General features: G+C 48.5%; 8 protein-coding genes across 9 annotated transcripts; 6 read left to right on the top strand and 2 right to left on the bottom strand.

The window, feature by feature from the left end:
* The first annotated feature begins 24,688 nt into the window (after window positions 1-24,688).
* LOC122370289 lies at window positions 24,689-30,378 on the top strand. The gene is made up of 6 exons (XM_043345756.1): window positions 24,689-24,697; window positions 26,868-27,010; window positions 28,213-28,341; window positions 28,627-28,772; window positions 29,205-29,311; window positions 29,767-30,378. Exons 1-6 carry the CDS (start codon window positions 24,689-24,691, stop codon window positions 29,875-29,877), a joined length of 645 nt encoding a protein of 214 aa, XP_043201691.1. The 3' UTR covers window positions 29,878-30,378.
* Window positions 30,379-34,234: 3,856 nt separating this feature from the next.
* LOC122370295 lies at window positions 34,235-54,200 on the top strand. Its single transcript, XM_043345764.1, has 6 exons — window positions 34,235-34,456; window positions 44,562-44,634; window positions 49,680-50,172; window positions 50,570-51,695; window positions 52,362-52,470; window positions 52,895-54,200. The coding sequence occupies exons 2-6, from the start codon at window positions 44,632-44,634 to the stop codon at window positions 53,477-53,479; spliced, it is 2,316 nt and encodes a 771-aa protein (XP_043201699.1). The 5' UTR covers window positions 34,235-34,456; window positions 44,562-44,631; the 3' UTR covers window positions 53,480-54,200.
* Window positions 54,201-55,573: 1,373 nt separating this feature from the next.
* LOC122370292 (phenoloxidase-activating factor 2-like) lies at window positions 55,574-71,026 on the top strand. The gene is made up of 9 exons (XM_043345761.1): window positions 55,574-55,662; window positions 63,429-63,616; window positions 64,020-64,117; window positions 67,141-67,316; window positions 67,507-67,619; window positions 68,062-68,271; window positions 68,697-68,858; window positions 69,291-69,430; window positions 69,832-71,026. The coding sequence occupies exons 2-9, from the start codon at window positions 63,449-63,451 to the stop codon at window positions 69,962-69,964; spliced, it is 1,200 nt and encodes a 399-aa protein (XP_043201696.1). The 5' UTR covers window positions 55,574-55,662; window positions 63,429-63,448; the 3' UTR covers window positions 69,965-71,026.
* On the bottom strand, window positions 71,016-75,616 carry LOC122370291. Of its 2 annotated transcripts, none has more exons than XM_043345760.1 (7): window positions 75,449-75,616; window positions 74,753-74,943; window positions 74,440-74,532; window positions 73,549-73,677; window positions 72,848-73,148; window positions 72,435-72,573; window positions 71,016-72,035 (listed from the first exon to the last, which is right to left on the bottom strand). In XM_043345760.1, exons 2-7 carry the CDS (start codon window positions 74,933-74,935, stop codon window positions 71,432-71,434), a joined length of 1,449 nt encoding a protein of 482 aa, XP_043201695.1. In that variant the 5' UTR covers window positions 74,936-74,943; window positions 75,449-75,616; the 3' UTR covers window positions 71,016-71,431. The 2 variants fall into 2 exon arrangements, with proteins under 2 accessions (XP_043201695.1, XP_043201694.1); XM_043345759.1 differs by having other exon boundaries at window positions 73,549-73,624; window positions 74,441-74,532; window positions 75,449-75,575.
* A 1,351-nt stretch (window positions 75,617-76,967) lies between these two features.
* On the top strand, window positions 76,968-79,403 carry LOC122370293 (phenoloxidase-activating factor 2-like). The gene is made up of 4 exons (XM_043345762.1): window positions 76,968-77,131; window positions 77,484-78,053; window positions 78,259-78,410; window positions 78,644-79,403. The coding sequence occupies exons 2-4, from the start codon at window positions 77,502-77,504 to the stop codon at window positions 79,260-79,262; spliced, it is 1,323 nt and encodes a 440-aa protein (XP_043201697.1). The 5' UTR covers window positions 76,968-77,131; window positions 77,484-77,501; the 3' UTR covers window positions 79,263-79,403.
* A 505-nt stretch (window positions 79,404-79,908) lies between these two features.
* LOC122370294 lies at window positions 79,909-86,112 on the top strand. The gene is made up of 4 exons (XM_043345763.1): window positions 79,909-80,110; window positions 82,829-84,388; window positions 84,693-84,844; window positions 85,265-86,112. The coding sequence occupies exons 2-4, from the start codon at window positions 82,853-82,855 to the stop codon at window positions 85,935-85,937; spliced, it is 2,361 nt and encodes a 786-aa protein (XP_043201698.1). The 5' UTR covers window positions 79,909-80,110; window positions 82,829-82,852; the 3' UTR covers window positions 85,938-86,112.
* A 6,993-nt stretch (window positions 86,113-93,105) lies between these two features.
* LOC122370290 (serine protease 44-like) lies at window positions 93,106-107,694 on the top strand. The gene is made up of 5 exons (XM_043345758.1): window positions 93,106-94,225; window positions 104,643-104,773; window positions 105,348-105,438; window positions 105,851-106,028; window positions 106,458-107,694. The coding sequence occupies exons 1-5, from the start codon at window positions 93,524-93,526 to the stop codon at window positions 106,826-106,828; spliced, it is 1,473 nt and encodes a 490-aa protein (XP_043201693.1). The 5' UTR covers window positions 93,106-93,523; the 3' UTR covers window positions 106,829-107,694.
* A 1,320-nt stretch (window positions 107,695-109,014) lies between these two features.
* On the bottom strand, window positions 109,015-134,987 carry LOC122370288 (fringe glycosyltransferase-like). The gene is made up of 8 exons (XM_043345755.1): window positions 134,495-134,987; window positions 127,667-127,818; window positions 119,622-119,769; window positions 115,703-115,788; window positions 113,241-113,311; window positions 112,501-112,595; window positions 110,906-110,988; window positions 109,015-110,154 (listed from the first exon to the last, which is right to left on the bottom strand). The coding sequence occupies exons 1-8, from the start codon at window positions 134,882-134,884 to the stop codon at window positions 110,100-110,102; spliced, it is 1,080 nt and encodes a 359-aa protein (XP_043201690.1). The 5' UTR covers window positions 134,885-134,987; the 3' UTR covers window positions 109,015-110,099.
* Between the last annotated feature and the right edge of the window lie 7,040 nt (window positions 134,988-142,027).

Here is a 142,027-nt window from a genome sequence, read left to right as displayed (position 1 = left end):
GCTGGTGCACCTGGTAGGACATACATTCTGGTTACCATGGTAACCCGTCCACATATTGAGTCGTGCTGTCCTCGGCCGATGAAAACAGAACTCGGCTACTGGGTGCTGAAGAAGGCAAAGAAGGCTGACCACCACGCTGTAATGTGGATAAGGTTGATGAAAAAATATACTCGGATCGTGATAGGCACGTCTCACTTTCGCCAAAACTTGAACAAGATTTTCTTTTCTATTCAGAAATTATTTTTGAAAATACGTTAGAAAAAGCACTATCAGCAAAACGAAAGATAGGTCAAGAGCCGCCAGAGGAGACAAACATGCCGTAATCATGCCCATATCACAAAACCCTTCGTAGAGCAGCATGTTGCTATGCCTCCGCCATCGGCACCCCATGCCCAAAGTCACTTCAGTGGCGTGGGTGTCGCTCGCCTGTCGCTCACGTAGAACCTGTTTCCTTTCCTAAGCTGGTACTCAAAGTATGTAACGGTTTAATGATCATTGCTGCTGTTTTCTATCGGTCCTAAAACGATGCCATTTCTTCTTCACCATTAAAACAACGATTGTCTGTTGTTGTCAGACTTCAAAGAGCACTCGCTGGTGCAATTCACTTTAAAGTTTTACACACTTCCCTCATGTTTCAAGATTTATGACAACATAACGGTCAACATGCTCAGGGATAGGTACCGAGCAGGACAGTCACGAAGCGTCTGAGTGTTGTGTCGCGTGCGAGTGAGGCATGCGGCGTCTCCGACCACATTGAGCGGAGTTCCCTATTCAGTCCGACAGTCAATGTCGTTTGCCAATGGGGCCTTGGGGTTGCGACGATAACATGCGAGAAGACTGTTCTCAGGTTTAATGCGTTGATGAGGCGTTAGAGGCGTGTGTAGGTCAATAATAGCCCTGACATAGATAACTCAGGCTCTGCTTTGGAAAAAAGTAGGTAAGAATGACACAAAGGTCGCTTATCCAGTGTGTTGCGGCGGATTTTACTCACTTATCGTTTGTCCAGAAGCCAAGAACCGTCCGTTGAGCCACCCCTCCCTAGCTTGTCAACGATCAAGATCATTAAACGTTACATTTGAGATAAAACAGCCCTTGTATAGTGTTGGCCTAATATCGATCAGCCCTTTCATGAGATGCGATTAATCTTTCAACATTGTATCGGTCCAATGTGATTTCCTGCGATGTAGACGGAAGATGTGATCCAATTTCCCGCTAGCAGCCCAATGTCCCATCTAATTACTTCGGTGAACAATAGTTACATCCAATCGTATCCCTAGTTCGTGTCTGGCCTACCCGGGTGTCCCGTCGGAAACCAGTAACTGATGTCCCTTTCAGAGCTTGCACGTCCAGCCTGAAAAACAAAACACCTAATCCTTGCCTGACCACCTGCCCCAAACCAGTCTCCCCACCATCCCAGGTTTCGGCACCAAATCTGCCTAATTCCGCCCGGCGGCTCCGGCACCCCCAGTTCCGGGATTTGGACACCAAAAGTGGAAGTTTGGACGGTAAACACGGTGGTCGCAGCGCTGACCCGGCGCTCTACGGTCACGCACAGGTCTGGTCAGGGCCCTGTTTCACCGGTGATAGCAGCAAGCTACTATCAAATTGCGCGAGCTGACGTAATGTGATGACGTCATACTGCTGACGTAAGGGGCAATTCTGGCGCACGATTGCCGCAATATTGTTTTACGTCATCAGCTAAATGTTCGAAGTTAATGTCCAAATTTTTCCTAAACCCAACTTCTTTTAAATACATCATATTGAAAAAATATATATCAAAAATATATATACTATCATGACTGCGTAAACTCTTACTTTTAGGCTCATACGTCACTTAATGCCGCCGCCAAGGTCGCGGCAATCGTGCGCCGGAACTACCCATTACGACAACAGTATGGCGTCACGACATGACGTCAGCTCGCGAAACGTGATAGCAGCTTGCTGCTATCACCGGTGAAACAGGGCCCTTATCGAACGGTCTCAACGGCCACCACCGACGCCGGTTCCTGATCACGGCGGGCAGTTGTGTAATGTGTAGACCTGCCTGTGGAAACTACTGCGGAAGTTAATGAAAATATACTGACATTTTATAATTGAGTAGGCGGGTTTGATAATGACAATATGGGTAGCCCCCCAAAAAATGGTTTTCCAAATTTCCGGCCATGTAAACAGATGTACATAAATATTTCAGGCGCTACATCACGTGAAATTTTAAATAGGAAGATGCCCGAAAATTTTAGACGGATATAAATAAGTATTGCAGGTGCTGCCTTTTATAAAATGGGTAGATGCCACAACAAATTCTTCCTGTGTGAAACCCTTGTCAAGGAAGGACGTAGGAACAATCATACCAGTATAACGCCTTTTGGGGCGACTAACGGAGCGAGCGAGAGGGTGAGCCTTGCACGTGCGAAATTGCGAGGGGGTACCTCCAACTGAGTTGTGCACGGCACCCTACTAACCTGTCTCTAGCGATGTGCCAAATTTGAGCACAATCGGCCCAGCCGTTCTCGAGATCTGGAAGCGGCACCCTGCACGTGCGCACGTGCAAAATGGGTCCCAACTGACTTTTGCACCGCTCCCTACTAACCGGTCCCTAACCATGTACCAAATTTGAGCGCCATCGGTCCAGCCGTTCTCGAGATCTGGAATCGACCCCTGCACGTGCGCACGTGCAGCAGCACCCCAACTCTGGCACATGGATATGCATTGCCTAGTGGGTGCCTATCCTACATGCCAACTTTCAGCGCAATCGGCCAAGTAGTTACCGAGATATTGCAACAATTACAAAAGTGACACCTCTTCGTTTTGCACGTGGCACGTGCATAAGGGGTCACCCACATGCATCGGGAATAGTCCAATACTTGGTAGAAGGAATGAAGCTACCCTACAAAAATTACCGCATGTAAATCGGTCAAGTGGTTGCTGAGATATAAGCCTCGCAAAAGCGTGACCACGGCCGGCCGGCCGGCCGGCCGCTCATACTAAGAAATTTCCGTTAATCTAAGGAAAGACTACGCTCGCTTCGCTCGCTCCGTAATAAACATGTAGATAAGTTCTTTTTGATCTATAGCGCCGGATTAGTTCTTAACCCTATTCCTGGCGGGCTCCGCCGGGACAAGAAACTGGCGGGGGGGCCGATTCGGCCCCCCCCCCTGAGATCTCGAGACCGAAGCAAGATAGCGACAAACGGTAAACGGCATCGGATACGCACTGTCAAGATCTACAATTTTTATTAAGGTCATTTTCAGGTCAGGTCAAAGATGACGTCACAGGGGTCGAAAAAGTCAAAATGGCGGCGCTAGATATGGAGAGTTTTTCTCGAATAACTTTCGAATTAGTCAAGATAGGAACAAACTAAGGGCATCATCGTGATCCTCTCGTCAATCCGCATCGAATGATATATATGTTGACCTCGCAAGGTCAAGGTCAAAGGTTGACCTCAGGTCACGTGACCTCGAGGTCATCATGTATATCATTCGATGCGTCTTGACGAGCTGAACACAATGAGACCATCCACGCGTCTGTATCTTGTTCCTGTACGGAGTTATTGGCCAAAAACCTTTGGTGACCTTTGATGACGTCACATGACCTCACAGCTGCCCAACAGCAAAACAGACCTCAAGGTAGTGAAGGTTGATCGTATATGAAGTCATGTATGGTATATGGGGCCATTCCGACCCGTTTTAGTGGTAAAAACAGGGAGTTGATTTTTCCCCCATTGACTTATAATGGGGAGGTCGCGAAACTGACCTGACCTTAGGTCACCGATATCAAAATTCCGAGATATACAAATTGCACATACTGGTACCCTAACTAAAGCCTGAAGAGAAGAAATTGATCGGTCAAAAACTCTAGCTCTGGCGTGATTGCAAACTTTTCTGAGTTAGGGTCACCAAACCGCCTCTGGTGACCTGACCTGAGGTCAGATCAACTCAAAATTTTCAGACATGTTGCGTAGAAGCCTTTTAGGAAAAGTCAGAAAATTTGAGCTTCCTAGCTCAACGCGTTTGGGAGAAATAACCAAAAAACCTCAGGGGGGGGCTCCTGAGGCCCCCCGCCAGGAATAGGGTTAAGGTATGGGTCACTATAGATATTTGCGTCCCGCATTGTTTTGACTCGTAGCTAAGTTTGTGCAGCGATATATCGACAAAGAAATTACTATTTCCCGCTGCCTTATACGTTGATGACAGCATAAAATACTGGACTACAGAAAGAAAGCAAACACTTTATTCGTTAATGGCGTCTGTAAAGCCAAGCGAATCCCCGACAGTGTATGGTTAGGGTGCCCATTTTGGATAATGGTCATTAACTGTACGTCACAGGTAAACACTGCAGACCATCAACATGAAGGGGTGATGGTCTGCAACACAACACAGCTATCCTGTGTTGTTACATTTGTTGCTGTAGGTGGACGTGCTGAGTAGAGGGGAGGGGAGGGCGGTGGGTATAGGTGGGGGAGGGGGCAGGTCGATCCCCAGACCGCTCAATGTAACCGACTGTCACATCGAACCCCTCCCCTTCCCGTCCCCCTCCCTCGCCAGCTGTAGATCAGCGGCCGACCCGGGCCGGTCCAGGCTTTGCTACAGCACCGAAACGTCTGCAATGCTTATTCCAAATTGCCCATTGTAAAACCATTAAAGACGCCTTGTGTGAATAAAACTATGAAGGAGCGTATCTTTTTACGTCATGGATTTACTTAACGTGACCCAGAGAGGTGATTTAGCTAAACCACGCTCAAATAATTTTCACGTGTAGGAGATACATTGAATGCATAGCTAAGAAGCATGCCGGTGAATCTCGTCATTTCTCAGACACACAAAAATGAGATGCGACGCTTAGCCCTTCCTCTCCCCAGCACAATGCTTTTGCATTGGTGATACTGCCCTCAACAAACATATCCCCTTCCGACATTTCACCCTACTGCCTCCCTGAGTCCCGCTCCATAGCCTCATGCACGAGGTCGCTGCTCGCGGGTACGTGACTCCACAGCTGGCTGTCAGAGGTCACGGGCCACAGCCGATGCTCCATGGTCGATCGGTTCGTAACAATGCTGCAGCTCGCCAGTCAATTTGTCCTATTCAATAGCTTTCAATGACGCCGATATTTAACCTCATCGATCGCTGCCGGTTGTGGGAGGTGGTAGATTAAATGTGCTCTGTGATTGAAAATTTGAGGATATTGCACTGGTAACATAAAGTTTTTCACATTCGACTTTCAGTATTTCACCAGCCCAATGTTTCAGATTCACAATCGTATGTGATTTGAATGAAAAATATTCACCCAAAGGTTCAAAGGTTTTAGGACAAATATTTACCCAAAGGTACCCAGGTTCAAATCATTTTCTCAGTGTATACCGGAAGTTTCCTCCTTGTCACGCGCGCCATCATCTGCATAATTTCTGACGTAATTTGAAATAACGCGTTAATGTTGGGCCGGGAGCGTCACATACCTAAAAATAAGTGGCAATTAATTTTTAATGGGTATGCCCAGTGGGTACAGGTTACCTCCCCCCCCCCTCTAACTTGGCCCTACCACTGACCAGATGCTGTCCCTTCAGAAAGATTAGCGAGCACCGCAGCAGCTTGAGCCGGGCTATGGCTGCAAGTCCAATTAGCGCTTCCAAAATCCCATGACTCAATTAGCTAGGCTGGCTTAATGACTAAGACAAATTTAGTTACTGGTATGGGCTTAAATGACTCAATTCACGCAATGCCATCACGTTTCGGTAACCCTTACCATTTTGACGTGACCTCGCATGGAATAAATGTCGCATCGCATTTAAAGGTAGTGTGCCAGCTTTCCTGGACCGTATGGAGTTAATGGCCCAGATAAGGAGAACCGGATTTTTAGAACCGTTATGCGCCAAACTCCATATAGAAGCGGACATTGGGGTTCAGATTGTTATTATGAGTAAAATATAAGTCATTTTCTTCATTAAACGGTTGTTTCTCTATGCGGCGATCATTTATGAAGCACGCCACACTTAGTTACCAACGAGCGATATCATAATAGCTCCATTTTTGGCAGTATACTGGCTGCGGCCGAGTGCGACGGTGGCGCCGACTATCGGCTACTCGTGCAACTAGGCCTCGCGGTGGCTCCGGCGGCCAAACTTCAGATGAAAACGTCCCTGTGTGGAGACTTAACGATAAACTGAAAAATGCGATATAATGCAATTAAATTCAGTAATATGCGTTTACCCTGACGTATTTTTTACCAATATTCGGGGAGAATTGGCACCGGGATTTGGCAGGAGAAGATAAAATGTTTATGAACATTCCAAATTGTATTATACCTACATTGCATTGTCAAAATATGTCTCAATATATGCGAGACGTCATGCTGTTTGCCGTAGTATAGCGAAATTGTTTCATGAAAGACTCAATACAAATATAACGGGAGTGATGTATCTTAATTTCATTTGGTGGTGCAAATATTTTTTTCTTCCATGTCCCGATCCCGGGTCGAATTTTTCTCTCCTATGGATAAAAAGTGCAGAGATGTGTTGCTCAGTTAGTGAGCTACAGCGTAGTATAGCGACATTTTTATGTAAGCTGCCTATTTTTTCATACTGTGCTAGTTTCCACGAAAATCCGTGCATACACTGACCAATATTTTTTTCCAGCCCCCGTTCACGAGCTTCAGAATTCCTTTACCGTGACGTCATCACGGCGCATGAATTTTCCTTCACCCATAGAAATGCATGCAAAGCATGGTGTGTTTCAGGCGGGCTAAGGAGAAATCTAAGGCCTACATGTGTTCAAAAGACGTACCACTAAGCCAATGGATTCGTCTCATTACGATAAATGGGGTTGAAATCGAAACATTCGGCCTATATTTATCTAAAATGGGCCAATCAAATGGTCCCTGCAATTCATAATGAAGGATTTCCTCTGCGTTGAAAAATTTGTTTCAATTGTTTTTTCATCAGCGACAAGGGAAATCCTTCATAATTCCTACCAGATTACTACCATATTCCCTCGCATTTCTGTTGCGCATTGCCTTACAAATCAGAGTTTTGTGAAGTTTATATTAATTTAATTGTCATATTTTGACTGATTTTGGCGATTTTCAATTATTTCAACGCAGCATGGATCAGATAGCTCTCATAGTTTGCTGAAGAATGTGGCTTTTGCTTGGTTATTTTCAAGTTATCTGTGATTTGGTGCGCCGTGATCGTAGCATTATACAAATTAAATCAACTTAAAAAACTTTTAAAGTGAAGTTCACATGAAAAATCAAAAGTTCAAGCATAATAATTGTTTAAACATAATGATGCAACATGTGTCTCCCAGATGGAACTTATATTTCAATTGAAAACTGAAAATGGAAAACAGAAGATGGATCTGCGGAGTTACTGAGATCACATGGTGCTCTTGATTGTTGGTAATTGAAGATGTTGAGAGAACTTGTGAATCTGCATACCAGTCCTGACTTGCTTGATTGTTTAAAGCCATTTTAATTCTCATAATTGTGTAATGTGTAGTGACTGTGCACACTGCGCAGCACATGTGCGCAGAAATGTGCAGGTGGCTGGTAGGTGGATTAAACTTCGAAGATGCGAATTTGGATGTCAGTTATAAAATTAATGGTTATGCCTTGTAGAGTAAGCTCTGCTGTTTTTTTTGTAATTGTCTTTTTTATAATTGTAACCTACAATGCTGTTAGTTTCATTTTTATTAAAATGCTCGACCAGAATTTGCACTTGTTCATGCATGAATGGCTAAGTTTGGGGTGTTTATTCAACCCTGACTGCTCAAGTTTTTCAAAGGCACATGACACAGCACGGCTAGATCAGCTGGTACCAACCTGTTGACTATTTTTGTTTTTGGTGGTGATGTGTTTGCTGTTTGTCTTTTGCAAGGTGGTCAATGAAATAAAATAATGCATTATTTTGGAATGTTTCCTTGACAGAAGCCAGGAGCCGGATTGATGTGTGCTGGTGAATGAGATGGTTCAAAAGCATTATCTGATGTTTTTCAATGTGCATAAGCCATTAGCGTCGCCACGGGGGGGGCAAGCGGGGCAGCTTGCCCCCCCCCCAACCTCCGGCCGGGCACCCCCTGAGATCGATGCAGATCCGATGAGATTTTGGGGTCGGCAAAAAATGGGGGTAGTTTTCGAAAATGTCCTGTGAAGTCAGAATTGGTCAGAGTCGAGAGTCCCAGCGAGAGTCTGAGTGAGAGTCACCAAATTCTTCCGGACTTTGACTCCAAACTCGGACATGTCAATACTTTGATTCATTGGATGTATTGGTTGGTTTTAGCTGAGTTCTATGCTCGGTTTTCATCAGTCTATGAAAATTTTGTCACGAAATTTTTATGTGAAGACCTAGCTCGAAAATTTCGAATTTGGGTCAGGGTCTTTTCCAGTTCTGGCTAAATGTCTGCGGCATGTTCAAGTGCCGTTAAAGTGCCACAGGGCTATTAAAGGCCGCTCTTATGCTCCTAAAAATCCCCACTGAACTCTAAGAACGTCCTACGCTAACTTCCGAGGAACCCAAACCGACCTCTGGGGGCCCTCGGGCCGGCACTTGCGAACACCACTCCGGTCTCCCACTGCTGATTCTGAAGGCTTAGGCGCAGATATTTGAGGGCTACTTGGACAGTCTTTCTGAGGGCCTCCGCCTGCCTCAACGGCCCCATACTGGTCTATGAGGGTCCCATCGGTGTCCAATGGCCAATGGCAGTCTCTGATAGTCATTCCAATCATCCATACGGCAGGTCTATGAAAGAAACGGATCTTCGAACAAGGACCTTCGGATATTTTTTTAAACCTTCGCTGACCTCTAATAGTTAGCCCAGCCGAGCTCTTGAGGCAACACAGGGCTCTTGCAGACCCAAAACCAGCATCTGAGGGGCCACGTGTGCCTCTGAGCAGGGCTGCGGGTCGTGGTTGGACTTTGGAGTCGGTCGGGTCGACAGCTCTGACCGGAGTCAGATCCCATTTGGGGAGCCGGGGTCGAAGTTGATTTTGGAAGCCGGGGTCGAAGTCGAGTGGAAAATACAACAAATACATCGCAAAAACTATGCAATTATGCATACAAGAAACGGATTTTTAGAAGGGTGAACCGACTGCCTGGATCATTTTTAACTTCTTCTGGATGAGGATCGGGAGCACCTGCACGGGGGCCCGTCTGAGGGAGGGGGTCCCAAAGACCCACTGTGCCCTCCGGCCTCCCCATAACAAGGTTCTGCCCTGCTAAAACTGACGTACCTAACGGGTAATGGGCCAAGCATTGATTTTACCGAAGTCGTCCACTCTATTTTTTTTTTGCATTTCATAGCTAGAGGAAAATATTTGCCACCACTGCATTCTTCGCGCCATGGCGCGTCGAATGACATGTAAAACGTGTGAGTAATGACTGTAGAAAGGCAAGATTTAGCACCAAAATCGATTTTGCCCCCCCAACCGAAAATCTCTGGCGACGCCTATGGCATAAGCCATAACTACCCTTTCATATGCTGAAGTTTTAATAGCTTCTCAGTCTCTGTCATTTTCCTGAAATATTGGTGTAGATAAGAGATATCAGTACCTTGTCAGAGGTACCTGCCTTCTGCTGGATGAATATTTAATTGGTTGGACGAAATGGACAGGTAGCCTTATGATAATGTAAAGTGAAATCTTATTTCTATAAAACTTTGAAAATGAAGTTCTAATTATTCATATGTGCATACATTTTTGATGACTAAGAAAGTTTTCCACAAGAGTAGGAAATGTGGGAAAGTCTATCAAATAACACATTCTGAAGGCTCAATGCTGACAGATTGCTGCCTCAAAGAATAACTGACTTGCTGGGTTACGAATATTTCCTTATTTTAATTTTCAAATGTAATGTACAATACATTGCAGTGAAATAACAAAACAGTGCAGTAAAATAGTATTGGCGACGATCAAACAACACGTGCGCCATTGATGTCTGCAAAAATTGCTACCAGATTGCTACCAAATCCGTGACGTAGCTACGGCGCCTTTATTTCCCTAGTGAACCAACCTGAGTAGTAAAGTAATCTTGTTTTTTTCTTCCATGGCCAGATCCCAGGTCCAATTTTTATCCGCTATGGATAAAAAATGCATAAATATGTTGCTCAGATGGTAATCTACAGCGTAGTATAGCGACATTTTTATGTAACTACCCTATTTTTTCATACTGTGCTCATTTCCACGAAAATCCGTGCTTACGCTGACCAACATTTTTCTCTTCCATGGCCAGATCCCAGGTCCAATTTTTATCCGTCATGGATAACAAATACATAGATATGTTGCTCAGATAGCGAACTACAACGTAGTATAGCGACATTTTTATGTAACTTCCCTATTTTCTCACACTGTGCTCATTTCCACGAAAATCCGTGCTTACACTGACCAACATTTTTTTCTTCCATGGCCAGATCCCGGGTCCAATTTTTATCCGTCATGGATAACAAATACATAAATATGTCGCTCAGATGGTGAACTATACCGTAGTATAGCGACATTTTCATGTAACTTTCCTATTTTTCACACTGCGCTATCACCCATCAAAATCCGTGCTCTCACCGACCTTAGTTCTCTGGCGTTGCCGATAGGCGGCGCTGGCGTCGCGTCCCGCGCTATGGCCGCGCCTGGCGCATAACGCTTATCCATACCTTCAAAACTCATGGAAACGTCTTAAATTCTTCAAATTTTGAGTACCCCAGTGCGAAATTCGCCCCGACGGGTTGTCGGTCGTACCCCAACCACATTTCACACCACTATGAACAATAAATGCACACACTGAAATCGCTATTACCGATATGCTCATCCAATCAAGTTTCGATAAACCCGTCCATCATCATCTCTTGCGGTTTCGAACACGCCTGTTAGGTGGTGCGGTAGACCGCGCCCAAAGCCAGGGCCCCGGTAACGTGAGGTAGCCGAGTCGGGGCAGCGTGCGCTGACCCAAGCCGGGGCCGTGCGTCCTCCCGGTGTCATGTGATAGCCCGGGGCTGCCCGCGGGGATGCGGTAGACCGCGCCCAAAGCTGCGGCCCCGGCTTGGGTCAGCACACGCTGCCCCGACTCGGCTACCTCACGTTACCGGGGCCCTGGCTTTGGGCGCGGCTTCTGCTCATACTTTGTGGTGCGGTGGTGGTGCGTCGGGCCGCGCGCTCTGACTTCGACCAAGAAAAATGCGTCAGCTGATCATTGTCATTTCTGCCACTTGCGTGTGGTGAAATGGGGTCATAACTTAAGAGACGGCTTTTTCATATCAATTATTTTACATAAAATCATATTTCAAACCATAAATAATGTTCGACAGCCAAATAAAAGAAACAATACCAATACAGGCTTACAGTTTAAGGCTCGACATTGTGTTGTCTACGAATAGACAGCTGATTACTCCTTCCCGTACGTCGTAACTCTATAATGACCTTTGCTTATTGTCACATGTGCGCCGCATTCGTGATTGTTGCCGACGCCTGTTTGCAGCTCAGCCCACTACAGTTGTTATACATATCGAAAAACCGATAAACTTTTAGGCGAAAAAGGCACTATTCCAGGCCCATTTTTGATTTTTTTGCGATATTAGGTAAAAACAGAAGCTTCTTATCCTAGGAAAAATAAAATGGGAAATCTTTCAAAGGTGGCACACTACCTTTAAAGTTCTTGACATAATTTGCACTGTGCACAAGCATAGGAATGTAATCAATCAGTTAGGCAAGCTCTCTGGAATGCAAAGGTCTATCTGCATTGAACTGATAACTTGCACAAAAGGTGAGATTGAGCAGTTGTTCTTCCTGAAGCTGTGAATTAATTATTACGGATGCTTGATGATGGAAGAAAGGCGAGATGATAACGACCAGCAATATCCTTGGTCGTTGGGCATGTTATGTTCCATGGTAAATATACATCAACATTTGTCCAACGATTAGAAAAATATATCCCGCGTGACCTTTGGAACGGCTGTTGGTAGTCTGTCCCACAGGGCACCACCATAGTTCCAAACGATGGGCTCCGCTGCTTTGACGCACCAGTCCATAGGCGTCGCCAGAGATTTTCGGTTGGGGGGGCAAAATCGATTTTGGTGCTAAATCTTGCCTTTCTACAGTCATTACTCACACGTTTTACATGTCATTCGACGCGCCATGGCGCGAAGAATGCAGTGGTGGCAAATATTTTCCTCTAGCTATGAAATGCAAAAAAAAATAGAGTGGACGACTTCGGTAAAATCAATGCTTGGCCCATTACCCGTTAGGTACGTCAGTTTTAGCAGGGCAGAACCTTGTTATGGGGAGGCCGGAGGGCACAGTGGGTCTTTGGGACCCCCTCCCTCAGACGGGCCCCCGTGCAGGTGCTCCCGATCCTCATCCAGAAGAAGTTAAAAATGATCCAGGCAGTCGGTTCACCCTTCTAAAAATCCGTTTCTTGTATGCATAATTGCATAGTTTTTGCGATGTATTTGTTGTATTTTCCACTCGACTTCGACCCCGCACTGAAAACACTTTGGAAGAACGTTAAGAACGTACAGGGGTATTTAGACCCCTGTGGGGTAAAATGTTATGCCACCGTTTTTCAGAACCTCCATGGTTCTTCACGTAGACGGCTTTGCATTCTCATCAAAAGAATCCACACGATTCTTCCAAAGACTCTTATGAGGTTTAGGGTTTATAATAAGAGCGTTCTTAGCACCTAGATAAGAACCCCAAAGGGTCTGTGAAGAAGTCCCTGAGGTTTATAGGGAAACCATCCTGTATTCTGAATATCGGTTGTAGAACCCTTTCAGTTCTATTGCAATACCGCAAAATCCCCGTTCATTCGTCTATTGAACCTCCCATGCATGGCTATCGACCTGCGCCGTCACATCTGCTGCGCAAACACAGTACTTGATACACCTTAAAATGTATTACCTTCCTCTTTACTCTGAGCAATCAGCCTGCAAGTCTCCAGTCAGGAACAACCAGCCCGCAACCAGCCCATGCGATCAGCCCGCAACCAGCCCGCATTCAGTCTGCGATCAGCCCGCAATCAGCCTGCAGGAACGCTTTCCATTCGGCCGCGTCACTTGCCTTACACATCCAAGCCAAAGAACTCCAGGAGGCAAATATGAACACATTTTTAGCTTTAGCAAGTGGATGTTTTCACATTTGCGCTATCGCCCATGTCAGCAGCCGGGTGGCGATATCGCATTCTCCCAAATCACATACAGTTTCTCCTTCCACCACCAGCCTCAAGCCAGCGTTTTCGACGATGTCGACGTCTCCGCGCGGCGCGCGCCAGGACGCTCTCCTCAGACTCCAGGGCCTCAATCAGAGCGGAGATGGCCTCGTCCCCTAGAATGAAGAGTCGGGCGGATGCGTTATTCAACAGGCAGGGAGTAAAGAAACTTAGATTGACTTCAGAGACCATGAGCCTACTCCAAAAATAAAATAATGCACTTGACATATAAAGTGCAGTATAGATAAAATATTGCACTAATCAGCACGAACATATGTTTATCAAAATCAGCCAAATTTATACCTAAATCAATTGACCCCAAAATGGCAAGCTGATTCTATTCCTGGTTTATCTTCATTTGGAAGATTTGTCTAAGTACCACATGCATAATTTAAGCTATGGGGCATTTATACAACATATAAATACTTACTGCATTGATTGGTCTTGCATATGAATTGTCTTCATCCAATGCATTCATCCATGCATTTGAAGAGCGTTGTGATATTGCTTATTATGGTCAATCACAAGTAATATAAATAATACACAACACTTGACAAGCAAAAAATTAACCTTATTTCAGTTCTTCAATATTTGATTACTTGCCATTCACCCAATCTTGCACCAGCCGCTCGTCACTGCACAAAGCGTGATCCAACGCGATCGAAAAATGGCGATCGCTTCCGGTGGACGCTAGAACGTGGTACCGCGGGCGTGGTCTTGATGAAAGCCATTACACTGATTAAACCACAACCCCTTCTTCTTAAACCCGATGCTAGTCCGTGCAAAACCTTCAAAGGGTTTATCTTTCGCGCGCTTGGTGTGACGTAATATCACGTGACTAGGGAGAACGAAGAAGAACCGGTGTCGGTCGAGTTGAAGCCCCCCTGGGGCCACTAAGATTGCACGCGAAGAAGCAGCACGTGTCTTCGGTCTATGTGAAACACTGTGTGTGTTCTTCATGAACCAGACGTTCTGCTTCGCCTCTAAGCCAGTTTACCCTAATACCCAAAAAACCTAAGTGTGGAATATTTTAAGATGCTTTTGCATAACGTTCTTTCAACTTGTTTTCAGTGCGGCTTCCAAAATCAACTTCGACCCCGGCTCCCCAAATGGGATCTGACTCCGGTCAGAGCTGTCGACCCGACCGACTCCAAAGTCCAACCACGACCCGCAGCCCTGCTCAGAGGCACACGTGGCCCCTCAGATGCTGGTTTTGGGTCTGCAAGAGCCCTGTGTTGCCTCAAGAGCTCGGCTGGGCTAACTATTAGAGGTCAGCGAAGGTTTAAAAAAATATCCGAAGGTCCTTGTTCGAAGATCCGTTTCTTTCATAGACCTGCCGTATGGATGATTGGAATGACTATCAGAGACTGCCATTGGCCATTGGACACCGATGGGACCCTCATAGACCAGTATGGGGCCGTTGAGGCAGGCGGAGGCCCTCAGAAAGACTGTCCAAGTAGCCCTCAAATATCTGCGCCTAAGCCTTCAGAATCAGCAGTGGGAGACCGGAGTGGTGTTCGCAAGTGCCGGCCCGAGGGCCCCCAGAGGTCGGTTTGGGTTCCTCGGAAGTTAGCGTAGGACGTTCTTAGAGTTCAGTGGGGATTTTTAGGAGCATAAGAGCGGCCTTTAATAGCCCTGTGGCACTTTAACCCGCGCCCTGGTGTGGGTCTGAGCCACCTTCGCCCTGGTGGGGGGGGGCCAAAATGACCCCCCCGTCTAACTCGAAAACGAAGAGGGCTAGGAAGACGCGGAAAAAAGCAAACGAAAGCCCATAACAAGTACGTTCGAAAGTATTTCGGTCATTTTTTCGCTAAGGTCAATATTGAGGTCGCTAGAGGTCATCATAGGTCAAATTTCAGTGTTTTCGGTGTTGCCGGACATATTCCGCTGTAGCTCGGAAACTAGAAGAGCTAGAGAGCCGCGGAAAAAAGCAATCGATAGCTCTTTTCAAGCTCTTTCGCCAAGGTTCGTCAGATTTGACCTCAGCTCAACGGTTTGGCCTACAGAGGTCATGCAAGGTCAACTTGGCAAATTTCTTTGAAAATGTTTTTAACTATAGCATGCATTCACGAGAAAATAGAGAAACGATTCATGCACCATCGTGCTTGGCTCGTCGAGACGCGTCGAATGATATATAGTTTGACCTCGAAAGGTCATTTTGAAAATTTGACCTCAGGTCAAGGTCATGACCTTACCGAAATAGGTCATGCTGCATATCATTCGATCCGCATTGACGAGACAAACACGATAAACGTCGAACGGAGTCTTTATCTCTATTCAATAACAAGTAAGTGCAGAAAAACCGCTGGTGACCTCTGGTGACCAGGGAGATGACCTAGCGTGACCTCAGCGAGGTCACAAGCAAATGGTTTCACATGGGCTGTGATTTGCTGACCCAAGACACTTCAATAACGAAATATAGGAACAATCACGCCCGATTTAGCTGAAAAACAACTACTTTTCGATTCTCCCATTGACTTATAATGGGGAGCAGCGATGACCTGACCTGACCTTAGGTCACATTTATAAAAAATCCGAGATAGCCATTTTGTAGAGCTGGGTGACATCTTCAAGTACTGTAAATTTTACATCGATCGGATAAAAGCTGTGCCTTTGAGAGAGCTTTGAACTTTTTTAGAGGTGGTGTCAGTTTTGGTGACCTTGTGACCTGACCTGACCTGACCCGAACCCCCCAAAAAAGGACATGATGTAAAAATGTTGAATAAACAGCTATACAAAGTTTCAGGGCGCTAACTCAAGTGGTTTCTGAGTTATCGCTGAAAAACCACAGGGGGGGGGGCCAAAATGGCCCCCCCCCCCCACCAGGGCGAAGGTTAACGGCACTTGAACATGCCGCAGACATTTAGCCAGAACTGGAAAAGACCCTGACCCAAATTCGAAATTTTCGAGCTAGGTCTTCACATAAAAATTTCGTGACAAAATTTTCATAGACTGATGAAAACCGAGCATAGAACTCAGCTAAAACCAACCAATACATCCAATGAATCAAAGTATTGACATGTCCGAGTTTGGAGTCAAAGTCCGGAAGAATTTGGTGACTCTCACTCAGACTCTCGCTGGGACTCTCGACTCTGACCAATTCTGACTTCACAGGACATTTTCGAAAACTACCCCCATTTTTTGCCGACCCCAAAATCTCATCGGATCTGCATCGATCTCAGGGGGTGCCCGGCCGGAGGTTGGGGGGGCAAGCTGCCCCGCTTGCCCCCCCGTGGCGACGCTAATGGAAGGAGCTAATGCACCAGTCGATGGTCGAAACAGCCTTGTGCCTCTCGCTCATCCCATCATCTGATGGTCATGAGTTGGTCTAAATAAGTCGAAATGACCTACCCCCCCCCCAAAAAAAAGAAACGAATAAACGGCCAATAAGAGCATACAAACAAATCAAGGGTCATACTATTTTGAAAATTATGCTTAAGGTGTGCAGAGCCGGAGCCCAGAAATTCAGTCTCACTAGCTTATTCCCGTAAGGAGTGTATTGCAAAGATCTAATTAGAGTGTTATCACCATTGTATTCGTATTTCGTAGCTCCACGGCGCATACTTTCTTTGGACCTGTGCCAAATATTGAGCGTGTGTCATGTGACTGCCTGTGACGTCGAGCACTACAGCTGTCTAATCGTACCGTGAATTATAGGTTATCGATATCAAGATGGCGTCCGTGACATGAATTGAATCGCACCCGAAAACCACCCGTGAAAAGACCCGAAGAGCAGGACTGCTGAACTGCGATGGTGCTGCCGTGTAGCGAGAGACACACGAACCAATGGTGAACACCTAGCGCCACCTTTGGGAAGGCAATGGAAGCTGAGAGTCCGCGTGCGACATGCATGCCGCGATCCTACTACGGAACAAGCGCAAAACAAAGAAGAAGAAGAAGGGAGCCGGGAAGTTCGATCCACCACCTCGTCATGTGGCGACACGAGAAATACCTCCGTTTCCGTCCCATCCCCCGTTCAGAGCGTGGGGCACCGACTCACAGCAGAGAGCGGCACTAGACCAAAAACGAAAGGTAAGCATTAGCAACTCAGGGCCCAGTTCATATAGATCCCCTTTGCTGCAAAGGGACACTTACTGGAAAGGGGGACCCGGCAGATGGGTTCATATAGCCACCCTTACACACCGGTACAAATGTTACCAAAAGTGTCCCTTTGAAAAGTGGCACTTTGGAAAAGTGACACTTGCGGGCTGGCTTTTCTATATGAACTGGGCCCTGGTGGTAAGTAGAGGTGCCACAGGTTTAGAGTTCATGCTGCTAGGTGGCAGCACTAGCAGGCCACAATGCAGCCCCGCTCTGAGGCTAGCTCGTTGGATGAGCCTTACAAAAAGCTGCACCTTTAAAATAAGGGCGAAATTTGACGTGAAGCGCTAATTGAGCTAAGCCGATCACAGATGCCCAGCCAAAAGCATCCGGCTCAATCAACATAATTGGGTCTTGTGTCATTTTAAAATTGTTTTCGATTTTGGAATTTATTTAGTTCAAACTCAGCTATCCGTGCTCGATGCTCATAGATAGTCTGTCTCCATGTTCGCTCACTGAATACAGGGTAGGATATGACTGAAATACAACAGTTGCCTATCACTCGGATAAAATTCACCCTGAAGACGGAAATCGCTAAAATGACTGACTATAGTTCGTTTTTTTTCAAAAGGACGCTGGCTCCAAGTATGTTTTTCGAACAAGCACGTGTTTTAGCGAGCAAAACGAGCAAAACCTGAACCTGAGTAAATCGAACGTCGACTAATTTTAACATGTGATTTCTTCCCGATAATTTCCATATGTGCGTTTTGGAACCATATATGAGAACAGTGGTTAGACGGAACTGCTTACTCGATTATAAGCTCGGCAACAGTGAAAAACTAAGTTTCACCCAAATTCGTTGACACTTGTCCCATTGCACGGACATTTGGGTGCCTGCTGCCACCAGTGACGTCATCATAGTATGTTCATTTTTAAGAAACAATTTCCAGCTACTTACCGTGCACAATTTGAAATCGGTTATTTTTCGCCAGACACTGAAGCTGCCAAAACTCACGTGAGAGCTTCGATATTGAACTTTCAGCCAGCGTCCTTTTGAAAAAAAAAACGAACTATAGTCGCTTGATGGAAGCTGGCATTTTAGGGTAGCTAGTTGCATTTCATAAGGTTTTATAGAATTTTAAAGGTAAACTAATGATTTCTATAGGCGTTGCTCGGTGCTCCTAGCTGCTCGACAAATGTGTGGTTAGCTCGTGTCCAGAAGTGAATTCGTCAGCTGGTAAAATAACCGTTTTTCTGGCAGTGGTCGTCGATCGTCACCAGCTTGCGGTCCTGGTGGCGAAATGCCATAGGCTGGATAACATCTTTATGCTGGACGGTTGGAATTTCAACAATTTTCACTTACTTTATAATATATACGCACAAGTTAGGTATCGCTTTTTTATCAGAACATCACATCTAGACCTAGTCACTTATAGTTATTTTCTGATAATTAGGTCACTTTATTGATCTGTGGACATGAATTGCGTTCACCTTACCTTCTAAGGACTTGTAAGTATATTTTTGTAAAGACGTTTGCTTGCATAGTTTCGGCAATCATTTGTCGCCTTTCTTCACATTATTGATCCTGTACATATTATATTCCTTGAGGGTCTTTTTTTGTGCTGACTAGCCGTACCAACCTATGCAACGGATGATGTAGGTACTAGGTATAGACGTCGTTAGGACTTCCAATCATGCAATGCATTAACGACTTTGTTTACAGTCATTCTGATTTACTGCTGTGACCCAAAACACCCTTACGACCCCGTAACATTCTAATGCATCAGCGCACATATTTCCCGCGACGATATTAAGCGTGATTCATAGGCTGTACAGAAGCCATACCGATATAATGTACGTACAATCTAAAACGACTAATGTGTCTAAGGTATGAGACGGCATGTCAGCAATCGTTTTTTTCCGTTATTCGATCGTCGCTTTGGACGAATTGGCTGTATATACGTGATACAGAAAGTTTATGCTTGTAAAGATCTATCCCCCCATCCCTCTTTCTTTCTTTTTTCTCTGTCTTTGTATCTCTCTCTCTCTCTCTCTCTCTCTCTCTCTCTCTCTCTCCTCTCTCTCTCTCTCTCTCTCTCTCTCTCTCTCTCTCTCTCTCTCTCTCTCTCTCTCTCTCTCCTCTCACTCACTCTCTCTCTCTCACTCACTCACTCACTCACTCACTCACTCACTCACTCACTCACTCACTCACTCACTCACTCACTCACTCACTCACTCACTCACTCACTCACTCACTCACTCACTCACTCACTCACTCACTCTCTCTCTCTCTCTCTCTCTCTCTCTCTCTCTCTCTCTCTCTCTCTCTCTCTCTCTCTCTCTCTCTCTCTCTCTCTCTCTCTCTTCTCCCACTCTAGTTCTTTGCTTTCCTCCTTTTTCGTTTTGTATTCCTTCTTCTCTCAATATGTGTCCGTTTTTCTCAATCTTCCATTCAATTTGTCTTTTTACGATTCCCCTGATTTGCCACATATTCCAGACAGCCTTAACTGTCCTCAATAAATCAAGTTAACCTGACTCATATCCAGATCATACCGTCCATCATTAAACATACAATAAAGACAATGCAACTGCATGTAGACTCTGTGACCGCCATGAAAAGAACGCCCTCCAATCGATGGGTCAATGGCAACCGAACCAAACATGTCACACGCATCGCAGTTAGTACTAGCAGTCACGATTTGCGCCCGCCCAACGGCCTACCATCACGCAGTTGCCGTCGCTAGCGCGCGAGCGAGCGACTGAGCGGCCGGACGGGCGTTCGCAGTCAGTGCAGATCGACCTTTCGAAGCGGGCCGCCGGGCGCCGGGCCCTGTGTTGATGTCACGCAGGTCCCCGCCTCCGGCGCTGCAGGGTCAATCGATGTGACCCACTGTGACGAGCAGGGACACAGCCACGGCGGCGCGGCGTGCATCACACCCTGACGGGCCGCGTGGGTGTGCTGCAGGGTTCGGTGCTGGGTCCCGCAGTCTTTGGCTCGAGTGCGGTGAGGGATGTGAGGTGTCAGGAGCGGCAAAGAAGTCGGTGTGGTGTGTGTTTTCGAGGAGTGAAGTGAACGGACGACAGGGATAAGTGATCAGTGATTTGGTGGATATTATCTCAGGAAGCAACTTTGTGGAAAGCGTCAACAAAAGGCTCACTCAAGAGGACATATAATAAAACCCTGTTTGTGAAAGTGCATGAAACATGTAATGCGCAATCACTACAATACCAAAAGAGTGGATTTCGAAGAAAACATCTTTGAAATTAGCTTTAACATTAAGTAAGTTTAAGTTGAAGGGTAAATAAAAACTGCCTTCGTTTGGATGATGGGCAATGCAACAACGAAGAACTTAGTGCTTTTATTAAACGGCCATTGTCCCGAAGAAAGCATATGACCAGACTGCAGAAGAACCAAGCCTGAAGCCTTCCACCTCACTTTCATAGACCACTCCGAGACTTAACTCTATCATACCAAGATGCTGAAGTATCGCCCACGGCTGCCCGGCGCGGCACAGCGGCGCCAGTCCTCTGTGTCCCAGCCGCCTGTCGAGGAGGTATGCATCATAAAATATATTATATTATATCTATAAAATATTAAATCCTTATTGTGCGCGTCGCTAATTGTGGGTGGGTTCGATAAGGGTAACCCTGCAATGTCTACCGTTGAAGCACAGACTGCGTTCGTTCGCGGCGACATGTATGCTGTTTGTGTCACCCAATGACTCCTGGGATCATTAGGGATCGGTTACTGGGGTGATATGTCAATAAGAGGGTTGAGTAAGTGTGCTGCTTATGCTCACGATCATTGACGCAAAATCACGAATGAAAAAATTCGACATTCTTAGGGAAATTCAGTACAAGCCAAGACAATATATGGATAGTATTTTTTTTCCAACCATGCTCAGAGATGGATTCAGAAGGTCCTATTCTGACCCAAATAAGACCTGTTCAATCGGGATCAGTCAACGCAGTGAAATGTGACGCAAGAAGGATCTATGTTTGTAGCTAGTTTTATGTAAAGTGCTATCATATTTTACTATGCCGTCAAAACTAGTCCATATTTCGTCAGCATTCAGAATAATTTTGAGCCGAAGTGGAAAGTAAACCATCGATTACAGCTTCGCTTGTTAGCCCGTCCATGGTATTGTTTGCATGCATCCTCATTTCAATCATTGATCTTCCAACTTAAAAGGAATAGTGCATGCCTACTATGAAAACGAGGGGACTAACCAGCGAAGCCTTGTTTGCATTACCACCAACGCTTGACAGTTGTGTGTCAAGGAGCACCACCCCGTTGGGGGGGGGGGGGGGTGTTTCGCGTAGACTAGCCTCGGACTGAGATCCAGATCCGGACTTATAGAAGAGGAAATCCGGAGTGTTTGAGCTTGATCATTGTCACTCATGAAAGCAATTGTGAAGCTATTGCAAAATGCAGCCGAATTCACAGTAAGAGCGTCTCGGCGTTTCTCTTTACCTTATTCGGACGACTTTACTTTCTTCACTTTTCCTAAATTATCTTCCGTGATAACTGCAGGTGATATTAAAAATAAAAGGCCTTTCTCATGAAAATAGCGAAGTTCATTGTAGCCAGTTACATTAATCACTTCAATAAGTAGACGCTACGCTTCGTTGTGTTCGATTAGTGAACCCCAAAAATGAAAAGCGGTGGGCTATTATACTGAGCCGCTCGAACGCGTTGCGCAGCTATTTTAAATCGTGGCCTGTTAGTGAAATGAATCCCTATTATCTAATAAAGCAAGTATGCACATGTTCGATCCATATCGTAACTCGTCAGTAATTTGCATTCTGCATATTAGTTATATTCGTAAAACACGACTCGTCCATGACTACAATTCATCGCGATAGTGATTAAGCTGTCACTAACCGGAAAGCATATGTGTGCTTTCCCGGTTTAACCTAACACATCAAACATTTATTGTTTGCCTTGCGTGCCAGTAACGATAAAGCTGAGATTTATCCGTGCGTTATAGCTTTGTTGAACCCTGGCCTGGCACGCTGCAGCAAATGTTACTTAGCTGCTGGGTGACGACGTCGAACACATTCTTTAATGTATCCCTGTGACTCTATAGATTACGCCTTCGATACACGTTTCAGGTTATATGATCGGAGTCAGGCGAACGTAATACAGCGTTTGTTGTGTTATGATTTTCGAGAAGTGCTGAATGCGCTAGCAGAATTAATTAACCCGCGCCCGGCTGGGGGTCCTGGATTTCCACGCCCTGGGGGGGGGGGGTGTTTGAACACCCCCCTTCTAACTCGGCTCCTGGGCTACGTAGCGATACGCGGAAGGCGGCGTTCGAAAGAGCGTCAAAAATAATGACGAAATCACTTCGGTCAATTTTTTGGTCAGGTCAAAGGTCAGGTCACCAGAGGTCATTGAAGGCAAAATTTCGCCGATTTCCAGGTCGAATGTCGAAAATTTCCAAGAAGCCAACGCATAACTCGGGAACCAATAGAGCTACAGCGCCGCGGAAAAGCGCATTCGATAGCCCTATTAACGCCCTTTCTGAGCAATTCTCTCAGATTTGACCTAACGTCAACGGTTTTGCCTGCAGGGGGCAAAAACTGCAAAAAGCCGATTTTTTCGGAAACAGTTTTTCTGCAATAACTTTTGACCCAAGACCTGTACGAGCTTACTTTCCGGCATCGTGTTCCTCTCGTCGAGACGCATCGAATGAACTATAACTTGACCTTGAAAGGTCAACTTGAAAATTTGACCTCAGGTCAAGGTCATGACCTGACCGGAAAGGGTCATGTTGCATATCAGTCGATCCGTATCGTCGAGATGAACACATCTAAGGCGTTTTCATCGCTCTAGCATGCCTCTATCAAAAGTTATTTGCGAAAAACTGTTAGATACCATTCGTGACCTAAGATGACCTCAGGGCATAAACAAGGGTCCCGGACACCATTTTCATGTTCAGTGTGTCTAAACCACTTGTAATTCGGTGTTTGGGAGTGTTTATAATGTCTTTCGTCCAAAAGAGGCGCATTTCAATTTTCTCCCATTGACTTATAATGGGGAGGTCGCAAAATTGACCTGACCTTAGGTCATCGATATCAAAATTCTGAGATATACATTTTGTACATGCTATTGCTCTTAGCAATCGCTGAAAGTTTCAAAGCGATCGTCACTCGGTGTAGCTATGACAGACATTGAAACTTTTTATGAGTGAGGCACTTCAAGTGACCTGGTGACCTGACCTTGAATGACCTTGGTCTGAAATTTTCACAACATGTGTAGAATTGATGTATGATAAGGTGTACCAAAAACGGCGGCGCTCCGCGCCGCCGTTTTTGAGATATTCGCGAAAAACCACAAGGGGGGTGTTCAAACACCCCCCCCCCCAGCAGGGCGCGGGTTAATCAAGCTCAAACGTCGAATTCCAGCATGCTTAACAGCTTTCTCTACGTGCTGGCCATGGTTTGAAATGGCCAGACACGTAAAATAAAATAGACTTTTGTGTGTCGTGCTCAAACTAACAGTACTCCCACTTGGGCTAATGATGCCCATGCCCAGCTCTTCGACTTGTATAAAATTTCCGATCCATCCGTTAGACCCGTTTCATTTCACAGCAATTTATTAAATCTGCAGGTAGCGTTCGGTTTGTATTTATGCCGATTGTGGCATTTTCTATCCGGAATGTCTTCCTCTAGCTACTGTGCATGTTGAATACGAGTTGATTATGCAATATACATACACGGATTTCACGGATTTAATAGCAATGCCATAGAGTATATTTTCGCATCACATCGTTCAGATTCAGGTGCAGTGCAGTGTGAATTTAATCGCGACACAATGATATTTCTGCTCAGTGCTTTGTCAACTTTACTCGTAACGTAGCTTTTGAACCAGAAGAATATTCAGATCAGCAGTTCGGTCTCATACTTGCAGTGATGAGTAATGTAGCAAATCATAAGCCCCCCCCCCCCCCGTAAGCTGTCTCTTTCTCTTTCCTTGCCCAGGTGCTAGAAAACATTCATTCTCAGTGCGTCTCCTAAAATCGATGCCCGTTTCTCAGGTACCCAACGGAAAGCCTGCATGGGAAGGAGAGCTGGAGCGAGGCCCTGGCGCGACCGGCGAGGTTCGGGAGTACAAAACACTGGCGACGGCAGCGCACCGACGCTGGCTGCGCAAAAACCAGGTAAGAGAGACGAAGGGTGGTATCGACTTAGTAAAGAAGCTAGATGGAAGATGAGCTTCCGAGTTACCGACAGCTAACAGGAAATGATGAGTTGTGACAATGATGGGTGAATAAACAGCAAAGACGATTGCCGGAGAGTAAGAAATGTGATGACAGGTTTCGTAAAATTCGTACTTTTCCCCAAGGTAAAAGTGGAGGCTGGCTTCTCTTCTTTTGCCCCTCACCTTTTGTCTCGTCTAATCAGTAAGCTTTGAGACGTACATATCTGCCCTTATCTCCTAGAATTATGTAGATTGAGGAATGGATGCATGCGGTAACGGTATCCGTGACGTCTGTTTCTTACGTCTGGCCCTTGCCCCTAGTTGAATGGTTTAGAGACATGACTAATCCCTTCCCCTTCCCCTTAGGTAGCAGATATGAAAGAGACTTCTGCCCCACACCTCTTATTTTGGACCGTTCTCCCCAGGCAAAGGCTTCCTTCATAGGCGGCGGAACGGGGGGGGACCGGGGCACCGTGCCCCTCCTGGATTTTTTGGCATTTTAACATTAGCCCTACGGGCGTTGCATGGAAAGAATGGGACCAGAAGTCGGCAGTGCCCCCTTTAACCCTCGCATGTGTGCGGCGTTTGCCAGCTTCTAATGTGTAGGGGGGGGGGTCGGTTGGACCCCCCCTTGCCGTTTGGCCCTGATCGAGCTAGAGCTTCGCAGAAAAAACGAGCGTGTTGCCCGTGACGAGAGGAAGCCGATGATACCCAATTTTAAGGTCCTAGGTCATTGGTTGACCTTCCAGGTCAGGTCAATGACCCAAAGTCGGGAAAATCGGGACCTATTAGAAAGTCGTAAAGTGTGGCTGCAAAGGGGTTTTTCGGGGTGCTGATCACGAATATCGTGTTAGTTTTGATCACAGATGATGTCTTTAAGCATTTAGACCAGGTCGGGTCAGGTCAGGTCATGTCAACCAGTAGGGGTTGTGACGGGTATTCGTAGTACGTGTCAACCGCCTCTGACAGCTTCGTAACATGTTACGAAGGCACCAAAACTACTTCGTAATGTTCAAATGGTTGCTAAATTCGAATTCAGCTCCAAAAACTAGCCTAGAAACATGTAAAACTCGAAAAAGTGAACCGAGGTCACCCGAGGTCACCAAAGGTCAATGACCTGACCTGACCTTCAGGTGACCTTGACACCCATTCTAATGCATGGGAGCAACATCAAATTACATGTTTGAACGTTTGAAACCACGAAAAGCTTGCAAACGCGCGGCTAATGCGAGCCGACATACGCGGAATCGCGATTCCGGCCAAACATGGTCTCGGAAAAGAGTCACAGGTCAAAGGTCATTTGGGTCAGGGTCATGAAATTCTCCGGGTAGGTGTAAAATTGATCAATGAGAGGATACTGAAAGTTTCGTCGCGATCGGCCGCTTTTTACGCGAGTTATTCGCGAAAAACCATGGGGGGTCCATCCGACCCCCCCCCCCCCTACACATGCGAGGGTTAACCCTCGCCCGCACATGCCATTTTCCCATCCTAGAAGGCACATGGGGGGTGGTTGCCACCCCCCCGCGCATTTCGTTCCTGTTGGAGATAGAGCTTAGCGGTAAAGACCAAAAAGATTCTTTGGGAAGAGAGGAATCCAATGATACCCAGTTTTACCTTCTCAGGTCAGTCATTGACCTTCCAGGTCAGGTCAAACTAAAAAATGTTGCTGTTTTGGGTCACCGTTGGATATCAAGTGCGCTGCTTATCAAATACCGATGACGATGCTGTTTTCTGGTGCCAAGCCAGCTAGAACCTCTGTGTCACACTACCCGACCAGATTTTTTGCTGCTGAGGTCATTTCAGGTCAAGTTAGGTCAAGGTCAATCATATGTGTTTGTATGTCTGTGTGTGTCTGTCTGTATACTGATGTGTGCACCGATTGTTTTTGGGTCCATATTACATGAAATCATGATCTGAGAAGCTTTTACCAAAAATGCAGTCAAAAACTTCACAAAAAGTAAATTCAGCTTGCCTAAAACGCAATTATCTTAGATGACCTAGGTTAACCTTGACCCTGACCTTGACCCCTGTACCTCGTCGAACAACATGTTCCATGATAGGTGGGAGGTAAGACTGGCAAAAAAGGCCGAAATCAGGGTGTCAAAAGCTCACAAGACCCATGGCAAACGCAAGATGTTGAGAATTGGCCATTTGGGTCATGACATGACCTGAAAACAAGGTCATATCTCCGAAACCAAAAATCACAGAAACTCGAAATTTTCATTGGACATCAGGAAAGGATAGAGGAGCAGCTATACAAAAAATCAGCCTTCTAGCTCTACAAATGTTGATTGCAGAGCAGAAAGACTACCTGGGGGGGGGGCAACCCCCCCCCCCCCTGTGCGGGCGAGGGTTAATTGAAGGTGTTCCGCCGCTACTGGCTTCCTTGACTTAACGTTGACTTGACTTCCTTGACCTCAAGTTCTGACCCCTCTTCCCCAGGTGGAGGACGTGGAGGCCTCGCTGCAGAAGGACGGCCAGGGCGGCTTCACCAACTCCTCCTCTGCCAACATCGTCCTTTACGTCGGCCTGGGCATGATCGCCATCGGACTCATCATCACGTTCGTCGGGCTCGGCGAACGAGGGTGAGAGATGATAGAGCTTCGAAATTAGATTATAAAAGGCAGCTTCTTAGATTGTACACGGGGATATGGATTTTTGCTTGCGGAGATACAGGGTGATCGAAAAAAGTGTCACCCCTAATTTAAAAGCCATATAACTCGCGATTGGTTGGTCGTACGACTTTGCGCCAGGCAGCATTGGAAAGCGCATACAATTTCCTTTCGAATGGATGTAAATATGCATGGTTTATGTCGCAAACGAAGATGTAGCTATTCAAAAAGTATGTTAAGGACGCAATTTGGCGTGTTCAAAAGTTTGGTTGTGCAAATTTGTACTTTTGACAGAGTTTTTTGATCTGACAGCTCACGTGACAGCTCACGTGAGCATTTTTCTTAACTATTCCATGGTTACCGCTGCATAAAATTGATAATCCGGTAGTGCAGGTTGTCGCAATGTTTCTCTAGTTACCGGCGAATTTATGAATAATGAGGCCGCATGTTTGCAAGGAAGATCTGATAAGGTCTTCCTTGTCTAAAGTTAGCTGAGAAACGAGTCTAAGGTCAGCTGAGAAACAGTATGCAGTGAACAACATACACTCCATGTGTAATGTGTAAGGTGTGTGTCATGTTGAGTTACGATACTCATTGTTCTCGTTCAGCGGTGTCCGATCCCGTTCGGTGAATTTCGTTTCACGTGAAAGCCGCACATTGACTGGTTTTTGAGCCCATGGGGACATGATTTGGAATAGAAAACAATCATGAATACATTCAATTGAAAAGAAATTGCCTGCTTTTTCCGATGCTGCCTGGCGCGAAGTCATCCGGCCTACCAGTCGCGAGTTATGTAGATTTTAAGTTAGGGGTGACACTTTTTTTCGATCACCCTGTATGTCACATAACATGTTACGACCACTCACCTAATTATCGGAGACTTTGTTATCGGCTATCGGAGACTTAAAATTGCACTAATTTATGCAATCAATACACCCTAAACTCGATTGCGACACGGTGACAAGGTACTCATTAGATGATAATTATCATTAGATTATAATCTATAAAGCTGTGTTTCTACCAGAAACTACTTCTTGTGTAGTCGTTGTAACCGAACAGTTGGCAATAGGCAATTATTCAAAAGGTTAGGTACTGTCAATCTCCAGTGTGGAAGATAAAACTTTCAAACCATAACGACTTCTCTGACGACTGTCTATCCGGCATTTGACCGGCAGGTTTCAGACGGACGAGCTGAAGCTGATCGGCCCCAGTCTGATCGGGTCCGGTCTGCTGTTCTGTCTGCTGCGGATATTCTCCTGCACAATCAGCGCCTATCGGTGCTGTCGGTGCTGCCGCTGCTGTCGGTAAGAATTGGAGGGAGGAAGAGGGAAAGAGACGGAGAAGGAAGGAAGAGAGAGAGAGAGAGAGAGAGAGAGAGAGAGAGAGAGAGAGAGAGAGAGAGAGAGAGAGAGAGAGAGAGAGAGAGAGAGAGAGAGAGAGAGGAAGGGAGTAACTGTACGCACTGTACTGTAACTGTACAGTACAGTGTAAGCTGCCCCTCGTCATCAGAGGTGTGCCACCGGTGTGTAATGTACTCGTATTTCCATCACCTTTCAATGTAATGTATTCCCCACCTTCAATCACGACAGTGGCAACGAGGAAGAATCTCAGCTGATCAGTCCCAAGCCGAGCAGAGTGCACAAGTCGGCCGGCGCTGTGACACGCCCGTCGGTCCACCCCAACTTTATCAGTGACGGCGAGGAGTCAGATGCCGCCGTGCTGGAGACTGATACAGGTAAGTACTGTTGAGGAGCGCTAAGAGGACAGGATTGGGATGCGAGAAAGCAGAAATGCCGTATAACGCATGCTTTTTTGTTTTGTTGGGTTAGGCCCTTTCGGTCTGACAAGACCATTTCAGAGCCGGAAGGATGATAGGATATAGGGGGAGACATTGGTCTGGGCCGACACCCTAGAGAGTCGCCGGGGCTGAGCCCGTCCGAATGGACAGGCCACCCAGCCCCCTGACGGTCACCGCACCCTGCTACGGGCCTGCTCCTGAAGTGGAATTACCCATGTCGGATAAAGGTGACCGTTCAACACGGATCAGGGGATTTGCGGTGCGGAGGATGATTTGAATGTCCTGAGGATCGAAAATGATGGAACCCGGGACGGTGTCTGTCTTCTCTGTGACCTGGCCTGACCGACTGTTTGTGTCGTTCTCCGACAGATGGGGACACCAGTCACGTGCCGGTGCTGCCACCCATCAGGGGCGGCAGGAGTGTCGGCTCCGGCGCCACCGCCCCCAACTCGGCAGAGGTGCTGCTTGACCCGCAGGTCAGTCCAAGGGTCAGTCGCAGGAACCGATAGACAGCGGGGGCTAAACCCCAGGTCAGTTGGCAGGAAAGGATAGGATTAGACAATAGACCCCCAGGTCAGTTGGCAGGGCGGACAGGCACACCACCACCGGGTTAGACCCTGGGTCAATCGGCAGGGATGGACGATCCGACGACGAACAGTCGGACTTTCGGGTCATTTGGCGGAGACGGACATTCACCTGTAGGGAATAAGCCCCTACAGGTGTAGCCCAGGACAATCTGTAATAGCGGATGAGCCCTTGAGGCTAGACTCTGAGGTCAGCCGACAAAGACGAGTAAACACGCGAAGCTAGACTCGATGTCAGAGTGTACACAATAAAGGTACACGATTAAGCATGAACCTAACCGAATTATCAACTCTGTTACAAATCGACACAAGTAAAAACTGAGACATTCGTGTGTGTTTTCTTTCAGGGTCTGGATCGACCACACTCCCGAGGGAGCGTAATGGGGCCTCTGACACCACGAAGAAAGGAGAGCACCTCGTCACAGATCGAACACGAAATCGATGACCTCATCAAGTGATGACGAAAGAAGAGAAAATTGTTCCTCGAAGCTGAAAGATATACACCGTTTTGGCAAGAAATGGACTTGTTGCACGGTGAATTATTATATTTCGAGCTATCAGATGATCAGACTGGATTGGATCAGAGGAAGATTGATCAGGAAGGATTCCAATCTCGGGGCTATCTGAGGATTCGTGCTGGTGTTCAAAGCGACTGAACCTCTAGTGACTGACTCCAGAGACTCTCGTGGTGTGCTATATTGTGATAATGTGTTGGAGGTGTTACGAAATTCTGGGCATCAGCCTGATATTCTGCTACAAAGCAGACTTACAGAGTGTTTACTGAACTAGATGTGATGCACTGGGACGAATTTATCGATCCGCTACACAGGATCTCAAGTGAGCTGAAGTCGATCTTTTCAGTGGATGGACATGACATGCCTTCGCTAAACGGGACATCAGACTATTCCACCGGTTAAGTGACTAGTGGCATCAGATAAGCGGTGGAGATCGAACTATGTATGCGACAACGTCGCGAAGCAAAGACAATAACGGCAAGATGATTCGGCTTGTCAGCAATGCAGAAGTGATATTTTTAGAATAGAAAAGGTGTTCCTTTTCGCAATATTTCGCAATGAGCAGTTGTTGCGCTTGATTTGCTGTTTTTCGTGATCGGTGTTTTGAAGGATCATGTGGTTTTCCGAGGCGTTGTTCTTTATACGTCTTCGTGCTTGGACGGACTGTTTGCTTTTTCGACATTTTCTCACTGCTTGCACTTTATTAGAGCGTGCAGTTTGCAATGCACAGAGTGATAATTGGCACAGGGTTAAAACTGGCTGAGTAGAGAGTTGCTTACCGATGATATACACTTACCGATGTAATCTTCGGCGATTCGTTTAGAAGCGATGACGCATTTTATTTCTACAACCAAATGAATCAGTGACGTAACTGTGTATGGTTCGCAGTCAAAAACAATGCTCCGATTTTAATTATCTTTCGGAATGATGTATAAAAGCCTTCTATTTATAAATGTTTTATTTATAAGTGTAAGTGAAGCAATAACGCCATGTGTACATTATTGATCATTCTTGCTATATAGTTCTACCATTCAGGTCTCAAGCCACGCTGCTATGCATGTGCTTAGCTGTGTCGCTTTGGGATGCTTTTTGGGATTCATTGAACGCCTTTCGAAACGAATTTTGCCATTTAGAAGCACCTTCCTCCTACCGTGTTTAAGTGCTTAGGTACCTAAGAGATGTAGGGGTGACTTTTATGCTCTGAAATAAATGACTATGCTATCGGTGAATTAAACTGGACCTGAGGTGCATCGTTTCTAGCGCTGCTATAATGCACATTGCACATGTTCATTGTCTGTGATTCATGGCTAACAAATAACATATTTATTGCCATCATCACTTATGCATTAGGATATTGCAATGGACCTGTGATATCTTTATGTGTCGCGTTAAATATGCATATGCTATAATGAAAGTCTTTTGTTCTCATCAATGATCAAGCCATTATGTTTCACACATGACACGGCCACTTTATGAGGATGTGCAAGCTTTGCAATTTTGTCTTTTGTGAGAACTATACCAGCATTTTAACGTGTGCTTACACCGCTTAATAATTTAGCAATAAATCAATGCGAATATGCGCGATAACATCGTTGATATAAATAAGATGGTTGATGCATCATGGGCATGGCGTTCCTTATCATTGTGATATTGCGTTAAATTATGAAATAAATGTATAATACCAAATATTTGCATTGTAGCATAATGTCTAATGTTTTACAGGACACAATGCCATCCATGCAACTGCTCGGATCATCTTATTGTCTGCTGTTTTGATCGCAATAAACTCTTGGTATATCGCATAGTTTTTTTTTTTGCAACAATAGAATTGCATACTTATCGACGAAAAAGATAAGTGGACTGTCTAATGGAGCAGATGTGACGTGTAATTATCACGTAACAAACAGATTATGGGATGGATTCAGATGGTACATGCCTCAAGGATGAATGATTTTTCGATATGTATGCTGTGGGATGAGGGCTGAGGCTGATGGTGAAATTACGCTTCGAATTAGCTCTTATGTGATGTGACTCATTAAATACAATTCTTATTGATCTCATTCGCTACCCGTTGAATTTCAATGTATTTCGTCAAAGCATATTTTTCCAAGTGTTCTCGCCTCACGTTCCATATAGCACGGCCCCCTTTTAATTGCCATCCAGGTGATATCCACCAAACATGGCTATCTGACGCGTCAATAGCGCCACAGCTGATAGGCGGCCAGCCAGTATCGAGGGAACACCTGTGGATGAGGGCTCTGGACCAGCTGCGTCACGTAGCCTAAAAATGTACAACGCGTGCCTCGGAAGGAAGACGACAATTGGACGAACCGCTGGCCATGTTATATTGGCACTGATGCGCTCATGAAGTCCTCTGATGCTGGCATTTTGATATGCGGCTTCGTGACTTAGCGGCATGATGCAATTTCTTATTTTAGCTTACCGAATCAGAGGAATCACGGTCACAAATTTGCCACTTATTTTGCATATAAATTAGATGTAGTTGCATTGCTCGTAAAATTGTTTAACGAGTGCGCTGATTGCCATAGTGTGCATTGTGCACTGTGCACTTTGCACCAAACGGCAGTTACTGCTGGGAAGAGGTTCGATGCGATTTTAAACGGTTGACCCCTACAGTACAGTTTATTTGAGAACTCAAACAGACGGGAATGTTCGTTGATGCGGCCATAGGGGCATTATTTTGTATGCTAGTGACCTGTTTTGCTTGAATCAAAACTTGTGAATGGCTAAGGTCCTACATTGGTGACATGTGGTTCATAGTCACCATTACATATGGGTGAGTCGACTAAACATTCGATCAAGCCGAGATGATATGTGAATAAATGATTTATTTTCTGCAAACCATGGTAGCAGTTATTCAGTCGACTGATAAAAATACAATTGGGAAGAAATTCAGTCAGGAGCTTTCCTGACAATCTAAGCCAGAAAATATAAATAACGAAAGAGTGATAAAAATGTATATTCACATTGTACTATGGCCATGAATGAATACAAGCCATCGCTCGCACCCATTCACTTCAGGGACACCTGGCCGGCTTGCGTAACAGGCGTTACTTGCAATATGACACTCGGCAATTAACTACCTGCCGTATTTCGCCAGCGTACTACGAGTCTACGCGGCCCGTTTTAAACACCTGCCTCGCCCGTCGCCTGGGGCAGTTGCCGCAATATCTATGTGGGACTAGCTCAGATACAGCTGTATGTAAGTACGAACGCCCGGCTGCAAGCTGTAAGAAGGTCGTGACCTGGCCGTGCAGTTACGGTTGTTTGCAAACAGGGCTCATGGCCATGAGGTCTGGGCGGTGGAGATTTTTTTTTAGCAGTCCGAGTGGGACGACTTCCTGTCTTAGCCGGATGGAAAGCGGGATTGTAATTAGCGAGGAAGGGGCCGGGGAAAGCAACACGAGTTGGTGTGGTCTTATGGTGCCGCTAGAGGTCTCGGTGAGGACTTGGATGCCATGAATTAAAGGCGATAATATACGGCTAGCTGTGTGAAAGTCTGGAGGATGATGACGTTGAGCTATTCCAATATCGAAGCACACCTGAATAACAAACATGTTATGTAATTGTCCACAATTCATGCGAGTAAAATTTACAGAATTGCACGACGAACCTGTCAGTTTTCAATGCCGACAATGAGGATTCAGGACAGACAATAAAGTCAATTAGTAACATCCGACCGACTCTCGTCCTGACCGGAATCCGTTGAACGCCATGCAGATGTCAGTACATAACATAACAGTTGCGTGTCACCATATCGTCCATACGGTAAGCTTTCATGAATCTTTGCTCTTCTCTGTGCGTTTAAATAGGTATTGAATTAGTAAACGGTCGCCTGCCGAATCTGTTCCGCAACAAGATTGGTAAAAAATTATGGATTCTTGAGCGATAAATGCAATTATACGCCTTTTTACCTCAGCCAATGCTAAAAGATGCACTGCCATTCAGCATCCGATCTATTATGTTTCATGGAAAACTTCCATGGACGTGTCACCCGAATAACACCGTCCGTTCCTGGTCGGCACGGGTTAGTCTTCTCGTTTGAACGATGCCGCCAGCGAAAACAGGCCTGGAGCACGTGCCGATCGGTACCTCGGACGCGCTTCGAGGCGAGCCCACCTCCAGACGTCGGAGATAAAAAAACATTATTATCTGGCCCGCTGACCACCTGCTCAACTGACCAATCAGCGCGCTGCGACCCCAAGACGGGCGCGCAGCGCCCCACCTGCCCCAGTGACGTCACACCACGTGCTCGCTGGGCAGCTGGCGAGCGGCAGCTGGCCAGCGGAGGCAGGTGGGGTCGCCGCCGCCGCCGCCGCCGCCGCTGGCTGCCGCTCGCCGCCGCCCGCCGCCGCCGCCGTCGCCCGCCGTTTGGGCGGTCAGTTGTGATCCCGCCGTGGGCAAGGTGGTAGCGGCGCGTGGCGCTCGCGCTAGAGACGGTCGAGTGTGCGGACGAGAGACTTCAAACCGATCGGTGGAGAACAAGAATTGGACGGTTGAGGTGAGTTCACTAGCTGCTATTGATGATGTGCATGTGTTTCCAAAACGAGCCGAATGTTTTGTTGACTGTATGTGTGTCTGTTGTGGAATATTTCATTGTGTATTCTGTTGTCGCTCATCTTAAGGCTGGCATTTCAATGGTATGCTTCTAGAAATGCTGTCAAAGAAATCTACGACTATCTACGGTTTAAGCGTTTTTAGTCCGATAAAACTTATTGGTGAACGTCTTTTACTCTTTATTTGGATACGATCGTACAGCGTATTTCAATGGAAATGGCAGAGTACCATTCAAATAAATCACTCCTCAGTTTCATAAACCATAAGCTTACACAAGCTATTTCGTATGGGCGCTTCATTACAAAGCATCAGCGTCAAACGTCTATAAAAGTATGCTGATTCTATTCAGGCATGCTGCTCCTTGGCTTCGAGCTAATCCCTATCCGTTGCTGGCATCCTAGTCGATAAGCCACAATGTCTACACACTACATGATCATTTGAATGCCCGAACTGAAAGGTAGCTACAATGCGTTAATCATAGTTTCTCATATAACCGGTTTTTTTGTCACTAGTTTTTTCTGTTGCTTGGTGTGTTTATTGTGCGTATGCTCTTTACTCGCTCCTGACGGAATTCGACTTTTATTTTACGTTGGTAAAACTAGTTTTTGGGAATCTGGCATTTGATCATATTTCGAGGATTATGTCGTCCCGGTATTAGATTTTGATTGTTACAATGATATACGATCAACGTTCCCAATGACCCTCGCAGCACAGCACAGCTACACAGCTACACATAACTTTCGCCCGAAAAGGAAACATTTGCTCAAACTTGACGACAAGTTGGCGCCAAAATGTCCAGGGTTGGCGCCTAAATGTCCGGTATTTCAGCTCAGCTTTACACCACGCCGGCCACCGCTATTTGTAATCCTCCACAATCTTCAAAACCGCGTTATAATCATGGTGGCGAAGAAGCCAGCTTCAGCTAGAGTAGGCCGCCATTGCTTCCGATCCTGTTAGCATTGTGGCGGTATGACATTTGGGGGAAATGCATCATTGGTGAATGAATGAAGAGTACACATGGATACCATTTTGTCATGAATTCTGGCTCGCTCTGCTGGTTTTACTTACCTATTTAAGAAATTAAGTCCGAGGAGAGTGGGTGGCTACGAGGTCAAACTAAGCGGTGCCTGTTGCTATTGACACAACGGGTCCCCGTTGAGTGACCACCATGACATACGCCTTCCTTAGCGACTCAGTTGAGCCATGCAGTATGCATGAGTCGTCTCTGCAAGGATGTATGGTTGAGCTGCGGCTCTTACGTGCATAATCTGAGTTAGAGCTTCCTACATACGTCATCCGGGCTGAACGGCACGGCGCTAATGACGTCATGAGTTTATGGCGTCAGTAAAAATACAGCTCTGTGATGTGCGTTATCATTCGTAAACAGAAGCTTATCAGGAAGTCTACCTCATGTTTTAGTGAGGTGTGCTAGTATATTTTTGGTTACAAAAGGGCAGCTAGTTAGCGTTTATTTAGCGTCATTCTGAGTTTTGCGTCCTATTTTACGGCTCACGTTACGTTAACATCAATTGCTCCCTTCCACCCTACAATGTCCCGTAGAGCAGAACCCTTTTGTATCATCCGCTTCCTCTGTCTCATTTGCACAGGAATGTGCGGCTTAAACAGCTTTATATTGACCATCACAGGGCATGAAATTGGTCAGGCATTCGCTGTAAAAATTCGTCGCCGACCAGTTTCAAGGTCTTTCCCGTCAGCGGCCTGAATAGAAGGGCAAAGGAATGTGAATGGCGAAGGACCGTGGAATGGGGAGGGACGATCGGCAAGAGTACGCTTTTTGTGGGAGCAGCCCTGGCCCAGCGTAAAATCTCACCGGCTAGTCGAGTTTCTCCCAGTTTGCTTCTTTCGAGTTTTATCAAAACACGTTGTCTTCACGACGTCAGCAAATGCAGATAATCTGATCGCGCTGTTGTGATTTTTAGTCATTAGACGTGAAAATGACAGGGCGCCATCTTTCGTCTTATGATTATTAGCGATAATGTCATTAATATTGCGCTCTGGCGAGTGGCGCTGGCTTTGATTAGGGTGCCGTTTCGTTTGATGAGATAACCGCATTCATGTGCTGCTTATTGCTTAGTTGACTCATGAAGCTCACCGTAACCGACAATAACCGAAAAATGGTCGTGATTGTTTCGACTGAATGGCATCATACACTGAAAACAAGTTGAAAGAACGTAATGCAAAAGCATCTTAAAATATTCCACACTTAGGTTTTTTGGGTATTAGGGTAAACTGGCTTAGAGGCGAAGCAGAACGTCTGGTTCATGAAGAACACACACAGTGTTTCACATAGACCGGAGACACGAGCTGCTTCTTCGCGTACAGTCTTAGCGGCCCCAGGGGGCTTCACCTCGACCAACACCGGTTCTTCTTCGTTCTCCCTAGTCACGTGATATTCCGTCACACAAAGCGCGCGAAAGATAAACCCTTTGAAGGTTTTGCACGAACTAGCATCGGGTTTAAAAAGAAGGGGTTGTGGTTTAATCATTGTAATGGCTTTCATCAAGACCACGCCCGCGGCACCACGTTCTAGCGTCCACCGGAAGCGATCGCCATTTTTCGATCTCGTTGGGTCACGCTTTGTGCAGTGACGAGCGGCTGGTGCAAGATTGGGTGAATGGCAAGTAATCGAATATTGAAGAACTGAAATAAAGTTAATTTTTGGCTTGTCAAGTGTTGTGTATTATTTATATTACTTGTGATTGACAATGATAAGCAGTATCACAACGCTCTTCAAATGCATGGATGAATGCATTGGATGCTGAAAATTCATATGCAAGACCAATCAATGCAGTAAGTATTTATATGTTGTATAAATGCCCCATAGCTTAAATTATGCATGTGGTATTTAGACAAATCTTCCAAATGAAGATAAACCAGGAATAGAATCTTGCCATTTTGGGGTCAACTGAGTTAGGTATAAATTTGACTGATTTTAATAAACATATGTTCTTGCTGATTAGTGCAATATTTTATCTAGCTGCACTTTATATGTTAAGTGCATTATTTTATTTTTGGAGTAGGTTCATTGTCTCTGAAGTCAATCTAAGTCTCTTTACTCCCTGCCTGTTGAATAACGCATCCGCCCGACTCTTCATTCTAGGGGACGTGGCCATCTCCGCTCTGATTGAGGCCCTGGAGTCTGAGGAGAGCGTCCTGGCGCGCGGAGACGTCGACATCGTCGAAAACGCTGGCTTGAAGCTGGTGGTGGAAGGAGAAACTGTATGTGATTTGGGAGAATGCGATATCGCCACCCGGCTGCTGACATGGGCGATAGCGCATACTGTGTTTGGGAAAACATCCACTTGCTAAAGCTAAAAATGTGTTCATATTTGATATTTGTACAGAAAGCAATCCTGTGCGTGAAGGAATCAGCCTGAATAATTGAACATGCCCGAAAGGCTCTGGAATTCTTTGGCTTGGATGTGTAAGGCAAGTGACACGGCCGAGGGGAAAGCGTTCCTGCAGGCTGATTGCGGGCTGATCGCAGGCTGAATGCGGGCTGGTTGCGGGCTGATCGCATGGGCTGGTTGCGGGCTGGTTGTTCCTGACTGGAGACTTGCAGGCTGATTGCTCAGAGTAAAGAGGAATACATTTTAAGGTGTATCAAATAATGTGTTTGCGCAGCAGATGTGACGGCGCAGGTCGATAGCCATGCATGGGAGGTTCAATAGACGAATGAACGGGGATTTTGCGGTATTGCAATAGAACTGAAAGGGTTCTACAACCAATATTCAGAACACAGGGTGGTTTCCCTATAAACCTCAGGGACTTCTTCACAGACCCTTTGGGGTTCTTATCTAGGTGCTAGGAACGCTCTTATTATAAACCCTAAAGGCTGAAACAGACTCTTTCCGCGTTCAGGAAATCGCATGCGAGAGCCTATTCAAATACATTATAATTCTTCCCGCATCAATCGCATCCGGGAGGTGCGTGCGATTGATGCGAGCGTGCTTCCATGTATTTGAATAGGCTCTCGCAGGCGATTTCCTGACTGCGGAAAGAGTCTGTTTCAGGCATAAACCTCATAAGTCTTTGGAAGAATCGTGTGGATTCTTTTCATGAGAATGCTAAGCCGTCTACGTGAAGAACCATGGGGGTTCTGAAAAACGGTGGCATAACATTTTACTCCACAGGGGTCTAAATACCCCTGTACGTTCTTAACGTTCTTCCAAAGTGTTTTCAGTGTATCTATGCTAAACATAGTACTAAAACCGGACCAGGCTATTTGTAAAAATAAGGCACAGACCTATCACTTTATCTATGTGGTAACCAAATTACCTTCATACGTCTTAGGATACACTTTCTGAGAATTTGAAAGTGACAGTAGTGCTTCACTTTGGCATTATATCCGTTTTTAACTATATCTACGATAGGTACCGTAATCCGCGCGGGCTCTGGCCCAGGTTTGCCTCTCTTTTCCGTAGCGTGACAGCGTCCCCACCGGGCCCTCACCCCCATCTTACGTTCCTGGAACCGCCGCTGTCTGCAGGAGGCCTAATTACAACCAGACAGCAGCACCTCCGCCTCAGGCCACGGAGAGAGAGAACAATTCAGCCCGCGCCGGCGCGCGCTAAACGGTGTCTGAAAATTGCCCAGTGCTGGGCGGGTCAGCCTACCGGCCAGGCGCCGACCACCCTCCCCTCCCCTCTCCGCCCCCCCCAAGCTGTCCTGCAGCCGGGGGCACATACCAGGCTGCTGTTCGAAAACTGACTGCCCCACTGCACGAAATGGTCACTGGGGACAATGGTAGGGGACTGGTTGCAAGTCCTGCACTGAGTTAGGTGAGTTCTGCAGGCCCACTGTGGGTCCTGCGGTGACGGTTGAGTTTGAAATCTCCTGCACGTTGAATTCGATGTCAGTCCCACTTGGAGCTCATATATCCTTTTTCGTCCTGATTCCTTGAGCTTGTGCTCACCGCTCCTTCCTACAGAGGATTTTCGCCAGCACCCCGTCCTCCAGACCTCTGTCCTCGTCCCCTGAAGCTCTACACTCGTCATCTAAAGTCCCGCTCCGACGCTCTGCCTCCCCTCCGACCCTGCCCCTCTTCTCTGGTCTCCCCACCTTTTCACACTGACAAAAGAAGCTCGCCCCGCCGCGCCGCGCCGCCCGGGCTGGTCCCCTCCTGATCGGAACCTCCTTTCACACTGGGTCGGGTACGGTCCGCTTCCTGCGGCGGCTGAGGGTGACGGGTCTGTGGGGGTGGGGAAGGGGAGGGTGATGGGTCGATGGGGAGGGGAACGGAAAGTTCAGGGTGATTAGTCTACGGGGAGGCTTTGGTGGGTGTACAACAGGGAGGGGTTGAGGATCTACAGAAACAGACATACGGACTGGGATGACCCGTAACCGAGCTCTAGCTGGGTCAGAATTGGGTAACGGTTCTTTTAGGATGAATTGCAAGTCATGTTTTTGGGTTGAAAATTGCAATAGATCTCAAGGGTTCCCTGTATTTTTGGGTCACCAAAGCGGGAGGCGCATGCCTGCCACCCCCTGCCGCTCCCTACCCCTGCTGCGACATCTCAAACTCCCCGGAGACGGAGAGATGGTCCGGGGACCGTTTCTCTCTCAGCTGGTCCTCGATCACCTGCCGGACCGGTCCGGAGACCGGCCCGGTCCCCGGATTGGAGCGAGGCTCCGGGTCAGCCGGAATCCGGGCACTGGAAAAAGATCACAGAGATAGTCCCCAATTATAACCGATGCTCAAATGTCATTAGATATCGTTATTGAGGCTTTTTTCGGTAGTTTTTGCTGCATGTTTTTGCGCAATGTCGTCACACGGACGAGGTCACCATGACTTTATTTGCCGTTTTCGGTGAATAAAACCCAGTGACAGAATGGCCGAAAAGTCTCGAAGATCAATGCCATTGCACACATACTTACAATGTCCTTTAATGTTTGTGATCAGTAGCGTCATCTAAATAATACATGAAGCTTTCATGTTACCTGCGACAACCCAAAGACTGTTTCAGCTGGCAATTTTCGATAGCTTGTAAACCTTCATCGCTATTTACATCTTCAGCATTTTTGTACAATCGCCTCCATTCAAACCGATTTAACAGCCTCACTAAGCGCACCATAACCGGTCACTGTTGGCTTTTGGATGGCTGCCCTGTTACTAGCCTGTCATAATCGACTGCACTTTCTAGTGGTTAGCTGCCTCATGGCATGAGAGCGGCTATTCATTGGCGTTGAGCTCAGTACGGTGTATAAATCTCTCGGCGGCCGGCTACGGTATATAAATCTCTCGGCGGGGCGGCTCGCGGCTGCTGCAGCTTCAGACGGCGCCTGAGGCGGTGCTCACTTCTCAGTGCCATGCTTAGCCACGTGGCGACGCTGTGGCAATGGCGGATCCAGGGACAGGGGTGAAGGGGTGACTAGGGCTCGTTAGGGAGTCCCTCAAACAGTACAGTGGTGTAGGAATGTAAGGGGTGTCCCCAAGGTCCCTCAGGCTCATCCCCATGGTCTCTTCTTCTGAGGGTCCCTCAGACTCCATAGGCACAGTTTCAAGTTTCAGTTTCGACTAGCCGCTTTCTTATAAAGTCCGGTTCCTGTTTCTCTAAAAGATATGGATTGCGTTAGGCGGCCGGTTTTCGTCAGACAGCAATGGGCTATTTCGGAATAGGCTCCTTAGACAACAGAAGCCCAGACAGGATCCTGGATCCTGGATCCCCAAGCTGTGCCCAAGACATGATCCTGAAACATCAGCGCCGCCACTGGCAGTAGCGTCCGGTGTCTATTTACTGATACCATCCGTCCTCTGAAAATAACTCTCTGCTGACTGCCGGTAACCTCTGATATTTACCGGCCTTCAGTTGTGAGGGATTTACTCTGGCCAGCCCGGTACACTCCCACGGAGCTGTGTCGACAGCTGCATCCGTCTTGCGCTACTGGTCTGTCACTGGGTTCAATACGTTACACGGCCTGTTCGCGAGCGACAACTTTACTCAGCCTTTAGCTAGTCCCAGTTTGCGATGCTAAACCATGCAGCGGAAACGTCCCAGGCCACTGAGCATTGTAACGTCAACCGTTACGGCTTCAATTCCCTGAAAGCCAACGCCGTTCTCAGAGTGCACTTCTCGGTATAGGCGTGACGTTACGTTGCAACTTGCACCATTTTCACACAGTGAGACATCTTCACTTCAACTTCCCTTCCAGTCCCATGACGGAGGCTCTCCCCTCCCCATTCTTCCTCCCCTCCCCCCACTCTTCTTCCCCTCCACGAGAGTCATGAAACGGGCCTGGCCTTGACGTCGGGCGGCCCTTTGTGCACTAATTATCTCACTAATCACGGTGCACCAATTCGCCGCTGTCATGCACTGACTGCCTTCCGGCGGCGCCCGGCAGTCGGCACTTGTCGCGGCAAAAAAGCGCGCGAATGTGACGTCACGAGTTCAAAAGGCGTGAAGGGCAACATGGGCAGGGCGAACGAATGATGGACACGAAGAGGCATGGAAAAGTATGATGCAAGGCATCATTAATGTCTCGTATTCCGTTATGCGGTCAAAACGTGCGTCAAATGCTTGAGTCCACCAACGGAACCCGAAGCCCGTACGCTTCAGGTAGATGATACTTCGCTGGCAGTAGATGATACTCCCCCACCCCAAACTTCAGAAGCTTCGGCGATTGTTCCCAAACACGAGATCACGTGATAACGCCAGTGTTACGTGGTATGTTTGGCACGGATTTTCTGGGATCACGTGGTATAGATTTCGGTGGATGACGTGAAGATAGCGTGTTTTGGCAATGCCACAAGGTTACTCAGGCACGTCCTGCGCTTGTCTTTAGAACACCACCGAAACATCAGCACTTTGACGTGATGCCACACCTCCTTTGAATCTAAGACAGAACATGGTCATCTTTCATTCAGATGATCAAAGAATTGCGCACGAAGACCACCTTGGTTTAGTGCTCACGACGAATCAGCCTCCGTCGCCCGTCCAACTCTCCCTAGTCAAGGCTTGTTTGGCCGCATTCTTCAGTGGCATGTGCGCGAGCGGGTCGGCGCCGACCGTCGCGATAGCCGGCAGCTGCCGCTCCAACCTCGGCCGCCTCTGATTGGTGGGATCCCACCTGCCTACCGGTCGAGGGGGGGGGGGGAGAGATGCGGGCGGCGCCGGCGGCGGCCCGTCTCTGAACATGGACGGCAGCTGCCGCCGCCGCCGACCGGCTCGGACTGAAGATTAGAGTGATAAGGACAAATGGTGATAATCTGTCACTGATTTATTGACGACGTCATTAATTAATGTTTGTTTGTTTGATTATATTTGTGCGATTGAAAGAGAGAGAGAGAGAGAGAGAGAGAGAGAGAGAGAGAGAGAGAGAGAGAGAGAGAGAGAGAGAGAGAGAGAGAGAGAGAGAGAGAGTGTGTGTTCATTGTTTGTGATTCCATTCATAAGCATGGGACTTGTGTTGTTATCAAGGTTAACAAAAAAAAAACAAAAAAACAATGAACTTTGCACTTTGCAGGCATGAACCCGTGTTGAATGGTGCACTCGAGCACGATTTTTCAAGTCTACTCCGTGTGCAATAAATTGCACCATCGAGCACTGAATTCTTTGCGCATAATGACCCGTTCTCGCCTCACCCAAAACCGCGACAAACAACTTTAAAATCTCCAGCTACTTATCTGAACAAAGGGTATCGCTGTGGCCGCGTTTTTTCGCCACTGGGGTCTGGCTCGTAGCTTCCACCCCTTGTGGTGACAGAGAGGAGCCATTTGGACGGTTTCCGAACCATTAACCTGCGGCTGGTCTCAACGGCTCTGAGTCAGCCTGTGACCTCCCGAGGGAGGGGGGGGAGCTCTCCTCCTTCAGCTTGGATCGTCGACTCTTCGGACATTTATACAATGGACACACTAACGCACGACGGGAGTTCTTAGGGGTCCACTTTTAATCGGCTAACTCAAAAGTGAACAAAGTCTAAGGTTTCTCTCTGAATCAAAACCTGCCCATTTCAGCTGAATTCAGCTGGCACACATACCTAAAACATAAATTGTCTACGAAAATACACTTGAAAACATCCTGAAGTCTGTACGCAGTAAAGTGAACGGCGATCGCTCTCTGACGAAATAGGCCAGCGCACTCGATAGTGTGAATTTGCTAGGGTCTCCCTGCCGCATGTAGACTCGCAAGGGGTCAAAGGCGCCGGCTTAACTATACACTCGGGTGACCTCTTCTCACGGAGTTTTGGGTGAGAGTGCCTTATTTGCATATGGCAGCAGCAAATGTGGCCGACATGTTGCAAAAGTTAGCGGCCAACGCATAGGGCGAAACGACGTGCCACACGCAAATCTCATGTAGGAGACAACGGACAATGGGCTTTCTAATCTCCTCTGAAGACAGATCCGATGCATGTGAGTGTGGGTCATGAGGCAGATAAGTTAGCTTTAGGTCATTGCAAGATGGCCGACTGTCACGTCACGTGATAAAGACTCAGCGGCGGGAAACAAGGGACTAATTAAAACTGGGAACAATGGCAGACAAACGACGCTGCCATTTACAGCCAGCAAAAGGATGTTGTGCCATGGGAGTTGAGCGTTTTAAGGGCCGGCTAGACGTGAGGTTTTGCGGTTGGTTGCCTGTCAACCATGTAATGACAAGACCTTGCCAGTTTTTTCTTCATTTTGACGGTTACCTTCTATTGTGCAGTTTGATAGTTATAAATGATAGTTGATAGATAGTGCCATTGGAATTTTGAAGCATACATATTTGTGTCATTATTCACGGTCAGCAACCATCATATTGTCTGCCACCACAATGTTAAATCACGCGTTTATTATCACTTATCACCATTACATTCCAGCAATATCATTTCCATCAGCGTCGCTCACTTCCTCTTCCCCATCATCTCTCAGTGCACCCTCGGTCCCCTGCGCCACAATGACAGCCGTCTGCGCCACATCCGCCATCAGCCCGCCCTGTCATAATGAGCGCACAATGCTGCGTTCTGTCCTTCGCGCAGTCGCCGCCACCTGTCACTCCCATCCCTGGGGTGACTCCAACCCTGACACGTGCGCTTCGTCTCTGTTTCAGGTGCCGGTAAAAAGGACAGCGTCTCCCCAGAGTCTTCAGCGGCCCCGTCCGCCCCTTCTCCGCACTACAGATGGTGAGTGCTGGTGGAGGCGCGACCCTCCTGCGCGAGGGGGGTTTTTGCCAGACGAGGAGGGGTGGCGAAGTTTCTGCGCCGGATGTGCCGCGTGTGTCGTCAGCTGCCTTGCTAATGTGCTACCAAATGACTGCCATATGTTGGAAGAGTTTTTATGAAGGTGCAACAAACTTTCTCCGTAGTGAAGACTAAAGACGACGCTTGCCTCATGAGCACGCTTTACGATCCTATTGGCTATTTGCGTTTTCTGTTTCCGTAGAAATTGCCTTGATAACTGTTGGTAAGTCGTTTGTGCGATGAGTTACAGATGACCTCATAGCATAACCGAACGTATTAACCTATAATCGACGTACATACTTTAGTCAAACGCAAAAAGTGTAGAAAAATTGCTAAGCTGACTTCTCTTTACGCATGCGAACGGCCTATCAATCATCCAAGTGCTCGCTAAGCAAGCTCATAAACATGAACTACATGACTATTTTACGGTTTAATTTCAACCGTCGACGCAGGCATGGCCTACCTAACTACGCTGTCCCTTCGCGTTTTATAGATTTCGCTTAAAGAGCGGCAAATAAGTCCCATATAACTCTTTCACTTCGTTTAGCTGCCTATCTGTTCCATGCTATTAATGACCCTGATAAGGCCATAGTCAAAGGCGCATTTAGCGTTGCATGACAACGCTCCTCGTCTGCCAACTTTTATACACGTGTTCTCGCGTGGCTTCTTTATGTCCACGACAGCTGCATGGAAGCCCGGTTAGCAGCTGCGACAGCTGCGCTGCAAAACGAGCAGCTGTCACAGCTGTTTGCATTGGGGAAGGGGATGAAAATCTCAGACAACGTGCGAAACTCGCGGAATGATCCGCGAAGAGCCGGAAGTGGAGGATTTGTCACCACTAATGCTTCCTCAAGCTCTTAAAGATGGTTGCCACGGTGGTCGCTAGCTGTGACGACCGAGAGCTGATTCTGTGCGGCAGTAAACGGAAACGATTTTCGTCTGAAGCTATTTTCTGACACCACGCCAAGCGTATGTTGGGTCCCGGAGGCACGCTTTGTTGATTTCTGGGTGGAACCGACTGCCAAAGGCGTAAACTGATGAAACATGCTAGGATGAACGTCCTGAGCGCAGAAAAGGAGGGGTGATAGGGTCAACCCAGGCTAGCCTGCACTTCGTACGTCGCAGTTTGTAGATTACAGCTCGAGATCGCCCCCGGCAGCGTGTCAAGGGGTCCTCAGAGGGTCACGAAGAGCCTTCTGTTCGTTTACTCCCCCGAGGCTAGGGATTGTGACCAGGTGTAGAGTGAAGTTTCGCAGCGCAGAATGTTTCTGACGATATTTAACAGTCCGATGATGAAATATATTCGTATGAGTTAGGCAAAGTGATGCGCAAAACACGTAATACAGAACTTCCGGGGAAGTTTGTATTTTTGTTTTAGTTGCGTCACGGTTAAGAGTTTCTAACATGTTTTATTCAGTACCTACTTGACCTCAGAACTCAAGTATGCCGGTTCGTAGGTTCCTACGTTAATTTTCTGCTCCATTTTGGGAAAAACTAGCGTACCAAGAATGCTTCAGTGCCTTAGCATGCGACAGAGTCATTTGTTTTCAAACCATGCACGTCAGGCGCCAGGAAAGGCGTGTACGCCCCGTTTGACTCTACATGGTAGTAAATGTAACAGAAACATGCAACTACAACTCTATGCTACTTCCCGTAGTTACCGATCAAGTCATGACACCCTATTATGTGAATTGCAATGGTTGTATGCTTTTTCATAACATAACTCCTAAAATGACGGTTTAATGAGTGGTTGGAAGCGTTATTTCTTAGCTGTGTATTTTATTAGAGTTCGCTTATATAAGAAGCGACCTTGGTGCCTAATTTTTTAAATTCAAACTTATTTATGATCGTTTTAAACAAGCATATAGAATGACAGTTTTTGCCTCACACGGCCTCACATCTCGTACCTCTTTTAAATTGACAACACCACTTTAACATCAAAGTCACCGAATCTTATTTACTTCTCTATTCACTATATATGCGTTATTTATCACCGCCTATCAGCAAACAATTCTTGCTTATGACAAGCGCCTTTCACGGCATGTAGCTTGCATCTTATCGACATGTTTACGTGAAACAAAAGTCGATGCCGACGTCATTCTTGATGCATTAATCCTTGGGACAGCTGTTGCCACCCCTCCCCTCCCCTCTCCGGGGTTACCAGCAGAACTCCGGAGCCGCGTCCGTTCCCCATCTGTTTCACGGCGTTTATCGGTCAGAGCACGCTGGTAGAAGGCAGGTGGCGTGTATCCCTCCCCCTCTCCCTCTGTGGCCTCTTCAGACGACCGCGGATTGATTGGAAACGCCCCAGGCTAGCCAGGTGCCGTGTGGAGGGAGGGGAGGGGTAGACACGCGTCGCCAGTTGTGCACCGCGTCCTCCCTCCCCTCTCTGTCCTCCTACCCTCTTCCCCTCTTTCTCCCTCCCCTCTGCCGCTGCGGCTCTGCAGCCGGCCGGCCGGGCGGTAAAAGGGACGGAGGGCGAGCGTTGGAACGCGCTGCCTTATGCTGGTAGGATAGGATGTTTGTCGGGTTCTGTGGGGCGGCTGTCACCTGCCGCCAAAGGCAGCGGCAGCCAGGGACGGGCGTTTGTTCACCCCACGGAAAATGGCCCCCCACTGAGCGGCGCGGGTATTCGAGAGGTAGCGTTCCGTTCCAGAATGGAATTCGGGAGCGCTCAGCGACAAATAGTGCATGACTTGTCAACGTGCTGCTGTATTGGAATACCGGATGTGATAATTACTTTCCATGCTTGGCATTTGCAAAGAAAAAAAATCAAGGAGGGCACGTTAGTATGAATGCAGACATTAATCACCTCATACTATGTTTTGTTAGCTTTTTGCAGGACGCGCTTCAATAGTTCTTCCATATTGCATCAATAAATTGCATTACAAATAATCATTAGATGTAAGACATGTTTGACTCGCTGACTTCACGTTGTCTGCCTCGTAACTCGATAGTACTTCTACACATGATCATTTTTCTGGGGATTTTATAAGCATCTGAGTAGGCATAGCGAGATATGACCATGGGAAAGGTTTAGAGGGTATTACGCGATTTGCTCATGGCTGTAAACAGAGAAACACGCGATAATGTCTCGTATGAATTTTTCGCAAGTCATTTGCATAGGAAGCACGATAAGATCTCTGAGTTTCTCACGGATTTACGTCACCATATTTATCGTTACGTCTACTATGTAATTCCTGCTATGAATTTGGCGGCATACCCTATACAAGCCACAAGGACGCTTGTATACATAACGGCGTAAACAATAAAACATTCAGATAACATAGCAACATGTAATGTATTATCTTGAAAAAAAAAATGTTCAGCAAGCCCCATCTATTTTTGCCTTGAGTCACGTCGGTGTCATAACAACTAGAAGAATAGATGCAAAGAGAAAGTAATGCCCGTTTCGCTTTGCTTGATTTATGCCTATGAATTTTATGCCCTATGAAGTCCTTTCAAGGCTTGATGAAATAATGGTTGTCTTTAACTCAAAATATGAAAACATCAATCACTGAAAAGATCGCTTTCATGAAAGAGAACCAATAGCAGTTTGTCGTTTTCCATATACGGGAAATGCATCCATCACTGCGTAGTGTGTATGCGTGCCAAATTGTCATTTACCATGGAGGACACCAAGCATGTCCAGTGAAAACTTCACTCATAACCGTTGTCATAAATCTAGCTACGTACGCGCCGCCACAGATTCTACGCTCCGGTGGGCACTGCTATCAAGCCATCAGGCCCATGATAAGGTCACAGAGGGCATTGTTAAGCCGAGACTTGGCTGTTGTTGTGTCCTTAATGACGCTGACCTTCCCAGCCAGTCGAGACGGGGGCCGGAAATGGTTGGGAGGGGAGGGGAGAGGGTGCACTTCGGTCATCCATGCAGTTTTCTACGCGGCATGCAAATCATGGGAGAACGTGGGGCAATGTCGTCAGAAAGTGTCCTCTGTTGAACACTGCACTGTCCGTGATGAGTGGCGACTACAGCTTCCCTGACCAGAGGGGCCACATTCTCATCATCCTCGAATGATTTTTTTCTTGTTCCCTATTCAGCGAAACATTATTTTAGGTATAATGTTTTTGCCGGTAATGTACGAATGTATGATCGTTACATTCAGCTTACATACGAACATTGGGCATGAGGCAATCCATAGTTCTCGACCTGCTGTCATACACCGTCTACTTACTTTTTGCCAAGAAATTGTTATCTTCCAGATTTTAATTCGCTCTTATTCCTATGCTTAACAAAGATGCGGAAATGATCAAGAGCTGAGGTCATATTTTGCGTCATCTTCCCTGCCTCATTATAAATTCGCTCACATATTTGCAGCCCTTCCTTGTGCTGAGAAACTCATTTTCTTTGAAGCCATTTGTTATCTCACCCATACCCGACTTTCCATACGTTAAGCTTATCCTTAATGTGCCAAAAATCTGAAGTTTAATTAGGCTATTCTTATGTCTAACGACTAGAAAGATATTAAAGGCAGCGTTTCAGATAGGGCAAATTAAAACCAAATTAAAACCATCCATCTTCTGTAATTCCTCCAATAATTATTGCCGTGAGCTTCGCTAGACTAGACCCTTCATATCCCGGCGGTTGCAAATGAGAAGAATAACCCTAAATAACAAAGCGCAGGCCATAGACGACTCTACCTATCGGGGAATACTCGAACTTTTCACGTATATAGCTGACGAGTGAAATGTGTACTTGCGTCAATTGTACACTGTACTTCCGTCTTCCATCATGTGTCCACTGCCGCGTGCTTGTAAATGGCTGTCGTTGACCGTGGCCCTTCCGCAAGCTCGCGTTTTACCTTGCTCCGTCTCTGTCAGTATTAAACCTCAGTTTTCTCTCTTACTGACCCCCTCACAACGCGGTCTCTTTCAGTGAGCCCCTCGAACTGCTGCCGCTGCAAGGACCCTCAGACGAAGTTCTTCTCTATTGGCCAGATCTAATCGTATTATTTTCTTTATTCCAGGAGGAGAAGCGACTACAGCGTGCGGATCTGCCCGAACGGCCGCTGCCGGAGGAACCTGGCCGTCGCCGTCGCCGACTGCGGGCCAACTCCCTCTGGTCCTGCTGGTACGGCATCTTCACATGCTGCGTGCATGTAGCGCTCGCCTGTCGCGCCCTGCAGGCCTACCGCGCCTACCTTCAGCTGCCCTGGCAGAGTCCGCCTCCGGAGCTGGCTGCCTATGTCGGCATGGTGGCTGTGTCGCTCTCAGTCGCACCGTTGTTTCTTCTGGCTTCATGTCTTCGAGTTGGAAATCGAGCCAATGATGGCGCTCGGTTTGGTTCGCCACGAGTCCGAGAGGCGGCACTGCCGTCGCCGAGGCCTGGAGCTCTGAAAAATATGTGGCGACATGGACCTCCGACTGCTCCGCTACTTCATGTGCTGATGGCCGGCCTTCTCTGCTGCGCTGAAGTGATCATGGAAGCAAGACTCATCGGAAATGGATTCTTACCGCCTGGTGAGTTGGTGGGGTGAGCGGGGTGGTGAGAGCTGGTTAGTTCGTAAGCGATGTTGTTGAGTTGTTGAACTGGTGAATGAGGCTGTGGAGAGTTGATAAATACAGTGAACAGAACGGAGGATGCAGCGCAATTCAAGGCGGTAAATTCATTATTGATTGTCACCCGCATCGATGCAATCTTGTCAAACATGGTTTGTTGACACAGACGACCTAATGTATGCTGCTAATCTCATGACACCTGGTACCCGCAACTCGTTGCCTGTTGCATATTCCTCGCTAATTTTCATTGCACAAAGCACGACGTAGAACATGTGACCTCTCTGGCCTCTAGTCGTTATCACCTTTCCGTTGTTGGTACTCGTTCGGCGTCTCTGACTTATCTCTCCGTTTGTTTCAGATCTCGTATGGCGCTCCGATCTGGACGCCTTTCTGGACCTTCAGACTCGCGTTCTGCCTCTCCAGTTCGGTGCAGAACGAGCCAACATGACCGTCGTGGCCACAGCGCCACCTCCAGCCCTCGTTCTCGACCCTGTGAGCGGATTCGTGCGCCAACCCGCCACCCTCCTGGTCAGCCCCCAGACCCTACACCTGGCTGGAGCTCTTCTCGTGCTCGCCATCCGATACGCAGCTGTGTTCTGGGACACCCAGCGTGCTCTGGCAGCTGTGTTCTCAGTACAGCTGCTACTGAGCGGAGCACATCTGCTGCTGTCGCTGTGTGGGTTCTCTGTGCTTTACAAGATCCACGTATATGGTGGAGCCGAACTGCTGCGTCTACCGGACCCTCTTCTGCTGAACGCTCCACTAACAGCTCTACTCTTCGGTCTCTCAAGCGTGTTAGTGCTCATCTCTGGCGCTACGGTCTACCTCTACGGCTTCCAGAAACTGGCGGCCTTCGTGGCCACCTACCGTCGCGAACTTCCCGAACTGGCGGAGTCGCGCTGTCGTCTCTGGGGATACTTCTCACACAGTGCAGCACTGTGTCTCCTACTGGCTGTGGGAGTAGCCGATGGACCTCTTCTGTACGAACTTAGCGCTGTCTACCGTGCATCCCTCGACCCCGCCTGTCTTGTAGCAGTCATTGGAGCCATCGCCCATCACTTTCTCTGGGTTCTGCTATGGCTGGCGTTGACTCTTCGCCACCGCTGGCAGTTCAAGCTGAAAGTGGAAGCTGCTCGAGTCGCCGTACCGGATGCTCCTCATGTTCACCTCGTACATGAGGTAGCCCTTCGTCGTGAGCGTGGCGAAGCCACACCACTTCTCGTGGTTGGCAACAGTGGAGCGTTCTCTGTCACCGAACCCATGGCGCAGAATCTGATCTTGGGCGTCGCCACGCGAAAATGTGGACCATCGAAGGCGGTTCCCATGGCGCCGCTACATGCAGCGTCCGGACGTCAGACTGCGGCAGCGAGGCGGCAGGCTCGGGAAGCTGAAGAGGAAGAGGAGGAGCGATACGTCCAGCTACCGCGTCACCCACAGCAGAGACGGTCGCGGGTCACCTTCGAGCGAGAAGGATCCTTCAGGAGGTGAGTTAGTGGGATGAGCTCTTGGGCGATTACTTAGAGGAACTTTTCTCTTGAGGAAGGACGCACTTTCTTAAAAAGTGGCCTTTCTCAGCTAGCGGTACACGGATACCAGTGAACGAAACGTTAAGTGCTAAACGTGCGCAATACTCTCGACACAATGTTCACGTTACTGTTCACCGTTCCGTGCTTCTATCCTCAGGATACTGAAATCCTTCTCCTCCACGCCGCAACCCCCCTCCGGGCTGGACAGGCAACTTTATCTCATGCGGGCTGCTCCCTTGGAGCGGCACCGCTGCTCCCGAGGGAGCGCACCCCGTAGCCGGGTGCAGTGAGTGCCTTGGGGCTGGGTGGCCTGTCCTCTGGACGGGCTCAGCCCCGGCGACTCACTAGGGTGCCTGCCCAGACCAATGTCTCCCCCTAATTCCTATCATCCTTCCGGCTCTGAAATGGTCTAATTGGACCGAAAGGGCCTAACCCAAAAAAAAAACGTTACTGTTTAGCCTCAGTCACAAGTCTGCCCCTATCATCAGTCATATCGCTACCTTTCTGAGATGTTAGCTTTTCTTATGGCAACCTGATGACATCTACGTTCGTCTCTGTGCGTCCCCCTTTCTTTCGTGTTCGTCGAACCGTCGATCTGACGTTCTTTTCGTCTGTCTTCCTCAGATGCGGAGGGTACCAGGCCGTACCCACCGAGGACGGTCGTGAGCGGTCGCCGATGTACCACCAGCCGGAGGATGGAGAGTACGCGTCTCTCTACAAAAGCCAGCAACAGGTGAGCACAACGAAACAATGTAGGCATGCTCCACTGGGGTGTAGACAACTGACGAGAATGTTGTTTAAAAACGAGGAGCTACTGGGCTCAGTCATTTCAGTGTAAAGCTTGCTGCATTTCTTTTCATCATTGCCTTAGTAGAATCATCATTCATGTCGCATGGTGACGAACTTGACTTGACTCGCAACTAGCCTCGACGTCTTTGAAGAAGTCCTTCGCTTGTTTATGCTCTACGATGTCTGCCTCACGTGACAAAGCTCGACGATATGCCCAGAGAAACAGCCAAGCTTAGAAATACAGTCATCAACGTCATTAACCAATCATTCGTAACGATTTCATGGGCCTTTTTCTTGATCTTGCGCTGATCGTTGCTCAGCATCATGCCGCCAAGTAGGTACCTGACCACGTTTTGTTCTCGTTTCAGCTGCGTCGTGCAGCTGCCTGCGACGGCCACGGAGCATCCCGGCAGCCCCTGCTGCCTCACCGCTACGCCATCCGGCCGCCTCCAGAGAGCGTCTACATGGCTCGCGCGGAGCTCCCTCCTCCCCCAGTCCGTCGAGCCAACAGCTTCGAAGCCCTCCCGCGCGCCGCCGACGGACCGCAGCGCAGTTTCAGCTTCCGCAATCGGTCGGCAGGTGGCAGGCGGATCGCTAACACCGAGCCGAAGGTCGCGTTTGACCTGCGGACGACTGTGATCGGGGAGTCGCCGCCGCCTCCGCGGGCTCAAATGCCCTCCGCGAATTCGGCGTTTTCTCCGCCGGAGCCGACGATTGCGGAGACGGCGTTGAATCATCTTCCGCCGCCTCCTCCGTCGATGCTGCCTCCCCCTCCCTCCCCTCTGAGGTTATATGAGGATGCCGAGAGGATAAATGCTCTTGGCGATATGCCACGCATGCGCAGTCCGCGGTCAATCGGGGTTATCAATCAGCTGAATACCAGCGGGAGCAAGCGAGACTCCGCCAACTTTTCGATGAGTGTTAGCAGTGGGAGTGATTCTGGATCAACGTGAAGGTTAGATCCAGAACTCCGGCTAAACGTCCGTACTTCATAGATTTGCATTTGCACTTACATTCATGTTTCATATTCGTCATGTGATTTTGTGGCTGAAAGAGCTAGAGCGAAAGCTTGTGCACTTTTAAGTGATGTCGGAAACTGGTTAAGCATACGTCTTATTTAATTTGGCATGCATATTATTGATACGTCTGTATACATGCACGAATTAGCCACACAATTTCATTGTATATTCCACGGAGCCCTTACATTATCAAAGTGTGAAATGCCAACTTTGAGTATCAGAGTTATTCGTTAGCACGTGTGATGCCTAAAATTTCAACGAAGCTTTTTACAAGGTGCCAAAAAATGATCGCCAAAATTGGCTAGTTTAAGGCTAGTGAGAACAAAAAATATTATAAATTTATCTTATATTAGGTGAAAAGCAGACTTCACTATCGTCTATAGCATCAGAGTTGTGCTTAACTCGATTTAAGCCTACATCTGATGCACATCGGCCGTGGGTTATGCTTTTATGTCGTTTGTTTTGTCCTCTATGTGTTGGTGTGTATCTTTGTATATTGAAGAGGAATGCTCGCTTTGATCTCAATGTCATGTCGCGTGACTGTAACCTGTATTTCAGTTGTATTTGTTTAGTCACTGCGCATACGAACTGTATCGTAATTTGTATTATTCTATGTTTGATTTGAATGACAATATAGTCGCTTTGAGAAACGTTATGCATTTTTTTCCGACCGTGGTATAATCTACGTGGTATTCATCATCTGTGAGATGTCGGGCTCGATCGATCCAGAAATGAGGATATGGTGTTGAATACCTAAGTGTCAAACATAAAAGAGTTGAGTTGAATTGAATCAAATATCAAACAACACGCGTCGTCATACACGACGTTTGAACTGAACTCTCGAAAAGTTTTCCTGCTAGGCACATAAAACGGAGAGAGATGAAAGTCATAGTAATGCCTCTCCGGCTGCATAACGCGATAGGAAGATTGCTTTTGCCCGGCGAGAGTCGACCTATACCTACGACTTTCATAAATCATTACATTTATGTATGTGATAAATATGAGGGTAGACCCGAAGCAATGCAGCCTATAGGTACACGTAGCAAACATTTTATGAGTGAGACACCACATGTGGTGCGCAGTGCGCACAGTACAATGTGCATCCAGATCCATATCCTAGAAAATATAAATAATTTTAACTAGCAATTCAAAGAGGCCCACTAGCGTTGTCGCATGTCCAGCTATCGCCTGACTATAACCGGTTGGACTGGTGGGAAGGGTCTCCTGGCGTGAGGACACTGACCACTTCATGGTAGACAATATGGTGATTTTATGTCGGTTCCCTGGAAGTGTGTTGACGTTAAATGCAGGCGAAGAAGTGCGGCTTGCTGCCGTCACTTGACAGCTAGTGTCACATACCTATTGACCGGGGATACATGAGCAGAATAAATGCTATTACAACCGGAGCACAGCGCTGAGCGAATAGAAGAATCCGTTCCAGATACGCATTTACTTGCTCGTATAGGTATTCAGGGCCCGTGAGGATATGGTGGTCTCTAGGATGTAAAAGGTGCATACAAAGTAGCTCAGTCATGAGAATAACTGTGGAGTTCATGATAAACTGGATTTAGGTCGCAATCTGCTGGCGTTCAATTGACCAATTTTAATGGTTTCTCAGCTCTGTATTGTCAGAAAACTACATCTTAGATCCACTTATCCGAGAACACTGAAGCTTAGACCTTTCGCTTACGAAAAGGCATCGATAAAAACCAACTAACGGCTAGAGGCTGATCGAAGGCTATAGGGTTGATCAGCTAAAACATCTCTCGGAAGGGAGAGCATCCTATTTTGCAATTGCAAGACAAAACATCGTGTTACGTTTTACAAGTGCCTTGCGTCATTTCTATAAAACGTAGTATCGTTTTTCTTAGTCGTACCTAAGTCCTAAGCACACTCTCAGTAAATCCTCTCTAAGCCCCCATTATCGCATAGAACCAGAAGCGCCGGTCCCCTCTGTGACGTCAGCGGTCACGTGACTGGAAGCGCAGCCGGCCGGGGGCGGTGCTCGACGGTACAGAGCACGCGCCAGGCGGCGCTGCGGCCGGAGACTTCAACGCCACTTGACGGACGAGCGCGGTGGAGCGGGGAGTGGGGAAACGTAGCGGAGCGAAACTCAGGTGAGTTACTGAGTTACTGAGTTACTGCGTTGGGAGGGCGTATGGTATTGTGCGACGTGTGAGTCACTTGCACTGATGAAGTGTATCACGTTTCCGTGTTTATTCTTTCATTCATGCACTCAATCGCATGCAAGATGCATTCAATTTTTTTGTAGTCTAATAAGTTACACAAAGCGGCAGATTTATGTAGCTTATGAAAAGGATAATTGTTTACTTTGAAAATGAATTTCATCTCATCTTTATGAATCTTGCAATTTTCGCCAATGCCATCCAACAAATTTAAAAACTCAGATTATGGGTAATATTTTACCGGAGAAAATAGCTGGACCCAAAACGTTGTTTATTTGACTTGAGTCCAAGTAGCGGCATCAAAGCACAATGCTGATGCTTCGCTAAGAAGAATGTTGGTATGCATTTTGCATAAGACATTCTGCATAAATGCATTGGTAAGCATGTAACTGATTCGTGTGTTATCAGATAAATAATAGTGCTCAATAGCTGTAAGTAGTGCGTAAAGATAAATGTTTTAACCCGCGCCCCGTAGGGCTACCGGCGGACCCTACCACCCGTAGGGGGGGGGGGGGCGTTTCGCCCCCCCCTAAGATCTCGGAAAGTTACCGGCCGATTTTCAAAACTCAAACGGCGTTCGATAGCCCCACCTGGGAACTACCTTGTGACCAAATTTCATTGACCTAGGTCAAACCGATGACGTCACAGGTCAGGTCAAAGGTCAGATTTTCACCGTTCACAGGCAATTCAAGAAATGTGCTGTGAAAGCGAGTAAATTGGTAATTTATTGAAAACCATCGATGGTACATTGTTCGTTTTGCTATCTGAGGTCACTGATACCAGGTCAGGTCACAGCGAGGTCAGGTCACCGGGGGTCACAATATGAATGTGTCGTGTGATACATGTTTTATGGTCCATTTTACATGACAAATGCGATTATGTGGGTTAGGCAGCCTTTGGGGCCAGCCTAGGTCACGTTTTGGTGAAGGTCAGATCAAGGTCAGGTCAAATTAGGTCAAATTTCAAAGTTGATATTTTTGCATAAAATGGGTATCGATTCGATGCAGCTCGTCACGGGGAGTTTAATGGTGGTCTTCGTTTTGCTCTACGAGTTCTAGAATTGCCAAAAATTGAGTTTGAAAATTTGACGTCATCATTTTTGAACAGTTTTTTCGCTATAACTTGGCCAAAAAACGAGGTATCGATCTGAAATTTGGTATGTAGATAGAAGACGGTAGGCACTATCACATATATTCCGGTTTTTTCGAAACTCAAATTTTTTTTTTGATTTTTTGGCGAATATATCCAAAAAAATGCTTTTTTGATTTTTGGGGGTCAAAACTCAAAAATTTCAAAAATTCGAGATAGCAGTTTTGTAGCCCTGTCAATCTACACCTTTATGTTTTGATCATTTTTCTGTATCTTCAAAGCTGTAGTCCTGACAGGTCTACTCGCGAAGGTCTTTTTTTCGGTCGAAAATGACAGAACATGACGTCACTCTGACGTCATTTGTGGCCAACCTATCATAGCCTCTGGAAAAATTTCTGGTCACAATGTGTAAAATTGATGCCCGGAGGGGTCCTGAAAGTTTGGTGGCGATATCTCCAGCCGTTTAGGAGATATCGACCGAAAAGGACAGGGGGGGCGTTTCGCCCCCCCCCCCCTACGGGGCGCGGGCTAAATGATGTTGTTATGCTATGAAGAGTTAACAAAAACAAAATTTATTTTAGATAATACTTTTGTGATATTCTAGATGCATTAGCGTCGCCACGGGGGGGGGGGGGCAAGCGGGGCAGCTTGCCCCCCCAACCTCGGACCGGGCACCCCCTGAGATCGATACAGATCCGATGAGATTTTGGAGTCGGGAAAAATGGGGGTACCTTTCTGAGAATGCCTGTGAGGTCAGACTCGGTTGAAGGGTGGTTCAGGCCAGAGTCGGAGTCGCAGTCGCCAAAATCTTCACGACGCCGATTCCAGACTCGGGAATGTCAATACTGTGATTCATTCCATGTTCCTAGTTGGTTCTTTATTAGGGGAAGTTGGGGGAACGCCGAATACTTTTTTTCTGACGCCCGTAGCACGCAAGGTAGACAACATAAGCTATTCTTGTTGGCGTCATTCGAGAGGCCAGTCTTTTGCCTTTCAAACATACCAGGCGCATTTGATGAATTCGCATACCGTTAAGCGCACAAACTAAAAATATCAAAGAAGTGACTTTTTCGGCGTTGCCCCGGACTGCGGGGAAAGCCGAAAATGGGAGAAATGATCTACGGGGAATGCCGACATTGATGTTTTGCCACTTTATCTCAAACTTTATCCAGAATTTATCAAAGCTGACACGCGTTTTAAGAGCTTGAGGACGCTTGGTGCACACTGGAAGTTATAATTGTGTGATATAATAAGAAAATGCCAGGTAAATAATTCCTTATAGGTAACAGGCCGTTGTGTCCGTTGAAAGTGTAATTTGTGTGACTAAAAATTCGCGTTGCTATTCTAGAGCAGTAAAGTCCACGTAGCGTGCTTTAACGTGCGTAATTGCACGTTTTCGGCATTACCCCAGCCAGCCACACTTTCATTTGCAGGCCCATAACTTTTCAACGTGCCGTATAAATTTCAAATAGGCAGCACACTTATGCAAAGACATGCCGAAGATTACTTGACCGAATTGGCCAGACAAACGGTAGCATAATGAGTAAGAAATGCAGCTTCAAAGGCGCATGTAGTACAAGGAACGCGTACCTTGAAAACGCTCTTGGCGCCCTCACAGCCGAAGTATTCCGAATGACGACTCGTAACAAACATGCGATAATTGTAGTCACCTAAGCTTCAGAGCATCACTGACAGGTGGCATCCATGTCTTACGGTTTTCGAAATATCTCGAATTTCGGCTTTGCCCCAACTCCGGCATTGCCCCAACTTCCCCTACATTTTATAGCCGATTTTCATAAGTTTGAAGTGCTGACACAAAATTTCCGTTCTAAGTGTGACACTAAATTTTCGGGCCTTCTTAACTCTCGTCAAATGTCTGCGACAGACTCAAGTACCGTTCAAGTGCCACAGGGCTCATGAGCTTGCTTTTCACACAAGCTCCGAAGGAGCTCCACTGAGCTCTAAGAAGCCTTCAGAGGGCCCAAACCGGCCTCTGAGAGTCCCAATGGTGTCCATGTTCTCTGAGGGCCCATACAGGGATCTTTGAGGACCTTACACATGCGTAGACCTCTGAAGGGCCACACGCATCTTTGATAATACTTTCAAAAATTTCTGAGAACCTTAGACCTCTGATAGCTCAGCCGAGCTTTTGAGGCGACAGATTTTGCACAACTCACGTGTGCCTCTGAGGGTCCCAGCACATGTTTCTTATGTCCCTATGTAGGGTCCTTAGGGATTCGACACAGACCTCCAGGGTTCACACTGCTATCTGAGGGCTCCCGGCTCACCCTGGGCCTGGTCTCTTAGCGCCCGCCGCCCACACTGGCTTCTGAGGGCCCCACCTTGGGCTCGGAAAGGCCTAAAGCACCACATACACGTAACTACTATATTTGGGGTGACCAACGCCGATCTTCAGGATCCTAAGCAGGCTTCTGAGAGCCCACACTGACCCTGAGTGGCCTAAAATGGCCTGGAAGTCCCAAGCCTGTCGCTAAGGGATCCCTTGCCGCTATGCCGTGCGAAATTTTGGTTCGGTTATCTTTTCTTCGCATTTGCAGCGCTTCCCTACACACGAAAAACGAAAAACTTTTTGTTCACACTCCCGTGTGAACAAAATACCTCCTCTCACTGAAGCAAAGATGAATTAGGTACTTCCGATCCACACTTCCGTGAGTTCCGACATTCAATCTCCGCCGAAAGCCCAACTTAGCTATCGGCGGCTGGGATGAGCCCTATGCATTTCATGTAGAACCTCTGCGACTGCATGCATGCGTGAATGAAGGTTTCAGCAAGGTGATTCGATTACTGAGCGTTTTTAACCTTTTTTTCTGGGTGATGATCATGAGAGACGAGCTTCTGAACGGGGGCTCTAGAGTGCGTTGGCAATCGCAGCCATTGTGATTCTACCGGTCTTGTTTTTGTCCAAAATTTCAAAATTTTGAATTTTCTGCAAAAAATGGCATGTCATAGCTAGAAGGAAAACCTTGTCACCATCGTATTCCTCGCACCATTACGCGTCGAATGATATGTAAAATGAATGAGTAACGACTGGAGAAAGCCAAGATTTAACACAAAAGTTGATTTTGCCCCCCCCCCCCCAACCGAAAATCTCTGGCGACGCCTATGTCTAGATGTCTTGTATGTTAGTAAATCGATGTTACCTTTTTTAGTACCTGGTAAAAGGATCGACGACCTAGGCATGAGACAATTTTACAGATGAAAATCGCCTGAATATCTTTGTATGGTTGTTGATAATTACCATCCCTTGCTTTCATTTCATGGCACTCCAAGAAAATCATTCCCGTAATCGCCTTCAATCATTACCTTGGAGACCACAATGTAAGTGCCTCTGAGCCTGAGTGGTACTTTTTATTGTCGCTGAGATGAAAACTGCGATAGTCTGCCAGTCAAGGTCAGGATGAAAACAATAGGCCGTCAGAGCAGATAATATGTGATGATTGGCATTCGATTGATGGACGTTTATCTTGTTCGTCCTTCAGCACTGGTCTATCCAAGGAGGAGGGAGCATCTCAATCTGGAATAATTTTCCCTCCCGCAAACGTCCGAATTGGACGTGATTTTGTCGTCTTTCTTTAAATAACACACCAACCCGAAAGTAGCGCAATCCGGGAGTTTTTTGAAATGTTTGATGAATTTTGATGGGTCATTGTAGCTTTGCATCTATTCGCTGCATTTTGTCGTAGTTTTTAAACTTCAGTCGGGTGGCACCCTTGAAAAAAGTTAGCTAACAGCGGTCAGGGAGCCACCACGTGTCGTCACATAGGTATGACAATGCATTGTCAAGTGCTTATAAGATCCGCTATAAATAATGTTATGCTCATGTCCTTTGTCCATGCTGCTTTCGTCCATCCTGTCTCGAGCCGCAGTGGTAGGTATATTACTCGTGTTGAATATTAAATAGGTCTCTTCAATCGGCCCCTGCTTGATAGTCAAACTAGGACGAGCACTCTTGACCTCCAATATACTGTCGGTACTCGGCAGAGTAGCCTCTGCCATAGCTTGAAGCCAGTTCTGAACTGCCTGACCAACGCTGTAACGCAAGGGCAGAGAGCTATACCGGCAGTCTTCCCAAGGTCAACGCCACCGCATTCGGCAGATCGACTCGGCACAATGGAAAATCCGCGCTTCAAACCGGTCTCTCGGACAGGCCAGGGGTCCAGGCCTTCGGCCAAGGGTCCCGGTAGGCTTCACATGCGACATGCGAGTGTCTGATTCCAGAGACATTGTAGGTAGACGTAAAAATATGGCTAGTTGCCTAGTTTTGATAAAGATAGGCGATCTTTGATACACGCTAAAATTCGCTTTTGCCTGCAGCGTTTCCTTTTGGAGCTACGTACTAGTAAATGTCGCCGTATGTAAAGCATACTTACAAGTGACATGCTGATACATATAGTCATATCAAAGTCATCTATATTCGTCAGCGATAAGTAGGGCACAGCTACAATGGCTAGTTTACCTGTGCTACTTAGTGGCACTGACGGAGCCCTTGTTGACGTATCCTATACAATGGAATATTTCTGCTAGGAATTTTAATGAGTACAAGCTAGAGGCCTGCTTTGGGATTTTGAGAGGCCTGCCGCCTGCCATTTGTGGCATTACCCTGTGACCGATGTGTCTATGTTATCCATGCAAATATATGCAAACATTGAGTTGCCTATTGACCAGGCGGTGAACCTTTATCTCTGAAGGAATTAGTTCCTTTATGCTAGACGATTGGCCTCTCGCCATGCTTCCTCTGATCAAATGATATAGCGGTGTCCTCTAAAAGGCTTGAGGCGTCTTTTTTTGACGACTCCGTCAAAAGGCGTACCTTCTCCGTTAAACGATGCATCTTTTTCGTTTTACATTGCTCCTCTACCGTCGTACGGTGTATCCTCTTCCCCAAGAGTATTTGCTCCTCCTCAGCCGGTGCTCCTCACGTTAGAACAGCCTTCTTCATTTTTCAAACGGTGTTCCTTAACCCTCGCCCGTAAACGGCGATCTGCCACCTTCGCCCATGCAGGGGGGGGGGGTTGGTGCGACCCCCCCCCCCTTGGCGTTTGAAAACGGAGCGTCGTAGAGCTTAGCGGAAAAAACCAACGGATTGCTCTCAACGAGATCTCGCGATTGGTGGTTTATTTTTTGGTCCTAGGTCAACATTTGACCTACTTTTGACCGGTCAAAGGTCAAATTTTCGGAAAAATATACTTTTTTCAACTTTCCGCGGCGATTGCGGCAAAACGGTGGGAGATATCGACTTGAAACCTTCACTATCGTGTTCCTTGATCAATTCTCTATCGTTTGGTATGTATTTCGTTTCCCTAGCTCTAAAAATGGCGCGTTGGGAGCGCCGGAAGTCGGCAAGGTCACAGTCGGCGGCAGAAATTCGAAAAATCAAAATTTAAATTTTTGAAATCTGATTGTATTTTTGGATTTGGGAGGTCCATTTGCTCCCTATAGAAGCTAATATTGCTGCATATTCCCATTGAGGTGACAAGAATTAGCAAAATAGTGGTTCGGGCGCTTTTCAAAAATAGTACCGGACGCTGTTCCTCTTGTGACGTCATAGCTCCGTGACCTGACCTGACCCGGTCAAGTTTCTTATACCATATGATAGCCAATACTTGCCCCAACATGCATGGGAAGTTTCATCACGATCCATCAACCCATGTCCGTACCACCGGCAGGAAACCTCGGGCGTTGGCACTCAGTTTGTGAAAATCCGGCCGGAGGCTGTTCCCTTTGTGACGTCATAACTCCGTGACCTGACATGACCCGGTCAAATTTTTTTATCAAAAGATGCGCAAGGTTTGCCCCATAAGGTACCCAAAATTTGGCGGCGCTGCGCGACGCCGTTTTTGCACTATTTCCGAAAAACCTCAGGGGGGGGGTTGCACCAACCCTCCCCCCCTACATGGGCGAGGGTTAACAAGCAGGCTGCAAGAAGCAGCTCGAGATTAAACTTGTTTTCGAGTAAACCGAATTATGTAACTGTATCCTATCTTGCCGGAAAATATGTTGAAAGGGGAGGGGAGGGAAGTCCAACGAACGACCCGTCTCACGCAACATTACATCCTATTAGGAGGCACACGCCTCGAGCCGACTACAAAATTAATGTCACGGAAGGGAGGCTTGCAAATCAGGTGTCGAGCCTTTAACATAGGGCCGGGCTCAGGCATGCAAGTCTATAAGCTAAGGCTGTGGTAACGAATCATGAGCCAGCTTTGGAAGATGTGTTACTGTCAAACAGAAATATTCTATGTGACAATGTTGAATACAGCATGCACGATAACAAACAATTAAATCAAACCGTACATTAGAGAGCAAATTGAACAGAAATCGGAAGTTGACAAAGCCCCAAAGTTTGGCGAGATGTGAGCCACAGGAAGATAATTCGAGCCCTTCCCTCGCAAAATATATCGTCTTCACCGGTATTTCATTGTGTGCTGACTGCTGATATCGCATATCAAATGTGTAAACTTTGCTCGTTTAATTAGATTAAAACTTCGACGACCATACATTTTTTTTTTAAATTAAGCACAGCACACGCTAGATAGCACAAGCCCTTTAAGAGCCTGTAACTAGTTGAGCACATCACTCCATTCCAGATTGACCCCGGCCGATCACGATGCGTTGCGCCGTGCTCCTGCTGGCCTGGCTGGGGATGGCCAGTGCCCAGCTCAGTGCCGAAGATCAGAGCTTCATCGATGCGGCCCTCGGCACGGGTGGTAGCACTGGGGTCGACCCGCAGATCGGGGGCCAAGGGGGAGGACAAGGACCCCCGGCGGATGGAGAGGTAAGATTTCAGACAATGATCGGGTAGAGAGCTCTTTTCCACTGGGCACAAGAGGTACCTCCTGACCGAGAGATAAGCTACCTCGGATTTCTTATCTTGTTTTTGTGAAATACATATAAATTTCATGAATAACTTGAATGCATTCAAAGAAGTCGAGGATGTCTCTCTTTAATTTCATAATATTCATGTGAACGTTCATGTTATATTGGTAGTTTATCGACATAATCTATTGTTTATTATTTACCTTTCAATTTATTACAGTGCCTAATTGTTTTGAGACGTTTGGGCCCCCAACGATGGCGACGCGCCAGGCCATTACCCCTCATATCACTTTGGTTTTCCCTGATCTGCGTTGCATGTTCTCTCCCGTGTAATAACTGCGTTTCTGCATGTGTGTTGGCAGTACCCTCCATGTGACAACGGCCGAAAGTCGTGCGTGCCCTATTATCTGTGTGAGGACGGACAGATCGTCACTGATGGAGCCGGCGTCATCGACCTCAGGTGACCTCTTAAGTTGATGTGAAAGTGACTGCATTTATTTAAGGTCACATAGGGTGACCGGTTTTGCAAAAAGTTTCGAAAAGTTTTGCTCCCCAGGTCTAATATGACGTATTTGGGGGTGCTGATCACGAATCCGGCGGAAAAATATAAAATTCGAATTTTTTTTGACCGCCCCGGCTCTTTGAATATTTCCGGTTTTCTCAATTTTTGCATGTTTTTGAATAATATGATGAATGTAATGAAAAAATATTAACAATGTATCGCTAAATGCATGTACCAGTTGATTCGGCATACAGCGGCGTCGAAATCGGCACGCCGCCTGCTTCACCGGCCTCGCAGGAAAGCATAAGGCTCGGAAGGTTTGCGTTAGTTACCCGATTCTCTCCATAGATGGCGCTGGCGTAGCCGCCCGCCGGTCGGTCGTTGCCGTGCCGTTCACAGCCCCGGCGGTCACTTGCGACCGTCGTGGTCGTTATGCTACGTCTATCAAAGCACGACAGAAATGTTCACTTCATTTTTATGTTACTTCAGACATATTTTAGACCTAATGTTGAATTGGATAAATGACTATCGTGAATTGGCGAAATAGTGGAGTGCGCTCGGGAGCCATTTACAATAGCGAGGAACGTAGGTGGATTGATATGAGTAACATATGACACTGCGTTCACTGTTGATATGAAGTTTATTCACACTATGTAGTCGGGTGACATGAGAACAAAGTGACTAACATACCTTGTGTACGACACATGGATGAAGCTAATGCTACTTTTTCATTTTGTTTCGGTAGGCCCGTTTGTTCAGAGCGTAGCCGTCCTGTCGGTCTGCACCTGTTACAGCTGTGACTGATTCGGTGGTCAGCTTTACAGCCCTTTCGGTGGATTGGGTATGGCAGGGGACCCCCGTTTTAAGGGGAGTCTGTAGAAAGTCGCGCAGCTCATCCTCGCTCATGTGTCGTACACAAGGGGGCTCAATGTCTCGGCCCTCGTCAACCGCTCGCTGCACGTTAACCAGTTCCATATAGTTGTTCGCTTGAACGTTAATTTCCGGCAGCCGGAAGTGCCGAATGGGCTGCTGCTGTGGCGGTGGGGGTGGCAGCTTTGGCGGCGGTCGTGGCGGCGGTGGTGGTGGTGGTGGTGGTGGTGGCCGCCGCCGTTTCAGACGCCGCTGCTGCTGTTGTGGCGGCGGCGGCGGGGGCGGCGCCGGCGGTGGCGGTGGTGGTGGTGGCGATGGCCGCCGCCTCTGTCGCCGCTGCTTCTGCTGTGGCGGGGGCGGGAACGGCGGCTTCTCCTGTCGCTGCCTTTTTTGACGAATGCTCTGGATTATGCGGACTGCATCTGCCCTAATGCCATGATTTTCATCGCCGAGCATGGCGAGCAGCACATTTTCCTCATGAGCCATGTAAGCATTCCTCTCGACGCTACTTTGCATGCACGCCAGCGACTCGCCTGTGAAGTTCAGCCGCTGGCGGCGCAGCTGCTGGCACACGCGTCTGAAACGGCGGCGGCCATCACCACCACCACCATCACCACCACCACCACCACCACCGCCGCCGCCGCCGGCACCGCCGCCACGACCGCCGCCAAAGCTGCCACCCCCACCGCCACAGCAGCAGCCCATTCGGCACTTCCGGCTGCCGGAAATTAACGTTCAAGCGAACAACTATATGGAACTGGTTAACGTGCAGCGAGCGGTTGACGAGGGCCGAGACATTGAGCCCCCTTGTGTACGACACATGAGCGAGGATGAGTTGCGCGACTTTCTACAGACTCCCCTTAAAACGGGGGTCCCCTGCCATACCCAATCCACCGAAAGGGCTGTAAAGCTAACCACCGAATCAGTCACAGCTGTAACAGGCGCAGACCGACAGGACGGCTACGCTCTGAACAAACGGGCCTACCGAAACAAAATGAAAAAGTAGCATTAGCTTCATCCATGTGTCGTACACAAGGTATGTTAGTCACTTTGTTCTCATGTCACCCGACTACATAGTGTGAATAAACTTCATATCAACAGTGAACGCAGTGTCATATGTTACTCAGATCAATCCACCTACGTTCCTCGCTATTGTAAATGGCTCCCGAGCGCACTCCACTATTTCGCCAATTCACGATAGTCATTTATCCAATTCAACATTAGGTCTAAAATATGTCTGAAGTAACATAAAAATGAAGTGAACATTTCTGTCGTGCTTTGATAGACGTAGCATAACGACCACGACGGTCGCAAGTGACCGCCGGGGCTGTGAACGGCACGGCAACGACCGACCGGCGGGCGGCTACGCCAGCGCCATCTATGGAGAGAATCGGGTAACTAACGCAAACCTTCCGAGACTTATGCTTTCCTGCGAGGCCGGTGAAGCAGGCGGCGTGCCGATTTCGACGCCGCTGTATGCCGAATCGACTGGTACATGCATTTAGCGATACATTGTTAATATTTTTTCATTACATTCATCATATTATTCAAAAACATGCAAAAATTGAGAAAACCGGAAATATTCAAAGGGCCGGGGCGGTCAAAAAAAATTCGAATTTTATATTTTTTCCGCTGGATTCGTGATCAGCACCCCCAAATACGTTAGATTAGACCTGGGGAGCAAAACTTTTCGAAACTTTTTGCAAAACCGGTCACCCTAAGTCATCACACTAATGCTATTGATAACACGATGCTATGACTCAACAAAAACAGCGGTAATTTTTTCTGGGGTGGTTTAGTCAAGAGGTCGATATGAAACAAATGTAATGCCGCTTTTTTACAGCGCTCAATTTCATGCGTAGCTATTCACTGTTCAGTAGGTATCTGCGCGTGCTTACTTATCCATTTACGGCGATTAAGCGTCGTCTTCAGCTTGACTCCGAGATTGACATTCCGGTTGGGATAACATTTTTGCTTGGGCTGCCATTTTTTAAAGTGCTTAGTGCTTAGTGCTTAGGCGTACTCGTCGAACCGTCTTGGTGCTCAAATTGATATGTCCGCCCGCTTCTGGCCATGTTTTCGTCCTGACGTTTCCACTGATTCGCCGTCAGGTTCGGGGGAACCGGTGGCGACCAGCACATCCAGCACTCGGACTGCAAGGAGCAGTACACGTCTGTGTGCTGTGCAGACCCTCAGAGGGTACCCGTCATCCCTGAGCCCATCAAACAACCCTACCAGCCCGTCTGCGGCCGCAGAAACGCCTTCGGAATTCACGCTCGCATTGTCGGTAGGTGGCGTTAGGAGACGTCTGTGCACGCCTGTATATTGTATAACGACGTGGTAGTTTACGTTAATTTAGGAGAAAACAAGCGGCTGCGCCACTTGCTGTTATCGTATGGTTCTTGAAAAGCAAGATGAACTTACCTACTGGACCTTTTTCGAAATTAACAAACTTTTGACATTTTTCTTTTTGACAGGTATTCAGGAGAACGAGGCCCAGTTTGGCGAGTACCCGTGGATGGCCGCTGTACTGAAGGAGGACGGCGGCAAACTGGTGTTCCTCTGTGGAGCGTCCCTCATCGGCACAAACGTAAGGACGCTTCCTTGGAAGTTGAGGAGGAACAGGAAGTCACGCTTCCTCGGATGTGTCCTTACGTCATATTCGTTGTCTTCACGCTCTCACGTCCCTAAGACTTCACGTCCTCATGTCAAATGATTTAGCTTGGTAGAGGTTATTCTGCTTTATCGACAAAAGTTTCGCGTAGAGTTTCTTCCTCAGGCATTACACATCTAAGACAGGCGATGAAACGTGGATCTTTGAGCGTTGAGGAAAATGAAAGAAAGACGATGCAGTGCGATAAAATGCATTGTACCTCTTTAGTAAAATACGTTAATTGTTTATGATATGGTTGTCATGTTGACGTTTTATCGTTTGGTGTCACAACGTTTGGATCTCATTGCTTTTCGATACATATCAAGTCTTACAACTCGGTACATGTAGAAGTGCGATGCTAACTTCGCTTCCATTTCAGGTTCTCGCCACGGCGGCTCATTGCGTGTACGGTCAGACGAACCTTGTGGTTCGTCTGGGTGAGTGGGACACCCAGCACACTACCGAGTTCTACCCCCATCTGGACGCTGATGTCGTCAGCGTGGTCGTCCACGAGGGCTACAATCATGCCCGCCAGAACCTCCACAACGACATCGCGCTGCTCTTCCTGAACGGAGAGGTCCCCCTGCAGGTTTGTGGTGTCTGGGGAGCTTTGAGGGCTCGGTGAGCCGGGAAACATCAAGCGCATGAAGAGAACAAGTGTTGTGTTGACAACGCTGATAACGCTGATGGTCGTTGACGTTGACAACGCTTAACATTCATCGTTTCCTATAACAAACCACTGTTCGATGTGGTAGTAGCGACATGGGCCCGTTTCGAAACGTTCGAGTCTCAACGTAGAACAAAGCAATGACATATTCATATATTTATTACTTTCGAAGAGTGCAGATAGGATTCCTGCATCTAAGCCCTAACGAGAATGACTGGAGTTCGCTCGTTCTACGACACGGGGCTTCGTTCAAGTCGCAACCCGTGGGTTCTCTCCAGACGTGGGGGATCATATCTCACTTCTGGCAAATACTAACTAGGAAGACGCCATCCCCTTCTCACCTCCAGGAGCACATCGACACCATCTGCCTTCCCGAGGCCAACAGTCAGCCAGTGTACGGAGAGAACTGCTTCGCCACCGGCTGGGGCAAGGACAGCTTCGAGCAGGGCCAGTTCCAGCTGGTGCTGAAACAGGTCGCCCTGCCACTGGTCAACCACGGCACGTGCCAGGTGAGGGGGTCTAGGAAGGACATGCCGATGTGGGACTTGTGGGTGGAGGGTATGCGCCGTGGACATGGAGGTGTGGACGTGGGGGTGTTGACGTCCACCAATCCCCGGAGAACATGTGGATGTGGGAGATCCAAGGAGGTGGACGGAAATGTGTCGGCCAGGGAATTGCTGGCCATGTTAGGAGGCGATAGAAGTCATTGATGAGGGCTTTCTCGGCACCCTTTGTCCTGGAGCATCACCCCGAATGCATTATTCAGTCTAGTTATTCGCTTCCTGTCAAAGCCAATGCTTGAAAATTTAAAATAGGTAAACGTTCAGGATAGACTGAATAACATTGAATAGCACTTAGTTGCGGTTCAATGTTAGTTGCCTAGAGCTGGAAACAGTTCCTCCGATTTATGTGCTCTGAACATCTGTTTGCTGTGCTTCCAGAACCAGTTGAGGGCGACCCGTCTCGGTTCCCGGTTCATCCTGGACCGCAGTTTTCTGTGTGCTGGAGGAAACGGTGCGGATACCTGTACTGGAGACGGAGGATCCCCACTGGTGTGTCCGGATCCCACCAACCCAGACAGGTTAGTGAGGTCCCACAGGTCAAACAGCTCAGATATCCAGACAAGCTAGACAGCTCAGCATCTCAGACAGGTCGGATAGTCCGCCCAGACCCCAGAAACCCCGCCAACACAGAAAGATCTGCGACCTAAACGGATGAACTAATCCCACGAAATATCACAACACAACCGTCAGTCACACTATCTCAAACAGCCACACTCAGCCTTTTCAAGATCGGTTGAGTTACATGTTCATGGAGTTCTGTTTGCAAATTGTGTCCCTAAGTACAACATCAAGGAATGCTTCTCAGCATTTACCATCATGAATGGACCTTTCTGTTACTTCGCACTAAATTCGTTTACGTATGTGTGTTGAAGCTGGCAACTCATTATTCGACTAACATACATTCCTACCTCGATTTCAGGTACATCCTGCGAGGCATCGTCGCCTGGGGCATCGGCTGCGGCACCATCAACGTTCCCGGTGTCTACGTGGATGTCACCTACTTCAGCACCTGGATCAACAACCAGATCCTCAACCACCAGCCGCTGCCGTAGGTCTTCGGCTTCATCCTGAACTGGAAGCTGAAGCAACCGCAACCACCGGTGATCACATGAGTCTAAAGGCCGCCGTCCACTGTGCGGAACGCGTGCGGTCCGTACGGAATTTAACACAGAACCCTACGGGCGCATCCGGTCCGTACGGAAATCGTGTGCGCTCCGTCCGGACCGCATCCGAACGGCAATCAGCTGTTGATTTTCCGTCAGCTCTCCGCATGCGTTTCGGATGCGGTTGCTACGGAGACGGAAGAGTGATGTCCGACGCGTTGAACTTTTCTGCGGAAAACGCATCCGGAACGTCCGGAACAGACGTGGTTTGGGGCCGTATCGGAGGCAAACATTGTGAATTGGACGAAGAATTGGAACTCGATCATCATGAAGTAAGTAAAAATTATTTCCTTAGAATGGCAAGAGTATTCGCTGCTGGTTACTTGCAATATTTTATTTGGTAATAAGTGAAAGGAAACATTTATTAGCTCTCCGCATCCGGACCGCATCCGGACCGCATCCGGACCGGATGCGGCCAGCGTGCGGCGACATTCCGGACGGACTCCGGACGGAATTCCGTCGCAGTGGACGGCGGCCTTAAGAGTTTCACGGTCTTGGGTGGTGCTTGTGAATTGGCTGATAGTGCACGCACTGGCTATAGTGGAAGGAACTTTGAGGCATTAGGTATAGCTGTGTGGGGACTCCGGTTGCGGGTTCGTTTTGTAATAGCTAGCGCTACGGAGGTGAGCTTGCTTTCAATATATCAGTAATGGCATAAAATATATTCTAGATACATTTTGTCAACGCACATTTTAGAAGCAGCATCACATGATCTTAAAAGCTCCATCGGGTCGTCAGATTTTATGATCTTTTCTGATTCCTGTGGAAAATGTGTGCGCTCTGGTAGTTTCGTATTGTATCTTGACGATAAATGTTCTGTGGAAGTTGCAGCTTTAGCACAGTGCGTGGACCGATCGTGCGTCCATCTTAAAAAATACATGATTTGAACATGAATATAGGTACCTCATGTTTTCTAGAAAGCACTCCTACGGCAAATACATTTAGAAACAATCACATGTATGTACTAGCATAAAAAGTTACAAAGCAAACACCGACGCCGAAGCTCCAGCGTCGAAATTAATAGCACCATTAGCAATTCGGACATTCCAGTCATGCTACGTGATGCTTTTACAATTAGTAGGTATTGTTTGCTAACACCATCTGGCCACTGACTACAGCTAAAGCCAAGCTAAATCGACGGCATATCACGGCACAAAGCCTTTATCGGCGTAAAGTAGGACTATACGAAATCGGTGTCCGAAGTCGGACAGACATAAAACAGACCTATCTCTATGTGTGTTAAGCGCTCACAGCACCGATTAAATACGCATCTAGAAATCAGGTCAAGCATCACGACTTCAACAATGCGTACACCTTGATTGCCACAAGGAAGCCAACGTATGAAGATTGTCGTAACTAATCATCATCATCATCATCATCATCATCATCATCATCATCATCATCGTCGTCGTCTCTTCCATCTCCGTCGCCCTGTGCTTTGGTATCGTCTCCGAGCGTCGTCGAGTCTTCGGATTGTTCCAATGCGTCGTCATCCTGGGAAACGTCACCATCTCCAGCGTCATCGTCATCAGCAGCTCCTTCATTGTCACCAGGCGAACTTGGTTCACTTGAGTAAGGTGGTAGTAAATAGTCTATTGACGACGAGGTCGGTTCGCCCTCAATTCTCTTCAGCGAATCAATGTCATTTTCTTCGGATTCTTCTTCACCCTCAGATGATTGATCTTCCTCGGACTCCTGCTCATCACCTTCTGGATCTGCTTCCTCCTCTGACGAAGAAGCATCCTCTTCACTCTCCAGATCACCAGGGCCAGCATCATACTGTGCCGAGAAATCAAGGTCACCGATGTCCTTTCCACCTGGGCCACCGGAGAACCTGAGTGGACCTCTGAGTATTCTTGTTTTTGGCACCTCCGATGGATGCCAGGAAAGGGACTCGATAGGAGGAAGCACCGGGATGCTCGGTCCACCCAGACCTTGGCTGGCTGACTCCGAGACCGACCTGGGAAAAGAAACAAACGGTGACTATGTGGTTATTCAATTGTCAGTCAGTAGTGCTGCATTTAGCTCATAGTTGATGATGAAGGACGCTTTGGCGACAAGGGCCATTTGGCATTTAGTTCATGGTTAACCAAAGATGTGTGTGAGACTCCGCATTGATGTAGTTCGCCAGCATTCGTGAGTTTTTCAGCTAAGAAGTACGTAAGGATGCCTAGCTAGAAAACATTTATCAGCATAAGCAATCTGTCATTGACAAACATTATTGTTGGCTAGATTATGCACTTATAAGAAATATCTCATTTCAATATGACATTCTATAACTATGGTTTACTACGTGAGAACGGATCTGATGCATACAGTTGATCGTAAACGCACCGGAACAGCGATGAGCAGTACATACCTGGCTGGGAGAGGCTCCCCATTCACGTCATACCCCGAGGCCGAGGCTCGTGATTGGCTATTGCTGCCCTCAGAAGATGAAGACGTTATGACGTCAGCGTGGCTGGGCAGGCCCGACCTGCCCTCGGAAAACGCCGAACCTGCCGAATGTATACCGGGGACTAGGACGAAAGCATATGGGGACTGCAGTTAAAGTCGTTGCCATCACTCGCTTCTCTTGTTGGCACTGCTATTTTTTTATAGTGACTTGAAGATGTTCACATTTTCATCACTAGCCTATGGGCTCTTGCTGCCCAGAAGTAGTTATTTCTCGCGCTGTCGCGAAATATGGCGAGGCTATTCACCCGTAGAGGAATCATAAGTACGCCTAGGACGGTCTTTGACCTGTGATTCTGCGATAGCACCCTCACTAACCTGTTGACGTCCGCACCAGTCCAGTGCCCGTATCCTGAACGCTCTGCCTGTGTCTCTGCACGCCCGAGCTGGAATTCGTTCTCGTCTCCACCACCGTTCCTTTGCGTCCGGCACTGGTGATCCTGGTGCTGTGGCTGGTGGTGCCGTCCGAACCAGCCACCACCGTGCGGTGAGTGGTGACACTGCCGTCACGATGGTGCGTGACGTGATCACGATGTTCGGCCAGCGCTGAGCCGAGAGCCGAGGCGGGGACGCAGACTAGACCGTGGAGTTCAGCGTCAGTCATAAAGTGAGTGGGGACCTGGGGGATGAAAAGCGCACGGCCAGAGGGTGAAGAAGTCGACGAGAAAGCCGATAAACGATATCAGAAGGTGGTACTTTATCTGAGGACTTTGACGGACAAGTTGATAGACATATTATTGCCAGTGGCCGGCAAAATTATAAAAGATTTGTTTGCAAGTCCCATACATACATGTCAACATACGTGAATATGTCATCATTCCCTGATGCCAATTGGCTTTTCTGGCTGTTCTTCCCGCATCCATACCGTCATGATTGTTGCTTTCCGCATCATGCTAGTTTATATATTTTATCGCATTCCTTGAGTATTTAACGACAAATTAGCCGTTAAAGGGTTGATTTATCGCCATTGTCACGACGGTCAAGACAAGACAGTCAAAACTGAATCAACGCTTACTTACCTTGCCGTACTGGATGCTGCTGGCAGGGACAAATCGATGTCGCCGTGTCGGTGGCGGCAGGGTCGGAGCGGGACTCGGTGGGGCAGTGAGGTAGCCGTGATGGTAGTGGTTACGGGCCAGCGGGATCGGCTGAAACAGAGGCGTTCAAATGAATACACATACATTCATTCATTCATTCATTCATTCATTCATTCATCCATTCATTCATACATTCATTCATTCATTCAGAAAAAAAACGCATTCAGTCTCAGTTTGAGACTGAAAAACGCGATCGTAACGTCACCTTTACTCATATGGTGCACAGTAGAGATGTCAATCGGATACCAGCTTTTTGGTATACCGATACCAAACCGATACCAACTTGGCATTTGGTATTTCAATCCTAATGTACTTGATATTTTGTTGGTATTGTGAGCCCTCACTAATGTATAAGAAGGCTGAGAAATTGGTAAAAAGTCGGTATTTCCCTCATGTTATGAATTTGGTTCGGTATCGGTATTTCCTTACGGTTTATGGTGGGATTTGGTTTGGTATCGGTATTCAGATGTTCTGTAATTGACATAACTAGTGCACAGCGTTCAGCCTCTCCGGAAAAACCATTTCACCTGTGCTCAAAGCACATCACATCACAAGCGAACGAACAGAAACACTGGTTTGATTAATTAAAGAGTAGGTAACTAAGATTTACATTGATCTGACTGACCTACAATGTAACTACCTCGGAGGTTCAAATCACCTGACCTGACCTGATCTCATCTCTCTAATAGTTCGTGTAGCGTAACTGACCGATTCTGGCCTTCGCTGACCCGACCTTGACCAGTCGTTCCAATACCACTGCATGCTCTGACCTTCACTGACCTGACCTTGACCCGTTGAACACGTGACACTGACCTGAAGCCGTTGTGGTGCCCCCGGATACTCATTCCATGCCTTTGTCTGCATTGACGGAAATCCATTGGCCGGCCAGCGATTGATCCCGTTTGTCTGAAAAACGGGTCGGTTATGAAATTGGCATTTATAGCTTTATACCTTTTGGTAACATGCTGGAGCGGGTACATTGAATCACTGGTAACATATTGAAGCCAGTATAATGACCATGCTGCTAAGAATAAATACATATTTGTGCAAACGTTCCCTTAATCATACCACAAAATCAGAAAAAGAATTTAATGGCCGTACGTCAATATTTATGACATAAACTCACCTGAAATATATTCGAGAATCCCTGAAGAGGGGCAGCAAACCGAGCCCTTTTCGGTTTGAACGGCTTGAAGAGGTGATTGTGATTGGCGAACCCCGGCCATTGTCGAGGCAGGCAGACGCCGACATCAGCTAGTTGAAGGAGTAGTGGTAGGGCCAGCAGCAGACGATGCCAGCGATGACGCATCTTCAGGTCTGTGAGGGTGGGGGGTTGAAGAAAAAATATAAGGGAACTGGTTGGTATATGTGTCGTATACGTAATCATTGACTTAACGAAAGTAGGAATTAGTCCATGCTTTTCGGTGCATTTACAGTCCGTGAATCGTTATTAGCCGTTTTCACGACGGGCTATCCGGCGAATGCACCTGATTTGACCAAATCTGCACCTAATTTCTTTTACAGCAAATATCTTCATTTTATGAACTTATTTCAGTGTTTTAATCGATGATACTCTCTGATAATATGACAAAGCAGGCATATAAGCGATTAGTGCAACCCTAGCTGATAGCTGCTAAGAGAGACACCGCCATTTGACCAAATCTGCACCTAATCTGTACCAGATGTGCACCAAATGTGTACCAGATGGCCGTCGTGAAAACGGCTATTAGAGACCCACCTCATTCAGGGAGCCATTCGCTGATTGAATTAGTTTTTGGAAGAGAAACCATCCTGCATAAGGCTCTTACTTTTATTTACTTACCTGAGACAACGAATTCCCAAATCACAATAGTCCAACTCAAGCAGAAGGAGCACTAAAGACACCGTTTCTTCCAGCTATCGAACGCGACTGGAAGAGCACTTTCCCAGCACACCCGAGCCCGCCAGCGACCCCGACTGTTTGACCTCTCGGGCAGCCCTCCTTCCCTCTGCCTCCTCGTTCCTCAGACCAAAGCTCAAAATAACCTGTCACTAGCTGCGCAGGCGATCTTTTGAAAATCGGTGCCCTTCTTCCATGGTGTCTGCTGCTTCGTTTACCTCTAGTTTACCTCCCAGCAGCGTGCAACAAGGGCCTGTCTGTGTCTGGGAGATGATGCGACGCTGTTGCTATTGGCAGGTAGATGGACAGGTATGGTTTATAGACTGTAAACAGTGACGGGTTTATAACCGGGGAGGTAAGCTGGCAGGGATATGGGGGCGTCATGATTGATCAACATAGGTGGCGAGGGAGTGCATTAGCAAAGTTTGTGAGTCAATAAAGGCTAAATCCCGTCCCATTTGCCTTCATAAATTCGTCAGGAACCTGAGCAGGATCATTCCGTTTTCTCAGGACCATTCTTTATGAATGCAACATAAATAGTGCTCGTGGGGTTGTACGTACATACCTATCCATGCCATTGTCAACGCATACCATAATTGGTAATATCCACAGCTGTACTCCTGGTCGTTACATTGGAGCGCTGGCAGCTGCGTTGTTTTGTGCATAGATGACATTTCTTTATAAGTATTAAGCTGCTCTAATCGAAAGTCATTTGTATTTATAAGAAAATAAGTTTCTTACAATTTTCATACCTTTTTAAAGGATAAAGCTATGAAAAAATGATCTGCAACTTTCACTATTGTGTACCATCTTTATATTATGGATTGAATGCTGCTCGCTCAAAAACCAACTTTCATATCTAGGAAAGACAGTCTAGGGTGTGATGTATCTAATAAGAACAGACTGTTGCCATTGACGTCTTACTAGAACAGCTGGCTGTCGGTCGTGACGTCATACAATAACGGCTCGTCCGTTTGAGCAGTGACGTCAGTATTCTGCGTGACGCGAGGCCGGTGGGTCATCAGCTCGATCACATAAATAAAAGCATTCCAGAGAATCGATTGTTCCCAAGGTCAACATGTAAGGCTTGTTTCCAACATAATCAACAAATGGATGTCTGTTTTTCAGCTTTTAGCATTCGAAGCATTCATCTATTCAATTGTAAACAATGCCCAGACGAGATCCAAGTTTACAAAAAAGTGCCGAATACACACGAGGCAAAGGACTGTAAAAGTTGAAATATTTCTTCCTTTCGACAATATATCGGCTATTGGCTCCCCAGCGATGATGCAATGCACGCGTTAAAAAGGCTTCATGTTCCCGGATTTCTCCTCGAGCTGAAATGTGTCTCGAAAAGCTGCAGCTCTCTGCAGTCAGCAGGTCCCCTCGCCCGCTGTGTTTACCTTTTGTCCCATGAGGCAACCACCGTCAACCTTGCCCGGCTCCGAGCAGGACTCATCAGGACTCTCTGAGTGCAGTGAACAGTTGCACGCGGCACAGTTGTCGTTAGCGTGCTGACTGTTGGGCTCGTTCAGGCTGCAGAATCAGCTATCAGGCAGGTCATACTTGTGTTTCGCAGATTTGCAGTGACAGGTGGGCTGAAGAACGTTGAAAAGCTGTTGACAGGTAAGGACTATCAATGCCTTAAAAAGGCAAGACCTCAACGCTGGTCGGTAGATCAAAGTTCAAAAGTTGCAATTTTTCTTATCCCGTTTGCACTTTAATGTTGGTTGGGCATGAGTTAAATGTTTTTACTTTTTTAGATCCGTTTACAACCGATGGCTGGAGTTAACAAACATACTTTTTGAAATAAAATACTGCCGGCTCATCCATCATATTCATTCATTTTGATACGTAAAACTGGAATCATGTGTTAACTGTAATTATTTCCAACACCTCGGCAGCATGAAGCACATATGCGTAGCCGCTAGGTAATGAATATTGAACACATATGTCAGACTTCTCCGATCTGTTCCAGCATTGAGCATCAGCTGAGATGAAGCTTCTCTTCTGGCTGATCCTGAGCGTCATTATATTCAGCCATGATGCCAGAGCTCAAAATATTGCCGCCGCAGACAATAGCGACAGGGAGGATTCGCTCTTGAGACGAACCCCAGCAGCTCGTGGCACACCCATGAAAGCAGAAGTTGTCGAGACCGAGCTGACTGCCGCTGATGAACTTTCCAATTCGCACCACCACGACGTTGAACCTTTACTAATCGAACCAGTAACGGATAAAGTTGATGAAGCTATTGGTTCTCCCGCAGCCGCTGATCTATCAATCGCATGTCCCAATTGCACATGCGTACCGATCCATCGCTGTGAGAAGTTCCCAGGGGAGCAGAACCGCTTCAATCTTACTCTTCCAGTACATCTGATTGAGGATCCAGCATGTCCACTCTACGGTCATGTGCTTTGTGAGACTCCCCTCCAAGTGGAGGAAATGTCTACCGAGCCCAGGGAAGGGGATGACGTCATTGAAGATTTTTCCCCGTGTGGGCGTCGCAATACAGAAGGCATCGCGTCGTCATTTTTTAAAGGATTCAAGGTTCGTCTTTTCACAATGAGATGCAATTTTTTTAGTTGCAGAATGCCAACAACATCTATTTGTAAACTCGGAATGTAATTGCACCACATAATGAAAAAATACAAAACTAGTAAAAGTAAGGTTCCAACCAGTGTTTTTATATACCTTGGTTCCAACTACATTTCCACCAAGTCATACGCCAGTTGACGTACGACTTTTTTGGCAGGACAAGGCATCCAAATTTGGAGAATTTACCTGGATGGCCATCGTCCTGCAAGATGAAGTCATGGCATTCGACATCACGGTGAAGCGATTCATATGCGGAGGTTCGCTGATCCATCGACAGGTTGTCATGACAGCGGCACATTGCGTTATTGGGTAAGTGGTGTGGCCTGTTCTCCCGTGAACGTGGTAGTTGCGTGCAAAAGGGGAAATTGTGCGAATCTGGACTTATGCTGAAAATGCTTGTTGTTTATCGACATGTTTTTAGATATTCAACATCTTTATCTCGAGATTTCACAAGCTCAGCTCATTACCTGATTCTTTTGAAATTTGCCGCATCATTATAAGTGGTGTCCTCTATGATAAAAATAACTGTTACGTTCTTTCAGGAAAAATGTGAGCAGCCTTAGCGTTCGTCTGGGAGACTGGGACACTCAAACAGAGTATGAAACCTTAGTCCTGCCACACGAAGAACACCGCGTGGTTCATGTGAAGCGTCACGGTCGCTTCCACAGGGTCAACCTCCGAAACGACATCGCGCTGCTCTTCCTAGAGGAGCCTGTCGAGCTGAAGCCACACATCGGCACTCTTTGCCTTCCTGAAGATGATGAAAACTTCGAAAACGTTTCGTGCGTCGCCACCGGCTTCGGGAAAGATCGCTTTCACGGCGGAAGTTTTCAGAACGTCATGAAGCAGGTGAACCTACCCGTGGTGTCTCACAGCTCTTGTCAGAGGATGTTAAGCGGAACACGCCTGGGGCGTTGGTTCCGTCTTCATCCTTCCTTCACCTGCGCTGGAGGGGAGGCCGGTGTTGATACGTGTGTTGGAGATGGTGGCTCTGCCCTTGCTTGTCGCAGCAAGGAGAATCCCAACAGATACGTCCAAGCGGGGATCGTCTCGTGGGGTATCGGCTGCGGAGAAGACGGAGTACCGGGAGTCTATACCAGCGTGCCGAAGCTGGTCGGATGGGTCAACGAAGAGATTGCTGAGTATTTCAGCGCTCATTAGGGTAAATTATCTGCGGGTGTTCTACTTCTATCCATTTTCATAAGGATGGAACAACATGGACATTTAACGTTGTATTCGTGTATGCTTCATACGACGGCATTTGAATGAATTGCAAAAATATATTGGTGGGAAACCCTTTTAGTCATTTTGTGTTCTAACAAATATTTGACCGAAATACCATTGCGCTAAGACAGAAAACCAAAACTACATAGATGGACAGTTCCCAGTTCATGAATCAATTCCAGTATTGACGAGAATGTCCATTGTACATCTCTTGAATTAACCGGTAAAGCGCGTTTTGAAAGCTGGTTTGGAGTCGTTTCGCCGCGTGTAATTCGCTCCCGACGGAGAGTATGTGGGGTCAATTGCTGTGGTCGCTTTGCAGGCCACACGAAATTTGAGTAGAAAAGGTCATGCGTTCTGCTTTAAGTTCGTTTTTTTTTTTGTAACCACGGATTTCCCGAGGTGGATTTTGACGTCACTTGTTCAGGATCTTCATAACAAACTCTTTTTAGCGTGGGCTGTGACCTCACATAGTCGCTCCTCCAAAACATTCAGACTGTATCAAAAAAGTATAATTGTTTCTCCAAGCACTCTTCTGCTCTATGGCTGAGCACTGAGCACTGACCAATGATGTGACCGGTCTTCCCGCCCTGTTTATATGACCGAATCAGCGCCCAGACTTTGGACGTCAGTTTACATTGGGAAACACGGTTTGCGTGTACCGCTCGCCGGAATCGGTCGTCTGTCGAGTGTGGCGGTATAAATAGGAGCCGCCATCGGCCGCGTCGAGAGACGGTCCGACGGGGCCGGACCGGGTTACTTAGCCATCCCAGGGAGCTCAACAGGTGAGGTGTCAGGCGAATTACAGCATATATCTTACACTGGGCATAAACGAGTTTGTTTTATTTGGATACTACCAGCTCATATTTCATTTAAGCTTGGTTTTACATTATTTTTTATTATTATTTGTTATGCATTGTTTTTGTCTGAAATACATTCGGATGGTATTAAGTTTATAATTTATTGGTGTGGTTTTCATTCCGTTTTTCTTCAGACCAGAACAAATATTGCACTTTTGAACAAAATAGAGTAAATATGTTATGCTTCAATATGTGCTGCATAGTTGAATATTTCACGACCATTCACGACATGGTTTTAGCATTGTTAGATAACTAAACTATGATCACAGAAGCCTCAAATTTCCTAAACAGTTACCGAGACCGCATTCAAAATTTCGCTTACAGTCCTTCGAATAAGAGTTTCTGAGGCTGTAAGAGTTTCTGTCTCTGAGATGGTGGAACCATAACGTTAATCAGTCAGCGAGGATTGCAATTCTGTCGCCTATCAGTAAAGAAGAACGTGAGCAGGTAATGAATAGACATTCATGACGATGCTCCGTACTACCCCATTTCAGTCCGGAAACTATGTTCAGTTTGTGTTTAATTCTATTCTGATTAATTACAATAAAGATGTTTTCATTAGTGCAACTTTTCCTGCTCTCGAGCTTTCGTTAAAAAAGAAGGAAAAATTGGTCAATGTTGAATTAAATTTCAGATAGCAATACACTATTCAATGTGTATTTAAACATGGCCTTTATTTGAAAAAAATATGATTCCATGAAAAAACTGAATGTTTTTCAGTCACTAAAATATCTCTCTATCATTCATATCTACCACTTCTTAAAAAAAAAAAAAAAAACTTTGGAGATGCTGGTGGTTTCCAGGTGTTTTGAATTTGTTTCCCCAAAATCAACTACTACATATTTCCATAAAATGAAATGCTATGAATACAAAGTTGTTGCATTTTCACTTACTCTTTTCAAAATGTTGTTCTCTGTTGGGTCGTTTTACCTACCTAATGTTTGGAGAACGCCACATTATAGGAACTGAGCCAATCACTGCTATACTCGTACTATGACGCAAGTTCAAAAATTATCTAGTCCGATCTCTGCTATATTTTCAGTCATTCATAACATTAACAAAGTCCGAGCGCACGTGCCCCTGCCGGGCTGCCCGCACCGCTCTGTTTACAATACTGAGCGAGGGATCGTCCAAATCAGTCGAGCCGGTGTTATGTCTGGCTCGAATCAAAGTCAACACATTCCTGACGTGTGAGCGATCTGTGCCAGCGGTCCACGAACGCCATCTTTGTGGGTCTATTCGAGTATGGTGATTTCCAAAAATTTATAAACTCAAGAACCTCCAAAAACAGCTTCTTAACCCGCGCACCGACGGGGGTCTGCGCCAACTTAGTACCGACGGGGGGGGGGGGGCGGATGACTGCCCCCCCCTGAGATCTCGAGAACGAAGCAAGATAGCGACAAGCGGTAAACGGCATCGGATACGCACGGTCAAGATCTACAATTTTTACTAAGGTCATTTTCAGGTCAGGTCAAAGATGACGTCACAGGGGTCGAAAAAGTCAAAATGGCGGCGCTAAATATGGAGAGAGTTTTTCTCGAATAACTTTCGAATTAGTCAAGATAGGAACAAACTAAGGGCATTATCGTGATCCTCTCGTCAATCCGCATCGAATGATATATATGTTGACCTCGAAAGGTCAAGGTCAAAGGTTGACCTCAGGTCACGTGACCTCGAGGTCATCATGTATATCTTTCGATGCGTCTTGACGAGCTGAACACAATGAGACCATCCACGCGTCTGTATCTTGTTCCTGTACGGAGTTATTGGCCAAAAACCTTTGGTGACCTTTGATGACGTCACATGACCTCACAGCTGCCCAACAGCAAAACAGACCTCAAGGTAGTGAAGGTTGATCGTATATGAAGTCATGTATGGTATATGGGGCCATTCCGACCCGTTTTAGTGGTAAAAACAGGGAGTTGATTTTTCCCCCATTGACTTATAATGGGGAGGTCGCGAAATTGACCTGACCTTAGGTCACCGATATCAAAATTCCGAGATATACAAATTGTAGCTACTAATGACCTAATAACATCCTGCGACTTTCAAAGGCCTCCGACATCTACTGTAGCTCTGGCACGGTGACAAAGTTGCAAAAAAGTGACTTGAGGTTGGGTCATTCAAAGTGACCTGGTGACCTGACCTTGAAAGGTAAGAGGTTCAAACTTGCACACCATGTGTAAAATTGATAAGGGAATAATCATACCAAATTTCGCGGCGCTACGCGCCGCGGTTTTCCCGCTATTCGCGAAAAACCTCAGGGGGGGGCGGATATCCGCCCCCCCCGTCGGTGCGCGGGTTAAAGCCGTAAGGATTGACTGTTTATATAGCTATCAAAAGACAGGGAAATGTAACACAAAGGGCTGAGAAAACTAGAGAAGCATCAACCCTCGTGTGCTCTTGTTTAGCTTAGATAGATAATCTATAATTGGGTGAACGAATATTCTTCTTGATGCAGGACAGCAAATACATATCTTTAAGCATTTAATATGGTGCAGCGATTGTTGGAATACCTGAAGCACTCAATTCGCTCTGAACTTCAGCATTTAATAACATTGCACTGTATCAGAACATGAGACCTTCAGTTTTTCCCTGTTTCTTTGCCAGGAATTTCTTTACTAATCCGTTTTCTCTTCACAGGGATAGCAGACAGGGAAAGCAGCGATGCGTTCCCTCATCATCCTGCTCTGCCTGGGGCTGGCAGCAGCTCATCCCCAGCCGTACGAGGGATCTTCCAACCCAGAAAATCCTGACGTCGACCACATGATCGCCCTGCTCGGCGAAGGAGCCCTCCTGGAGGAATCGACTGGCTCATCGAGCACCCACTCCGAGCAGGCTTCGGTTTCTGAGGAGTCCTACTTCGTCAGCACTGGAGGAGACACCATCAAGGAAATCACTGTGGCAGAGGCAGCGGACTACGGACTGACTTGCATGCCCGCAGGAGCGCTCACTCAGTCGGCGGACATCATCGTCCAGGAGAGTGAGGACGCTGCAGCGGCATCGAGTGCCTCCGGAGGTGCCGCTGCTTCTTCGGCGGCGGGAAGCGCGGCGGCATCAGCTGCTGCCAGCTCTACTGGTGCTGCTTCCTCTGCCGCTGCGGGCGAGTCTGCTTCCTCAGCCGCCGCGGGCGAGTCTGCTTCCTCGGCTGCTGCAGCCGGCGACTCTGCGTCTTCCGCTGCTGCTGCTGGGGATTCCGCCTCTTCGGCTGCTGCTGCTGGCGACTCGGCATCTTCCGCTGCTGCTGCAGGTGACTCGGCATCTTCCGCTGCTGCTGCCGGCGATTCTGCTTCTTCGGCTGCTGCTGCGGGCGAGTCCGCCTCTTCGGCTGCGGCTGCCGGCGACTCCGCCTCTTCGGCTGCTGCTGCTGGCGACTCCGCATCTTCCGCTGCTGCTGCCGGTGACTCGGCATCTTCCGCTGCTGCTGCCGGCGATTCTGCTTCTTCGGCTGCTGCTGCCGGCGACTCCGCATCTTCCGCTGCTGCTGCCGGTGACTCGGCATCTTCCGCTGCTGCTGCCGGCGATTCTGCTTCTTCGGCTGCCGCTGCGGGCGAGTCTGCTTCTTCGGCTGCTGCTGCCGGCGACTCCGCTTCTTCCGCTGCGGCAGCTGGAGATTCCGCATCTTCCGCTGCTGCAGCTGGCGACTCGGCATCCTCGGCTGCTGCAGCTGGCGAATCCGCCTCTTCGGCTGCGGCTGCCGGCGACTCCGCCTCTTCCGCTGCTGCTGCGGGCGAGTCTGCTTCCTCGGCTGCTGCAGCCGGAGATTCCGCCTCCTCCGCTGCCGCTGCTGGCGATTCTGCTTCTTCCGCTGCTGCTGCCGGTGATTCCGCCTCCTCAGCTGCTGCGGCTGGCGAATCAGCCTCTTCAGCTTCACAGCTTGGCTACGAATCTGAAGAAAGCGAGGAAGATCAATATTCCGAGGAAGTCGAAGAGATCTCTGGAGGGGCCTGCGTTCCTTACTACTTGTGCAAGGATGGCGATATCGTCACCGACGGGGCCGGGCTTATCGACATGCGATTCGGAGGTGATGACGAAGACTCAAAGTCGAACTCGCAGTGCCCCAACTTCTTGGACGTCTTCTGCAGAGTTCCGCTGACCGAACCGGACCCAGATATCCTGGGAGAGCTGACGGAGTACGAGTACCAGCCTTCCTGCGGTCACAGAAACCCGGAGGGAGTCAGCATCATTCTGGATGGATTCAAGGCAGGTTCCGTTTCGGTTCGCTAGACCTAACTCTTCTGCATTTGATAACAGTCCGATTTTGATTAATAGAAGATAGTAAATAACTTGAAATGGGACTGAATCGAGAGAGAGTAACAAGTAACGAAGAGAGTAAGCGAGCTCAGTTTCATACACATTGTCACTCGCTCCTTGTTCCTTGTTAGTTTCGGTTTGCAGTCAATGAGAAATGAAAATGTATCAAGATAAAAATTGACTATATAATTTTATTTAAAACATACCCGGCACGTTTTCAGGACTTGACGATGCCATCTGTCTGTACTCACAGGAGGGCGAATCTCAGTTTGGCGAATTCCCCTGGATGGGTATCCTACTAGAGGACGAACTCCTCGACTACGACCAGGTCATCCAGCGATACGTATGCGGCTGCTCTCTGATCCACCCGCAGGTCATCATGACGGGAGCACACTGCATCAACGGGTGAGTACAAACGGCAGCCATCTTGGGCTAGGACTTTACCTTGTGACGCTGCCCGCTGCCAAAAACAATCATTAGTTGGATAACTAGAGTTGCCCACAGCAAATAGAGCTATTTGCTGTGGGCGCACAAACCGATGATTGTGTTTCCTGTTATTTACAATGAGTTTATTTGAAACTTCCCAAAATTTTGGTCTTCTTTCTGGAAAGAGATGGAGATGTAGCCCATCTTGTCATCTTCACGGGTGCAGGCAGTCAAGGGTTAAGCTTTCAGCTTGACTTACTGTGTTCTTTGGAATTTGAAGGTCCATATTTGATTAAAATGAGCTTTCTGTAACATAACAACGTGCCATTTAGAGTGTTCAGCTGAGGATAGTAGCAACATACGCGTTTAGCTATGCTGAGTGCTGCTTTATTTTCACAGCAAAGACCCTGCCAAGCTAACAGTCCGTCTCGGAGACTGGGACACGCAAAACGACAAGGAGATCTTCCCGCACGAGCATCACCGCGTGGTGGACATGGAGATCCACGAACGCTTCAACAGCGCCAACCTGCGCTACGACGTCGGCCTCCTCTTCCTGGAGAAACCGGTCGTTCTTCAGCAGCACATCGACACCATCTGCCTCCCCGCCGCAAACGAGGACTTTGACTTGGCCTCCTGCGTGGCTACCGGCTTCGGCAAGGACCAGTTCCACGGCGGAAGGTTCCAGAACATCATGAAGCAGGTTGACCTACCGATTGTGCCCCACAGAACGTGCCAGAACCGGCTGCGGGAGACGCGTCTGGGTCGCTGGTTCCGTCTTCACCGCACGTTCACCTGTGCTGGAGGAGAAGCCGGCGTGGACACCTGTAGAGGAGACGGCGGATCCCCTCTGGCCTGTCCCAGCAAAGAGGATCCCAGCAAGTACGTCCAGGTCGGCATCGTGGCCTGGGGCATCGGCTGCGGAGAAGATGGAGTCCCGGGAGTGTACGCCAGCGTGCCAAAGCTGGTCGGATGGGTGAACGAGAAGATGGCTGAGCATGGAATTTATACTGACCTGCAGGTACCACCGTCACCACCGCCGCAGCATGCTTATGGAGCACTTCCTCCTGTTTAAGGAGCAGCGACAGTGACGTGGTCTGCTGGGGATACGTGCTGACAATGGTCGGATGCATTTTTGCAGTCGATCTCGAAATTCGACCGACTGCATTTACTATAAAGCTGCATTCCGAATGCAGAAATGGGTGTATTGTTGTGCTTAAATTCCAAAATACATTACTACTATAAGGCAATGTCATGGACTTCAGCCCCCTACTTCGGTTGAGAGAATGTCAGACTACCGGTGTTTTTTTCTGAGTTCCCGGGTTCGATTCGCCTCGACATACGGGACTCCTGACGAGGTAGTTTGCGGTTGGTAGGAGTAGCAGCAGGCAGTTTAAAGTCGATGAGTGGACGTCAGCCTTTTGGCCAAACGTGGCTCCAGCCTATGTGACACGCTAAGCTTTGGCTTCTGAATCCTCCCGAAAGTTCGTATACTTTTTGATCAGGCGGTGATGTCAAAGGTGCATGCAATAAGTTCTGCTTACGCACTAGGGGCTACGTCTGGTTAATTTTTCCATTCAAAAATCAAAATATTATACGTAGGAACACATCAGTTCAGGCGTGGGGTACATAGAGCGATACGGACCATATCTCTATATGGTCCATAAAGATATATAGATGCACCATGTCTCTGTACACCTCAGTATACGCTACAGAGATATGGTCCAGACCAGCTCAAAATTTTGACAAATCAGGCGATTTGTATCTGCCATGTAAATTCATACACGATATCATGGGTATCTAATACCAATCCTATCATGGGTATAGAAGTGGTAAGCCTGCCAAAAAAGAGCAAATTTCATGTATGAGACATCACATTATTGTAATTGCTTCCAAGGTCGGCGAGTTCGGAGGCACGTTCGACTCAGCCTGACGCGAAGTAATGGATTGAAAGCACCTTATACAAACAGCACATTGGGAGGTAAGGCCTGGTGGCGAACATGGCGGGCCAGAGCATGGCAGCTACTTGAAAAGACACAACATGTTTGCACCATTTTACAAGAATGGCAGATCCTCAGCGGGGAGTGCAAATGTCATTATCGATCAATGAGGCAGCAATGTTAATAGACTGAGTTATTGAGGCCTGCTGCTGACCAATACACTTTGCCTTGTTGACTGTGAAGCCCGAAAAATGGCTTCAGCCTGTCCACGAATGCAATGGTGAATGAATGTGTTCAGACGGCTTGACCGTACGAAGTGGGTGGTGAAGGGACAGTCGATAGGTTCAGGTCAGCAGTCCGGCACATATATGGCTTGATCAGTGCTTTCGCAGCCATTCGACGGTGTGAGTTCGCGAAGGAAAGTCGACGGGAAGAAGACCTGGCTGCACCACAAAATCACAAGACTTCGTATAACAAACAGCTTGCAATTTGTTTCACGTCAGCCGTTAGATCTGTAAGTTTCGTTCACTTATCTGGAAGATCTGCTCTGGAAGTTCTCCGCCAACACGTCAGCATGTGGGACCACTCTGCAGTGTTGCGCTATACCCTTCTGGTCGGCTCCATCCTGACGCTCAGCGCTCTTCACGTCGAGCACCAGGACGTGCCGTCCGTTTGGAGCATCGCGCGCCTAGTCCCGCTGACCCTTTACCCCCTCTCCGTCGCCGCCATCGTCGGCCACCTGGTCTCTGTGCTCCACAACGCCACGGACCTGCTGCACGCGCTGGTGGGCAGCGCGACCATCGCCCACTCGACCCTGCTGTTCGTGTACTTCCTGTTCAACCGGCGCTGGCTGCATCGACTACTTCATGATGTCTCTAAGCTATCGCGGATCACCTCCAGGTGTGGCAGACCCTCTGACTTCAGCTCTGTTCGGCGACACCCCATTGTCTTTGCGGCTGTCTCGTCCTTTGAACTTGTCTACTGGTTCACAGGGTTCTTTAGCTCGCAGGAAATGAAGCATCCGAATTACCTAGTGGCGTGGTGGGTTCCTGAGATGCTGCGGCCAGCTCCGTGGTATTTCGTCACGCTCACACTTCAAGTTGCGTTTGTAATCATATTGACAACGATGCAGCTGGTCTTTGATGTTGTTTTGTTCTGCTTCCTTGATTCTCTCGCGCTGTTTCAAGAAAGACTGGGACGGTACATAAGGGAATTTTCTAATCAAGGGCGTGCTTTGGATGCTAGATCGTCCGATCAACTCTCAGAGAACGTCGAGAAGAGAGACGAAGATACGTCTTCTGATATTCTGGATTCTGGAGGCCATGCTGAAGACGCTGGGAAGAAAACTAACACCTGTGGCTTGGTTGCAGTAAGTCATTCGGCTCGCCCTGTCAACATTCGAGACGGCAAAGTTCCACCAGTCGCTACCATTGACACTGGTGTAGCTCGTCCAGGTTCATGTCACCGACCTTCTGACCTGAACATCACCACCAGCCACGACGCTCTTCTTGAATGGCTAACGGAGGTCTTCACATCCGTCCGCCAGCTGTCCTCGGACGCCAACGCGCTCTTCTCCGTGCCGATTCTGAGTCTCCACGCGTGCGTCACCACCAACCTCCTCCTGGGGAGCTATGTCAGCAAGCTGCTGTACCACTCGGACAAAAACAACCTCGGCGAACAGATGTATGGATTTGGAGTATTCACGTTGGTCGTGGTGCTGCGCCTGCTTCTTCTCAGCTCTGCCGGGAGTCGGCTGATCCAGCAGAGCCAGCAGCTTCACGAGCAGCTGGCGGCCGCACGCTGGCCCGCCAGTCGTATGTCCAGCGGCGAGAGGCTCCTCCTTCAGATGTTGCTGGAGAGAGCTCGCTCGCCAATCGCCTTCGAGGGATGGGGTCTGCTCACCGTGCAGAAGGGCACCATGCTCGCCCTCTTCAGCTTCGTTCTCACCTACTTTATCATCATGGTGCAGATGGATGTTGCTTAGAAAAGGATCTCTACATGAAGTCAATGTGGGTCAATATTTGCTTTCCACAGCCTGTCCCTAGTTATAGTAAGGCGACATTTTCTTTTCGCCTTGGCACTGTCTGGGTGCTATCCGTCACCAAAGCTTATTCGAGACTGGAAAAATGCAAGGGTTCTGAGAGCGAGGCACGCACGTAGGTAAATATTAATAAATCAAGAACATATAAAACAGTTTTTTGAGAGCTTTACGGTATGCTTGAACTTCACAGTAGGTTTTAAACCTTGCACTCAGAGCCCAGAGGGTCGTCGGATGGATCCCCGTCCTTTCGGTTTTTCGCGAATAACTCACGTAAAAAGCGGTTGACCGAGACAAAACTTCCAAAACCCTCGAATTAATGACTTTTACACATCTGAACATTTCACGACCCTGACTCAAATGACCTTTGACATATGACCTGTTTCTCGAGGCCATGTCAAGCCAGCATTGCGATTCAGGAAAAGAATCGGTATGTCTTGAGTGTAGATGAGGGAACGAGGGAAAAACGTCGCTTAGCTTTTGCTATTTGTGAAACGAGTACCTAATAGGTTACATCTACAACTAACAGTCTTCGATAGGTGACCGTGTGATACAGCCTAACCTGACATAGCCCTCTTCATAGCGACACCGTGCAGCTCTCGGTATATGACGAGGATTATAGAGGTCGCCATACTCGGTGATAAGTGTTGGAAAACGTAATGCGTCTTGGAAAGGAGGCCATGCTAGCGATTTTTAACCAATTTTAGCTCGGAGAATATCCCTCAGATTTCAGAGTCAGCTCTTCTCGGGCATACCCCTTTTCTATATACGCCTCGACTGTGCCTCGACCGAATGAAGGGGCTCTGTGACCTTCCCTCACCGTTTCGGCCCTAACTGAGCATGAACTTCGCAGAGAATTAGGAACATTTCGTCCACTACAAGACGCAGCGAGACATACCAAATTGCTTAGTTTCAGGTTAACCGAAGACCTCCAAGGTCAGGTTAATGACCGCCAGGTCAGGGGTCTGTCCCTTAGTAGAAAAACTAGCCACAATGACTGTAAAGGAAAGGTTATGGCATCGTCGCCGGTCGCGCTTGTGTTGTTCACATGCGTCGGATGATGATACGTTTTGATTCAGAAAGGACACCTTGTGTGGTGGCCTAAGGTCAATGAGAGGTCAAAGCCGATAACAGGTCAGGTCATGACTCGATGAGCATGAAGTTATTCAAGGCAAGGCAGGTTGGACTGAACAGACACTACTATCGAATTCCATGGCCAGAATGGAACATAGGAGACAAGAGTGTGTGAGTGTGTCACATTACCTACCTAGCTACAAGACAAGTACATTTAAATTCCCGTTACCTTTTGCGACCAAACCCGACCTAGCATTGATGTGAAACATACCAAGCAAAGCCTTGCCATACGTTCACACCTGTTTTAGCCCAAATCCAGGAACGATGTGACCTGGCTAGCACCATAAGCGCTGTTATAAACTCCGTGTCATCCGCACACACTTCTTGTGAGTTCGGCAGCGCACAAATCACCCGTGTCTCGTGGCCTTGAAGCGCACTGTCGGCCGCGGTGGGGATTCTCCCACGCTGCGTTTCCGGTCCGTCACGATCAAAGGAAGCGCGCCGCGGTTTCCGGTCGGTCGTGATGCCCCGTGACGTGATTCGTGACGCCCGTGACAATCCGTGGGAGATCTTGGGAAGCCCACCGGAGGCTGCGAGATGTTCGGTCTCTTAGATGGCGCGGCGAATTTTGGTCCGTCGGTGGGCTGCCAAAGAAGCAGAAACGCTGAAACCCAAGCTCTCTCAGAGGCGTGTGGCATTCGGAAATTTGCTTTGTCCTGATGCCCGAATGTCATTCCGATTAAATATATTTTATTGATTATTTGTTGTGTGAAAAAATAGAAGATACTGTATGACTGTTCAGCCCTTTAATTTTACATCACACCATTGCAACGATATCAGGGAAAATCACCCATCACGGTCTTATTGATCAAGGCATCGCCTTTTGCTCGGGATCTATTGCCCGCAACTTGCAAGTATGGCCGACCATACCTACCTCCTAACCTAGTGGATGGTTTACGCCAATGTTGCATTTAATTCTTTAACACAATTTAGCTGAATGAGTCTACCTCATTGACTCACCATTATAGTTCTCGGCTGTAGATGTGATACACCTGGTAAAAGGTGACGAGATAAGCCCATAGAAACAGCACCAAAGCATTGGGAGATGTCTTGTGAACGCTACTCGACTCCATATTACTGCGAAGTGTGAGACATGTTCCAAACCGGATCTCTCACGCTGTTCCAAACGGCTAGAGAGAACGACAAGGCCATTTGTCTTGCCTTGCCTGGGAATCGAACCTCAGTAAAGTACTTCTAAAGACTGAGCATTATCAGACAACGGTCACGCGACTGAAGCTTCAAAACGCAATGCATGGCCCGATGCTGTCTTGCATCGACGAAAAGTTGCTAAGTTGCGCAGTGGAGGGAAAGCGATAAGCCCTCACCGTTTTCGAACTTGTTTAGGTATTTGGGGCATTGCGGTCTCATTCAGTCGGATAATCCCCCAGAAAACAGCTTGTGGATAATAGGATAACAGCAATACTACCACTCATGATCTGAGGTGTTGCATACGTGCATGCATGCATGTCACACATGGCACACCGCACAGTCACGTATATTTTTTAAACAAAGGAATGCCAGATTATGACTCAATCGTAATGAATGAAAATGAACATGAATAGGCGGAGTAGTTCGAAAAAAATGTCCGCCAGACAGCATTGGGTGCCGCAGCTATAGTTTTAATAAGGAACAACTATGAACGATAGGTGCTACATCTTACGTAGTCAAGCTCCAAGCGAGATCATATGCATACGCTGTCCTGCTTCGGACACTCGCCGCTATCCTTATGGATATAGGCGTGTCTGATCTTTTCTCTCTGACGCTATCGTCCACATGGTTTTCCCATTTGGAACTGTCCACAAGGATTGTCCATCGATCTCTGTAAGGTCATGAATACCCCTCTCTCAGGACATTCCTTACTCTCTCCCTCCCTCTTCCTCTCCCAGAACTCTAGCCACATCCGTGCCATGACGAGTGCGACCAAAGCGGCGCAGGGACGGCAGCCGCGGCGCGGATACGACAGAAGTGGCGCGTCTCATATCTGGAGACTTACCTTGCCCTTGACATGGTTCGCGGCGTCGTGCGGCTCATGACTCTGTAATGTGTGATATGAAGCAGGCGCCGGGGGCGGCAGGGCTTGGCTTTGGACCAGGATGTGTAAAAAGTGAGCCGGTTTTCATATAAACATGTTGATATAAATGAATTGAGTGCACGCTAATTGCTAGGTAAACTAGCTTATTGAAATATTCAGCATTTATATTTTTTACAAATACATGAACGATCATTTTTCAGCCTTGTCGTTTCAGACTTGTGGAAATTAAGTGAAAAACTACGTATAAACTATAAGTTACTCTCAAAATTTATACACATAGCATGATCATATTAGAGGTTGAAGTTACTATTGACTGATCTTGCATGTACGAACATCTTGATGTATACAGACATCAAACGCTCTTTGGTGAAGCTTCTTTCACATTTTTTTTGTGTATTAAGTTCTTTTAATTTTCACGCATATTGAATGCAATGTAAATTTGTATTCTTATGCATGATAGTTGCGAGTTTCAGGATAGATAGTGAGTTACTTTCTCTCTAGTCTGAGCCGCTCGTTAAAAAAAAAAAATGTTGCTCGTGAATTCCCACCCCTCGAGCTCCCGTATTCAACATGATTTACACCCAGCTTAGTGGCATGGGCTTTTCGGCCAGGAAGATATATGTGTTCGTGTCGAACGATATTTTTTCTCGGATGGATTAGGGGCATCGTTCGTTTCAGGATGACCGATCTTCTTCCTCCCTCGAGCTTAACACCTCAATCGTGACGTTCTCAGGTGCGTTCTACTGGTTCCGGGACTTATATTATTGGCTCTTCATAAATGTCTCACGGGACCACATCTCCGTCACCATGGAGAGAAAAAACAACACCCATCTCTTGCCCATCCTTGAAATGAATCAACTCGCACAATTTATCACCACCTATTCCAATGACAGAACTACCGCCTGAATTCCAAACCATCGTCATTCACCGTCACCGTCTCACAAACCCCGTGTAAAACCCGGCAGTAAAGGTGACGCACACACACACTGCGGAAGTTACGCCCGGTTCACACCGTGACCCGAGGCAGTCTCATCCCAGCGCACCTTGTGACGTCATAGGCGGGGATTCCAGCCCCGAGGCGGAGGCCGGCCGGCCGGCCGGGCAGGCGGCCGGGCAGGCGGCCGGGCGGCCGGGCAGACCAGTAGTAGGCTGACCGGCACAGCGGATGCGGTTGGGCGCAGAACTCTGAGACGGACCAGCTAGTGTGCAGAGGCGGACTGACTAGTGTGGAGGCGGACTGCACTGCGGACTACACTGCGGAGGGCACTGCGGAGGCGGACGGACGATACCGGTGCAGCGTGCCGCATTTGTGGAATCGTGACTAGTGAGGACGCGCCTACGGATCTGCACGAGGTTGTTATCTGTCCAGGAATCCGTAGAGCGTGGCCAGTTCTGCGCTCAAACGCGCACCGGTCACGTCAGAGGACCACCCCTCCCCTGCCCTCCGCGCCCCGATCCGCGATCGGCCAGCCCGGTCAGTCGTGCTCAGAGTCTGGTTTGGTGCGCAGAGACCGACCATGCATCTGGTAACAGTGAGTGTAACGTGCCTTCTGGTGGCATCACTGGTCGCAGCAGAAGAGCTACCTCCAAACTGGTGGCTAATCACAGATGAGGATCCATTCGCTGCGTTACAACAGGAGTTAGGAGACAATATTCCTGAGGCGCTTCAAGGAGGACCGGTGGCTGCTGGTGCCGCTACTGCCGCAGCAGCTGGGGAACCTTCATCTGGAGCTTCCGCTTCGGCAGGGCAAGGATCGGCCACAGCGTCAGCAGGACCTGATGGGGCTACCGCTTCTGCAGGAGCTGGTGGAGCTACAGCTTCAGCAGGACCCGGCGGTGCTACAGCATCAGCTGGAGCTTCCAATGCCGCTCCCCGTCCTCCTCCTAGATTCCCTGACCGATTCCCTCGTCCTCCAGGCTCAGAAGTTCCCGAGTCTTTCCCTCCACCCCAGTCCAACCCAGGACGACCTAACCGACCTCCGAACCGTCAGCCAGGAGGAGGTCCTATCGTCTTCCCCACCGACCGACCACTCACTGAAAATGTTGAAAGCTTTCGGCCCACCTTCGGAGGCGAGTGCACGTGCACCCATCCCACCTCGTGTACAGGTCAACTGGACGCCCCTCAGGGCAAGTGTCCTGACGGAAAGGTCTGCTGTCCTCCGCAGCACCGCTACAGGCCAAAGTGCGGCCAGATGACACCTCAGCCCCGCTCAGCTCAGGTGAGAGGGAGGAATGGTTTGGGGAATGGGGATAAGGAATGTCAATTATGCTTGGCTCCGTAGAGAATGATAAGGGAGTGGTTTGGGAATGGGATTACTCAGGCTCTCTTGGCTCAGGTGGGAATGCTAGGTTGAGGGGAATAGATTTAGGGGATGCCTTAAATGCCCTAGGCAAAGATGAGACGATTGGGAAATGTTGAGATGATTGAGAAGTGTATGGGCTTAAGAATGTGCATGTGTATGGTTTAAGCCCCTGGTCGGCGCATGCGAGAAAAAAATGGACGAAATTGTTTGGAAATGGGATCACGCTTCTTCAGATCGACGGTAACTCAGACGGAAATGAGCAAGATTACGAGAATGTTTGTGAGAATGGAACGCTTCGACCCATTTAGGCATGTAAGCGAAATAGCCGGATGTAGGTATGAGTGAACATCGATGCGGAATCGATGTATAACGGAGATGTTGGTTGAAGAAAAACACGGTCTCGTAAACGGCAAACACTTTGACGGCTAAGCTAACCAACTCCAACAGACATGGGCATTGTGGGAGCGGTTCCTTTCGTGGATACCTACCAACTAACAAACGAAGTTAATTAGCTTTACAAGCATTATACATGTAATGCAACTAATGGCATGTACGAACATTGTCATACATTCCTTTTTGCCTACGATGAATGACATTTCTGGACTCATGTTGAAATGGTTTACGCTGCATCCGTTTCATTGTTGAACCATAAGCCGGATCATGGAATTTCCCAATTCCAAACGCGGAGGCTAAGCTCATGCGTGTTTTGTAAGGAATTTCAAGCAATTCCTATCAGATGATATGATAAATAGACCTAACGCTACGTATGTGGAATCGATGATGTATCCATCGACATGATAAGCTGATTTTATTCAACGATCAATGTGAATGCCAAGACCCTCTGGACTCTGTTAACTCAGTAAATAACCATGTGTATTTGACACAAAGATATTCTCCGACAAATAACGATGTACACTGTGTAGTTTTATCGCAATATTCAATGTATACATTCCTACGCACCAAGCAGGTAGCATTTTCTGATCATATCCAAGGCTAGCCTTAGCATGTCTCTCAGTCTGAGTTCTCACCATTGATTGAAGGGAGAATGTCGTTATCGTGCAACGATCAAAGGAGGGACAGCGGATAATGATGGACACCAAACGACCTTGGACACTATACTTTCAGTTCTGATCAGCACCAGATGCCATTGGCATGACATGATAACGTCACTGGCATGACGTAATGACGCCATTGATCTGACGTCATGACATTTTAACTTACCAACACAAGATGTTGCCGAAGCGTCATTATTCTTTTCCTCAGGTTAAATCTCTAAAAGGTTAATTGTTTTCAAGCCAGTTAACAAGGCTGATCAATACAGCCGAAATATTTTGTTATAATATTTAGTTTTCCTCAGCGAAGTCCGTTTTGAAAACAATTAACTTTTTAGTTACCTACACAAATCAACGCAGAGTGCGAAAATAAGCATAGTCGCCCCGTAATTACATCAAACCAGCCACTCAACGAACGTCGATAAGATCGTAGCTTACGCTGGGTGGCTCAGAGATACCGTTAGTTTATTAGCTTGAGATTCACCCAAGGACGATTGCTCTTGAAAGTACATTGGAACCACTTCTCTGCCTTCCCATCCCCATACTTAATCCCATGGCTAAGAGAGCAACGCATCGTGCTGTAAAACATGCCCTTGACCCTCATCGGCTAAGAGGCTGGTCGCACCTCTGGACGGATTTCGATGTATAGCACGAAGTTCCTGAAAAAAAACGACCTACCTGTCCAGCTCTGTCTAGCACTTGACCTGAGGCCAAGGTCAAAGCTGACCTTTTCCAAGCAAAAAAAAGTTGACCTTTTCCAAGCAAAAAAAAGTTATTTGACGCGACTCAACACAATAAACACAGTTGTATCAAAATCCCTTCATCGCTACTGTTCTATTTGAAGGTACCCAGATCCATACCCCAACCCTTGCCCAAACCCCTACATATATAGGGGTTGGGGCAAGGGCTGAGGTATAGATTTAAAGTATACAAATCTTCTCTGACCTGATCATTGAAGGAACTTCTCTGACCTGACGTTAAATATTGAGATCATAATTCATATAATCGGTTGACCTTTGTTTCAAGTAATATTCGATGCACCTCGCGACGGTAGCAGGCATGTTTTGTCTTTTTTCTAATTCGTTTCATGTTACAGAAAAGTGTTGTTGCTAATGAAACTGAGCAATACAATAACACTCTATCGAATAATACATTATCATCCCAACCATCGTTCGTTGTAAACCTGGTTTATTTACTTTTACTTTCTACACCAAAGCAGCCAACCTCGAAGTCGAGACATGTCACATTCACACTACCATAAACCATGAGTGCGAGTCTAGACCCGAGACCGACCTTGATCTTGATGCTTGTGAACCTGTTTCCGACGCTAAAGGCCTGGCTACACTATGCGTTTTCTTCGTGCGTTTTTTGCGTGTTTGCGTGTTTTGCGTGATATCGTTCTAGAAAAAAGAACGATATTACGTTTTTGTGATGTTTTTCACCTTAAATTTTAGTTACATAAGAGTTATATTAGCTTTTGTATATAACCGAAGTAAAAATTATATTGTTTATAACTTTTTTTCCTAGAACGATATTACGCAAAACACGCAAACCTGCAAAAACGCACGCAGAAAACGCATAGTGTAGCCAGGCCTTAAGACTTGTTTAGTGGACTTCAACGACGAGTTACGGAATGAAAAAGTTTCTGGGTCGCCCTAGATGACATATCAAACATGTGTTGCTGTCACTTATGTTGAATGGAGCCCCAAGGTCTGAAATTGAATCCCTGAATGAAAGAACTCAATCTATGTTGAGTGCATCCATTGAAGTTATATCAATTGATCTAGTAGATAATATAGGTATACCCCTTTCCCACCGTCAAAAGGTTCGGTGAATAACGAAAGCCAAAGTGGTGTTAGTAAACGTTGTTAGTCAAAGTAAAAATATCATAGGCATTTCACTTCGAGTGGTTGCAGTGAATGACCCTTTTTATGATCGGAGCTCACTCTCCCAATGCTTTTCTTTCCAGAGCATTGAACTGAATATGTTTTGCATATCATCCCTACTTCTTCCTGTAAGCGACATGACCCTAGTGAACTCTATCGTGTAAAACTGTGAAGAAACACGGCTGCTGACATTTGCGACATACGCCTTACGGATCTACGGATTTCCGCTTTCACCAAGACGGGCAGCTCCCTCCCTATCCCTCCCCTCCCCTCCCCAGCCTGCAGAGCATGCCTTGGCGACGCGTCAGAGGGAGCGGGGGGGGGGCGTTTCTGTCCTTGGATCGTCTCCGTCTGGGGGGGGGGTGGGGGGGGGGGGGTGGGGGGGCGGTCCCCATCCGCTCTGCAGGTGCCGCCTGGCCTCTCTCTACCTGACAAACAAGGCCATCTTGACTGGACGATGTCCGACGTTTGCCTTTGTTCCACCGCCTGGCCTGGCTCTCAGACAGTACAGGGCATGTCTGATGAGGGGCTGAAGGGCTGAGGGCTCATGTTGCGTAGTATGTTGTTTAACGTGTTGCGTAGGGTCATGGTAGTTGAACACAAGACTTCTACGATGTACTAGTCTGGTCTAGATTGTCTTCTAAGAAGAGAGGATGTTTTGATGTTTTGTTTACGGTGAGCCACTTATTTTTCTGCATTGTCCAGCAGTCTCTAAATGTTATCAGCCATCACGAAGGCTTTTAGAAAGGTGTGACACAATTTTGATGACGGTCGAGGCGGTACGTTGACCCGTCTTCGCGGCAGCATTGACTAACAAACGAACGGTGCCAGGCCGCATTTGCAATCCCTGCCGTTGGGCAACACACACCACGACGTGTTGTTGGCTCGTCGCTGGCCGTGCTAGGGCCAAGCTCTGGCAGTGCGAAGATCGCATGCTTTTGACGACGTGGTTATGGCGTCGTTCGGTGTTCTCGCCTGAGCTGGACGTTCTCTGAACGAGTAGCACCGTGTTGGCCGTGCTACCCTTTCTGGCTGCTAGCTAGCCCCTAGCCGCATTGTAGTCATGTCATGACATCATAGACCTAGCCTGACGGGACTGTATGTATGTATGTATGTATGTATTGACAATCAAGAGCAATCCACAATCGGCGTGGCGATTACACTCCGAGTCCGAGCTGGTTGAAGATAACACAAGAAATAGGTACCTACACAAGAAAACGCACACACTTACGGATACGAAATACACAACGCGAACGCCGAACACGCACATACTTGGTGTAACCAGCACGAAGCCGCGTTCATAACTATGTACACACAGACTCGTTTGCCTTTCATAGTCCAAGAGTCATGAGGCTAGCTACTATGGCTACTCTGGCTAGGCTTAAGCCCCTTTTTTACAGCACGGGCAAATCTGGCTGGAGGCAACTGCGTTAGCTCGAGGGGGAGAGTATTTAGGAGCGCCGCGGCACGGTAGGCGAATCTACGTTTTCCGGTCTCTAGTCGGGGTCGCGGTAAGTGGAAAAGGTGGTCTTGGCGAGTAGACCTTGCTCGTGTTTGGGAATTTTTGGAAAATAGGGTCGCGATCTCCTCGGGTTCACCTCTCTGGATGGCCTTGTGCGCCGTGATAAGGGTATGGTATTCAGCCATTGTTTTAGGTGCCATCCAGCCGAGTTGGTCCCGGAGATGGGAGACATGATCAAATTTACGGCGACCGAAAATGACTCTAGCGGCAAAGTTAAGAATTTTCTGAATGCGATCGAAGTTCTTTTGGCTACCATTACCAAATACGGAGAGACAGTACTGGATCCGTGACATGACGAGAGCCACCACTAGTGTCTTGGTGACACCGTCGGGGAGGTAGTGGCGGACATGGGAGAGGCCAATTAGGAGACCCGTGCATCGGCGACTGAGCTCGGACACATGCGCGTCCCAGGACAGGGTGCCGTCGAAGATAACGCCCAGGTTGCCCACCTGCTTGCATGGCACTAGCTTGGTGTCGCGAAAAGAAACGGTGAAAGCAGGTATGCTTCTCAAATTTTGCCGACTGCCGAAAACCATGAGCTGAGTTTTAGCAGTGTTTACTTTAAGAGCATTTGCACTGAACCAATGGTCGAGAGACGCCAGTGACGCTTCCAAGCGCGAGATGAGTCCCCTAAGGTCGTTTAAAGGGCCACTCACCAACAATTGAGTATCATCAGCGTACTGGAAGACTGCTGCATCCTCAGAATAAAGTGATAGATCATTGGAAAATACCGTGAAGAGTAAGGGACCGAGTGCCGAGCCTTGAAAGACGCCCATAGAGTTGGGGAGAGGTTGTGATAATACCCGGCGACCGGACTCGTCCTTCAATGACACACTCTGTGTGTGACCCTGGAGATAAGCGGCGAACCAGGATGTCTCTATGCCGTGCATTGCCAATTTAGCGAGTAATAACTCATGGTTGATGACATCAAAACATTTGCTTAAATCAATAAGGCATAGCATAGAGACATCCCCCCTATCGGTGGCGGCCAGGATTTGGTCACTGACGGACAGAAGTGCTGTCTCAGTTGAGTGCCGGGGTCGGAAACCGTGCTGGGTATTGGCCAGAAGATGGTTTTGGGAGAGATAGCGATAGAGCTGTTTGTGAATGACTCGCTCGACCACCTTCATAATGACAGGTACTAAGGAGATAGGTCGGAAATTAGTGGGATCAGATGGGTTTCCAGACTTGAAGATGGGGTGAACTATAGAGTGTTTCCAATGAAAGGGGATATCGGACCTTGAGATGCAAGTGTTAATGATGTGAAGGATAACGTCACCGATAGATGGGAAAGCAGTTTTCAGCATGCGAATGCAGACGCCATCAGACGCACAGGCGGCAGAATTGCGCATATTGAAAACGGTGTGACCGAGTTCACCGAGAGAGATAGGTCTGGGCTTAAATCTACCGGTTACGACACGCGGCAAACGGCCAATTTGCTTAACAACTGGATTTTGGTCACGGATCTCTGTAGCGACGCGGGGACCCACAGAAACGAAAAAAGAATTTAAAACGTCAGCCGATACATCAGGTTGAACACTAGGTCCGTCTTTCTTACCAGCCACAACCGACCTAATACTTTTCCACACCTTGTTGGGACCCCGCCCACTAATCTCTCTGTGAAGTTCGCCGCGTCGGTCTCGTCGCACTGCGGCCCGGACAGTTCGGTTTAAGTCTTTGTAAACCTCCGACTTTCTACCGAACTGCTGTAACGCGGTACGACGTTGATCCATGATTTTAAGTGTGGCGGGGGTAACTGGTGGTGCTGTAGGATTACGGATGGTAATATTCTTTATAGGTGCGTGATCGTCAAAAATCGGCAGAAATTCGGTCAGGAAAGCATCCCACTGGTCACTTACGTTCGTGGCACTAAACACGCCCTCCCAATCGGCAAACATCAGGTCAGAGTTCAGGGCATCGACATCTATACGGTTGATCGAGCGGGATTGAACAACTGTAGGATTTTTGCGCTGTTTCGGAACGTTAATAGACACACGAAGGAGTTTGTGTGGGCTGAAGTGGCAAAAGGATGCAGAGCAATCACGCACAAGCTCTCTATTTTTAACCATACAGACGTCTAGCAACGAGCCGGAAGTGTACGTTGGAACGGTTACAAGCTGCTCAAGAGAATAATTCGATAAAAAGTCACTGAGGTGTACACGCGCACGAAAACTCTCCTCCTTCAACATATCACAGTTTAAATCGCCACAGATCATAAATGGAATCTTGGGAAAATCAATTAATACACGCTGTAACTGCGTCTCGAGGTCCGAAAAGTCAGCTCGCAGAGCGGCATCGGTCTGTCGGGGCGGCCGGTACACAGAGCAAACAATTAACTGGCGATTTCGTTCGAGCTTGAACAACATCCACCGGGTTTCCAGGAGACTGCCGGGGTGCGGGGATGTGCTCGGTTTGATGGTCACAGTTTTCATATCCGTTTTTGACAGTACGGCGACCCCGCCGTAGCCGCTGCCGTCTGGTCGGTCGACTCGGCTGAGAGAGTAGCCGGGAATCACGAGAAGTCGATTTGGAGTAGAAGGGCGCAGCCAGGTCTCGGCCAGGAGGCAGGCGTCGAAATCGTGACGGTTTAGTTCTTCGGTGAGTTCTAGTAGTTTTGGCTTCAGGCTTTGAATGTTCAAAACGCCGATCAAAAGACCGGTGTTTGCTGTCTTTGTGAGCCGGCGGGTTTCCGAGATGGTGAGTCGGGCCGGTTGGGTGAGGGTTCTGTGACTGGGCTCCTCTGGTGCGCGGGTCGTCGCGCGGTGCTGCCGGCCGGACCCACATACGACACTGATTGATTGGTGTGCGTGAGCTCTGGTACGGCGGATCAGGTGAGACAGACGAGGGGGTAGGCTGACCCTGATCCTCTCGGTGACGTCACTAGTCGCGTCGTCCCAGCAGAGCAGTCTGCGGACTGCCAGCAGCTGTTCCCGGTCATACTTGGTGTTAGTCCTGACATGGGTTTGTGGACGCTCTACACGGCGGGGTAGAACCCCAGCGTCCGAGGCGGCCGGCTGATAGCCGCAGCCCCCTCCTCCTCCCCTGGCGCGTCTGGCCCGCCGTCCACCACGACACCCGCGGTGAGCGGGCCGGCGGCAGCGGGCCTCCGTCGCCTCCCGGGCGCCGGCCATGTTGACATTAGCCGGCCCGAGTCCCGTCCCCTCCGCTGGTGGTACCGGCATCCATGGGGGCGGGTGGGGGAGCTGAGGTCGAGTTCATCCGCGCGCAGTCCACGTCCGACAGAAAGTAGTACCGGGAAAATCGAGCAGAACTTCCGACTGAGTAGAGGTAGAGTTGATCTGTTTTCACGAATACATACAGTGAAGAAAACCGCAAAACTTGAGTCGGTTGGTCGTAGGCAAGCATCGGAAAGTAGTTTTCAAATATGACTTCGGGCGTTAGCTGCCCTCTCGCAGACCACGGCTTGACAGAGAGATATGCGAATAATTCTTGGACTTACAGTTCTGGAGAGTGGCCACAAAGATGCAGAAGGAGATTACGAGCACTCCGATGCCAAATTTCACAGCCTGTACACGAAATTTCTCCACAAACGATACGAAAAACGGAGGAGCGCCTGGGGGTCGCCTGTATAGCGCGCGCGCCCGGACTGATAACGGATAGTCATATCCTTGCTGCTGCTACCCGTGTTCTGTCTGCATACTTGTGTCCTGTCTGCTACCCGTATTTTGTCTGCTACCTTCGACCTGACTGCTAGCCGTCATCCGGCGGTACCGAACAATGCTGAACCGTTCATTTTCTGTGTCGGTCACGCTGTCTGCACTAGCCACTGGTCTGTGTCGACGTCGACAATATCGACTGTTGACAATGCCCACCATATTGACAGCATTGGCTATTTGTTTGGTCAACAATAGCTGCCTTCTGTGTTTGTCAGGTACGGAGGTCGCCAGCATTCACCGGGTCGATTATTTGTCAATTGGGGGCCTGGAGGCTTCCTTTGTTTTTAAACATGTGCGGGAGATTGGTGAATGGGGATGGATTATTATCGGTTCAGTGTGGACTCGTTTGCACGGTTTGGTGTGTGCTGAATGGCGATTAGACGTGCGTCTGCCATTTGGCATATTTTGTCGGAGTTGACTGTGGAATAAATGGGCAGTAGGGCAACCAGGCATTAAGCTGACTCAGTGGTTTAGCTGTAGCTGAATTTTCAGTAGTATGCAATTGATTACGAGCGAACGAGCGCAGCGAGCGAAGTGAGTCTTTTCAATATAACGGAAAAATCTCAGTATGAGCGGCCCGGCCCGGCCCGGCCCGGCCTGTAACGCTTTTGAGAGGCTTATATCTCAGCAACCGCTGGACCGATTGGCCTGAGTTTTTTTTGGGGGGGTAGCCCCATCTCTTCTACCCCGTAATTGACTACTTTTGATACATCTCAGTGACCGTCGTGGCACATGCCACGTGAAAAGTCAAGGGTGTTCAAGCTGTTTTGCAAAAGTAGTGATTTTGAGAGGCTCATATCTCAGCAGCCGCTTGGGCGATTGACTTTCGGTAATTTTTGTAGGGTAGCAGCATCCCTTCTACCCAAAATAGGATACTCTCGAAGCATGTGGGTCACCCCCAGTGCACGTGCAAAATACAACAATAAGAGGTGCCAAATTTGTTCCCATTTCAGTAACTCGGTAATTACTGGGGCGATTTCGCTGAAACTTGGCATACAGGTAGGCACCCACCAGGCAATGCATTCCCATGTGTTACGGTTAGGGTGCTACTGCACGTGCGCACGTGCAGGGGGCGTTTCCAGATCTCGAGAACGGCTGGGCCGATTGCGGTCAAACTTGGTACACGGCTGGGGACCAGTTAGTAGGGTGCCGTGCAAAAGTCATTTTGGACCCCGTTTGCACGTGCGCACGTGCAGAATGCCGCTTCCAGATCTCAGGAACGGCTGGGCCGATTGCGTTCAAATTTGGCACACCGCTAGCGACCGGTTAGAAGGGTGCTTTGCGCAAGCCCGTTGGAAGCACCCTCTCGCCCTTCCGCACGTGCAGGGCTCACTATCTCGCTCGCTCGTTCTTCGGCCAAAAGGCGTTTTACTGGTATTAGTGTGTATGCGGATATATTCGGTCCTGTTTCGTCCGTTTCAGTAGCACTGACCCTGATTTGTATGGGATTCAGTTTTAACTCCTCTTTTGATAGTTATGTTTGTTTCGTTGCCTATAAATTACAGCCACCAATATTTTCGATTATATCAGTACCTGGATACCGAATGCTGTCCTCTGTAAAACTCAGAGAAAACCACGGAAGCGAACACGTCACCCGTATATAATATTTCAAGAACATATTGGCATGTCATGAACATTTATCATCGGTTTTTACGAGCTCGAACGTAACTAACGGATCAAATCTCGTTTTTCATCTGACTGGATCCCTTCTACCGCTGTCCTTCACGGTACATCTGCCGTCGAACTCGGGCCAATCTGCAGAGAGCCGCCCTTGAACGCGGTCGTCCATACCCGGGCCGTTTTCTCTGGATTTCGTGGTGCAGCGCTTAGACGCCACCTGTGAATCATTATTTCAAGCGTTGGCCGCCAGGTGGCTGCCAAGGAATCAAAAGGGAAATGACATCTACTCGAGCTCGCCGTTTTGAGACACTTCGCTGTAGTTTTATAATTGATAATTTCTGAGGGATTTCAATATGTCTAAACCATACCTGTCCGCTCTGATGTGACGTGTGTATAATTTGCTTCTGCACCTGTTAACAAACAGGGAAAAATAGTTCATGCCCTTACGGCTTCATGATTTTGATGCAACTTCAAGCTAGTCGTTTCAGCCCCCTCCATTCGTGTGACAAATTTGTCTGGTCACTCGTATGACCTCTGTTTACCCCGGCTAACAACCCCTCCCTCTCTACCCTGTAGTCTGTTCGCGACTCGAACGCACCGTGGATGGCAGCGCTGTTGGAGAAGGTGCCGAACGGCTACATCTTCGTCTGTGGAGGGTCGCTGATCAACGAACAGGTCGTGCTGACCGCGGCACGCTGCGTCCAGAGGTGGGATTAGAGCTCAGAGCTCAATATTGGAGCTCATAGTAGCTCATAGTGTTTTATGAACGGAGCTCACAAGACTTTACTGGAGCTTATAATAGCACATAACATAAGGCTCAGAGCACAGAGCTCAATATACCTACTTTACTGGAGTTCATATGGCTTAGGACGCTAAGGGCTCAGGGCACAATACTGGAGCTCAGTGTCTCATGGGGCTTAGGGCATAGCTCCGATAGACATTACTGGAGCTTATAAAAGCTCATAACGCCTTAAGCTCATGGCTCGATAGACACCACTGGAGCTAATAGTAGCTCATAAAGCTCTAAGCTCAGAGACCAGAGCTCCATACCTAAGCTCTCAATGCCAAGACAGTTGAATAATGGAATAAACTGAGGAATGTAATAAGCAACAATCGCCAAGATGCTGTCCATATGTGCGCCGCCCAAGGTTCGTCCCTATTGTAGCGACTCGGCTGCTTTAGCAGCTCTCATTTATTCATCGTTGTGCCGTTCTCATTGATAGCCCATAATACATCGATCTGACCTTCGCATGCAATAACGTGATTACCTTTTTCCGGCAGATTTGAAGAGAACAAGGACTCACTGGTCGTTCGACTGGGAGAAAAGGATATTCTGTCCTACGAGGAGATATACCCACCGGTGGAAATAGCGGTAAGGTTCTTTAGCTTATGAACGTTTCCCTAACGCATGAACATCGAAAAATGCGCGTGCAATCGAGAAAAAGTAACTAATAAGCAAAACAGATGATTTTATAAACATTTTTAGTTATTGTTTACTGTTTTTGTTGATAGTTTTATTATGGCTGCATAATCCTTAAAAAAATATCACATAAACATACCATGTTATTTTACGGGACAAAAAAATGGTATTATAAAGTTACCGTTCAATGTAAACCAGGCAGTGAAACCAATTACTTTCACTCTGCAGCAATCAATGATTCACGAATACAACTGAGGAGCATAGAAAATCATATGCTGTTATGCCAAAAATGACCCTGTAGCCTGTCATTGACCATTGCCAAGTAACACTGACCATTTCTCTTCTCTCCCCTTATCTCCAACAGGTAAAGGACGTTATCATCCACGCCAACTACAGTCGGGAGCAAAAGTACAACGACCTGGCTCTGCTGTTCCTGAGGGAACCGGCGCCCCTGCGACCTGGCTTGGATACGATCTGTGTGAGGCAAGAGGGCACCGACCTGAGGGACTGCAGCATTCACAGCTACGGGCTCAGGCAGACAGGTCAGTATCTGTAGCTGCAAATGGAAAGAGAGGCGCGTCATCATATAGAACTGACCTCTCAGCAATGTCCTTATTTTGTTTCGAATCAAATTTCCTAAGCTCCCTTCATTAGTGAGTATACAAAATACAGATGCATCGATCCAATATAAATGATCGCTCTCACTAAACATCAAGAACATGCCTGCATCTTGTGTGTAACGATTTAAGGCTTGTGTTTCTCTTTACTGCTTCGATTTGCACTAGTATCATTTGACGTAGCATCATAAAAAGCTTAAAATTTTTGTTGCATCGTCTGTTTCATAAGGTTTGCAGTGCATGGATAATAGCATAATGGCGATTCTATTGCGCAACAAAATTTGATATTTTTTATAATCCCAGCGATAATTTACTATACCGATGCCAAATAACCACCCCCTCTCCTTCTCAAAGGCTCATCACAATTCGACCTTCGTCTCCGGGAGGCCGACCAGGCTCCCCTCCCCTACACCGACTGTCAACGTGTACTTCGCGGGACACGCAAAGGGCCCTTCTTCCAGCTTCACCCGAGCTTCCAGTGCACCACCTCAGACGTGACCTGTGACCTCGGAGAGGACCGCGCCGGCTCACCGCTGACCTGTCCTGACCTGACCCGCCGCGAGCACCAACTACGTGGGGTGGTGGCCTGGGGAGTTGGATGTCAAAGTCAGCAGAAGCCAGGGGTGTATACGAGTGTGACTGAGTTCTATAGGTGGATTGATTTCCAGGTAACCGATTACTTTGGCTACATTGAGTCGGCGTTCGGTCCGTTCAACCAGGTTTAAAAGAGAAGGGGTGAGAGTTTAGGATTATGTGTGAGAAAATGATAGATGTCGATGAGAGAGCAGAGTGCCAATGGCGCTGATACTGAGGTTTGATTCAAGATTAAAATGTTGGGTATGTTTTGTGGATGAAGATTGAAGATGTCGATGTGTAGGGATAGACGTTTGCCTGTGTTCGACTCGGATTTGTGGGTTGAAATATGTTTCACGAGATTGTCACGAAGTGAGAATAGGGTGGCTCGGGCCCGGGCGTTAGACGGCAGACCGGCGATTAGTTCTAGAAATGTTGGTTAGGAGAGGTGAAGGAAGTGAGATAGAAAGAGAGAGGGAGTGAGAGATAGAGGGAAAGAGGGTCTGTAGTCTGATGTATTTGGTGCCTATGTTGGTAATGTGTTTCACATTGGTTCATTTACAACATAAACTAGGTAAAGTAGGTTTGATCCTGTAGAACATCTTCCATTATAGATCGCATGATTCTGGTCTTGAAGACCAGAGTGCGCTTACCGCTTTTCTCGCTACAGTTACCATTGTATTGAAATACGGCTGCGCCGTCAATGTACAGAAACTGTGGGTAACGCTTAGGTACGAATATGTTATATCAACGATAGTCCGGTGAAAGATCTTAGCATTTTGGTTGATGATTAGCGACGCTTCTGGATTGTAATTTTAGAAAGAAAGCGGTAGCGTGCCGGCTGCCTTTCAGTGTGGATAGATGATGAGCCAACTTTGCAGGATTTGTTCTTAATTGCTTTTGTGTTTCTACTGCATATGCTTGTGTCAATTATTCTTCGGAAAACCGGGGAAAATTGATGTTTTTATAAAGAAAGAAATAGGTATCTAAATAACGTCAATAAAATATAAGTTCCAAGCTGTTCTGTTTTGGAGCTATGGAGATAAAAGGTAGAAAAAAGACTAGCCGCATTTAACCCGCGCCGTGCTGGTTGCCTGTGTTTTCCGTGTCGTGCTGGGGGGGGGGGCACGCCCCCCCCCCCCTCTAACTCGGCTCCTGGGACACGTAGCGACCCGCGGTAAGCGGCAATCGAAAGAACGTCAAGAATAATAATGTCGGAAACACTTCAAGGAAACGCGGAAACATGGAAACAGTTATTTTTAGTTCAGGTCAAAGGTCAGGTCACCAGAGATCATCAAAGGTCAAATTTAGTCCATTTCAATAATTTTGGAAACTGCCAATGGCTAACTCGGGAACCAATAGAGCTAGAGCGCTGCAGAATAGCGCATTCGATAGCCCTTTTACATGCCTTTCTGAATAATGCCCTCAGATTTGGCCTCAGGTCAACGGTTTAGCCTCCATAGGGCAAAAACTGTAAAAATAGCCGTTTTCACAAAAAAGGTTTTTCGGCAACAACTTTTGACTCAAGAGAGCCACGACCAATGACCAAGAGATGTTTTTGTCTCTTTAGACAGGTGGGATAGTCATGATAAATTTCCTCCAGTAACCCCGTCATTACGGGCAATGGACATCGTCAATGCTCCCGACCTGCCAGCGCGGCGGCTCGATCAGGTGTGACGGTAGCGCCACCTAGCCTGGTCCCCTTGGTTGGGCGCTGAGCATCGTTTCCAAGTCAGCTCAGGGTGCTATAGATGACGCCAGCTACGGCCGAGAGGCCAAGGAACATCCGAGGAACGCTTTACGACACAACCAAAAATATATCTGGGAGTTCGGAGTCCTGGTCCCTTGGTTAACCACCAAGTATTGTTGTCAAGTTAGAACAAGGCGCTGAAGATGGCACTAGTTGCGGCGGAACGGCTAAAGAACGCTGCTTCAGAGCAATATCAATTTTATCTGAGACCAAATGGTTGAGATGTGACGTTGGCCTCAACCGTTCCGTCATTTCACTAAAAGGGCTCCGCCTAGCCCAACAAAACAAAAACAACAAGACGCTGGCTGAGACTTAAGGACGGAACTACATTAGCTCTGGGTACATAATACATTAGCTTGGGGTGATTGAACCCACCTAGGATAGAAACCGTTGTTGAAATGAACTCTCACCCAGTTTTGTCAGCTATACCTCACTCGTAGGTACTTCATTAACTACCAAGATCGGATATTGCGATCCGTGTTCTAAACTAATGAAGTGCGACAGGTTCAGCATAAAATGATAATCAGTTCTCGAGTTCCACCTCAAATCGACCTAACAAGACACAAACACGAAATAAAGACAAATAGCTTCACAGTTCAATGTTGTATTGTCACATGCATTTTCTAGCTCATGACTCCCAATACCCATTACACTATCACAGCAACACAATTAATGATTCACACCCCAGGCCAGTGGCGTGGGCCGAAGCTCTCACAAAGGATCAGAAGGCATACGCTTATTGCACAACAGCTAAGCAGCACCTCTGAGTTCTGCCGTAACTTCAGAACTTATGCCTTTTGCTTAACCACAACAAAGCCAGCACTTCTGCCGCCGAAACGGAACGATACGGGATAACTCACAGTTCATGATCCATGATCCGAAGTCTACGATCCACAGTCCTAGGCACATGGTATAATGCACACGGTACAAGGCACATGGTATACGCAAGGTACAAAGTACCGAGTGCATGAAACGTAATGTATGGTTCTCAACACGACCTGAACAGCCATCAACGTACAAAGCATTCGCATAAAGGGAATAGATCACTACACCAAACGTGTTTGAACGAACCGATTCCAAAGCATCAAACGACTTCAAAACATCGCATGCAGTTCTGGTGCGACTTGAACAATTTCATCAAGTGCATTTAAGAGTGAAAATGGGTGTGAAATATTCCCTTTAAACCATAAACTAAAAGCTCGAGCCTTCTGTCCTCCTCGGAACACAAACAGTCATCAACTCTTACCCGACACGCATTATGAGGAATGGATATGGCCATACTGTCTCTTTTGCAGTTGGAGAGCACAAATGGGGACCTAGATGTCTGAGCGACCATCCATGGCCCCACTATGCCTCTGTCTGCCTACCCTGTACTCAATCAACACCTCTCGCGGCCCTGCAAGACACTTGGCGACCCCGCGGGGACCCTAGGACGATCCTCACTTTCATTGGACCCAACTCTAGCACATATCATGTGAAGAATGGCTCATCATCCACAAGCAAAGACCATTGGCACAGCTAGGGCCATCCAAAGGCACTGTCAGAGATGAACCATCACCTCCTCCAAGCTCACAACCCACCCAGTAGGTGGCAGCACCGTCTATCGCGAGTGGTAAGTTCTGAAAGCCCTGCTTCGTGTGACTCCAGTGACGTCACAGGTCTGAGCGGTGACGTCAGCGGGGGCAGAACGCCTTCTTCGGATGTAGTAGACAGTGAAGTGAGTAGAACCTGTGGAAAAGGGAGAAACTGCCATTAGAGAACATCTCGAAAACCACAGTTCATGACGAAATACATTGACCCATGTACCAATTAGAACATTTCCGGACCTTTCACAGACCACCTAACTAGCCCCCGGTTCATCCGTCCCCTACCTCCCCGGTTCATGTCCCCGGTTCCCACACTGCGAGACAGGTGGACCACGCCCCAGAAAAACCGGCCCCCGCTACCCCTGGCTGCCTATCGCCCATCAGCCCTGGCTGGGGTCGGCCGCTAATGAGCGATTGGACCTGTTCGTAATGAGATTCGTCCCGCACACTGCCTGTCCCAGGTCCGAGCGGAGGATGGTCATAGCGTGGGACTGGTCCGGGCACGCAGGTTGTCTGATCGTACGGACGTGACCTGACTGACCCCAGACACAGGAAATGTCTGATCAAAGGCTGATGTCAGGCATAACATTTGTTTGTTTCTATTTCGCCCCGAAACAGCAGTTGATTTACTTCAAACACACCAATAGTTATAACCAGAAACAGATGCCGTTTTATGCTACACACGCCAGTTGTTTTATCAGAGACACATCATTCGTCTAGCTCCCTACAATGCATTGTCTGGCCCCATAAGCATACCAGGTACTGTATGTGGACAGATGTATATGTGGGGCGATTGATGGAATTATAACACACAAATATTGAACCCTGTTATAATTCGTGGTAAAATTTCGAGTTCAAAACAGGTCGTCCTTCTTAGTTCTAAAAGCTCTTACCTAGTGGGGTCCTTCTCTTCACTCAGAATGTCCAGATCGACGACATTCATCTCATCAGCGTACTGGGAGTAGCTGAACGAGATCTGAAACAGATACCGGAAATGGTCAGCTTCCGGATCGGAAACAGTCAGCTTCCGGACCGGAAACGGCCATCTTCCGGATCGGATCTCGGTAGCACAGTCGTAGGAGGGTAATTCGCATTACGATAGACGTTCACGTGTCATAACTATAATCGGATATGTTAACCCGCGCCCTGCTGGGGGGGGGGGGTGTTTGAACACCCCCCCCCCCTTGTGGTTTTTCGCGAATATTTCCAAAACGGCGGCGCGGAGCGCCGCCGTTTTTGGTACACCTTATCATACATCAATTCTACACATGTTGTAAAAATTTCAGACCAAGGTCATTCAAGGTCAGGTCACCAGGTGACTTGAAGTGACCTCACCTCATAAAAACTTTCAATGTCTGTCATAGCTACACCGAGTGACCGATCGCTTTGAAACTTTCAGCGATTGCTAAGAGCAATAGCATGTACAAAATGTATATCTCAGAATTTTGATATCGATGACCTAAGGTCAGGTCAATTTTGCGACCTCCCCATTATAAGTCAATGGGAGAAAATTGAAATGCGCCTCTTTTGGATGAAAGACATTATAAACACTCCCAAACACCGAATTACAAGTGGTTTGGACACACTGAACTTGAAAATGGTGTCCGTGACCCTTGTTTATGCCCTGAGGTCATCTTAGGTCACGAATGGTATCTAACAGTTTTTCGCAAATAACTTTTGATAGAGGCATGCTAGAGCGATGAAAACGCCTTAGATGTGTTCAGCTCGACGATACGGATCGACTGATATGCAACATGACCCTTTCCGGTCAGGTCATGACCTTGACCTGAGGTCAAATTTTCAAGTTGACCTTTCAAGGTCAAGTTATAGTTCATTCGATGCGTCTTGACGAGAGGAACACGATGCCGGTAAAAGTAAGCTCGTACAAGGCTTGGGTCAAAAGTTATTGCAGAAAAACTGTTTTCGAAAAAATCGGCTATTTTTGCAGTTTTTGCCCCCTGCAGGCAAAACCGTTGACGTTAGGTCAAATCTGAGGGAATTACTCAGAAAGGGCGTTAATAGGGCTATCGAATGCGCTTTTCCGCGGCGCTGTAGCTCTATTGGTTCCCGAGTTATGCGTTGGCTTCTTGGAAATTTTCGACATTCGACCTGGAAATCGGCGAAATTTTGCCTTCAATGACCTCTGGTGACCTGACCTTTGACCTGACCAAAAAATTGACCGAAGTGATTTCGTCATTATTTTTTACGCTCTTTCGAACGCCGCCTTCCGCGTATCGCTACGTGGCCCAGGAGCCGAGTTACAAGGGGGGGGGGGTGTTCAAACACCCCCCCCCCCCCCAGCAGGGCGTGGAAATCCAGGACCCCCAGCAGGGCGCGGGTTAATAACTACAGTCGCTACAGTGAGTTGAGACGGCAATCTCTTTTACACGTGGTAAATCTAGAGAAAATGGCAACGATTTGCAAAGTGATGTTTTGATGACACTGCAACGATAATGTGTAAAAATGAGTGAAAACTGAGCGTGCTCACCTGTTTATCCAGCTCTGTAGGCCGGATAAACTTCATCTGCTCTAGATGAGAGTGAAACTCATCTATAACAGTGAGGCGCGTCTTAAGCAGGTGCTCTGAAACAGGTCAAAGGTCACAGGTCATCGGTCAGGTCACAGGTCACGGGACAGGTCACCAGGCTACGGGTGTCGGTCATATTCGAGTCGCTAAAGCTTGAAGGTTGTTTGTGTGCGTGTCTGCATTCCCGCATGTGCGTGGGGCGGGATGGGTTCGTTGTAGCCTTACTCATCATGTAAACTGTAATTGAACAAGACAGCGGCTCATGCATCTCTGCACTGACCAATGACGTGGAAAAGCGATACCGACAGCGGAATCCAGCCAATCGGCACTCGACCACTATCTGACAAACAAACTGCTGAACACTCTCGCCAAACAACAGGAGATTTAACGGTAAGGCCAGTCAGCTCTAATAATGTGTTCAACCAAGCTGCAGCAGCAAACAAGATCATCCGTCCCCAATAGCATTCAGCCAGCTTCTAACCAAAGGAGGCCGTGCTCGTGTACCTAATACCCACAACTATTGTTCAGTTTCTTACGTACTAATGATGGCGTATTTTAATAAGGGCATGGTTAGGCTAGGCATGTGTCATTGCGTGCATGGCATAAGCAATTAAATCTTTTAATCTACGACAGCATATATGCCAAGAGGATGGCTAGTATTTGAATACAATGACGGGTATTCGGTATTGATAAATACTCACCGATAATGTAGCCCATTGTGACGTCATCAGGTAAACGGATCTTATCTCCGACCCGCATGAACCGGCCACCGCTGAAACAGAGAGATAAATGACGTCAGTGGATCGCCAAATGACATCATTGAATCGAGAAGTGACGACATTGTATTGACAGTCGACAGAGAACGTCACTAATGAAGAGATTTAAAACTTTAAGATTATTTTACTGCATATTAAAAAACCATTGATCAAACGTTTCCATCTCGTTCCCGTTTCCCGAATGACAATAGCCTTATATATTAGCCCAGTGTCTAGCGAACACCAAGGTCCATGTTCCACGCCAATCCCTGTAGCTCCTTCCAAACCAAACAACTAAGGCCCACGGCGCCATTCGTCAGCTTTGGGTCCGTTCCACCCCACTGACTATCTGCGATCAGCGATCAGCGATCAGCGATCAGCGGCTGACATGGCGCGTTGGCGCGTGTCAAACGCCTCAATAAGAAACGACTGGCCACGGGCGACAGCGGCGGCCAGCGCTGGTCCAGCCGCCCCTCGGCCCTCGGCCCTGGACGGCCGCGACCGGACCCCAAATCTTCAGTGTAACGCAATCACCTCCCCCGAACACCTGCCGGCCGAGCACGCGACTCGCGACCGTAATATCCTGTCACGCTACGGCACGACAGGCGAGAGTTGTGTGCGGGAGTGCGGCTGGGTTTTGTGTAGAGATGACTATCGAAGTTTTGCTGGGGTTTCTTAACCATTAGAGGCTTCGGGTCGGAGGTAAAAAATCACCATGCCAGGTGTTGATTGGCAAAGCCACGTGGCGTTACTTGATGAAACTGATGTGACTTGACGGTAAACACCTGGCAATGGGCCACCGCCTGCTTGAAGCCGTATCCACAAGCAGAATAAGTAGCTTAACAAAACAACACGCTGTTGGGTAACCTCGAGGAAACTACCATCATCTCATGTTCAGCCAGCCCACCCGCCCGCATCTCGGCAACTTCTGGCGTCCCTGAAGTTGCACCAGTTTGACGGGGCCGGCGCGGCGCCTCAGGGCGGCAGGTGCCTGCCAGCTGCCGAGCGGAGGCTCGTCGCTGCAGAGACCACCATTCTCGGACTCACAACGAGCGAGGTCAGTGCAGCCAACACGGCCACACCGTCATTTCCAGGCGATTCGGACACTGTGCGCCCCACACGTGCTAGATAGAGGAGCCTGAGGCAGTTACGGACGCCAGCTGACGCCTGCTGGTTGCCTAGGTAACCGCGGAAGACTAGGGACGCCCGAACGACCCCACTCGTCAGAGACGCAAAGAAAGGAGGCTTGGTCGAGTCTCGTCGGCGTTGTGAATAAGGCCCTTTGTTACACAGAGATTGGGTAGGGGAAGAGGAAATCGGGCTACCGCGTGGATTCTTTGTATTTTATTGGGGTAGGCGAAATGTGTGATCGGTGACCTTGGGAACAGCGCCTAACAAATGAAGCCATCCGCAGAGTACCTCTCTAGCACCCCCATGTGACATAATACGACATCATTGAAGCCTCAAGTCACGCGATACCAAAGCTGATCATTAGGTGCCATGTCAGCCGACAGCTTCCTGTCGTGTTCGGACGTCGTGCTGACACAGCGTTCAGCCGGCCTGGCGACCAATGACAGCAGCAGAGCTGTGTCAGCGCTGACAGATTTCCGCGTCTCTGAACAGGTGGTATGCGATGACATGCACCGATGCGTGAACTCGCGCAGCCAGCGAAAGAGGGACATTTCTGATGATGGAATGGAAAAGAAGCAAAACAGCTTTTACTTATCTATCCCAGCTCGAAGCTTCCTCCATTGGGCAACACTGAATGCCAATACAAGGTCTTTAATTATATAAGAGCGCAGCTATCTACCTGCCTCCGTTCTTCGCCAGCTTGGCAATGCGAGAGCAGTTCATGTTGCCATCGTTTCAGCATTTCTGTGAACTTTATCACACAACTTCACGCCAGAATGTAAAGAGGAAAACGCATTTAAATGTATTTCATAATGGCATGCCCGGCACGCCTCTCTGAAGTGCAAACTCTCGACACCACCAAATCGATGCAATCCGAGTGCCAGCTCGACCCGTCTTCTGTCAACCGGTAGCCTTATAGGCCTCTGTGATGAATGTTCGTATGCACGAAGTGTCGGAGAGCCGGACATTATCGTCTCAACTGAGGCATCCTACATAGGGATGCAAGCCACAAGAGGGCAGAGGCGGTGCTTGATGGAAACGTTCGGATTCTCATCTGGTGACACTCAGGTTGTCCAGCGACAGCAAGTCACATGCTTCAAAAGTTTACAATCAGAGCTCTCAGGGGATATCTGAGGATTGAGGTCTTTCGCCAGCCTGTCATAAGGTGTGAACTGTGAACTGTGAACGCACTAAATTCACTTCTGAAATTTCCCTGACGAGTTGACTTCCAAGAGATCACCACCACCTTAAACATCAGACAGGCGTCCATTCCTTACCTGGCAAAGGGCGACATCTTCAGTGCCAGGGCCCTGCTGATGCAAAATCCGGCGCCGCCAGTGCCGAACCAAAAGGAGACGCGGTCCTGCAACATCAAGAGAAGGAAACATCGTCAGTCATCAGCAGACGCATCTTTATAATTACACAAGAATCTCACATCATTACACATCTCTTCATCATAAGAAGGGATTATTTGACAAGCCCAGTCAACATCAAAGACCAGATAAGCGCGTCTCGGCGAAAGGCACGCCTAGCGAGAAAAACGTGTTGAGTAATTTTCACAACGGAATTCATTAACTTGGAAAATTTCGCAACCGAGCAGCAGGTTCTGGCGGTAGTATTTTTCTAGTGAGGCACCTTAAAGCCCGGATTACACTGCACTGTGACATCCCAAACGAGTTGCGTAAGCTCGCTCTGGTCAGTCGTGGGTCCGGTTGATTAGCAGGGTGTTGAAGACGGTCTTGTCAGGCCGGTATGACGAGGAATCCTCAGCCGGCGGCGGTAGAAGAGCCGACAGGTTTTGACAAGCTGGACGGCACGTTTGGCGAGAATTGGCACAGAGGGCACCGACACCGGAACAATAGGTGGTCGTCACCGGTCGGAGGTCTGGGCTGGAGTCGGTGGACTGGTATAGTGGTGCAGCCGAGGGGACCGGGCACTGACCCCAGGTGGCGGCTTGTACCAACGAGCCGGAACATATGAAATGACCCAAAAATCCTGAGGTCGCTGAACTAAAATTTTAGCTGAATAATCCTGTTAAGATCTTATAATTCACAAGTGGTCACGCCGGCATGTTGCGTTCATGCTTTGAGACAATATTTTGTGAAAGATAAATCGTTTGAGTCATTGTACCAAAAATTTCACCCTGGTTAAATTTCTTGATATGCCTGCGCTTGTTGGCACTAGTTACTATCATGATAAAAGACGTAACAAACGAACAAGCTCGAGGTAAGAAACTTTATACTCCGCGTCTCCAGTTCCAGCCGCCGTCACAAGGCTGAGGAATTTCTTGAGGCCCTGACCTCTCTCTCTCAAATTCCCTCGGTCCCCTCACTCCCCCTTCCCTCCCTTCTCCTCTTCCTTCCCGCCGTCGACAGCAGCGAACAAAGCTGGAAAATTGATCAGCAAAAGGGTCAACCCGCTCCGCCCCTCTCCGCGACGCGAGACAAAGCAGCGGTCAGATAAAATACCAAGATAAATAGCGGAGTGGGGTCTGAGGAATGTCCCGCGGCAGCTGGCCGGGCGCCGCGCGGACCACGCGCGTTTGTGTCGACCCCTGTATTGTTTGTGACGGGATCCGAACATCCGGCGGGAAGACGTGCGCCAGGACTTGGTCCGCGCGCTGTGTGTATTTGGACAGAGACACCCCATGTCGTCAGACGCAGGCGGCAGACACATGGCTCAGGGTCAACAGGGATACGGTAAAACGAGGACAGAGGTCATGGGTGGAGGTCATGGATGTAACAAACACCTGGCACTTGGCTTCATGGAAGTGATGAAGGACTTCAGGGGCAGACTTGTAACTGAAGTTGGAAGGAGTTTGTACTGGGGCTAGGGTTGCTTGAATGGGACTATAGGAATGGTAGTGGGACAAGGACTTGAAACTGAGACCTTATATTGGCCTCGATGCTAGTGACTGAAGGTGAGACCGTGCCTGGCACTCAGTCTTGGACTGTGACTGAAACTAAGACCGAGGTGGAGGGATCGTAAAACTACCAAGAGGACAGAAGCTGAGACATAAATCGTGCGTAACGGCTTCCTAAAACTCCACCCGAGCACACTTACTCACACTCTCCCGGTGCCCACACACCACTGAGTCGGCTACCTCCCACATGGTCCACAAATCACCTTCCTCAGCATGTGGCAGGCGCTTTGGCGCATTCAGCTGCGAGTTTGTGCGACCCTGAATATGCCACCCATGCCGACTTGGAGCCTGGCTCACAAAGCGCACGCACTTCGCTCTTTTCGCCTCCCCCACCTCCTCCTTTGCTTCTTTTTTGTCACTTCGCTCTAACCTGCCAGCATGCTTTTCTGCACCTTCCTATCGCAGCTTCTCTTCATCAGAGCAGACTCGTCCATGGTTTGACGCGAGGGAAGCCCCAGGCGTCGGAACAACCCTTCCCGAAAAGAATGGTAAGCACTCTCTTTAGTAGCAGCACCTCCCTTCAGTGAGTGAATATGGCCACCCGGGATACCGACCCTTCAACTGAGTGATTGAGCCCTCCCCGAAGATTGTCTCTGAGGTAGTTCATCTGCGGTCCCTCCCTCGACCATCTTCGGTACCTCCCTCCGTGACGGGTATATTTGCGGCCGGTCCCCTAATGTGACCGGTCCATCGATGGGTCCCTCTCCGTCTCCCAGAACGTCGTAAAACTGTCACAGGTACTGACAACTTCATAGGCTCGGCTCGACCGCTGACGACGACAAGGGTTGGCGCGGATGACAATAACATCCCGCTCACCGGAAGATGTGTATCACACTCAAAGATAGCTGCCGCGAATCCCCGCCGCGTATACAGATGAGACAAACCATGGTGGGCCTAACGATTCGTAAGATTGCCCTGTAGACAGTTTCACTTCAATTCAAATAAAAGTCCGTCATATAGCGGGATGTCTATTTAGCGTCCGAGTCACAATGAGTGTCCTGGTCTGTTTTTGATAATAGACTCACGGGGTTGCGGCGGCCTCGCAGGGTTTCACTGACTTCTGAGCCACGTCAGTTCAATGGCTGCCCCCGCGTGTTGGTGTGAATCGGGCTTTCCCGCGCTGTTGGCATGACCCAGCCCACCGCCCGCCAGTCACCACCTCATCCGGTGACCTCTGGCAGCATCCTGGCAGGCCAGGTAACGGCAGCTCATTACGCCGCTGTCCCGCGCCACAAATGTCGCCAATTTGGCGGCGCTGCGCCGCAGATGCCGCGCGGATAGCGGCACGTCGGGCTCAAATTGAGGCCAGCGGCGGCGCGAGTGAGGCCAATTCGGCGCAGCGACGGTCGACCCGGCGCGGCGGGACACAGCGGCGGAGGCGGCGATCAAAGAAGGCGCTGCTGACAGGTTTTTCTCGGAGGAGAATTAATTAAACCGCGCCCTGGGCGTAGCCGCCAGAAGTGCGTGTCACTTCGGAGTGGAGAGAGGAGGGAAAGGGACAGAGAGGGAGAGGGGAGGAGAAGAAACGGACAGGTAACAGCAGGGACAGCCCAGTTGAAAACAGGGTGGCAGCAAATACGGATTTTGCAAAAAAAGGCTAGCGGTGAGTCCAGAGTTCATAAATCATAAAACACCCATAAGTAAACGAAGCAAACGATTCAAACACTTTGTCAAATATCGGTGACCTTCAACTCCCCCCAAGCATCGAACGTTGTTGCGTGTAGGTTGGGTTGAACATCATTTCATCGTGGCAAAATAGCAATCAGAAATGTCGGATTAAATGTAACGCATATGCTCCACCCTATACCATCCCTTCCACCTGATTGGTTCTAAACTGGTTCTTGGAATGTGCGCATAATGGGATGTGCTGCGCAACACGAGTGCATCAGGTGTGCAAACATCATCCTGTAAGCGGAGATGTCAATCAAACCTCAGTATAGATAGTCACGCGTGGATGGATGTTGAACGCGGCCGCCTGCCATCCACCCCTTGTGTTGTTCCCAGGATCTCTGGTGATGTGCAGGGACTCGCGCCTCGTGATCACCCACTTCGCCCTAGCTTTGCAATTCCCAGTTTGTCATCGAATGTGTATTTTGTAGAAACCCGTGATCACCTGGTGCATCCGAGCCGTGCCGTTCAATAAATTATCCTGTGTAGGGGCTCACTCGCGATCGGCACAGCCAGTAAACCTGTGCTTTATCACTTATCAGGCTTCCTGACAAAGTACAGGGACTCGCGATGCTCAAGACCACAGGAGAAAGCTCGTTACTCACCCCATTGTGCGCCCGGTCCATGATCTGCAGCGGAGTGCGGATGCTGTTCTTGCCCAGGTACCAGTCCTCCTGTGGACTGTATCCGGAGAGCAGCTCCGCCAGACGAGCCGTGTTCACGTAGTTGTCGTCATCAAAGTGACAGAACCACCTGGAAAAGAGAAGAGATAGCGGTTAGCGAGGGCGAGCGAAGTCAGCGAACATATGTCTTCAAAAGAGGAAGAACTTTTGAATGCATACAGGTACCTCTTGGAGATGAAGTTGCAGGATATGTACAGAAAAGCATACGGTAACAAGATTTCTTGTACGTAACTGTTGTCCAATAACGCCTGCAAAGAGATCCAAATATCTCATTTCCTATGAATAAACGCGCCTTCATGGTATCTTTCTGGTCTCAGGGCTAAGGCAAGGCCGATTTTCCACTTGATTTCAGGGGTGCCAAACATACGACCTTTCTCCCGTCCCTCTCAACCAATCTGCCTATCTCCCTTCCTGATAAGAGCTAGTTTTAATGCAGCCGTGCGGCTTGTTTGCCTTATTCGTTCACGGGTCTGGCGCGGTATCTTTGAAGCCAGAGGTGCTGTATATTCACCCCAACCATTCACTGTAAAAAATATTGACAAGCTATGTGTCAAAACAAGGGTCTCGAAACAGTCACCAGGTTGTCAATGCTTCCGGTACCTACCACTTGACTAGTTACCGCTTAGTTAGCTTACAGGCTGAGAACTATCCAGATCGTTATGATCCGGTATTGTAATGATATCCTAGGTGTACCTTTGTTTTGAAGTGCTGAATTAACTATCAAGGTTGTTTGACGTTTGTTTTCGCCTCAATCCGAAACGAGGAAGACCCTCATCAAATTATTAGGTGAAAGCCAGCCTCAGGATGATCAAAATACTAGGGGTAGTTTTGTCATAGTAATCTGTGAAGGGTGAGGAACAAGCCGTAGCAATGCACTCGTCACTAAACCAGCCTGAGATTATTCGCCAGGTAGCTGCTGCGTTTCCCTACTTGCTGAATCATGTTTGCAACTTTCCATTTCCAGACACTTTTTACGGCAAATAAATTGTTGGGTTATTTGGAAGGTGAATGACAATTTTATTTCTATTCATTTCTATTCATTTGTATTTTCGATTGCCCTAAAACTTTTTTTTTAATCGTTTGCGGTAGGTTTTTATTGTTCGCAATAAAGTTGCGCACCTGTGAATCCTTCACTTAATGCGTTCCCGGCTTCCCGGCGCCAGTTGCGCTGTGCCGTGCCGCGTTCGGTCGGGGGTGTGCGCGTCTGTGAAGTGCGAGTGTTTATCACTGGGCAAACCTGTATCGTTTCCATTTGTGCAGTGTCTAGTTATGAAGAATTGCTTGCCGATATATGACCTGTAGTGATCGACGTTCTGATTCAATAACTTGCCATAAGCCATTATTCTCAACCAAATCGCGCAGAGACGTTTGCAAAGTTGTCGAGGGGGGGGGGGAACAAGAGCGATTTTAAATGAATTGCTCTCCATGCAGTGCAATAGGACTTAGGTTTAATTTTTCGAAAGTTGTGGAGCCGCCCCCGGTGTCCGGCCTGGCCAACTCTCTTAAGAACCGATAGCTAACGGAACACTGAAGTTTCACTACGACGATTTCCGCCAAAGTTATGAAGAAAAGGCAAGTGCAAGAAGTACAAAACTTCTCTTGGTAATCAAAACTTAGGTTTGGCAAATTCCAAACCCTAAGTCACTACAACTGTGGATATAAATAAGCTGGTTATTGACGGCCAAGCTCTGGCCAATCTGAGGTTCAGACCTATCATCAAGTTCATGAGGCAGCTGCGGTTGGGCGGCTCACGGGCTCCACTGCATAGACTCAGACAGGTACTCTACAAAATGTCTTCTGTGTTCTTAGGTTTAGATCTATCGATAGGTATGTGCATGCTTCTGATTCGATTGATAACTGTAAACGGGCGCTGGAAGTGAAAGGTTCGCTTGATATACGAAAGGTGCATTGCAAGAAAGCACATTATTTCAGAAATACATTTTCATTTTATCTTGAGCGTTTTTGGAATGGGCCGGATGAATTCGTCATCTAACTGGTTAGGGATTTCGTTTGAAGACCACCGATATTTAATAATATGATGGTCTTCAAACGAATTCGCTGGCAAATTCGATGACTGGATTGGGCGGCGTAGGATCTGCTGGTCATCTGACTATGGGTTGATTAGGGCCTAGTTGGGCCCCTAGTTTTGACTTAGTTTGAGCTTCATTCGTTAAGTAGGAACAAGGCGATGCTTCTTTTGAACATCGTCACTAAACAAGCCGCCCTCGTTTTGACATTGTTTTTCGTTATTATTGTTACTAGGTACTTTGTTATCATACACAGCATTAACGAGGACCTGCTTCCAAAACAAGGCAGAAACGCTCCAGCTATTTTTGGGACGTGGTAAAAACTAACCGACACCTGGTAGCTGTCATCTGACGAACACAAAACAAGCCAGGGGCTCGCAGCGTGTGTCAAAAGTAGGATGCAAAACTAGTCTGTACCCCCGACATTTAGCGTTGAGAATCATTTGACGAGGGGCTAGTCAATATTTTTTACAGTGTTCCCCTTCACCCGACTTCAGTGGCGCAGTGAAGGGTTGATCGATAAAACGAGGATCAGGGGCGACCGCGAAAGGAGCACGAACGGAACACAAAACGTACACAAAGGTACGACAATGGCACTACCACAACTGAAGAAACGAAAGGGTCAGAAGCTGATTGTAATCAATCGTGTTTCCACGATCGCAAAGGCGGAAGAATATATGCAGAAAAGTCAGCCGTCTGCGAGCAAAACGAGCGATCTACTAAGTGATGTGCGTTGGACTGTGGACAATCGTGTGTGTTGTTCGCACTTCAAAGACTGCACAGTCTTTGACTCTGTTGTTTGCACCCCAAGGTTATGTTTTAATAGATTCTGAATAAAAGTGTGCAGCGTGCTCATTGTGGCAACATGATGCCGGGAAGTGCAAAGTCAAGTATTTTGAATTTATGAGTCTGTAAAAGCAGCTACCCCTACCGCACCAGCATGGCCATCCTGCCTCTTCCTACGTCCACCTCGCTCCCTTCCGCAGGGCACCGCCGAATTGTGCCAAACACTCCACCCCCTAACCTCAGCCCATTCTATCGCACACGTCCCGGGGCTGACGCCACCGCAGTGCCGACAAAATGCTGTTTTTCTGCCGGTCTACCGGCCCGGGATCCGGAAAACAGCTCGGTCCCGGGGAGGGGAGGGACAAAGGGTCGCCACACGGCCGGCAGGTGTGGAAAGTGGACAGTGGACGGTGGACAGTGGACGTGGATAATAGAGGGGTGAAGAGAGGGAGCGTATGCCGCCGAGCAGATCCGGCTGCCCGTAAGCACCTCTCCCGAGTCCCCTCCCGCGGGATAGCCTCACCCACAGAACAGCAGGTCAAACACTTTACCACAAACAGGATTTGGAGGGCAAACACAACGTCGACTGTGTTTTCCATCCCACTGCTACCAGTGTTTGTCAGGTGACTGTTAAAACATTTGTTCTGTCACATCTGCCTCGTAGAGAGATGTTGGGCGAATGTTCTCACACAAAGCTGAAGACGTCCCAGTAAGCCAGTGGACGCAGAACTATCAACGCCGAAGCTTTGGTTCGATTCTGGCTATATCCCTTTCGATCTTCTCTGATCCACTCAGATTCTCCTTCATTAATCACCATAATTACTATCCCGGTTTTCAATTCCCCTCCAAATCCCGATCTACGTTTAATATCCTGTCTTAATCAGCCTCAGTGTTCTAGTTGTCTCAGTCCCAGTTAGGTCTTCCATCGTATTCCCTCTCACTCCGTCAGTAGACCGATCACTGAGTCCTCTGCCGTCTCTCATACGATCATTATTCCCAGTTTTTAGTCTCATGCTCCCAGCCCCTACAGCCCTTACTGTAGTTCCCGTTCCAATGGCAGCTCCTTCCAATCCCCGGCAATACCAAAGTCCCCCGTCCAGACACCCGGCGCCACCGCCTGTCGTTCTCTTCTCTGACCGTTTACCGTGCCTCGGCCCGCCGCGGATTGGACGTTAGAACGGTGTCAGTCGAGCGAAACTAATCGCTATTAATCGGCGGACCAGTGGCCGGACCAGAAGAGCGGGTCGACCGCGGAGCCAGCTCTGTGGGCCTGACGGAATGGGACGGCTATACAAGCCGAATAACACACTGAAAGCCAACGGAAAGACGAAATAGCAGGAGATACAGCACAGTCAGCAAACGGGCGGTCTATACAGAATACACAACACTGCGCCAGTCAGGGAAAGGACAGCTTCAGACGGCAAGGCAGTACACACAAGCATTCGGCGAGAAGACGACTGTAGCGGAAGATACCGCACAGAGTCATTGGAGAAACGGCGATATGGACAACACAACGGCCCCCCAATCAATAGCCATGCCAGTCAACATCAGAGGACGTCGCTTCCTATGAGCCAGGGACGCCTCTATGGCAGTAGAAGAAGCAGTTGAGGTCAACAAGAACGGGCGCGTCCCATGCAAGAGCAGAAGAAGTGCATTGAGGTAGCGAGACAGCGGAAAAGCCTATAAAAGAGCACAAGAAGCGACGTGTAGGACAGAATAGTGCAAGGAGGATTGGATCATTCATCACTCGCGGTATGACGATGGAACCATTGTTCTTAAAACGGGTGCGGAGCTGCGTGAGATAGCTTGCATATACATCTACCCCGCAAAGTCAGAGTCGCTCCAGCCGCAGAGTCAGAGTCAGGTGAGTCACAAGATTCCCAGCGTTAATTCTACATCCCACGCTTCGTCTGTCTGACTCAGTGTTCCTGTAATAGCGTCGCGGCGGGGGGCAGGTGGCTCTCAGCGAAACACCGTCCAAAGAGAAATGCCAATGTCGTCACAGCGCAGATTAAAGCTAGGCTAGCGCAGCTAGCCGAGCACGACTAGATACGCTCTTAATTAGCCGCAAAAGGGCGGCCGGGCACTGGCATTCTTACGTCTCGATAAAATACTACCGCGGACGCCACCCGTGGTGAGCTCTAACAAAAACGGCCCAAAATTGCCGTCTCCCGTGGTGAACGGCGCGTTCAGGCGTCACACAGGAATCTCGGTCGTATGGGAGGACAGAGGGCGGGAGAGGGAGAGCAGAGAGAGCTCCGAGGTGTGACAGAGTGGAAGTGATCAAATAAAATAATAGCCTGCTGGAATGGGTCGGCGGTGGACGGCAGGCGAACGTTAGGAAGCGATGGCGGTGGTGGTGGCTGCGACGTCGCGGCGAAGCCGTGAAGCTCAAATTGCGCCGCACGCAGTCTATACACGGGAAAAAGCCGGGTGTTTCTCGGTAGTCCTACCCTCGTTATACCTCGTCCTATTCAGTGGCTCACGTCTCCCCCGCCTACTCCCGCCCCCGAACCGCCAACAACAGGGGCTTCCAATCAAACGTGACAATTAGTGAGAATGATTTGCAGTTCGAGCTCCCCTACTGGGACGCAGTCCCTCCCTCTGTATGGTCTGGATGATATGTTATTCTGCTTCGATACACAGAGGTGGTGGTGTGTAAAGAGCGTTTTATTCTCCTAACGCTAGCGCTAGCCGTCAGTACGTTCCATAAGATGCGTGGGATTTTCTAAGATCAAAGCCTCAAGCGGCATGGCTAGCATATCACCGCTGATAAAAACACTTCACCGTAAAACCAATAGATTATAATTAATTAAAACAGAATCGCTGCAGTCACCACGGGAGATCCCATGGCCTTGCAGTTGGCCCCGTCACAACCAAGCAAGGCCATTAGAAACTCATCCAGCCGCGCGATTTTCAACGGCACATGAGTGGCCCTCAAGCACCAACCCTCCAAACCAGTAAGAGCTATAAGGAACCAACGGCCCGTTTGAAGACACCGCGACACTCCACGGTGAATTATCGCCAAATCATCGGCTTCGTCCGCCGGTCTGTTGGGACGCTCAACAGGTGGAAGGCGCTCTGTTCGTACCCATAATTACCCAGCTCCCCGCTGTTCCCAGAAAATATGCCCACTTCAAAGCGTTCGCGGTGGCGGGTCGGTAAGGGCCCGACCTGGAACATACGTCACGGCGTCTCTGGTCTTGTGACGTCAGAAAATTAACGACCACTGATCCTATGACGTCATTAGATGTCCTGACTCGCGGTGAGGAAGTTGTGCCTAATGCTCCAGTGAAAGTCTCGGACTGTCGTTCAGTCTGTGGTTAAGATGCCACTGGAGAAGCTTATTAGGGAATCAGAACAGACGGGAAGCCTGAAAGATGGTCAGACAAGCACAGGTAATTTCAGAGAGCTGGCGCATACAGGAGGCCTCAGGGATGACGGAGCAACTACTGGGTATTAGCGAGTTTACAAGTGACTCAGACACGCTAAATGAGGGTTTTCCGGGCATATTAGCTGGTAATGCATGCAAGCTACTTGAAAGTCTGAACCTTGAACGCCCACATAGGTACAAGACCAAAGGAATCGAAAGCAATAACTGCGCGGAAATCTGACAGCGACTAAAGGCAAATTAGCCAAACGTGTGCACGGGATTGCAGTCTCTAAACGGACCTTTCTAGCGAGTCTGTAAACAAGACTTCTCTAGAGCTTGGGCACCGGCAGAACCATAAAGGGAAGACTAAGGATAAAGTCAGGCGAACTCCCTCATCTCGCCTGTCTGATGATCGAGAAATAACGAGCCGCGGGAGTTGCAAGCTCTAACACACATAGACAAACGCTATAACAATCAAATACGGGTATCAGCTTCAGCGTTGCTGTGAGCCTCTGCCTGTAATATCTGTCGCTGGATGGTGGGACGAGCCGGCCGGCCATTCGTGGTCGCGGTCTGCGCTAATCCCTTTCCCAGAAGTGGGGCTACATCCGGCGCTATCCCGGCCCGGCAGGTGACCGCCCGCGCTCTGATTCACCATTGGTCAGTCTGAGGTCACGTGACTTCCGCTGTCGGAGAGGGTGCCGTGCACGTGATGTGACGTCACCGGACGGCAGGTGCCCGGGGACAAAGCCGCGTGGGTCACGTGATTGGTACCTGCCCGGAGGGCATGATAATCGGAAATATGCTTTGTCATGGGCGGTATTTAAAGGTCCGGCAAAACACCAGATATATGTTGGCAACCCCAGGGTGAAGCCCAGTGATGGCCAAAACAAGCCGAAAAACGACAAAGATGAGCTCCATCCAAAACTAGATGAAAATTTAAATAATTTTAATTTGCCACGTCCTGATATGACCTTTCCCATTTACATTTCCCATCAGGTTCAGAAAATCCCCGGCAGATCGTTCATCGGTGTGAGAAAATCATACATTCTCGCGGTTTCCGATCCAACTTTGGTGTGACTCATATGCCGAACCACGTTAGTCCCTCATCAGATAGCTGGTCATCCCAGCTCAGCGCGCAGAAAAATCACTCTAGTCAGACAAGTCGTGCCCTAATCCCGGATCCAACTGTGACAGCCATCGCAAGACGCAGAGGGGGGCAGAGGAGGGGGCGAGGGGGCAGGGAGAGTCTCATACCTACGCCCTGTGGTGAACCAAGGCTGCGACGTGATGGGTTGGTCCGGAGACCACACACAGCTCCGAGGCTGTGGGAGAGTGGGCTGCGAAATGGGACCGGCTCCGAGCTTTATACTGCAGCTCGCGCAAAAGCAAACCAGCTCCGAGCTTCAGCTCAACTTACCGCAAAAAAGGACCAGTTTTATCAAGAGAAACGGTGTCAATATTCGCAAATCGCTCAGTAATAGCACTGTTTTTTATCTGTAACTTCAACCCACGACTAAACAATGATGAAACCGTTCTTTTAAATGCAACTTTATAGCCTAACTTTCTGCAAAACACCGCATCCAAGCAAAAGCAAACAAGCACCTGTCTTAGCCACAACACAAAAAGACCCCTCTTCACTGCAACACGCAAACAACTCATTTCGCCCCAACCCTTTTTGGGGACCGACTAATTGGTAGAAATCCGATATCACTGCGTCCAGAGACGCAGGACAGAGCAGGGGAGGACAGCCCTCCCCTCTCTGTTGGCAGAGGACTCACTTTTTGCCGCTGTCCATGAAGGTATCATACTCGACGGCCATTTTGCAGCAAAGTGCGTCTCTTCGGTGAGACGATGAACAGTTGGTGTTGATGACATGGCCGTCGGTTTTCTGGTGAAGCTCGGCGTCGTCCACGTCGGTGAAGAACCAGGTCTGTGGAAAGAAAACCATGTGAGTAACCATATGTGAGGGACAGAGAACCATGTAAAGAATCACATCAGAAGAAAGCATCATGCATGAGGAAATAAACCAGGTGAGGAAACCTGTGTGCGTGTGGGATAGACAAACTGTGGAACTAGGGAAACATATTCGATAGAAAGTTCGTGAGGTTTTGAACAACTCTAAAGACTGAAATACATGTGCATTTCCAAAAGAAACGCATAGCTTTTAATCGTATTCACTTTTGGAATTGATAACGTAAATGGGCAACACAACCAGATACACGAGCAGCATGAAGCCGAAAAAAATCCCCTAAGAAACAATAATCTGTTCATGGGCCAGTGCCTGCACAATCCAAACCGTTTCTGGTCACAAGCGTTCATTTCTCTCGGCCACAAATCAGCACCTCGGACCTAAACGTCCACCGTCCCTGGCCGCCTCACCGGCAGCTGGGGACCGACCGAGAGCCAGGGGCGGATCCAGAAAATCTCCAAGGGAGGGGCCATTAGAAACCAGGAGGCCCCCCCATAATCCCACCTGTTGGAGGCCCCATCTTCCCACTTGTTGGCCCCCCCCCAAAAAAAAACTGCGTCTATTGAGCTTATCTAGCTGTTCAGGCAACATCTCAACATCTGTGCAGGCTTGGAGGCCCTTTGTGCAGGTTAGGAGGCCCTGTAAAAGTGGTCATCTCTGTGAGTATAAGAGACCTCCAAGTTATGAAAAGCTTTACCAATCTTCTAACAAAGAAGTCTTCTCAGCTAGTCTTCTAAGAAATAACTAAGTGGGTAGGTTAAAAAAAAAACTCATCGGATTTCGGCCACTTTATTTTCAGGAGGCCCCCTTTTCAGCTTTTTAACTTTTTAACTTTTTATTTTATTTTTGAAAAAATCGGCCAAGGGGGGGCCATGGCCCCCATGCCCCCCCCCCTTGTATCCGCGCCTGCCGAGAGCTCAGCTAATTTCCTCTTCCCAATACATTTGTTCCGGGCCGATGGATCGGTCGGGGTACGTCAGGGACCGGGAGGGGGGGGGGGGGGGGGAGGGACAGCGGGGGGCGGCCGTCCATTGTCGGCCCCGCTTTCAATCAGATCCCGCTCGGGTGAAAGGTCAGCCTGCGGCGGCGGCCACCAGGGCGGCGCCACCGTCGCGACGCCACCGTTTGGCTGCCGCAAATTAGTGGGGTCGGTGAGTCGGGGGTTGTAATGAGCGCCTCTGAGGCAGGGGTGTACCGTCCGCTGGTGGTCTGGGTGTAATGACTCCGGGAAACACCCTAGAGCTGTCTGTCCCTGCGGGAATGACAGACGGGAGACGGCGGAAGCTATCTACCGTCCTAATCACATCGTGTGGATGGGGTGTAACTGTACCTATACCAAACTTCTAACTTCCAAGGCCAGGTTCCTGTCGAGCGTGTGGCTCATATGGTCCACATGACATTTTAAATACAGTGGACAATTGTAGTGGAAAACTAGTGGAAGTCCACTCATTGGAAGCCTGACGGATGGCCTATCCTTGACATAGCTCGTGCGGCGATCCGTCAGAAGATTTTCTCCCGAGGACAGCTCCAGTCGTTATCTGTGCGAGAGGACAGCTTCCCATCGTTATCTCAACCAGAGACTCCGCCATCAGTCGTCGTCCTCAGCAGCTCATTACTGAGCTGATAATTGTCCTCCCAGTCAGACCGAACAGAGATTAACGGCCATTATTTTCCAGATAGCGGCATTACAAGAGTGCGTCGAAAAGCTCTCCGGTGTGGATCATTAGTGATTTAGCCGTGCGCTGAAGTTTGAGTACTGAAAATGTCACTTCTGGAAGGCATTAACCTTGTGTTACCAATAACACTAAAATCTAACGAAGCCTCCGTGCTTCCTGGATTCAAAGTTAATGGAAATGGTGGGGAATGTTCATAAATTTGTGACATTCCTTCACAAGACTACAAAGGACTACACAGGACGCAACTACGGAGGGCTGGCGTCGCCCGTCTTCTACCGCCAGCCACCTGCTACAGAAATTTGGTACGGCCGGCCAACCGCCCCCATTAGCACCAACGGCCCCGCTGCGGCTCCATTGCCGCGCTCCCCTAGACCTTGAACCACCAACAACTACCCTCACGGACCCTCCATCGGTCCTGCGCTGGTCCACGCCACACTTCCCCAGCCAAACACTTGTGCCTCGCTCCCCCCCCCCCTCCTCCCTAGTCCCTACCATCAGCTCACATTTCCCCCGCGCCGTGCGGGCCAATTATGGGGTGACACCGAAACCGGGGCACAGAGGCGCGCGTCGCACCCCTTTCGACCCCCCCCCCCGTCCCGCTCGCCCCCATCGTCTCGTGGTAACGTTAGACGCGACAGGGCCGGCAGGGACGCCAGAGTCGAGACTCGAGAGGCTAGCTGGGCTGGCCGGCGTATGCTCCAGGGACCAGCGAACACATGCTTTAGGTCGGGGAGACCAACCAGTGGTGTTTTGGGGACTAGCTGTCGTTTTTTTTTCGGGTGAGACAAGTCCTGTGTTTCGGGAGGGCACCACTATGTTTTGGAAAGACCAGTCAGTCGGACCAACAGCATACATAGGTATTACATAAGCTACCCTTCCCAGTTATCGACCAGTAAGCTTAGTAGTTCGACCAGCAGCTTATCAGCGCTGCAAACTCAACAGTGCTGATCTTAAGCCCAGCAGCGCTGATCTACAGCTCAACAGCGCTGGTCAGGTCAGCTCAGCAGCGCTGGTGTACAGCTCTGAGCTCATTTGTGCTGATAGCTCAGCAGCGCTGATCATTAGCTCATTTACGCTGGTATACAGCTCCTTTGTTCTAATAGATCCGGAAGCGCTGGTCCAAAGCTCAGCATCACCGGTCAGCAGCTCAGCAGCGCCGGTCAGCTGACACGGTTCGCTGATTACCGGCTGCGGGCGAGGCGTCTGTTTTTGCTGGTTAAATTCACCCGTGATTAGTGGTGTGCCTGGGCCGCGCCCACTGCTCCCGACTCACCCCATCGCAAGCCAGTAGCGAGAAACTAATCAGCCCATCGGCACCTGGTCAGGGGCAAATCAGCAATCCAATCTCGCAGCGCTGTTGATTCCAAACAGTTCGCTCAGTTCGCAGAGGATGCGGGATGAGGAACTCTTCTCACGGCACGAAACCAATCACAGCTGGGCGCTTCGCTTATCCAAACACCTGTGATGGAATTCCATTCGCACGTTGCACGGTAGCATGCCGGTGTGGTCTCCGATTTAATTCATTCACACCGTTTGTTGTATCATGGATCTGTACGTTCCCATAGTCGCGCGGATTGGAAGTGCCGGCGGCGTCAGCACGGGCTGTGATTGGTTGTCACCCCGCGGCGGACAGCTGGCTCAACCAATCACAGCCATGCCACCGGCCGAGGCCTGGGAACCGACGAAGCCGCGAGCTGAGAGCTGACTGTGCCGCTAGCTTCCGTCGTAGGGTCACACGGGTCAGCGTGGGGCCAACAAACGGCTGTCAGACGGCCAGATTACCTAGCCAGTCGCCACGGGGCGCGTCAAGCCCCAGATTACCTGACAAGCTGGTGGCTTAGACGGAATTACTAGAACGGCGTCGGAGCTGGATGCTTCCGTAAGCGCCGTAAGCTTGCCCGTGAGAAGAACCGAGCGCGGTGTAACTTCGTGTTACGGCGCCGCTCAAACGTGTTATGAACGCGACAGCTAGGGGAGGGGTCGTGATTTATAGCCTCTGCACAGGATCACGCCCGACAAATTGTCACGACATCCCGGCCCGCCCCGTGTCACGGCAGCGACACGATCTTCTCACCGACACTGGTACCGGCGTGTCGCGGGGTCTCCGGGCCCGGCACGTCGGGGCGCAGCGGCGCGACACGGCCCGGCCGCGGGTCAGGGGTCAGGGCGCCAGGTCAGAGGTCACGCCCCGCTCTGGGAATCGCACGACCGCTGCAGCAAAAACGCACGCGGCGCCGCCGGCCACGGGCCGTGTTCACACGGCGGGCCGTGTTCCCAGGGTCGTCTGGGGCCGTCGGGGCGTCAGGGACCGCGCCCCGGGCGTGAGGAAGGACTCCTAAGGGCGTCGGTATCCTCTTCCCAATCCTTGCTATGTCACCGTGTCCCGTTGGTGTCCCGCTGTGATGTCAAAGGTCACACAATGTCCCGCGGACGCAGCGGGGGCTCGCCACGCTCACCTGCAACCTCCTGCAGCCTGTGCAATAAAGCACGCTGCAATCAGCGCTCGTGGGAAGGAACGCACAACGGCACAGAGGGGCGCCGGCGCCCATCAGCGCCCGCCGGTGCCCGGCGCCCTCAGATCTCGACGGCGACGTAGCCGCATTGGAGGACCAACTAATCTCACCGCTCGTAAAGACAATTCGGTAACAATCTCAGCGGAGGTCGTAAACGACGCCCAGTCGCCGCTCGGTCGCTCTTGAGGACACAGGTGCGGCCGCAGTTGCGTCGCACCGCGCGCAGCTGGAGGTGGCAGATGATCAACTGGAGCTCTCAGAGCCAGATGAGCTTGCTAGCGCCGGTTCTCACGATCCTCGTGAGACAGCCGGTGTTCCCGACGCACGCCGACCGGCCGACGCCAGTAACTGACACCCGTATTATAGCCGGGGTAATTGGCGGCCACGAAGGCGCCGGCGTGTTGTTGGGAGTCATTGTCAGTGTTGGAGGTAGCGTCCGGCTGATGGCGTCGCTAGGGACACGTCTCAATTGTTTTGAGTAGGGACGGAATAGGACTAGGTATAGGACGGGGATGGACGGGATTACCGTCACAGGATGGGATGGAATGGAAAAGAGTGGAATGGGATGGGCCAGGATAGGACGGGACGGAAAGGACAGGCGGGTCGGGACGAGACAGGCCGTGCCGGGAAGGTTCGCAATCGCATAGACAAGGGTTGGGACGAGACGTGACGGGACGGAACGAAAACTAGCCGTGTCCGCACGAACCGGGACCAGGACGGAAACGGGCGACACAAAACAATCCGAGAAGGGTCAGACAGGGTCTGAACAGCGCCTCGGCGGCGGTGTCTACGCTTGTGATTGATCGGTCAGCCAGTCCCGTCCGGCAACGGGGGTGTCGCGATGTCGCGTCGGCCGTCAACGGGACGATGGCGGGTGATCCGTCACCGGCTGTCAACGAAACTCCGCCCCGCGCGACCCGGCCGCCACCGCCGCCGCTTCTGTCATCCCACCGCCGCCGCCGCCGCCGCCGCGTCGCCCCCTGCAGGGCCTGCCTCTGGGTCTGTCCAGGGCCTCAGCCTCACAGCGCGCTCACAGGCACATGACGTGCCGTCACTGGGCCAATATTTACACTGCGATACGCGATATGCGGCTGTGACTGTTGGAGAGGCAGTGAGCAGTGAGCGTGGGAAAATGGTGGGAGAGAGCCGCGGAGTGGGCTGCGGAGGGTGGGAGAGACGGACGTATCGTGCACGGGTCGAGGCGGGAGACGGAGACGAGAGACGAGACGGAGACGGAGACGGAGACAGGAACGGCAGGCAGAGGCAAGACGAGTGACTCTACCTAGGAAACGAGATGAATTATTTACTTGGTAAAAAAGGACGGATGAGACAAAAATTAGCAATACTCGCAACAAAAAAGATAAAAAGACCGCTGGGAATACCAGTAAGAAGCATCCGAGTAGACAAGTTATGAAACACGACGAGACAAAGCAAAAACTAAATAATAACGGCCAGGCTAAAGCCGGGTTAGCAGTGTGAGAGCTAGCCTAGGAAGAGGAAGACAAGCGCCACCCTTCACTGTCCTCACACATCCCCGAACGTCCCACAGCACGGCTCTCAAAGCCCGGGACGGGCTGTCCCAAATACCGCTCCCGATCATCCCCGTCCCGCATTGTTTGTCCCGAGGGACATAAAACTAGGATGTACGGATTAGAGACCAAATCACCCGTCTCAGAACAACGATCCCCGTCACATCGTCGGCCTTCGTCCGTAGAAGATCACAATGCGGTGCGTATTCAGAATCATGTCGCTCAGTTTCCGGGCTGTTTGAGATGCGATACGCTGACCACCCGGTAGGGACGAAGGGACGGCCGGTGGGAAACAAGGGAGATGAAGGAAGCGGTAGACGGGGTCCTAGACTGGGCAGCTGAGGACTGAGGCCCGGGGAGGGGATTGGAACAGCCCGGTAGAACAACAGAGTGCGAGAGCAGCTTGGTGTGGGCCGGCTGAGGCTGGAGCAGAGGAGACAAAAGTGCATAGCACATATCTGTTTGTCGTGGTGAAGGTTGATCGACCAGCGGATTAAAATGAGGCAATAACTACTGAAAAACTGAATGTTGCAGCCAACTGCATGGTGTTTGATGGAAAACGATGCATGTCCCGTCACCCAGTAAAACAGCACAGACCGTTACCGTTGCAACAATGAAGTAAAAATCAGCTAATGCTCTAACATTACGCATCAATATCGGAGCTCTACAGACGTGCTAATATCCAAAACCACGTTGTTTCCACGTAAATTTGGCTCTATATCCCATGGATTACCGAAGTGATAAATTGCAGACCTTCGATAACCGACGCATGTTCATGTTGTGATCGCAGCCCCGAGCTCAACAAATTCCATCGGCGGATCGAGCTACCGTAATCCTCCGATCGCATGTCAGAAGCACCCCGGAAAACGTTCTACGTGCCGCCACGATCCACGTGCAGCTGCTCCACGTGCGTGCTTACCTGTTGCTGAACATGCGGAACCCAGGTGTCCAGCAGTGGTGTCAGCCTGCTCTCATGGAACTGACCCGACGTCTTCACACTGATGAAAACATCCTCGAGTCCCGTTTTCTCGACAAGCTCCGGCGGCGGGGTGGTGGTCGCACCTGCCTCCACGAGATACGCAAACCGAGGACTGGGTCTAGTCTCTGTTTCCAGACTCTGTTCAGTCTCCTCACCATAGTCCACCGACATCGGAGCACGATCCTGCCACGACGGCTCTCGCTCAACCTCAGTCTCAGCCACTCGAGCAGCGCTTCGACCAATCACTGCACCGAGATAAACACACACGCACAAGGAACACACACCCTGCAGAATACGCCGGCGCGTCTCACGCATCTCTGCGACTGGCATTACGCAGCCGGGAACTCAAATCGTCTCAGAGCGGACGCCGGTCTACGGAGCGCCCGCGCGTAACCTCCCCTCTCGACGTCTGTGAGGCAACTGATTCGCCGCGCCGCCGCGGCGCGGGCGGCGGGCGGCTGGTGGCGGCGGCGGCGGCGGCGGCGCGGGTCCCAGGCCCTGGCTGGACGGGCAGGCCGGCAGGGTTTGGTGTCCAGATGTGAACGGACCAAGGGGAGGAGGGGAGGACAGTGGTGGTGACTGGTGATTAGGGGTACCCATTTTTGGGTCAATTTTCCAAACTTTAGGTGGGGGTGGATTTTCCCATTATTTGGTCTATTCTGATTCCATCTGTGCCAAAAATAGCGAAATCAAACGATTTCTAGGGGTCGCGAATTCAAAATGAAAATGCCAATTTTAGCGAAAAATTGACCAAAATAATGTTATTTTATTTTGGAACAAGGTTGCCATGCGAACAGGTTGGAGTCAATTTTCCCATTATTTGGTCTATTCTGATTCCATCTGTGCCAAAAATAACGAAACCAAACGATTTTTAGGGGTCACGAATTCAAAATGAAAATGTTAATTTTAGCGGAAAATCGACCAAATTAGCAATATTTTATGTTGGAACAAGGTTACCACGTCAACAGTTTGGGGTTGATGTTATCATTTTTTGCTCCGTTCTGGATCTAGCAGTGACAGAAATAACGATATCAGACTAAGCTTTTAGGGGTCGCGAGCTTGCATTGGAAGTTTTCATTTTACTTGGAAAAATGACTTCATTTTAACGACTATAAATATGCAAAGCCAATGTGTTGCAGTGGTATTGATGACTGTTGGACATCGTGCAACACTACTTCAGTTGTAGGTATATTTGACGTGCAGCGGTAAAAGAGAGCACCAAATATATCTACAAAGACATAAAAACAGCACTAAGCTATGCCGGTATGCATGACTTTTTCCAATTCGCTAGACGACCTCCCCGAGTCCCGGAGTTGCAGAGACGGCAGAGGGAGGGGCGCAAGCTTTACACCACCGCGCCTTTGGGTGACCGCTGTGCTTGAGTGTAGCTTTGCCCCTCCCCCACAAACACCCACAACCACACACAGAATGCGATTGTGCATATGGAAAGACAGCTGGCGGAGATCATCACAGGAGGAGAGGAACAATGAACTTCATCCTCACCCCATTATGAAAGCAATATGTTTGCAATCTTGCTGATGACGGACAGCACTGGCCCGGCCGAACGCGTGCACGACTGCTCGTGGCTCCAGTTCTGGGCATGTGCCACTACAAGCAGCTGTTGACATGAGACGGGTGCAGATATCATGCCATGGAACTAGTGCCTGGTGATGGCCGCTGCCAGAAGTATCCTTGCAAGATAAAGTAACGGATCTTACGCTGCACTCACAAGTCACAGGCCCAGTCAAAACCCTCAGATGGTGCTGAACTGAAGTCGAATGGCATTGCCTAAAGCTGAGAATTAGGAAGGTACCAAGTCTAAACGACTCAGCCAACTCCGAGGCAGAACCGTTTACTGACTCTTGGCATTGCCTGGGGGCCGACACAGTGGGTGGGCCACGGACCTTATGGTGGCGGACCTGATTCTCCTCCTCTTCAGCCTTTGCACGCACACTCCTTTATATGATGCGTCCTGGTGCCACCATACGGCCCATGCAGGATGAAAATCTTCTGCTACATTATAGGTTCTTTAGATTCAGACGCTAATTATCTGAGATCACAAGTGATCCGTGCCAGAAGCTGTGAAAGTTCTTCGTCACATACCTATCAACCGTGCACGTATCAGCGCATGGCTAGTCCCCCGTGTCGAATAATTAATATGAACTCGTAAATGATCGGATTGTATCGAAAACTCTTACATGAACGGTGTGTATCTGTCCCCACTGAAGAAATGAAATGGTACATGGTTGGTGGGCATGGATAGAATCGACTCTTTGGAGTTTCTGTTTTTGGATCAGAAGTTGATTTTTTTTTGGTATAGAACACCCATAGGTATTTATCCTACCCTGTCTAAAGGTGTATTACATCGTAGCCGTGAGCAAACAGGACGGCGTTTCTTGTGGAAGTATACGGTCGAAATGGTTTGATCGTTTTTGAATTACATGGTTTGAAATACATTCGGAGCCATGATCTGTCAGATGTATCCTGAGCTAATTTGCACAAACTTGAATTGTATAATGGACACAAAGAGCCTGTCATGAACTGAGATATGGCAACTGAAACTTCACATTTTAGTTTGACCTCAAAGGTCATCAAAGGTCACTAATGCAACACAAAAAGAAAATATCAAAAATGATTGCACGCTGACCAGAATGATACCAGCAACAGGAGCAAAACATCCCGGCGCTTTTCACCAAATGTTACAATATCGACATTGTAATGATCGCTATAGTTCGTTTTTCTTAAGTTTGCCCCTCACTGTAAACGTCTTTTTGAACATAGCACGAGAATTGCTAGCTGAATTACTGAGAAAACTGGTTGGCGCACACTGATTTGACAAGATTTCACAGACGATCAATTTCATCAAATTTATTTACTATTTCACAGACTCGTAAATCGTATTTGCCAATACCTACAGGCCCACAGGGATAGACGATTCCTCAGGAATTATGTCTGAACTAATAAATAAATTGCACGGCGCTTAACATAACGTCAAATCGTCGGTGTTCAAAACTTATTTTTGAAAATATTATTCATATCTACAATACAATGTGCGCTAACCAGTTTTCTCAGTAATTCAGCTAGCAATTCTCGTGCTGTGTTCAAAGAGACGTTTACAGTGAGGGGCAAACTTAAGAAAAACGAACTATAGTAAAGCATTGAACCGTAACCACGTGATGGAGCACATCGATCTGGATGAAAAGGGAGCGTTCAATGATCCCTCTACCCGACTCTCGAAACAAAAAGTTTGCCTTCGTTGCGATTTACTATCAGCGTAAAATAAGCATATTTCTAGGTAAATACGCAAATTTCAATCTCAATTCGCGACCCCTAAACCACCTTTGATTTCAATATTTTTGGCACCATTGGAATCAGGAGCCGCGAAATAATGGGAAAAACCACCCCCACCCACAAATTTCCAAAATCGGGAAAAATGGGTACCCCTACTGGTGATAAACACTGGCCCCTGTCAGAGCCAAGGGTCACCTGCTACTGCTGGGGCCACCGCATGGGACGAGTGGGCTTCTGTGGAGTGGATGTGGACTGTGGAAAGTGGACCGCGTGTGGACCGTGGATGGCTGTAGACGCTGTGAGCTGTGGAAAGCATGGGATGTTGTGGGTCAAGTCTTGTGATGTAATTGTCTAGTGAATAATAATTGTTTGCAACAAATCATCAAAAATGGCAAAAAACAAACATTGGGGTACTGAAGTGACTCCTAAGAAGGCAGTGAATGAATTTTCTGCCCATTTATTGCTACAGTTTTTACGCAGAAAATCTCACCTGGGAAGTGAAGTGACCAAATCAGCGAAAGTGGATGACGTTATTTACCAATTTACCATTAAATAAATAAAACTCCCGGCACTCATGTTTTTGAGACGACACCAATCCAAAATGACCATCCAATTGACTACGATAGGCAAGTAGGATGCCTAACGATGTCAGACGCATGGCGACCCTCCTCGTCGGCGCACGTGGTCCAGTCAAGGCCCTACCCGGTGCAGTGACATGTGGCGCCGTCCCGGTTCTCATGACCACGTGTTGTTTGGTACGAGGGTCTAGCCGGGATGGGGACAGAGCGTCAATGAGACTCCGTCGGCCCCGCGCGGCACTCGCGCGGAGGCCATTAGCAGGAATTGAGAAGTGAGAAATTCGGTCGTTAACTCGCTAGAAATCATCGGCAAGTGATGACATATAGAGCCGTTCCACAAACTACCGATGATGTTAAAAAAGACAACATTTATTGAACGAACGACTCAGTAATGAAATCGAACATAGCCTGGTACTTGGTATAAGTCCATGTTCCATGTTAAATGTTTTCCGCAGGTGACAAGCACAAGGAGCATGTTTTGGTTGTTTGTTTTTAGTGGGTAGAACAATTTTGTTGTCAAAATATTTCAGCTTCTGATTTTTACCAATACCTATCGAGAAATACTGAATAATCACGTCATTTTGCTATAAGGTTTCAGAACAAAGTTACCCTCTGAAGGGTTCAGAAGACGCATCAATAGATTGTCCATTCAACCCTCCTTGAGCTCTCCACTGGTGTTATTTAACAGGTGTTTACTCGATAATAGCCTCACAGTCATCTACACCTTCTGAGCACGCAGCCCTGCTCTCAGAGGTTCCACTCTCCGTCTCTGTCGTCGAAGCCTGACCGTTTTCCCATTGGAGAAACGCTCACAGATGTCCCTCATCAGGCAGCTAACTAGCGCATTACGATTACCTTGACTATTATCCGGCCGCTCCCGAACCGCCATGCATTACATTTACGAGTCTGTTCACTAGCTGCTGATGCTGCTGATTGATCCCGGCCGTGGGAAACTTTCAGAAGCGTAACGAGACCCTCCCTGGCCCCGCTTCACGGCGGCCCAGTTTCATTGCGTGCCAAATTGGCCGCCGAGGAGGGCAGATTGCTCCAGCGGGTCAGCCACTCGGCGGCAGCAGCCAAGCGGAAACGACTCACGCCGGCTCATCATCTGACCGTCTTGGCTCATGTCTCAACTCATGAGTGCCCACCGGGTGGCCGCTAACTGCTGTGCCAGCGGAAATGGGTTCGCGCACCACAGCACCGCAGCGTCGCTCCGCGCTCCGGGGCAGCGCTTCAGGCGACGGATGACGCTTTGTTGCAGGCGGCGTCTTGAGGATCACAGATGGCGACCGGCGGCGGCGGCGGCGGTGGTGGCGCAAACGAGGCAATATCTGCGCAGTCGGGGGCGTGCAAGAATCCCTTCCACCTCCCTCGCCACCGCCACCGCCGCCACCACCGCCACCGCCACCGCCCTGAAGCCCGCCACTATGACTAATTGGCTGCCGCGCAGGAGTGTTTTATGCGGCACCCAAGACGCGACCCTGTGGCAGCCTTTGCAGAGGATTGTTCCCTGAGGCGGTAGCGGTATTTACGGACGACAAGAAATGATGTACGCACTTGCAAAATGCCACCCTTGTGCATGTGTCGACTTCAGACAATGCTACTGCGCTTGCTGGGGTGTTCGTTAGTCATCTGCATAGCCTGGTGTCAGAGTTGTTTATTCTCTCACGTCATTTGCTGGCGTGGGAAGTATGCGTTGAAGAGTTATGGTCGTCTCAAGTCTCACGGTTTAAAATTGGGATCGTCACGGACTTACTATAACGATCACGGACGGCAATTCCAGTGTCCACCGCGTTCAATGATCATTTGCAACATATGCTTCCGGTAAATACTTGGAGAAATTACAGCACTGTTTTCAACATTCCGGCATCGCCATATTCTAGCAACATCACCGGCGCTCTAACGACATCACCATCACCTTAACATGCAACGTTGCTGCTACATCTTCCCGCAAAACCCGGGAGTTTTCTAACCACCTGAGACACCTACAAGTGATACAACCCTTCCCTTCCTTCCCCTTCTTCCTCCTCTCCCCTACCCACCCTCCCGTCCTCCCCCTCCCCGTTCGATGATATCTCGTCCACGGCGCGCTAACCGTACACCGATTGCAGTGTCACGACTCCTCCCTAACGAGCACTAAACCGAGCCGCGCACTGACCCATCCGAGCCGGCGCTCCAGGACTGATGGAGAGATCACAAGTCCGGTCAACGGAACATCCGGGGCAGAGTCAGGGGAGGGAGCAGGGAGATATCATCGTCAACCGCAGAAAGGGATCAGGGAGATAGGGTAGGTATAGGAAGGTTGAATGTGACTTTGGATTTTGGAAGTCTCTCTAGTTCACCTACCTATAAAATCATGACCTCATGAATTGAAATGAAATGCATAAACATGCCTCAATCTGTGAAAAAAGGTACTTATTTTCATTGTGGTGTCTCCAGGAGTACAAAAAAAAATTGTTTATGCAATTTTGATCAAATTGCGAATATTCCACTCCCGGTGTGGTGGCTTGTGCAAAAAAAAATGAACATAGGTCTCTACTGCCAGTCGACTCGGTTTTGCACTAATGTTCCATGGGTCAAGTCCTTACCATCTCGCCATGGACTCCCGGCGTCTTCGTTAGGATCAGGACACTGGCCTTCCAGCACACCTCCACACTTCCTTCAAGTCCGTTGCATCGCTTTGCTTTACGGGACCACAGCGAAAGAGCTATGCCGTCACCCAACGTATCCTACGTCGTCCCTGCATCGCCACAGTGCCCCGGAGGCGGACCGCTGCACCGCGGCTGTCCTCACTACGACCTGTAATAAAACGCCCCAGCCGGGGGCGGTATCAGTGACATCAGAGCAGGCTGGATTGTCACATCGATACTGGAGCGTCGCCATGGAGGTCACAAAGCAGAGCGGTCCGATCACCCGACACGGGGTTAGTGCTCGGCGTGCGTCGTAACAGGGCCGGGCTGCAGGCTATGGTGGGAGATAGGACACGGAGAGATGCCTTGGCGTAACGAGCGACCGGCAAGGGCCAGGGCGGGGATCTGGGGATGCTGTATAGGGAGGACGCATGGATGGTGGATTGGGAGCGGTTAGAAGGGATAGGATCATAGAATGATAGTAAAGGACAAGCAAAACGGAGTAAAGTCGCATCAAAACTGAAATCGAGAGCAGACGATCAGGAAATGAAAGTTGGTGTTTCAAATTAATCAGCATTCGGTGTCAACTGCCGGATTAAAGGTCATCGAGGTGAGTATTTTCTAAAGACGCGTCATCCTCAAACATGTTGAAGTTTTATTTGAGACAATTGTTAATAAAGCGTACGAAAGGCCATATTTACTTTAATGCGAAATATTACATTAAACTAAATGAAATTAAAGATAAGCTACCCGACGTTTCGCTTATATTTGCTTAGTCATGGGCGATCTAACACATTTCACAAATCATACATTTTTTGAATGCATTCGAAAAATATTACAAAGTATTAAACAGTTTATCAAAAACATCTCCCCGAAGGGAAATTCGGCGATCGATCGATAGAGTTTCTTCATGTCGTTTTCTTTTTAACTCGTTCTGCTATGCTCGTATGTAACTTGAAAAATCCTTGTGATAC

This window comes from Amphibalanus amphitrite, unplaced genomic scaffold (genome assembly GCF_019059575.1).
Source record: "Amphibalanus amphitrite isolate SeventyFive unplaced genomic scaffold, NRLGWU_Aamphi_draft 001119F_arrow, whole genome shotgun sequence".
In the NCBI taxonomy this organism is placed as follows: domain Eukaryota; kingdom Metazoa; phylum Arthropoda; class Thecostraca; order Balanomorpha; family Balanidae; genus Amphibalanus; species Amphibalanus amphitrite.
This window is presented reverse-complemented; position numbering and strand designations above follow the sequence as displayed.

Excerpts from the sequence above, each read along its gene's own strand:
- LOC122370289 (XM_043345756.1), top strand. Across the intron at positions 28,342-28,626 it reads CGGTGCTGCCGCTGCTGTCG|TGGCAACGAGGAAGAATCTC; the intron begins GTAAGAATTGGA and ends CAATCACGACAG. Across the intron at positions 29,312-29,766 it reads AGGTGCTGCTTGACCCGCAG|GGTCTGGATCGACCACACTC; the intron begins GTCAGTCCAAGG and ends GTTTTCTTTCAG.
- LOC122370295 (XM_043345764.1), top strand. Across the intron at positions 50,173-50,569 it reads AAATGGATTCTTACCGCCTG|ATCTCGTATGGCGCTCCGAT; the intron begins GTGAGTTGGTGG and ends CGTTTGTTTCAG. Across the intron at positions 52,471-52,894 it reads TCTACAAAAGCCAGCAACAG|CTGCGTCGTGCAGCTGCCTG; the intron begins GTGAGCACAACG and ends TTCTCGTTTCAG.
- LOC122370292 (XM_043345761.1), top strand. The coding sequence starts at position 63,449 with ATGCGTTGCGCCGTGCTCCTGCTGGCCTGGCTGGGGATGGCCAGTGCC. Across the intron at positions 67,620-68,061 it reads CGTCCCTCATCGGCACAAAC|GTTCTCGCCACGGCGGCTCA; the intron begins GTAAGGACGCTT and ends CTTCCATTTCAG. Across the intron at positions 68,272-68,696 it reads ACGGAGAGGTCCCCCTGCAG|GAGCACATCGACACCATCTG; the intron begins GTTTGTGGTGTC and ends TCTCACCTCCAG.
- LOC122370291 (XM_043345760.1), bottom strand. The coding sequence starts at position 74,935 with ATGCGTCATCGCTGGCATCGTCTGCTGCTGGCCCTACCACTACTCCTT. Across the intron at positions 74,533-74,752 it reads GATTCTCGAATATATTTCAG|ACAAACGGGATCAATCGCTG; the intron begins GTGAGTTTATGT and ends CCCGTTTTTCAG. Across the intron at positions 73,149-73,548 it reads GCAGCATCCAGTACGGCAAG|GTCCCCACTCACTTTATGAC; the intron begins GTAAGTAAGCGT and ends TTCATCCCCCAG.
- LOC122370293 (XM_043345762.1), top strand. The coding sequence starts at position 77,502 with ATGAAGCTTCTCTTCTGGCTGATCCTGAGCGTCATTATATTCAGCCAT. Across the intron at positions 78,054-78,258 it reads CATTTTTTAAAGGATTCAAG|GACAAGGCATCCAAATTTGG; the intron begins GTTCGTCTTTTC and ends CTTTTTTGGCAG. Across the intron at positions 78,411-78,643 it reads GCGGCACATTGCGTTATTGG|GAAAAATGTGAGCAGCCTTA; the intron begins GTAAGTGGTGTG and ends ACGTTCTTTCAG.
- LOC122370294 (XM_043345763.1), top strand. The coding sequence starts at position 82,853 with ATGCGTTCCCTCATCATCCTGCTCTGCCTGGGGCTGGCAGCAGCTCAT. Across the intron at positions 84,389-84,692 it reads TCATTCTGGATGGATTCAAG|GAGGGCGAATCTCAGTTTGG; the intron begins GCAGGTTCCGTT and ends CTGTACTCACAG. Across the intron at positions 84,845-85,264 it reads GGAGCACACTGCATCAACGG|CAAAGACCCTGCCAAGCTAA; the intron begins GTGAGTACAAAC and ends TTATTTTCACAG.
- LOC122370290 (XM_043345758.1), top strand. The coding sequence starts at position 93,524 with ATGCATCTGGTAACAGTGAGTGTAACGTGCCTTCTGGTGGCATCACTG. Across the intron at positions 94,226-104,642 it reads CTCAGCCCCGCTCAGCTCAG|TCTGTTCGCGACTCGAACGC; the intron begins GTGAGAGGGAGG and ends TCTACCCTGTAG. Across the intron at positions 105,439-105,850 it reads ACCCACCGGTGGAAATAGCG|GTAAAGGACGTTATCATCCA; the intron begins GTAAGGTTCTTT and ends TATCTCCAACAG.
- LOC122370288 (XM_043345755.1), bottom strand. The coding sequence starts at position 134,884 with ATGCCAGTCGCAGAGATGCGTGAGACGCGCCGGCGTATTCTGCAGGGT. Across the intron at positions 110,989-112,500 it reads CTACAGAGCTGGATAAACAG|ATCTCGTTCAGCTACTCCCA; the intron begins GTGAGCACGCTC and ends TATCTGTTTCAG. Across the intron at positions 110,155-110,905 it reads GAAGAGAAGGACCCCACTAG|GTTCTACTCACTTCACTGTC; the intron begins GTAAGAGCTTTT and ends CCTTTTCCACAG.